We start from the raw sequence: 143,405 nt of genomic DNA on the forward strand, positions 1-143,405 counted from the left end.
AGCTTTAAGGGCACGAGAGAGGCTGTAAAAGACCTTCCATAATGAGCTTGAAGGCTAGTGGAGACCACTGCCAGCCACACCTCAGTGGGTTGGCTAGGAAGGCAGAAGCTCATCGGATAGTGAAGACAGCTGGCACCCGTGACACAGGCATCAATACAGCCCTAAGCACGAATGCCGACTTACGCAATCCAGATAGCACAGGTTTTATACACATACGTATATAAATGTCAGAGTCAACACTTCCTGAGTGCTCACCATGCAGCAGGAATTGTGTGAAGTACTTTGTATACATTACATTTTATATATGGGAGATGTGGATGAGCCTAGAAATCTAAACATCGAGTAATACAGCAGTTCACTTTGGTATGAAATGAAATGAGATGAAGTAGAAGCATTAAGAACGGCATCCGGCAGTCTAGAATTCGTCATAACTTCGTTTGTGACTATCATCCCTTAAAGGGCAGGACATGGTTCATTTTCTCAGACTTGAGAATGACTGATGGTGGGCAATGATTCTCTCTCAGTTTTAGGAGAAAATTATTTATTGCCTGTCGTTGACTCTCAATATACCTTTATTATTCTTTAGTTTCACTGAGTTGGTAGGCAGTCCTCTGAAATCCTGTTTTATTTCATTGTTGGGTGGATAATGAGAATACTCCCTGTAGCTCAGGTTACCCTAGAACTTCCTATGCAGCCCCAGCTGGTCTTGGTCTGGTGATGATCTGTCAGTTCTTATGCAAGCATTAGGACCAGAGTTCAGATCCCCAGACCTCACAGAAATGCCAGTGTTTGTGGCAGCCTGCCTGTAATTCTATCTTCAGGAGATGGAGGCAAAGGATCCCCCAAGCCAGCTTCCAGCAAGACTGGCCACATCCTTGAGGTCTGAGTTTGCCTCAATGAATAAAGTGGAAGAATGGTAGAGGATGCTTCCCACCATTAACCTCAGGCCTCCACATGCATGCACACAGGCAAACACACACATGCACATCACATACATACATACATACATACGTACATACATACATACAAAAAAGCAAACACCTCTTGTTTAACAGAGACTTTGAAGACTTGCAAATATCTTCAGAAGGAAGTTTCACAAAGAGCAAGGGTCCCCTGACTTCAGATTATGTGAAGGCATCCAGTGGCTCTGGGCAAGTTTTCTAACATTTCGCTTTAGTCTTATTCTAATATAGAATTAGAGTCCGGAGGGTTTGTCCCCAGGATTGCATTTTGTTTGTGCTGTGGCAGCTATAGCAGTCTTTAGTCTCCCAGAGAGTGATCTCCAGCCTAAGTTTGCAAATAGAGTCTTGTAAACTGTACTCTGGACCTATTGTGTCCTAAAAGTTCTCTTCAGAGGCAAACTCACACTAGCTGCTTCCTTCCATTGTCTGATGTGTCCAGGGCAGAATCTCTCACAGTTGTTCCTTGCAGGAAGGAGGTCCTTTCTCTACCACAAAAGCCTGCTCTCCACTCTCTGGCTGGATACACAGTCAGCTGCTGGCCTTAAAGCATCTCATCTGAATTGTGACCCGTAACCCTTGTAGGCCACACCCTTGCACAACAGATGTGATTGTTAAGGCAGGCAATGATGTTCTCTCCCAGATTGGAAAGAGGGGAGAGAAACAGATAAAACAATACCGTTGGGCACATGAAGGTTAACGCAGGAGAACAGCTTGAGAGGCCGGTGTGATGACTCCGTTAGCACAGGGCTTGCTGAGTTTGGTCCCCTGGTGCCTATTTGCACGCACACAAAAGTCAGGCATGGCTGCTGGCAACTGGGGTCTTAGCACTGGGGCTATGGGAACAGGAGGATTCCTGGGTGTGCTGACTAGCGAGGCTAGTGGACTGGAAGAGCTCTAGGTTCAGTGGCAGATCAAGGAAGACCCCTGATGTCAACCTCCACCCCACCCCTTCCATACACGCACTCACAGAACAACAGCCTGAGAGAGCAGCCTGGTCATGCTTTTGGCAAGCATTGAAGGGCTGAAAGATGATTCCTAGGGTCGGACACGTCCTGTGCCCACATGGCATTCCATTTCCTGGGATGCCAATGCTACCAGGGGTCTCTAGTGATGCGTCTCCAAATGCCCCGGTTATGCCACAATCAGCACCCAGTGACTGAGGTAGTTTGAGAAAGCATCATCACTGGGAAGCAAAGCATCCTGTACTATCAGCATTGGTGGGGTCCTAGGGGTCATCCAGCCAGGGTTACCTGAAAGTGTGGTCCATGACCAGTGGATCTACTACTGTCTCAGTGTGGGGGGAGCTAATACAGACCCTGAGAATAAGCATTTGGAAGCATGCAAATAGAAATGAGATATAGGGGTGGGGTGGGGCCTGGAGAGGGGGCTTGACTGTTAAAGGCACATATTGCTCTTGCAGAGAACTAAAGTTTGGTTCCTAGCACCCGAATCTGGCAGCTCACAATGCCTGTAACTCCAGGGGATCTGATGTCTCTGGCATCCTTGGTACCAGCACACAAGCATGCATTGCATGCACATCTGCAATTTAAAATAAATCTTTTTTTAAGGAAACATGACATTACTTCTACATCCAATTCTATGTCTAGTTGATCTAATAAGAAAAAATTGAACTCACATTTGTAAGTCTGCTGGAACTCTCCCCTTCATTTTCGTAGTAACTTATTTTTGCATTTTATAAAGCATCAACCAGCATATGAAAAACTAGAATGATAAAGTATTTCAAAGCTGGTGCTGCACAGCAGATAGATAGAGGAACACTCATCTAGTCCCTTGCTTTCAAACAAGAATTCTTTATCATTAGTGGGTGACAATCCATCAGTGAGTTGCAAAATTAGGTTAGGCAAGAAGGCCCAGTGGGTAAAACTGCTTGTTAAGCAAGCCGCCCTGAGTTCAACCCCCAGAACACATGGTGGAAGGAGAAATTCCCAAATGTTGTCTTCTGACCTCCATACATTAGCTTTAGCACTCACACGGAAACCTCCCCCCACCCCATGATAAATATTTTTTGACTTACAATGAGTTATGAAATTAATTTGAGCAGTAAAAGCCGGGTTTGGAGATGCACACTGTTAATCCCAGCAGTCAGGAGGCAGAAACAGGAGGATCTCTTGAGTGCAGACCAGCCAGGTCTACAGAGTGAGTTCCAGGACAGCCATGCTATACAGAAAAAAAAAAAAAAAAAAAAAAAAAAAAACCAAGCTAAGCACTAAATAGAAAGTATCACAAGTAGTAAAGTGAATCCTGTTTTCTTAAACTTTCACTGGAAACGGTGTGTGTAAACATATGCAAATGCATACTTTGTATATCTTTGTGAATGTGGCAGGAAGAGGGCCTGAGGGCCTCCTGTCTCATCAGTCAAATGTATCTCTGCTTTTCTAGTCCACCCGGGTAGAAATGTGTGCATCTTTGGGAAACTGTACTCTTTCTTCCCCACTGTCTGATTTAGCTTACGCGGGAGCTATTTTACAGCTTTGTAAATTGTAGATCACTGATAACTTCGAAGAATAATTCTTGTCTGCAGACATGCAAATCCTGGTCCTTGTAGCACAGTTGCAATAGACTGCCCCTGTGGAAGATGCCAGTTTTGCCCTTTGGTCTACATCCATTTCAGCATTTCTGACATCAGTGAGTCTGTTCTTTGGGTCCTCCTTGAGTCGGTTATAGTATCTGCCTAGTTCCCTCATTGATTGAGTTAAATCAATTTTCTGACATGTGTTCCTTTCAATCTGTGTAAGAGTCAAGATTCTTTTTTATTTTTTTCTTTAATTCCCTTTTAACGAAGGTGGTGGTGGAACATTCCAACATTAGGTGGTAGTGTCTGTTCAGACGTAGGTCAAGTGTAATGAAACAGTCCCTCCACATAAAGGCAAGCCTAGATGTTAGCAAACCTGAAGGGCTTCTCTCTGGGTCAACTTTCTGCTGCTGCTTGTTAAGAAATCAAAAGGAGAGAAGGATGTCATTGGGTAATGATTTGAATTCCTGTTCCATGATAGATCTTTTTGCTTCAATGACACCAGCGAGTACATATCTCTCTTTTACTAAGGTTCAGAAAAAATCTGAAGATAGAAGCATTGACCATACAAATTAAAAGTCCACGCTCTCAGTTACAGCAAGAAAGAGTGCTGTCCTGAGGATCGAAACCTTAAGTGTGGACCCAGCTTGATCCCTAATTAGCAAGATCATCTTTACCAAGTCACTTTGCAGCTCTGGCCTCGGACTCTTTATCTTCACATTTGCCTTAAGTCAAAGTCAATATTGCGCTCTCTCTCTCTCTCTCTCTCTCTCTCTCTCTCTCTCTCTCTCTCTCTCTCTCTCTCTCTCTCTCGTGCACACAGTCCTGATTTGCAAAGAAAGGCAGCCACTCTGGTTTAGAAAGGCATCTGCTTGGTTTTACCTGCCCCCACTAAGGTGGCCTCCAATTATAAGGACCCCTTGGTACTCTGAGGATTCTGTGTGGCACAGCCTGAGAGGCATAGAACCCAGGGCACTACAGCCTCCTCCTGATGTTATGATGTTACAATCGATTATTTTGTCTCTAGGATAAGAGTCTTTAATAGGGGGGAGAGAGGTAGGAGAAAGAGGAGGGGAGAAGAGGAGAGGGAGGAGAGCATGAGGGATCAGGAAGGCCAAGTTGGGGGAAGAACAGAGGAGAACAAGGAAAGAGATACCTTAATAGAGGGAGTCATTATGGGCTTAACGAGAAACCTGGCACTAGGGAAATCTCCAGGGATTCACAAGGATGACCCCAACTAAGAATCTAAACAATAGTGGAGAGGCTGCCTTAAATGCCCTTCCCCTGTAATGAGATTTATGACTACCTTATATGCCATCATAGAGCCTTCATCCAGTAGCTGATGGAAGCAGAAGCAGAGATCCACAGCTAAGCACTGAGCCGAACCCCTGGAATCCAGATGTAGAGAGGGAGGAGCGATGCACAAAGGAGTCAAGACCAGGCTGGAGAAACCCACAGAAACAGCTGACCTGAGCAAGTGGGAGCTCATGGACTCCAGACTGACAGCTGGGGAACCAGCATAAGACTGAACCAGGCCCCCTGAATGTGGGTGTCAGTTGGGGGTCTCGGCAGTCTATGGGGCTTCTGGCAGTGGAACCAATATTTACCCCTAGTGCACCAATGGGCTTTGAGAGCCCATTCCCTGTGGAGGGACACTCTCTCAGCCTAGATACATGGGGCGGGGGTGGCTAGGACCTGCCCCAAATGGTGTGACTGACTTTGAAGATCCCCCATGGGAGGCCTCATCCTCCCTGAGGAGAGGATGGGGGGTTGGGATGGGGGCATGGTGGGGGAATCGGGAGGACAGGATGGAGAGGGAAACTGGGATTGGTATGTAAAATAAGATTGGTTTTTAATTTAAATAAAAATTAATTTTAAAAAAGTCTTTTAAAAGAAAAGCGCTTTCCACTAGCACTGAGGCAGGGGGATTTCCTGTTCAAGGTAAACCAGGGCCATACAATGAGATCCTGGCTCATAAAATCAAAAACCAAAAAAGCAGGGAAGACATCCTTTCCCCTTTCCCAGCTGGCCCACCCTTTTCTTCCTCGCCCATGCCTACCCTGCAGGCTGTCTCTGTTTATCTCTGCTCTTCAGAGCGCTCATCTATCTTAGTCTCCTCAGTTTCTGTGACTCTCGGGATAGCTTCAATGCAAGCATATCTACCATATTCTAATCACCTAATTATCTGCTTTCTCTGACAAGGTTGAGTTCCCTGAGACGAAGACTGACATCCCATCATCACCTTTGCTCTCTGGGTCTAACACAGCCCCCCACACTCCAAGTCCTTTTTAAGCTCAGTACACCCTGTCTGGATTCTCTCCTCCATTCTTCCCCGCTCGACCTACTCGAACCTCTGGAAGTTTGGGCTCACACACACAGTCACTTGCCAGACTGTTCTACTCTTGGCACCTCGCAAGTTCTTCAAAATCAACAGGTCAGAAACCGAAGGTGGCTTCTGTTCAGTAATCCTCACTTCCTCCTTGCAAAGTCTCAATTCAGCTGCTACCAACACAGAAATCCTGTTGCTTCTCTTCCCTTTATTTCCACTTCAACCAGTCATCACAGCCTTTCAATCCCCGTTCTGACAATCCCTGACTCCATCTATGTTTTTCCATTTCCACAACTGTTGCTCAACTTCAGATCACATGGATAACACCACTCTGCTGGTGCTCCTGGCATGCCATGCCTTGTGTGGCAAAAGATAGCAAGGTCCTCTTTGCTCATGAGCTCCTTGGATGTTCGTACCTACTCTAGTTATGATCCAGCATTTCCGTTAGTTACCCCATTCGCAGTCAGAGAGGTTGAAATTTAGAGAGAGCTCGCCCAGGCTGGCAAGCCTTGGAGATGACATTTAGCCTGTATCTCTCTGCTGCCGATATGGCAGCTCTTAACATGACATCACCCTGGGGACATTAACCAGGGCTGCATCCTTCCATCAGCCTTTTACTTTTGACTCCTTTCTGCATTTGACACTGGGATTTTATTGTGCAAAGTCCACTTAAAACTCTTCATTATTTGCCCTAATCACACTTCAGTTCTTGCCTCAAAGGAGCTCACAGTGAACCACTCCCAGCCCAGAACACAGTGTGCCTTCAGTCTGCCCCACTATTACTGGACACTGTAAGTGCCTGTGGACTTGTCCATTTCTATTCCAGAAAAACCTCAGGAGAGGAGGCTGCCTGACTGATTCATCAGTGCCCTGGGGCTACTCAACCATGATTTATTAGGGGGACACGCAAAGACAGAGCAGGTAGAAGTAAGAAGTAAGGGATACAGGACTAGGCAAGGATCCAGCCTCATCCTGATCCCAGGAAGAGCTCTCAAGCTCACATATACTAGATGTGTCCTAGTTGAAGTCATAGGAATAAGATTTTGTTTTCTCCAGTTCCATCCATCAGTCATTGGCCACAGGGTGACCTGACAGTGTTTGTGGTGAGAGAAGAGACACAAGTGTCACACCCCACTGGAGAGTGCTTATCTTCAGCAAGCTTCTATCAAAGGGAGCAGCTGATAGTGTCCTTCACAGGTGGGCTGGGTGCCACCAGGTAACAGGAATGGTCTCCTCACAGAATGCTTCTTGCCACATGGCCCTCAGGAGATGCCAAACAAAGGGCTTGCATTCTTCACCCACTCCCTAGCTCTCTTTTATGCCCAGCTTAATGATTTCTCTAGTGGATCAAATGCCCTCCTTTTCCCAATCTTGACTTTTTTGGGGGGCTCTCCATTTTCTTCAACCTTCCCTAAACCCTAGCCGCTTTTGAGGGTTTCCAAACTTGGGTGACTCTAGTTTCTTACCTCTTGTGTTTTGTTAAGAACTAGACAGGGCTGGAGAGATGGCTCAGAGGTTAACAGCACTGACTGCTTTTCCAGAGGTCCTGAGTTCAATTCCCAGCAACCACATGGTGGCTCACAACCATCTGTAACGAGATCTGGTGCCTCTTCTGGCTTGCAGGCAGAACACTGTATACTTAATAATAAGTAAATAAAAAATAAAAAAAAAAGAACTAGACAAAGCTGGGTGGTGGTGGCACACTTCTTTAATCCCAGCACTTGGGAAACAGAGACAGGTGGATCTCTGACTTCTAGGCCAGCCTGGACTATGAAGCAAGTTCCAGGACAGCCAGGGCTACAAAGAGAAACCCTCACCCCCACCAAAAAAAAGAACTAGATGAACAAGACCATGGTTATTAGTGTTTCTACAAGTTAATTCATTTTTTAAAGATTCTTAGTCTTACTTTTATTTGTGTGTGTGTGAGGGGGGGGAGAGAGAGAGAGGGAGAGAGAGGGAGAGAGAGGGAGAGAGAGAGAGAGAGAGAGAGAGAGAGAGAGAGAGAGAGAGAGAGAGAGAGAGAGAGAGAGAGAGAGAGAGAGAGAGTCTATGTGTGAACAATTGGCCTCTGGTCCTTCTGGAAGAGCAGTAAGTGTTCTTAACTGCTGAGCCATCTCTCCAGCCCCAACTCAATTCAGTTAAAGATCCAACTGGTTCCAAGTCAGAACATTTACTTACAGCTTCTCAAGTAAAGTGAGGTTGCTGGGGACCAATCTTTTTTTTTTTTTTTTTTTTTTTTTGGTTTTTCGAGACAGGGTTTCTCTGTGGCTTTGGAGGCTGTCCTGGAACTCGCTTGGTAGTCCAGGCTGGTCTCGAACTCACAGAGATCCGCCTGCCTCTGCCTCCCGAGTGCTGGGATTAAAGGCATGCATCACCAACGCCCGGCTTGACCAATTCTTTTGTAATTACTTGTTTTGTGTGTGGGTGTGGCTATGGGTGCATGCGTGTCTCAGTGTGAATTAGTCGGTCTGAAGACAACTTGTGAGAGTCACTTCTCGCCTCCCACCACCTGGGTTCTGAGGATCAAACTCAGGTTGTGAAATACAGTAGCAAGCCTCTTTACACCTAGCTATCTCCTGGTTCCAATTGAATCTTTCAAACCATTTGACTGGAACAAATTTACTCCACAAAAATCTCCATATACTTGGGGTCCACCCTAAGAGATCTTTCAGTTCTGCATTAATTTTAGAAGCAGTCATCCTTATTCATGGATTCCAGTAGCTGTGACTCAAATGTATTCAGAAAAATAACTGTCAGTGCTTAACATGTACAGGCTTCCATCAGTATTCTGTAAATAATGTAGTAGAGCATCAGCTTGCATAGTATCTACTTCATACTGGATGTTACGAATAATCTAGAGGTGAATCAACAAACAGGCTATGCATTCAATGTACACAAATACTATGCTATCTTATGCAAGGGCCTTCAAAGATGTGGGCCTTTGAAGGGAGTCTAAGAAGTACCTTCCCTTGCTGGTTCATATAGACTGTTAATGGGATGTAGAATCGCCTGGACCACAAATTTCTAAGCACATCTGTGAGGGCATTTCTAGGTCAAAGACCCACCCTAAAGGCGAGTAGCACCAATCCATGGACTAGGGTCCTGAATGGAGTTAGGGGAAAACTAACTGAGCAGCAGAACCCACCATGCCTCCTAACTGCAGATGCCACGTGACCAGCGGCCTCAGAAAGCATTTCCTCTGGGGCAGACCGGAGCTAAAATAAGCCCTTCTCTTTTTAAAGTTGCCTTTGTTTGGTATCTTGTTGCAACAGTGAGAAAAGTAGCAATTAACTTGTACCTCTCCGATGCTACAGAAGCACTGAACTCACTCCATTGCCAACGCTTGCCTGGAATCCCAGGGTTGGGGGCCACGGCTCAGTCTTCACTGGGATGCTCCATGGAACCGTTTGGAGTAAAAGAAAGGACTTCACAAGAAGATTCTCTTCTCCAGTGAGCTTGTACTCTCAGCCTCCTGTTCTTATTTTATTGTTTGTTTCCTAAGACAGCGTTTCAGGTATCTTAGGCTGAAGTCAAGCTTCCCATGTAGCAGAGAACGACCTTGAACTCCTGCTCTTGCTTCTGCCTCTGGAGTGCTGGGTATAGGTGTACATCATCTGCCTGGGCTATGCAGTGCTGGCAGTTGACTTCAGGTCTTCATGCCTGCTAGGCAAGTAATCTACCAATTTAGCTATTCCTCAGCTTATTCCCCAATGGAATTTTCTTTCTAGGAAAAGATCAAGCAGACTCAGTCAACAGTTGAGCCCTTGGGATTGGTTAAGAGCACTTTCTGCTCCTCCAGAGGACCAGAGTTAGAGTCTCAGCTTAGACAGTTCACAGTAGCCTGTAACTCCAGTTCCTAAAGAACCAATACTCTCTTCTGGACACCACCCCCTACACGCGCACACACACACACACACACACACACACACACACACACACACACACCATTCATGCACACACAGAGACACATGCAAATCTTTATATGTTTTTAAAATCATTTTTTAAAGTTGAGTTGTAAGGTGGTTGTTAGGTCTTGTTCATCTTTGCATAAAACTAGTAATATTTCACACTCAACTGTATCTCATTTGAATCACGAGTGTGCACACATACTTTTTTGTGGAAAATAAATTACTATTCTCATTTTACAGAGAAGGAAACAAATGTCTGGGAATCAAGAAGTACCCCTTAGGCTACACAGTTAACAAAGTGGCAGGGCCATCATTTGAACCCAGGATTTCTGAAGCCACACATGAAGGTGTTTCCGAGAGCCCTGCTGTGCTGTGATGCCACGAGTGCTCATTACCTTTCGTTGAGTTGAATTGCCCATACCTTCTGTTACTCACAGCCAGTTTGCCCCTTCTTTAGCGTATAGAACAAGAGTGATGATGGTTTAGACTGGGTGAGCTACTGGATTGGGTCAGTGAGGTCAGGGGCATTGGTTTAGTTGCCCCAAAGATAAGTTGCTTTTGTCTCTGGTAGCAAACTTTGGTTCTGTGATCCAGGCCACCATCTGAAGTAGCCAGGATCAACATTGGGGATTAAGCCAAAGAATTTGGAAGGAGACAGAAAAATGCATCACCAATTCTAGGGGACAGGGAGAAGAAAGTCCTTATCCTTGTCAAGGAGAATTAACCTTAGGAGGCCCTAAGTGGACATTTGTGGAACTGAACTCAGGAGTTAGGTGGATCTGGCCCAGAAAGACTTTTTTTGCTTGTTTGTTTGTTTCTTCAAGACAAGGCTTCTCTGTGTATCCCTGACTATCCTAGAACTAGCTCTGTAGTCCAGGCTGGCCTTGAACTCACAGAGTGTCACCTGCCTCTACTTCCCCAGTGCTGAGATTAAAAGCGTGCACCAACACCACTGTGTATAGAAAGCCTTCTTGAAGGAAGGCATGTGCCAGACTGAAGCCAGGGCTGGGGATAGAAGAAAGAGTGACTGGGAAACTCAAGCCAGCAAAGGCAAGAGCTGCAGACAGATGACATCAGAGGGTGCCTCCTGCTGGAAATCGTAAAGCCCTGAAGAAACACCTGTGGCAGCCAAATTTCACATTCAGAACCCCAAAGCAAACATTCCACCGAGTTCTCATCTTCCATCCCTACAATTTGGCCTGTGGTCCTGTTGGAGATGCAGACACTGGAAGACCACAGAGCTCCTCTTGTCATTAATCATTTTCATAGCACTAAACTCAGTGAGCGCTGAGGGGCACACCTGCTCTGCATCCTCTAAACTAAATGGCACTGGGTGCAGAGCCAGGTGTGTAGAGTGGAATGATTATGGTAATATACCACAGAACCAAGCAAAGCATGGGAACCATTTGGTGCAGTCAGGGTGACTGGATGGTGACGAAGAGCCCTTTGAGGAAGACTTGTGGGAAAGGACTGAAGCGAGCTTTGACCCACTGTAGGCTTCGCTGTTGAAGGCTGAGGGAGTGAATGGAGGCTCGTCTCCCTTCAGGCCACTCACTTCCCCTGGGTTCACCTTCAGCCACTGCCACAGCTGGCATCTGCAAGTGAGAACAGCATCACTGAAGGTGCCCCGACAGAGCGTCACCCGCATCCTTCCATCCGTCTCTGCTGCCTACGGGAATCTGCTCAGCCACTCCGCTGCACATGCAAGCCTGGAAACGTGTGGAAGTTAACAGCAAAGACAGCTGAGCATCAACGGGGAGCAGAACTCTATAGATTCATGCTTTGTTCTTTCCTGCTACGGGCTGTCGGGTCTAACGCACATCCTACAGGGCCTTCCTAGAGGCTCCCAACAAAGAGTGAGCTCTGGTCATCTCCAGGGATGATCAAGATACATAAAGGAATCATGGGCTGATTTGTCCTGTTCCTCGTTTGTCTTCACAGATGCAAAGCCCCCATTCCTACGTAGGGTGTCACTTCCCGAATAGACCACTTATATGCATGCCTTTGCTCTGAAGGAAGGTGGATTAGAGACTAATAATTAGCCTCTGGCCTTTTTCCTAAATCCACGAAAAGTAGCTGTTCCAGAGACAAGAGGAAGTTAGCTGATAGTCACAGGAGAGGGCTCAGGTTCTACCATAGTAGAGCTGCTGGAAATACCCTGGGAGTGACGGGGCAGTTCACATCTGTGTGGTATGGGGACAGCCACTGAGGGCAAAGCTGCCATTCTCCTCAGACATCTGTCAAGTCCTAGCCTCAGGGTCTGCATCTGAAAGATGGGAGAACAGTGGTCCCTGCTTTGGTGGGCTGATGGGAAGATAGAGAGGGAGAGAGGGGAGAGGGGGAGGAAGGAGGGGAGAGAAAAGAAAGGGAGGAGAGAGAGAGAGAGGGAGGGAGAGAGAGAGAGAGAGAGGGAGGGAGGGAGGGAGAGAGAGAGAGAGAGAGAGAGAGAGAGAGAGAGAGAGAGAGAGAGAGAGAGAGAGATGGGCGGGGCATCTTCAGCCTGCCTTCCATACTTTGGAGGCCTCTTGTCCACAACTGCCTTTTCAAGTACTAATCCTGGTATTTATTGGTGAATCCACTGCTGACAGCCAAGTTAGAAGGCCATTCAACCCCACCCTATCTTCCATGAATGCTCCGCTAAGAAGGGCAAGCAGCCACCTGGCTCTATCCTGCCCATGGCACAGTTTCTGAACACAAACCTGGTTGAATTTCAAGCCACACAAATGAGTGTGCTCACAGGAACCTTGGGGGTTTCTACGGCAACCATAGGGCTATGAGTTTGAGAAAAGCTATGTGCTCAATGCCTAGAGGAGCCAGGCCAGCGAACTTAGAGGAAAAGAGAGGTGTACAAGGCACACCTCAGCCCACCCACCGAAGGGAGCAGCGCATGAGAGATGAAGGCAAGACAGAATTTTCCCCTTGTGAAGGAAACAAAGGCCTTGAATTTGGTGGAAAAGCGAGAGTGGAAGAAACTAAAGAAAGGAGAGCGGCTCAGCATTGTGGGTGGTACTGAAAATGCTCATTTGGACTGGAGAGACGGCTCAGTGGCTGCTTCCAGAGGACCCAGGTTCAGTTCCCGGCACCCACATGGCAGCTCACACCTGTCTGTAACTACAGTTCCAGGGGATCCAACACCCTCACACGGACATAAATGTAGATAAAACAGCAATGCACGTGATTTTTTAAAAATGCTCAGTTATCCCGGAAGTGATGGTGCACACCTTTAATCCTAGCACAGCACCCAGAAGGTAGAGACAGGCAGAGCTCTAAGTTCAAGGCCAGCCTGGTCTACAGAGTGAGTTCCGGAACAGCCAGGGCTATACAGAGAAACCCTGTCTGGAAAGACCAAAAATAACTTCCAGCATCCTCACACCTCCTTTTAGGGCCTGTCCTCAAAGACAGTAGAGTTTGAAATTCAAAACACTGGCTTTGGAATCAGAACCAAGGGGCACAGAGCCACTGCTATAGACTGGCCAGGTCTTGTGGGACAAGCACTTATCCAGGCTCCATCTTCAACTTCCTCTGAATAGAAAAGAACACCACGAAGACGAGGGCTTTGTCCACCTTACTCACTGGAGTGTCTCGAGAGACTCACAGTGTATCCGTCTGTCCATCTGTCTGTGGGTGGGTAAGTCAACTAATGTCTAAAGGCAGAGAGTTACAGTGCTGAAGAGTCTGGATCCTGGAACCCAACTCACTGCATTGAAGTGGGATTCGGGGACTGTGAGCTGACCAAGAGGGTGCACACTGGCTGTGTACCCTCTTAACACTGAGCTCTGTCCCTGTCACCTGCAGTGGAAGAAGAGAATCAGATTCCCCAAACTGCCCGCCTACCTCACATATACCACGGCACCAGCGAGCCCATGCTCACACACATGCACACAATTATGATAAGCTAAATTAAAATTTTTAAATGCCAGAATTCAGCTACCTCTTGTCTCTTTTACAGGTAAGATAATCTTTCTGTTTCCTCATTGGAAAAATGAGGACTTAAACTAAGAGTGCTATGTGGAGGTTTAAAAGGCTTTACTATAAAAAAAAATACATAAAACCATAGCTGGGCTGACTGTGGTGCTGCATGCTTTTAATCCTGAGAAGCAGAGGCAGGCAGATCTTTGTGAGTTCAAGACTACCCTGATACAGAGAGTTCCAGGCCAGTCAGGGCTACACAGTGAGACCATGTCTCAAAATAACAGCAAAAACAAAGAATCAAAATGAAAAGAAAAAGAAAAAAAACGCATCTGCGGCTGGAGAGATGACTCAGAAGGTAAGGGCAAACCGAATGCTTTGCAGGGGACCTGGCTTCAATTCCCAGCACCCATGCGGTGGACCACAGCTCTCAGCTCCGGATGTCCAATGCCCTCTTCTGGCCCCTGCAGGAACAAGCCATACACAGTACACAGGCATGTATGCAGGCAAAATACTTACATACATAAAATAGCTATGTGCTTTAGCTATTGTTTCTATGATAAGAAGGGACAAAAATCCAGAGAGCTGCTAAAAATCCAGAGAGCTGCTCGCTATCCCGTTTAGTTCCAATCTTCTCATCGCTTACACTGTATCCTACTCTGGTAAACTGTAACCCAGTGTTATTAGTTTTAAACGGAGAGGATACTTTTTAGCAGCCACCTCATGACCTGCCACATGCCAGCTCACACTAAATGCTGGCCATCACCATTTGTTTGAAGTCATTCTGACCTTAGCAGCCCTGCAGGATGATGACAAAGCCTTCCAGATCAGCTCAGCGCGGGAGCGGGCAACAGGGGCGGAGGGAAAGAAGATCCCCAGGAAAACTGCTGTTGGCACGAACTGAATGAGCCGAGAGGGAGCAGAGCTGACTGTCATGTTCAGCTTAGCCGCAGGCTATAGAAACAGACTTGAGAAAGAGCAAACAGGAGGAAAGCAGCGCTGTGAAGCAGCACACACACTGGCTAGAACGGGCTGTTAATACACCAGACCAATTTCCTCCATGCAGCTACTTCCACTCCCAGTCAGACCGGCAGGTACAATTCTGCTTCTACTTGATTTTTCACGCTAGCATGAGGGGCGTGGGAAAAGGGAGAGCAGAGGGCTGCTCCGGTTCTTGGGCTCACGATCTCTTGCTGAGAGAATCCATTAGATGCTAAGGCAAGATTGTTTATGATTACATCCTCAAATGGCTAACTGCAATGATCACTTCATTTGTTCACCCTTACACACATTCATCTACAGACTGGGGTGTGTGTGTGTGTGTGTGTGTGTTACTACAGAGCAAATTCAGGGCCTTGCACCAGTATGCTACATCCCTATTGTCTTACTTAGGGTTTCTATTGCTGCAACAAAATACCATAACCAAAGAAACAAGTTGGGCGGGCGAGGGTTTATTTGGCTTACACTTCTATATCACTGAAGGAAGCCAGGGCAGAAACACAAACAGGGCAGGAACCTGAGGGCAGGAGCTGACGTAGAGGCAATGAAGGGGTGCCTCTTACTAACTTGCTCCTCATGGCTTGCTCAGCCTGGTTTCTGATAGAGCCCAGGACCACCAGCTCAGGGAAGTCACCACCACAATGGGCTGGACCCTCCCCCATTGATCACTAACCTAGAAAGTGCCCTACAGCTGGATCTCATGGAGGCATTTCCTCAACAAAGGCTCCTTCCTCTCTGGTGACTCAAGTTTGTATCAAGTTGACACAAAACCAGCCAGTATACCCATGCCTTTTTTTTTCTTTTCTTTTTTTTCTTTTTTTTTTTTTTTGATGAGGTTTCATCTTGTGAAGGCTGGCCTTGAATTTGCTATGTAGCTCCAGTGGCTTTAAATTCACAATCCTCCTGTCTCTGCCTCCCAATTGCAGAGATCACGGTTCTGCACCACCACACCTGGATTAAAAAGATCCTCATTTGATTTCATGAGCTAAGTTGTGGGGCAAGCCTAAGGATCAGGGTGCTGCCTTCCGGCCCTTCTGAGCCTCACTGACATTCAGTGAGTCATTCTGTGTGACAACAGCTGCAACATGAGACAGAACGTGATTGTGCTCTGTGAAGTTAGAGGACTCTTTGGTGTTCACATTCTGAGAGTGACCTGTCTGAGGAGCGTCTCACTATGAATCCTCAGCTGGCCTGAAACTCACCATGTATACCAGGCTGCATTAGACTCACAGAGACCCTCCTGCCTCGGCCCCTGAGTGTTGGGGATTAGAGGACTCTTTGGTGTTCACATTCTGAGAGTGACCTGTCTGAGGAGCGTCTCACTATGAATCCTCAGCTGGCCTGAAACTCACCATGTATACCAGGCTGCATTAGACTCACAGAGACCCTCCTGCCTCGGCCCCTGAGTGTTGGGGATAAAGGTGTGTACCACCATGCCCAGTTGGCATTTTCTTGACTGCTGACTCTTGAAGTGAGAGGGCTCAGCCCACTGTGCTTGGTGTTGTCTCTGGGCTGGTCGTGCTGGCTGTATAAGAAATTAGGCTGAGTGCTGGGGAGAGAGACGGCCCACAGTTAAGAGCACGGGCTGCTCTTCCAGAGGTCCTGAGTTCAATTCCAAGCAACCACAAGGTGGCTCACAACAGTCTGTAATGAAATCTGGCGCCCTCTTCTGGTGTGAAGGCAGAACACTGTATACATAACAAATAAATCTTTTTAAAAAGAAGTAGGCTGAGTAAGCCATGGGGGCAAGCCAGTGAGCTGCATTCTCCACGGCCTCTGCTTCAGTTCCTGCCCTGACTCCTTTCATGGTGGACTACAAACTGTAAGATAAAATAAACTTGGGTTTTTATTTTTTTGAGACAAACTTCCTTCCCAGGTTGCTTTTGGTCACTGTTTCTCACAGCAATAGGAAGCAAGCTAGGACAGCATGCGGCTTGGAGAAAGGCAGAGGATGAAAGAAACTGAGGAAGTTTCAGGAGAACTGCTTAACAGTATTTAATAAGGTCTGGTGACATGCCAAGAGAGCAGTGAAACAGGGACACCATTCCAGATACTTCTGTAGTGGTAGCATAGTGTACACTGCGGTAAAACCCACAATGCACTTCTCCTTTGGTCCCCACAGGACTCTGTGGCATGATTCTATTGTGCCCGTTTTATAGGTCTGGCGGCCCAGAGAAGTTAGCAAACAAATTGAAAACCTGGGTCGGTTCACCCAAAGGCTTCTAAGAGAAAAGAACGGCTTCTGCAAGTGTGCTCTACCCTCCCCCACCCCACAGAGGGAGATGCGGATCAGGGAATAAAGTGCTAGCAACGCCAGAGGCGCAAGGAAGAGGAGAGCCCACGGGGAAACAGGGCCACACCACCTGAAAGAACTCCTCTGGCCTTTGGAAGGGACTTCCCACCGAGAGCTGTTTCCAGGCATACCACACTGAGCCTTCCGTGCACCGGGTCCCTGTGTAACTTCACTGTCGGGCGCCACAGAAAGCCTGCTCCGAAAAACCACCCTGTGATTCGTGCTGAATGAATTCCTGGCATACACTGTCAGAAGGTAAAAGGCAGGTGTAGCTCCCCCGATGCTTTGAGTAGGTACTTGTTCAAATCATGTAGCCTCTCTAGGAACAGTTTCTGAAAGGAGTGGTGTATAATTTCTCCTCTGTAGCGGTGGTGAGGGGGTGGATTCTGACGAGGAAACTCTAATGGAGGAGGCAGGGGAAAGACTGGATCAGATTTGGGAAGATCAAAGGATAGAGGTGAGCCCCACCTCTGGAGATGGTAGGCTGGAGGTGGAGGGGTGGAGATGGAGGGCTGAGAGTGGAGGGGTGAGGGTGGAGGGGTGAGGGTGGAGGCGTGGGGGCAGAGGGGTGGGAGTGGAGGGGAGTAGGAGGAGGGGTGAAGGGTAAAGGGGGAGGGGCTGGAGGGGGGTTGGTGAGGGTGGAGGAGTGAATGGGGAGGGGGTGGAGGGGTGAGGGGAGAGGAGAGAGGAGAGAAAGGAATTAGAAGTGTGTGGGACAGAGAAGCAGTTTCACATTCCCTCAGGACATCCCTGGGAGCCCAGGCTTCCTGGTCCCCGCCCACCCCATCACCGTCCTCAGGGAGCTCCTCCATGTCTGCAGGGCTGCTCCTCTAACCTCCCGTCTCCCCCATCCCTACCCCTGCAGCGCCCCTGCCTTTGCCCTTAGGTGGCAGTTGCCTCCCAGCCTCTTTGTACCAGCTTGCTCTCCGGTTGCCGCCTGCCTTCCTTTGTTCCACCTCAGGGATCAGAACCAGGGCAATTGCCAGATGCCCCGCAGCCTGACCTCCAGCCCACAGGCATCCTTACTGCCTGCAAAGGTAGGTCTCAAACTCTGCCATGCACCAGAGTCACTGGCAGGGAACAATGCTTGTTTGTTTGTTTAGAGACAGGGTCTCCTGTAGCCCAGGCTAGCCTCAAACCAAGGATGATCTTGGTCCTCTTGTCTTCACTTCCCGTGCTGGAGTCACAGGCACGCACCCCACATCCAGCTTATGCACTGTACGGAGTCAGACCCAAGGCTTCTTGCATAAGAGCTGGCAAGTCCTCCTAGAATGTACAGGGCAGGTAGGTACCCAAAGGATTCTCATGATCTGGGGACACTGGCATTTACTGTCCATTCAGCCTTAGTCATGCTCTGGCCTGTGCTGAGCCTGGCACTGCGTGTCTATGAGAAACTGGGAGCAGTTTGAAGACAGATGTATGATGGGCCCTAGACTGTGCCCTCCACGGTACCACGGTATTCAGAACAGGTACCCAAATCCCACTGGATGTATCGAGTAGCATGAAGAGTTCATACTGAATTTTAGGCACTGTTTACGGAGCAAGGCAATCTGTCTTCAGGAACATTCTACTTTTTTTTTTTCCTTCCAGACCTCAACCAACTTCTGGGCTGTCCAGTCTTTCCTTTGCAATAAACATGTGCTTTCTTTAAAAAAAAAAAGATTTATTTATTTATTTATTACCTATACAGTGTTCTGTATACATACTGGAAGAGGGCACCAGACTGAATTGTAGATGGCTGTAAGTCACCATGTGGTTACTGGGAATTGAACTCAGGACCTCTGGAAGAGCAGTCAATGCTTTTAACCTCTTGAGCCATCTCCCCAACCTGATAAGTAATTCTTATAAGAAGTTTGGCAGAGGAGAGAAGTAGGGTAGTCAGCCCCTGCAGAAGAGTGGAGGGCCCTGGCCTAATATTGTACTGGGTTAAGAAGAGAAAGACTTGAGCTCGTTTAAGTATCATGGAGGGAAGCCAGGAAGGAGGCCAATGTGGGAAAGAGAGGCAGAGGCCCCAGGGCGAGGGAAACTAGGATCCCAGTGGGCGGGGGGGGAAGCTGGCAGGGCAGGGGCACACGGCCTACTGTAGGTGTAAAAAGAAAAAGATGGGCTTAGATGCAGGAATAATGAGGCTGTAGACTTTAGGTGACTCCCAGCTCTAAGTCCATGGAATAAAATTGCCATGGTGTCACCGGCTTAATATGTCACCTCTCCCTGGCAGAGCTCTAAGCCCCAAGAAATGAATCTTCCGTGAGACTCTCTCCGGCTGGAAGACGCCTGCCAGTGGAACAGCAAGGACTTCCCAGTGGCACAAAGTGGAGACGGGAAGGGAGGGATAAATACACCCAGCTGTGACAGCGGAAGGACCAGAGCAGGGTCATGGAGCTAAGAAGTGCTAGGGCCAGATTTAGAGTGTTGCTCAGCTCAACCCTCAAACTCATCTGTCTGACCCATCCGTTCACGCTCCCTGGCCACCCGGCAGTGCAAGGAGCAGGTGGAAGGCGGGGCAGAGAACAGCTCTTTCCTAACCCTCAGAATGAGAGCTTGGGGTGCCATGGCCCACCCCTTACCCACACACAGTCCTGGGGCACCTGGAAGTGACAGGAATAATAAGAGCACTAACCATTTTCGGATGCCTTCTTACCTGAGCTGGCATGCTCAGTGCCGGGAACAGTGTATGAGAACCTGGATGGCAAATGTACATCCTCCTCCTCTTCCTCCTCTTCCTCCTCTTCCTCACTGTCATTGTCTTTGTTGGGGGCCAGGGACCACTCTGTCCACTAGATACTTAATTTTATGTGGTTTCCCTGACTATGAAAGTATTTAAGAAGAAAGAACTCTAACGAGAAATGCATCCCTAACCTACGACGGCTGAATGTGAGGTGGCGGAATGAGGGAACGCGGCGTTCAGCACTGGCTGGCATTCTGCCTCTCCTGACCTTAACAGTGGCATCTCGGACACAGCAGGCTTCCATTCCTCTGTTTCCCTATTGGTAAATGAAGACAACAGTGGCCTTTTCTTTTTAAAGACTTGTTTTTTAAAGTTATGTTCATGAGTGTGTGTCTGTGACACGAGGGGAGGGAGCTGGATCCCCTGGAGCTAGAGTTAACAGACAGCTGTGAGCCACCCAACTTAGCAGATGAACTTGGGTTCTCTGCAAGAGGCTATTTCTCCAGCCACAGGAATAACGGTTCTTGGAAAATTTAAATAAGATGAGATACATAAACTACTGAAATGGCACTTGGCACATGGCCAGTAGTCAACATAAATGGTCACTATTGATATTATTGTTGATACTTCACACTGTTCTACATAGCCCGAATCTCAGGAGCAAGAAACCAACGGTAAGAGCTCATGTCAAATTTTTTTTCAGACTATGTGCTAGCTAGTTTGATGTGAACTCGACACAAGCTATAGTTATCTGAATGGAGGGAGCCTCAATTGAGACAATGCCTCCATAAGTTTGGACTGCAGGACATTTTCTTTGTTAGTGACTGATGGGGAAGATCCCAGCCCACTGTGGGTGGTGCCATTCCTAGGCTTGTGGTCCTTGTGTTCAATAAGAAAGCAGGCTGAGCAAGCCAGTAAACTCCTCCATGGCCTCTGCACCAGCTCCTGCCTACAGGGTCCTGCTTTGTTGGGGTTCCCTACCCTGATTTCATTTGATGATGAACTATAACCTGGAAGCATAAACTGAATACCCCTTTCCTCCCTAAGTTGCTTTGGTCATGGTGTTTCATCATCTAAGACAGACTAGACACGGCCGGGCGTTGGTGGCGCACGCCTTTAATCCCAGCACTCGGGAGGCAGAGGCAGGCGGATCTCTGTGAGTTCGAGACCAGCCTGGACTACCAAGCGAGTTCCAGGACAGCCTCCAAAGCCACAGAGAAACCCTGTCTCGAAAAACCAAAAAAAAAAAAAAGACAGACTAGACACACACACACACAATTTCACATGTCCTCGTTCATTTGCCAAACATTATGGATTACTCTCAGCATGATCCCAAGAGACTAAGGGTATAACTCTGTGGTACAGTGTTTACCTAGGATGTACAAGAACCTAGACTATCCACAAGTATGGAAAATTAAATTGATAATCCTAGTGATATGAACATGCCATTTTGTCTTTGCCATATCTGAGATGGCCACATCTTCACACCACAAATATTTGAAGGGGACAGCTAAAGGCTGCTACAGCGTGGAGCATGGGTCAGCGGTGTTTTCTCTGTAAAGGCCCAATCAGGAACAACTGAGGCTTTGCAGATCATGTGGTCTCTGTTGCAACTACATACCTGTGTGGTTGGCACTGACAACCAGAGACAACACTCAGATGAAAGAAAGCAGAGGAACCCAATAAAACCATAGAGATTAAAATCTGGATTTCATGTAACTTCCACATCACAAAACATTATTCCTTTGATTTTTTTCTTTTATAACCACTACTTAACAATGTAAAAAATATCCTTAGTTTTCAGGCTGTACTGTGCAAAGGGCATCAGGGTGGATTTGGCCTTTGGGTCACAGGGAGCAAAGAGACCTGCCATTCTGGACACTGGTTGAGGATTAGAGGAGCAAGGACAGCTCTATACCTTCTCAGAGGAGAGTGCAGGGTCCTCACCTCCCACCAGACCTGTGGAAGCCCCCTGACTCAGCTTCTACATCAAACACTGCAACCTCTGTGAAGGGTTTCCCAAACTTCTCTGAAGAATTAAAAGCTGGTCTCTCCCCATTTCTCTGCACTTCTTCTCTGGTGCTAGAAGCAATCATCTGCACCCCTGATCCTACCAGGCCACAGGCTCTTTGTATGTTGCAGGACTTAGCTACACATCTGGAGGTGATGGAGCACGCCAATCGCTCAGCTTCGCCCTCACTCTGGGTGCAAAGGAATCAGAGTGTCTTAAGGAAACACCCCCTCTCTCTTTGTCTCTCTCTGTCTCTCTCTCTCTGCCTCTCTCTCTCTGTCTCTCTCTCTGTCTCTGTCTCTCTCTGCCTCTCTGTGTCTCTCTCTGTCTCTCTGTCTCTCTGCCTCTCTCTCTGTCTCTGTTTCTCTCTGCCTCTGTCTCTGTCTCTCTCTGCTTCTCTGTCTCTCTGTCTATCTCTCTGCCTCTCTGTCTGTGTCTCTCTCTGTCTCTCTGTCTCTCTCTGTCTCTGTCTCTCTCTGTCTCTGTCTCTCTCTGCCTCTCTGTCTCTCTGTCTCTCTCTCTGTCTCTCTCTCTGTCTCTCTCTCTGTCTCTCTCTGTCTCTGTCTCTCTCTGCCTCTCTGCCTCTCTGTCTCTCTCTGTCTCTCTCCCCCCTCTGCCTTCACCTCCCCTTCCTTCCCCCTCCCCATCTCCCTCTCTCCAGGACACTCCCTTAGAGCAGAGGCATACCTCTCTTATGATAGCCCTGGCAGCAGTCCTGGCACAACGATTTCGAATACGAGAGAATAGCAAGCACTCGCCAAATTAAATTCAGAACAATGCCTTTGGTTCAACTTTTAATGTATCTTTCATCCTTATGAAAGATACACATTTCATTGCTGGGCAAAAGATGTGATATCAAAGATAAATTTCCTTTTCCTGGCTTTAGACCCCTTTCTGTTCGTATTAAACTGTCTTTCACTGAGATAATTGCATGATTTCCATTTTGGGTGTCCCGAGGTCAAGCAACCTCAGGTCCAGAGGAACTAGGAACACAGCTAGAATACTCTGGGAGCTTTCATTTCCTTGCTGCTCTATAGGGCAGAATGACATGAACCCTTGAGCCAGGCTGGTAGGAAATCTTCCTCGAAGTACCCATCTCAGAATGATTTTAAGTTGAACTCAAGACTTTGGCAGACCATTTAGCTGGAGCTAATGATCTGGGTAGTTGTGTCCAAACAGTCCTGAGAGACCTGCAGGGGCCAGATCATACTTCAGTCTCTTTGCCTATTCAGAGCTACTGTGACTTCATGTTCATGGTGAAGACCAACCATGACAGGTTTCCCCCTGTCTGGCTGTCTCCAAGAACTGCTGGAGAATTCCCTCCACGGTTTAGTGTGCCTCCTCTCATCTGCTCCCTTGGGGAAGTCGCTTTGTTTACCAAAACCAGTTGCTCCCTCTGGTAGCTCTGCCACGCCTTCATGCTCCACTGAGCTGCACAGTAGCAGGTCTCAGAGAAGAACATTACAAACCCAGCCCATGGTGAACGTGGTGTGTCCTTGCCTCACCTCAGCTAACAATAAGAACCTTTCTCGGGGTTTTCCACACTTCTTTTCACAGGAGAGAGAAAAGAACAGAATGGCTTCTCGGACCTATGAAAAAGCCCGTTACATTATTTACTACATGTGATAACGTGTTAAGAGCTTCACATTGGGCTACTGCACCCTGGACAGTCGGGCTGGTCTTCCTTGGAAGAGGGCTGTGTGTGTGAAAGCACACACCTACCTCGGGATGAAATTTGTGAAACTCCAAATTACCATTCCTTAGCCTGTTCAAATAGCATTACCGCCATGAGTCAACTGCGTGGGGCTCAGGCAGATCTCTCTGTCCTTTAAGCTTTACCGGTTTTGAAAGTCTTCTGTAGATCTTTGGTAGGAATTAGAACTTCGCCAGAGCCTCGTTGCTCAGAAGGACAGCGGGATAACTGCTTAGAGAAAGAAGATGCATCCAACTCTTGAGCCAGTGGGCATTTTCCTTTCCATTTACCTGTTAAGCCATGGTTCTCCATCTCTTAACAACCTGGAAGAGGCACCCTGAAGCCTGGCCTCCCCAACACCTGCCTCTTGTTCCTTCTACCCTGCCACTTTCCGCCACTCGTGATGCTCTTTACGGATGCATAGCTTAACTGAGGAGAGAAGCAATACTTCGCAAGGCCTAGAACATGAGTTTGAGCCTGGCGGTGATGATGGCGACCTTTAATCCCAGCACTCCGGAGGCAGAGGCAGGTGGATCTTTTGAGTTCAAGCCCAGTCTGCTCTGCAGAGTTCTAGGAAACCCTGTCTCCATAAAGCAAACAAACAAACAAAAACAAAAACACACCATGATTGAGTTTGGCACTATGCACTTCTCGGACACTGAAGTCTGAGGGTTACCTTACTGGGCCTTTCCATAGAGTATTTTTGAATACTGGCATCATTCCTCCCAAGACACTCAACACAGAAAATGTTTTCCTTGAATGTTTACGTTTGCAGACTAGAATTCAAGGGAGGAGCTGAGGTCTCTTCAATCGCCTGTGGTCACAGAAATCAATGGCAAAGCAGACAAGATAAAACAGCAGTAAAGACCAGGGGGTTGGGGTCAAACAGAGCCAAGTAGGAATCCCTTGTATTTATGAACTGTGAGACCTTGGGCTAAGCACTGATAGCATCTAACATTTGCTGGTTACTTTGTATGTGCTGGGCACTGAGCTAAATCTGTCAGGTGCATTCACCGTCTCATCCCGTCCTTAAAATAATCCCATAAGGAAGGTGCTATTAATATCTTCATTTCACAAATGAAAAACTCAAAGCTCATAAAGGTTGGGCAGTTACTTCAAAATCACAGGCATCAAGTTTCAGAAAGAAAACACTAGATTGTGTCCTTGTTGGCAGTACTCACCTTAGGAGGGATAGTTGTAGGGATCGAATGTTAAATGAGATAGTACATGCAAAAGAGTGTGCCTATATACAGTTAGTGCATATTCCTATTACGGAGTATTCTGTTTGTTTGTTTGTTTGTTTGTTTGAGACAGAGTTCCATTATATAACCCTAGCTGGCTTGGAACTTACTATGTAAACTAGGCTGGCCTCAAACTCACAAGAATCTACCTGTCTCTGTCTCCTAGTGCTGGGGTTAAAGGCGTGCACCACCATGCCAGGCCTTACATACATTCTTATTTCACATAACCTGCTAACATTTGCACGGCATTTTACCATTTATAAAGATCATTTGCACAGTCAACCATTAGAATCTGGCTTAGAAAAGTGCAAACAGAGATTGGGGGGAGGGGGCGGGAGAGATGGCTCAGTGGATAAAGGCTTGTGACACAAAAGCCTGGAGACCTTGCTGGCTGGGCACAGTGTCTCACACTATTGGCCCAGGCCCTTAGGAGGCAGAGGCAAGCAGATCTGCATGAGTTTGAGGCCAGTCAGGACTACACAGGAAAACTGTGTCTCTAAATACCAAAAAAAAAAAAAAAAAAAAAAAAAAAGGCCTGGAGACCTGAGTTCTATCCCCCAAACCCACTTAAAGGTAGAAGGAGTGGAGCCACCCCCACAAAGTCATCCTCTAACCTCCAAGCAGGTGCTGTGCATGCATGATCCCACAAGTACACCATGTGCACACAATAATAATAAATAAAAAATTCAAAAATAGAGCCTGGGTCACTTAGTTTGTAAATACTTTTCTAATTCCAGAGTGCAGCAACATGTCTGACTTTCAGCCAGTGTGTGTGGGGGGGGCTATTTCTGTATAATACATTCCACTTATTATTAGGAGACATGGCTCTTTGCTTATTACGTGGATCCTAGTCCTGTTTGCCTCTAAATTTCTTCCTTAGCTTGGTAAATCTGGAAACTGCTTTGTTGTTTTCTGCTTGATTCTCTCCGTTTTGTCAGACGGTTCTCCTTCCAGCCAGCAATGTGGGGGAGAGGGAAGACTCATGTGTCTGACACCCACATTCTTTTCCACAGTTAAATAGATGCAGGTAGGAAGATATCAAATTATGAAGGGGCCTTTTATTTTTAAAGGTTAATTTATTATAAGTCGGGTCTTTGGAAAGCTGAGGATTTCCCCATGTTTTGAGTGGTCCCATCCTCTGTACCAGACACAAAAACAGAAAATATGGAGGAAAGCAAAGCTGGAGCTCCCCCACTTCTGTCAATCAAGGCAGTTAGGGCTGAGCAAAGCTCACCGAGCCGGCACTAGGCACTGGGTTCAGTTGCCAGCACTTGGGAGGTTCAAGGTTGGGGTGCCACATCTCCAGAGCAACTTTCAAGAGACCCCCCACTTGGCCCCCACCTTTTCAGTCTAGGTTTGTTGCAAAAAAAAGCTTGTCTTTACTTTCCATAGCTCCTCAAAATTTGTTCCATTCCATAGTGTTCTTTTCTTTCTATTATTTTGAGTAATCCCCACCTCAGACCTAGCTTACATCAGAAGCTTCTAAGATCCCAAACTTTTGCTTGCCGTCCCGTTTTGTTCCTCTAATCTGAATGGCTATTTGTAGACAAGTAATGAAATAATCCAGACCAAAGTATGAATGGCTGGTTTGGTTTACTTTCTTCACAGGTATTTGCATTTTAAAAAGACTGTTTCCAATGCAAATGAATTTGTAATTGCTGAGAATTCGCTCTGGTGAAACATAGCAAAGTAGCCAATGTCCATTAGGCAGAACGCATTTTTTGGAAGAAGCCAACTGTAAGCTAGGTAGAACAGCTGACTAACCACAAGGGCACTAGCTTCCTGTCCTCCTGCCCAAGAGGCCTTTGCTTTTGCAGGGTGCTTAGCATCCAGAGATCTTGTGAAATACACTTAGGAACATTCATGTGGTGACCTCCCCTGCATCCACTTGGGTTCTCTTTCTCTCTTTGGAGTGTCCACCAACCAGTTCAGACCATGAGGCTCGGCACATTTTGCTATCTGCCAGGAGAGACTGAGGAAGAAATGGACAATTAGGGTTTTCCAGGGGTCCTGAAAAACACTGCAAGATGTGAAAGGACCCAAATATCAGGGTCCATGATGGCTCTCCTCTCTGCTCAGTGTTTTGATTTTCACTCCAGTAACTACAGCCCAGTGGGGAGACAGTGGTACTCAGCAGCATCTCAGCCACGACTTCCTCTCTCAAGGACCTTAACAAGTTACAGAGACGCAACGCCTCAACATCTTCATCCAGAAAACAAGTGATGAGAGTTCAGACCTCATGGAGTTGTTTCATGTGTATGCATGATTGTCTGTGGGTATGCATACCTGTGTAAGGATGTGTGTGTGTCTGTGTGCATGCTTCTATGTATTATGTGTGCATGTATTATGTGTATATATGTTTGCACATGTGTATATATGTGTATGTGTGTTCATGGGTATGCATTATGTGTGAACGTGTTTGCATTGTGTTGCATGTGTGCATGTGCTTATTGTGTATGCATGCATCTGTGCGTGTGTTAGCTATTGTCATGCACACTTGGGCAGGTGTTTTTACTTTTTTTAAAATGTTGAAAATACTTTAAAAATGGGAAGTTTTCCTGGTCTTAGGTACCTTTCTCTATTGCGGGACAGACTGTAAATGGTCACTGAAGGTTAAGGTGACCCTTTATGCAATTATTGTCTGGGAGGCCTCATTGTGTATTGTGAGTCATCACCACTCAGACGGGCAGGGTGACTCAGTAGCCTGGTAAGGAGGTCAGAAGTTCCCCTGGATTCAAGTTAGAGGACCCAAACTCATGGTCCAGGAAGAAACAGCACACTTGTGTAGACAACCCGTGGGGCTTGGAGTGCCTGGATATGCAGTGCCCCGAGAATGTGGGCTTCTCCAGTGAGAGGGCACAGTGTGGCTGGGGTGTTGGGGCTTCAGAGTAAGGTAGAGCTTCGTTTGAGTTCCATTCTGTCCTACTCTGTGGCCTCAGACACCCTTCACCTTCTGTAAGTCTCACTTTAAGATGTATTTATTTTTGTTATTTTAAAATAATGTATGGGGACTGGAGAGATGGTGCAGAGGTTAAGAGCACTGACTGCTCTTCCAGGGGTCCTGAGTTCAATTCCCAGCAACCACATGGTGGCTCACAACCATCCATAATGAGCTCTGGTGCCCTCTTCTGGCCTGCAGACATACATGGAAGTAGGATGTTGTGTTCATAATAAATAAATAGATTTTTAAAAAATAAAATAATGTATATATGTGGGGGGTTGTGCATATGTATACATGTACCCAAGGACTCCTCAAGAGGGCATCAGATCCCCTGGATTTGGAGTTACAGACAGTTGTGAGCTGCCATGTGTGTGCTAGAAATAGAATGTTTGTCCTCTGGAAGAGCAGCCATCTCTCTAGCTCTAGCTTCATCTACTTCTCTCTCTCTCTCTCTCTCTCTCTCTCTCTCTCTCTCTCTCTCTCTCTCTCTCTGTGAGTGTGTGTGTGTGTGTGTGTGTGTGTGTAAATGCATATATATGTTGTCTGGCATGGCAGTACCAGCACATAGGTGTCAGAGACAGGCAGATCTCTGTGAGTTTGAGTCTGGCCTGGTCTACAAGTTCCAGGCTAGTCAGAGCTACATAGTGAGATTCTGTCTCAAACAAAGCAAAGAAATGTATCTATAAGTGGAAAGGGTCTTAATAAAAATTACTTCATGATAGAAATGCTTGGGAAAATGTTGAGAATCAGGGTGATTATTGCTACTACCATCATCGTGGTTGTAAGTTGGAATTCAAATACACAGTTCCCAGGACTAGTAATAATAGGGACCAAGCTAAGGGGGGAAGTAACAGGACATGAATGTCTTTGTCATTGTTTCAGGCAGTGACAAACCTGTGTAGCTAGGTTTAAATGTGCAAAAACTCATTATTTGCTTCTTACTGTTTGCCTGCCAAGGAAGTAGTGATTTGTGTCCGCACAACTTCCATTTTGGAGAAGATTCTGGGAAAGGAGAACAAGTGACCTTCAGTGAAAACAGAGCTCAGGCTTAGCATTTGTGGGGGCGGAGCCTCCATTCAGGTCCTGGCTCACCAGGAGAGCCCTGCAGGCCTCTCTCTGTGTAAGTCACCAAAGCTTGCTGGAGATGTGAGAGTCATGGAACAGGCGAGTCCCCTTCCCACTCTCCACAGCCCCTGAGTTCAGGCTGTCTGCAAATCTTCATGTTCTCTGTCCTTTCCTTTGCAGTCTGAGGCTTCCTCTGCCATCGCGTTTACCCTCAGCGTTTCAGCCTACGGACTTCTTTTTAAGAGTCCTCTCTCTCTCCCTCTCTCCCTCTCTCCCTCTCTCCCTCCCTCCCTCTCTCTCTCTCTCTCTCTCTCTCTCTCTCTCTCTCTCTCTCCCTCTCCCCCTTCCCCCTCCCACCTCCTCCCTCCACACCAACCACATTCTTGCCAGCTCGCTTCTAGCCTAGCTCATTATCCTACCTCACTCCCCTTCATTCCTAGAAAACAGCTCACCCAGACTCCCCCTCCCCCTCCCGCTCATGCCCACCTTCCCCAAATTCCAGCAGCCTGGCACTCAGTAACTTCAGCACCACACTTCACGCTCTCAGAGTTTACTCTACTTACATGCTCCTTGCTGCTGCTCTCGAGGGTTGGGTTTGGGGGCAGGGGCTTTGCTTAAAAAAAAAAAGTGGGCACAAGTGGAACCTACACTGAAGTTTCCTCCCACGGTTCCACATTTCATGGTTTCATTTTAATCAGTGGCTTAGGTCTATGCTCTATTCCATGGTGAGAGACGACCAGATCCTTCAGGGAGTAACAGAGAAGTAGAAAGAAAAACAACAACAACAAAATCACCTAACGGGGTCCACCCACCGCATTTCCCCACTCCCCCAACACCAAGCCCACGGGCCTTGGCTTGCTGGGTCATTTATTTCACTCTTCGCGAGCTCAGATAGCCTGAGTCTGTATGTGTGCACACGTGTGTGGCCGCTGCTGGCTTTCCAAAGGGCTCACCTCTCTCCTGCCATTTTGCTAGGGCGCAGGAGGTAGCCCCGTGGGATGTTACTCTCCCTCTTTTTCTCCCTGCCCCCAACTCAGCCTGGGCTTTTTCCTGTCTCTGAACTCCACCAGTGCAGCAGCAACTAACCGAGCTGCTGGCGTGTGAGTGAGCGAGTGTGAGTGTGTGTGAGTGTGTGTGCGTGTCTGTGTGTGTGTCTGTGTGTATGCGTGCGTGCGCAGCTAGGCCAAGCCTGCGAGCCTGCCTGGCACTGGAGAGTTTTAGTTTGCATTCAGAAGAAAGGAGGAGGGGAGACAAGAGGGAAGGAGGAAAAGGTGGAGGGGGGGAGGAGCAGGGGGGGTGCGGAGAAGGGAGGGAGAATGTCTTGTTTGTGGCTTGTCAGCAATTGCTTGAGACAAGCTTCCATGTGTGAAAGCTACTTGGCATGAATGCCTGGGCCGTACCAAGTGTCACCGCAGCAAGAGGGGGAGACAGAAGAAAAACAGATCAGACCAGAGCAGACAATAGGCCCCTAAAGTGTTCCCCCTAAGTTGCTTTGATGTTGTCCTGGTGTCTTGATACCAGGAGGCCAGGGATTGCTGGAAAAGGGTCTTTTTTGTCTTCATTCACTTCCCTCCAGTTTCTGCAATGATTCTCCAGAATCTCTGCTCATGAAAAAGGTAAGCACTCTTAACAATTCCTTCTTCTGTGGCAAGCTTACTCGCCGGTGCCTGGAAGTGGGGGTCTCATTCCTGCGCTGCTCAGGAGGAGCGCTTGGGTCCTGCGATTGGATCTGCTGCTGTGCCCCTGAAGTCTTCGCTAGCCGCTTAAGGCTGGGGATGGCCCCTCTTTCCAGGGAACCCCAGTAACACGATCTGTGCCTCTGGGTTGTGGGGGGAGAGAAGGGGTGGAAGGAGAGGGGTGGGAGGAGGATGGGAGGGTGGAGGGTGGGAGGGAAAAAAGAGAGGGGGGAGAGAAGCCTGGAAGAGAGGAAGAGAAGGGCAGAGCCCTATTTCAGAGAAGCCCCAGCCCTGAGCCCAAGGAGGCCTTGCAAGCTCTGCGCTGTGCATTTGCAGGCTGAGCGAGGCTGACTGGAGCTCTGCTGACTGACTGCAGAGATTGCATGGCGCTTTGTGTGTGCGAGTATGCCTGTGGGTCTGGGTGTGTGTGTGGACCTCCCACACACTGCCCTGGCGTGCTTCGTAGTGAAGGGGAGGTACCCCAGTCCTTATCACTCAGCCCAGACTCTGAGGAAGAGAGCGGCATGGCTGGCCAGAAGGGTGAGCGAGAGGACTGCCCCGAGACATCCACAAACTTTTCCAGTTTCGGGGAATTCTCTGCTCCGAGACACTGTAAAGGAGTAGTTGGGTGCCTCGGGCCTCAGTTTACCCCATCCGTGAAAGCGGGAGAGCTGACCGGGGATGCTGCTCGCCTCCCTGGGGTGAAGCCAAACAGAGCAGCCCACTCCCTGTAACTGTGTGGCGAAATCTTCAGGCTGGCAATGCTGTGGAATCACAAAGTGGAAGTGTGACCATTATTCCTGATTATCAGCGTCATGATGATAAAACCGTCATAAAGACACCCCGAGACAGACAGACCCCGCGAGCACAGATCAAGTGTCTGACCACTTCTAATGGAACAAAAACCCCTTTTCCACCTGTTGGCTTCTGTCCTTTCTCTTGTGTCTTTTCCTTAGATTTATCGGCCGATTTGTACAGAGAATAGGGTGGGAGGGGCTGGGTTTCCCTTCTCCTCCTCCTTTGTACATATATACATATATATACACATTTATGTATTATATATATATATATTTATTTCTAAAGTCAATATAAGATTCTCAGAGAGAAGCGTACCTCCTGTTAAAGCCCTTTATTCAAGACCTTGTGTTTTCTAATGCTGGCAGGGTGTGCGTGCTCATTTGTAAACTACCTTGGAGGTTAAAGATTTTTATTGTGGCTTTCAGAGATTAAATGAGATTTATTTACAATTGCCATTTATCAGAGAGTAAAGATCAGTGTGGAGGGGTAAGATGGGATACTGTTTATTCTCTGGGGGTTGGTGGCTAAAACCTTTTGCTTTTTAAAGTGGCGTCTGGAGAACTGGGAAGAAGGACTCGAATCGGTACCTGATAGCCATCCTTCACATGTTTGCTTGGAAGGGGAAAAATGTCTGCTTATGTTTTTCAATTGTGGATTTCTTCTGCCTTTACCCAGTGATGGCATCGAGGCTCTCTGCTGAAGCCCTTTTGAAATTCTCTGAGGGAGGTTGGTCGGCTTTTCTGGTTTTAGGGTTCTTGGTTGTGTGTGTGTGTGTGTGTGTGTGTGTGTGTGTGTGTGTGTGTGTGGCTGTCTTACTGTTTGTCAAAAAAAAATCTGTAGAAGTCTGTGTGGCTGGGACTCCTTCCACCCTAGCTCAAATGTTTATCAGACGGTCTGTGACAGCCTGGGATGGACGCAAAGAGCCCCCCTGGCTAAGAGTGTTTATGTTCTTCCCATAGAGGTCTGGAAACCTAGTTGCTGGGTGTGGATGAGGACGAGAGAAAGGCATTAGGGGCCTCCATCTGGCACGAAGGTCCCAGAACTTCTTTATTCTGTTTTAATGTTCTACATCTTCAGACTTAATCTGCTGAGAAGGCTGCAGAGCTTGCTATGATCTGTCTCTGGCAGGCTTCAGGGTCCAGACATCTTTTTAAAATGTTAGCACTTCAGACCTGGGAGGGAGAAGAAAGCTTGCTCGCCATGTTTTAGGTGAGGGCGCTTGTTGAAGCTGACCCCACCTCAGGGTCCCAAGCCCCATGAAGGTCTGTGTGCTGTCCACTCCAACCTCATCTCCGCTCTCAACCTTGCACACTTATGCGTGGGTGCCTTTGACCGTGCCACTCAATGCTCTGGGCTCAAGTAGCACCCCTTGCCAGGTTCATGTCACAAGAGGACACAAACACAGGAGACATGGATTACACCACTGATTTGCGTCAGGTACTGTATGAGGCTGAAGGAAAAGCAAGGTTCCCACCCTCAGGCAGAGTCCAGTCTTGTCAGTATGGTCCACAAAAACCACAGAATCACACAAACCAACACGTGGGCATTATAGTGTGCCATAAAACTCTATAACCAAATACAAACTGCCATTTTTACTTTGTGATTGAGGGCCCCCTGTCCCAGGGTCACGGGGCCCAAGGATTCTAAGGACTAAAGGAAATGCTCCCCCACCCCCACATGCTGTACACCCAGTACAGCAGAGACACACATAACACCTGCTAACCCTTGCTATGAAATAACTTCACACTTGTTGTGAGCCGGCCTATGTAACAGTCGTTACCTGGGTAAGTCACATTGGCTGTGGCCTCTTTGCTGTTAAGCCCTGAAGGGTACTGGAGGACTGGAGTTAGCAAGGCTCTTGTCTCCCTTTACTTCTTCCATGGTTCCTGGACTGCTACTAAAGATTTAGCTGCAGGAAACTCCACCATTATCACCATCATTTTGGAGCTCTGAAGACAATATTGCAATAAAATGGTCCTCCCCGACCTCTCCCAGCGATGCCGGCTATCTAATTATAAGGCAAGATATTATCAAAAACCAGTTCAGCCAATCCCATTTTGGGTCAGGTTATTAAACTTTTATTGGCTTGGTAATATCAGAAGTACCCCCCCCACTTCCTCCGTAGCGTCTGCTTTGGAGAGAACACACACCTGTGACGCCAGTCACTTCCAAGGAGGAGCTTAGTGCTTGTACCAAGGTCTTCCTCGTTTCTTCCTCTAGTACTCAGCGTATGGTGCTGTCAATCTCCCTCTTCTCCTTTTTAAAGATTGATGGTTTAAAAAGAAGACAGATATGCCCACACGCACATAAATCACGGGTTGGTGCCTATACTCCAGGAACCCCCACACATTCTGTGTTCAGTCACATCATGGGCAAAGTGAGAGTCATTCCAATGCACACAGCATTGCTCCGCAGTGACGTGCTCAAGCCCACGTCTTAGCAACAACCTTGTCATGTCTGCATTTGGAGCCTGTTGCTTAGGCCCTCTCTCCTCAGCAGGATGCACTTGACTCAATGTCTTTGATCATTTCTGGACATATTACCCCCCCCCCAGATGTGTCACTCACTGTGGTGGTACCTGTGGGAGAGACAACCTGTGTTGGCATTGGATACAGTCTCCCAAAGCGAGTAGGGAGTGGAAGGGTGAATAAAACAGGACCTAGGTGGGAGAAAGATTTAAGGGAAAGCCAATGAGCAGGGATGCAGATGGCCCCTAACTGCAGGAGAATTTAAGTGAAGGCCAGTGGGACATTTTAAAAGGCCCCGTGTCTACATACTTGTGTAAGTGCCTCTAGTCCCACTACAGGCAAAACCAACACGGGGTGCCGGGCATTCCCTAAACTCATTAGTCACAAATGTTGGTTTTGCATGTAGTTTTATAGAAGGAAATTTGTGGTTTTTCTCCCCACAAGAGACATAATATAAGATGTAAAGTGGAAACTTTCTTCATTCCTCTTAAACTTTGGCGTCTTAATGCGCACTAAGACCATGTTTAGTCCTTTGCTTTAGCAGCTCTTGCAGTTAAGTACGGTTGTTCACCTCAGGTTATAGTTAAGCAAGGCTCTGTGACTCATCCGAGGACTTAGGAGGCAGTCCAGGGTGAGATGGCTAACCAATTGAATGTCCCTGCTAGGCCAGTGGTTCTCAACTGTGGACCACGACCCCTCTGGGAGTTCAAACAACCCTTTCACAGGAGACTATTGGAAAGCGCAGATATTTACATTCTGATTCAAAATTACAGTTATGAAGCAGCAATGAAAATAATTTTCACCACACCATGAGGAACTTTATTAAAGGATCACAACTAGGAAGGTTGAGAATCACTGTGCTCGGCGGCTGTCTCTCCAGGAGACGAGAAGCACAGAGCTGAGGGCCACACCGCTTAGATAGAAGGCTTCATGGTGACATGACAGAAATAGCCTTAATTTGGGCATCCCTGCCTTCCAGAGAAAGGGATTCCCAGTTCTGACTTAATAGTGACATGTTTTCTATAAAGGACATTGTTTCAGCTTTTGGCTTGGTTCTGACATTCTCCCACTCTGGATCCCTGTTGAAGTGAAGGATTTGGAGTAAGTCATCTCTAAGGTTCCTTTCAGCTTTGTAGTCGGTTGTTTGTCTGATTCTGTGAAGAGGCTAACGTGATGGTCTAGTCATTTACATGATGCCCAATTCAAGAGGCAAGGTTGCCAAATAAGAAATACCATGGGCTTTGTGGGTATATAGGATAAATCCATACCCATATACATACATACCAAATATATTGACATTTTGAAGTGAAAGCACGTTAAGAAAGAGCGGGATTTTAATTTATGGATTGCAAGAGAATTTGCCAGTCAGCATGCAGGCACATGTGCTAGAGACTAGAGAACCATTTTCAAAAGAATAAGCTGTTTTGAATGCACGTCTTCCTGTATAATAAGTATGAATTTAAAATGGATGGGCACCGGGTACAGCCCTTAGCCTCACTGTTCTCACCCACGTTCTTGCGGCAACCGTGCTGTTCCTTTTGTATTGTGTGTTTTGAGGGTGCAAAGGACCAGTTTCAGCAAGCGTAGTGCCGACGATACATGCCCTGCATTTCATACTCTGCTCAGGCCGAGTGACAGTCTTTATCATAATGCAACTCACGAAAGGTCTCATGGAAGACTTGCTGCTAAGTTACACATAGATTATGTGTGTGTTGGAATGGACTATATCCCTAGCTTGGGGTACAGACTGAATGGTGACAGAGATCAGGACAGAAAGGCTGGAGAATAAATGATATTTTCATTCATCATGTCACCTCTGTGAATCATTTAGGGTTGGATAAACCTTTGAAAGATATAATTTTAAATTTTTACATGGTGGCTCTTAATGCAATTTTTAAAACCCCATAATAAATCTTCTGCCATGTTTTAGGAATATCATCTTGCTTGTAGCAGGGGAACTTGTTTTCAAGCCAGCGTTGACAGTTAGTAAACCAATGACTCTTTTAATTGGTCTTAATTTTTTTTTATCTGAAAAAAAAGTAGTGTCTAAGCTATAATTACTTTCTAACTCAGGAAGGGGGTTTTGAAGACCATGTATAATTATGTTTTACTCACTCTTTTATTCTGGGTTGTTTAAAATTCTTAACATTGGGTCTCTTGTTTACTTCATAATCATCCTAAGATATACATAATAACAGAAATATATTAGTGACTTCAGAGGTAAGGAATGGATTTACCAGCGAGCATATAGGCAGTATGACTGTGCTCCGTAGACACGTGTGAGTTGTTTAGTTATTGACAGATGCTAACATTGTAATAAACAAAAAGCACCATGTATCACTGTTGCTTACCCATTTCCGATGATCCAAGTAGTTACCAAGTGTTTTTATGTTACTCACTCGATGATTAAAAATACCTTGACCTTTAAAGCTTTGGAAAGCTTTTATAACTCCACACCCAAAAAAAAGCCACTTTTTTTTCCTGAAAAAATAAACTCAGAACCCAAACTGCCATTAATGGTATTTGGAAGAAGTCATGTCATCATCAGCTAAAACGGAGTGCTTGTGCCCCCTGAGGTAGTTATTGTGCTGTCTAGGTAAGATGGACTTTGTAGTAGGTGTTGGCTTGTGCAGTTAGGAGACAGGTGGTGCTGGCTGTCTGTGGACACAGGACAAGCTGAGTGAATGGTCAAGAGCTTGCTTGCTCTCATAATGGCTGTTTGGTGGTTTGTGTATAGAAGTACATGATGTACTCAAGTGTCTAAGGCAGCGTAGTCTAAAGAATCAGAGCATGAACACACATGCCAGGGCCCAGTATCCCTCTGCCTAGACTGTCTTCTGCTTTATCTTTCCATGACTAGCTCCTGATGCATCATCGGAACTTATCCTGGCATTTCCTAGACCCAAGGTACTGCATCCCTTCTGTACCATTTGCGGTGGGCATGTGCTTAGACAGTTCTATATTGGGTTCATCTGCCTACTCCTTTAGTCTGTTGTATCCTCAAGGGTTGGGACGAGTTTTTAGTCTCTGTACCTTAATGTCCAGGGCAGGGTGAAACAGAACAGACAACAAATCAACATTGCTGAATGAGTAAACAATTTGCATCGAAAATAGCTTATTATGGCACTGAGGAGTAATGCATCAGTCGGTAAAGGGCTTGCTGTGGAAACATGTGGAGCTAAGGACCCAAGTTCAATCACCAGCACCTATGTGAAAAGCCAGACCTTGTGACATGTGTCTGTAACTCTAGCACTGGGCTGGGGTATGGGTGGGAAGGGCGGGGTGTGTGGAGATAGGTAGGTCTCCTGGGTTCGCTGGCCCAGCAAACTCCAGGTTCCTTTGCAGGTTCTGTGTGAGACCCTGCCTCAGAAACTAGGTGGGGATTGATAAAGGAAGACACTTGACATCCATCTCTGCCTCTACATGCAACATGCACATCCATGGATGAGTGCACCCTCATACACAGGTGCACATACACATGAGAAAGGAAGAGGAAATAGCTTATTAATAACTTAGGTAGCTTAGTGTGGTAGCACACACCTTTAATTCCAGTACTGGAGAGGCAGAGAAGGCCATTTTCTGTGAGTTCAAGACCAGCTAGGACTCCGTCTCAAAAAATCAAAAGAAAGAAATTAATAATTTAAACAAATAAAAAAAGTGGTGGAAAAGATATTAAACCACACAATCTTGTATCTATCACATTAAAAAGGGAAATGTTTCGTGTGGTGTTCATTCTCTTGTAAAAGGATGTTGCAAAAGAACGAATTACTCATTCACCCCGAAGTATTGGGAATACCCCCGAATTGTTCTTCGTCTTATGACAGGCTTCTCTGGCTTCTCATTCTTGAGCCTTATAATTTCTCAGAGTTTATTCTTTATGTCAAAGAATCACTGACTTTCAATGCATTGGTTACCTTTGCCCACCTAAATCTTTGTAGGATCATTTATCGATATCTAGGCAGTAGCTAAAGAAGGGATGTGACCCAAGAAAGGCTGGACAATCAGAAAACAGTAAGGTGAATACCTGGCTTCCAGACGTCTGGACCACCAGAAACAAGAAAGAATTATATACTTTTCTTTTCTTTTTCTTTCTTTCTTTCTTTTTGTGCGTGTGTGTGTGTGTGTGTGTGTGTGTGTGTGTGTGTGTGTGTGTGTGTGTGTTTTGAGACAGGGTTTCTCTGTGGCTTTGGAGGCTGTCCTGGAACTAGCTCTTGTAGACCAGGCTGGTCTCAAACTCATGGAGATCCCCCTACTTCTGCCTCCCGATTTCTGGGATATACTTTAGTTTTTTAAACATGGACATGAATGCTTTTAGTTGCAAAGAACTGACTCACTCAGATTTCCTCTAGCAAAGGGGCGTTCATGTGAGGATGCTCAGACAAGTGGGAGTCGGGAAGTCAGGAGTAGATAGATGCCTTTCCAGGGTGGTGCCAGCTCCAAGGACAGCCACCTGCCATTCTCAGTGTCCCTGTTGCTTTTATGTCTCCTTTGACTCCTTGTAGTATTAGCCTTTGCATTTTATTACAGGAGCATCTTTTGATTTTGCAGCTTTTTGCTGATACCTAACTGTAGCTTGTTAGACTTACCTACATTCCTGTGTCCAGCTTCTTCTTGCCCCCCTGGTGGTTTCCTGGTTCATAGTCTTTCCGTTGTACTTTTCTGATGGCTGCTTTATCCTCTCAGAGTTCTTTTTACCCAGTGCACATCCCTAAGAACCCAGTTAGTCCCCTTCCTCTGTTCTTTGGCACACTTACAGCCCTTGGTCGGTCTGTGGTTGTAGTTGTTCAAGGGTTCAAAGTTCACCCGCAGTATATACAGGAGGGGAAAGCAAAGCTGTTTCTGTTTGAGGTAAGCAAAGAGGCCTTTTGGTAAAAACGATGGAAGGACTCTCTTCCTTCCCGTGTAGCCGGCAACAACATATTTGACGTAGCTAATGTAAGTCCATTATGAGAATCTAAGTTAAAAATAACCAGGTTATTAAAAATTAAAATGTTTCATCAGTGATAATTAGTATAACTGTGATAGGAAGGCCATGGGACGAATAGCAAATTCATAACCAAGAAAGAAACTGGGAGACAGAAATGAGTTACAGCTAGTGTTAGATGAATGATGTCATGTTGTATGCTTGTTAAACATCAAGAGTAGGTGACTAGTGAGCGTGAACATATGTTGCCATGGATCCCAGAGGCTAGTTTACAAGCAAGCATAACCCTGGAATTGAAGACCAGGGGGACAAAAAGGAATATTAAACTCCGTAGGGAGTTTGGGCCTGGACTTTCTTCCTGGGTGTTTTCTCCTACGTTTCCCTAGCCCTTCCCTTGATCTGAAGTTCTGAATAACCTGACTGAACTGGTCATGTGACCTTGGGCTGTTTATTCTCTCTCCAACTCACTTTATTCCCCTGTCAAATAGGGACAATAATAATTATCTCAATACCTTGTAATATGATTTAAATTAGATAGCATCATATATTTAAAGTGAGCAGTATATTACCTGGCATTAATAGGCCCTGCATGATTGTAGCAATTACTCTAATACACAGAAAGGAAGGAAATGTTGATGAGATAATATGCTGACTAGAATTTCACTTGTTACATCATTGATTCCTTAGAGCAATCCTGAGGGACTGGGGCTTCTCTTCATGAATGATAAAACAATAACAATGCTGTTGGGAATATAGCCTAGTGATAGAGCATCTTTCTAGCACATACAAAGCTCTAAGTTTGACTCCCAGCACCCCACCCCCAACCCAGAAAATATAACAACAAAGAAAGCTCCAATAGTGAAAGAGTATACGAGTATTTAAGTATTTAACATATGCCAAATGGACTGATCTCAACCTTTCCATGCACCGCTGCTACTAATATCTCCATCTCATAGTTAAGGATGCTGAAGTCCTGGACTGTAACATACCCAAGGTCCTAAAACTAGGTAAATGACAGTCACTGCTTCAGTAAACCAGGCAGTCTGACTCCAGAAGTTTCCAGAGTTATTTATAACTGAGTTAAGTAAGGTTCAGGTCTTATTAAGGGTGCTGGCTCAATTCACTCCCAGAGATGTATGCTAACTGAATGCAAGACAGTTAGACACAACCTGAATGTGCACCTGAATATGAGTGCTTTTGGAATGGGTACAGACTATTTAATATGTCAAAATAAGGTCTCTGAGATCTGAAGAAATGATTTAGCTTAGCAAACATGTGAAGGATATCTATTGTATCCGGCAATGAAAAAAGAGTGCGACATTGCGAAGAATTCAAGACAAGTGGGGCTTAATTTCCCGCCCTTAAGGTACTTTCATCCTGGTGGAGGGAGACAGATAATCACATAACTAATTAGAAACCATACAGCAATGGATCAAAGAGCTGCAGTAATCAAGGGAGAGAAAGATTAATTTGGCAGTGATGAACATGGTAGAGGAACTGGGGAAGGTTCCGTGCAGGAGATGACATTTGCAATTGTCCTTTAGGGACAACTGTGGAAGTACCAGAAGCTTCTATCATTTCCTTTTTCTTCACACTAGTGGCTTTCTAAAGACAGTGTCAAATAGCTAGCTTTATATTGCAATATAGTAAGCATATAATATGCATGTAGTGTTTTCAAAGATTAGGTTCTTTGAGGGAAACATGAAGTATCTGCTCTTGATAATCTTATGGCAGTAGTGGTATTTCTCAGGCCTGCACTTATGCAGATACCTATTAATGAAGTCAGAAAATGGAATTTTCCATTCTAGGCTTTCAAGTTTGGGGCTCCAAAGCTGTGCAACAGCTGTCCAGGGCCCAAAAGGTATTCTCCGTGGCACTAAGGAAATTCTGGGGAAATCTGACAGGTCATTTATCTGACTCCCCTTCTCTTCCTCCTACTCTACTTCCTCCTCCTCCTCCTCCTTCTCCTCCTCTTTTAAGGTTTATTTATGAGCGTTGTGCTTGCATGTATGTTTGTGTGTTTTCTGTCTGCCTGGTACCCTTGGAGGTCAGAAGAGAGTGTAAGATTCTCTGAAACTGAAGACATGGATAGTTGTGAGCTGCCATGTGAGTGCGGGGAATCAAACTGGGTTCTTCTTCAAGAACAAGTGCTCTTAACCACTGAGCCATCTCTCCAAACCCCTATTTATCTGTTCTTTAGCTAGAGATTTTAGTTTGTAGTTAGAAATTCCCAATTTTTTTTGTTTTTTTGGTTTTTGTTTTTTGGTTGGTTGTTTTTTGTTTTGTTTTTCAGTAGCTATAGAGCCAATTCTGGAACTTGCTCTGTAGACCAGGCTGACTTTGAACTCACAGAGATCCACCTGCCTCTGCCTCCTGAGTGCAGGACTAAAGGTGTGCACCACCACTACCTGGCAAAATTCTCAATTTCCATTATATTTAACCCCAGGTTTTCTGGATTTTTTTAAGATACCATTAATTTAAGATCTCCTATGTTGTCTCTCTAAGTACACTTGTAATGGTTGATCTCTGTGTTCTGGTTGTTGATCAAATTGGTTGGCTACATCCTAATCTAGTTCAAAGCAGTCACCATGTAGACATCTGCTGCATTTGGTCTGGGTTCACCGGCATAGTCAACCTAGCACTGTAAGACAGAAACCCAAGGGGAGCTCTTGACTGGGTAGGTGGGTCCCCTCTTCAAGTCTCCTCTCCCTGAACTTTTGTTGATGGACGTTATGCTCTTCCTTCCTTCTTTCCTTCCTTCCTTCCTTCCTCTTCCCCTCCCTCCCTCCATTCTTCCCTCCCTCGCTCTCTCTTTCCTCTCTCTCTCTCTTTCTTCCAAAAACCCAACTCAAACTCCATTTTCCTCAACTCCTAGAGACAGAGGAGCTGTGGTGCCAGCAAACCCATGACATCTTCTACTCCCTTTCAAGTAGCCATGATAACTCCCTGTGTTTACTACCACAGGTCACTCAGGGACAGTACAGAAGGAATCTCAGCTGAGAAAATGCCTCCATTGAACTGCCTATGGGCAAGTCTGTGGGGCATTTTCTTGATTAATGATTGATGTGGGAAGACTTTATGGGTAGTGCCATTCCTGGGCAGGTGGTCATGGGTTATATGAGAAAGTAAACTGCTTAAGTGTGGGGGGAGCCATTAAACAGTGTTCCTCTATGGCTTCTGATTCAGTTCCTGCCCTGACTTCCTTGAGTGATGGACTATGACCTGTGATGTGGATGCTAAATAGACCCTTTCTTCCCCAAGTTGCTTCTTGGTTATGGTGTTTATTGCAGCAATAGAAAACACAGAAGGATTTTAGGTTCTGTCCCCCAGTGCATCCCACAGACCATGAAAGGGTATTCCTGACTAGCAAGTGGTACTCAAAACTGCTTATTGAGCCCAACCAAATTGACTATGTTCTATTGGTGGATTTAGCTTTGGGTATTGTAACCTGGATGTCTGGGCTTCAGTTCTCATTTGGGAGAGGGAGTATTTTTTTTAAAGATTTACTTATTATGTATACAGTATTCTCCTTGCATGTACACCTGCAGGCCAGGAGAGGGCACCAGATCTCATTACAGATGGTTGTGAGCCACCATGTGGTTGCTGGGAATTGAACTCAAGAACTCTGGAAGAGCAGTCTGTGCTCTTAACCTCTGAGCCATCTCTCCAGCCCCGAGAGGCAGTATTTTAAGCCAGGTGTGGTAGCTCATCCTATATTCCCAGCACTCAGAGGCTAGGCAGGGGAGTTGCCATGAATTTGAAGCCAACCTGGGTACATTACAAGAACCAGGCCATCCTGGGCTACAGAGTAAGACCCCAGTTATAAACAAACAAACAAAAAGTGTCAATGCTTTTAGGATAAAAGAGATTATGTGCTGTAACCATTCATTGTAATTATTAAGAAGCATCAGTAAAACAGTATGAAGTGGTAGAACTGCTTCCTTTGCTTCCTTCTGCAGGCAGAGTGGGAAGGCTTGAGAAGCTAACTGGCCCCTTCCATCTTTAATATCTATGATTCTTTGAAATTTTATGTAGACAAGCGCAAGCTAATGTACACTGGAAGGAACAATTGAAGCAGCTCATACTCACTGATGGGCTCTGAATTACTCTACTTGTAAGTGCTCAGGAAAAAGATCTCAGATTCATTGTGGATTGCTCAATGGAGACATCTGCTCGCTGTGCAGCAGCAGTCAGAAGAATGAATGAGATATAATAGGCCGTATTAACTTTGAGAATGGGATAAAGAAGAATGCAGAAAATAATATAGTGCACATAATTTGGCATTGACTATTTCTGTAATTACAATAAAACATTTTAATGATATACATTGATGTTATGACTTCACCTTAAAATCAGAATTCAGCATTGGGTCCTGTCATTTCAAAGAAAACAAAGCAGAATTACAAAGGATCCAGAGAGAAACAACAGGCAATCTCAAAGACGTGCAAGGGATTCGCCTGTAATGAGAAACTGGAAAGACAAGGACATTTTAATTTGGGTAAAGAGGGTGGGGGATTGACATTGTATAAATTTATTTAAAATTAATGAAAGTTTCAGAAAATGGCTAGAGCTAGCTTCTGATTATCCTTGGTAATGGAGGTCAGAGATAGGCAGGATAATTGAAATCCCTGATTATCTCCAACCTTCATTTTAGCCATTAGCGGTAGCGTCCTGCCCTGGCACAGTCTTAACAAATGAGTAAATGCAAGGCCCACACTCCAGGGTTGTGAAGTGGACAGCCATGAGAAAGGCAGCCTAGGGTAGCAGGCTACCTGTGCAATATGCTAACAGGAAGCCTAAATCCTAACCCCTGCTCTCTGTCCATCATCTGCACAACCTTGAGTAATGTGCTTAACTTCTGTCCCCATGTCTACGCTTGCTGGAAGAACTAAATGAGCTGGTTGGAAATGCTGGTGAGCTGCACCACTCTGTGTTGGGGATGGCTATGACAGATTCCCTTTTGACATGCCAGCCTCAGGGGCTAGCACAGTTCCTAGCTCCTAGGTTTTACACTCCATAGTCCCGCCACTAAATGTCCTGCTTCCTACCCTCTTGGAAGGAGATTTCAGAATATGAGAGGAAAATGCCCTTCACCTTCAGATGCATCCTCCACAGCTCTATTCCCTGGTTCCCGGGGAGCCTGGGGAGAATTTGCATACATTTTCCATTTACTTTGAGGTCATCTCACATAATCTTCCCAACAGCCCACCGAGGTAGGGACCACTATTCTCATCTTTCAAATATAGCCAGTGAGGCCTAGGTGACTGGCTTTAGAACAGATAGCAGCTACGGAATAAAGAGGACACCTGTTCTGCTGGCCTCTGGGGTGACTTACAGAGTTTAGAAAGTAGAGTTACATGACTCTGACACCCATGCTGAAAAGCTGCTGGCCTTTTAGCGGTTTCCTTGAATCTCCTGCTTTGGTTCTCAGCACCCAGTACAGGACTCACGCTCCCCACAGGCCCTGAGCCTTCTCCGCCATAAAAGACCAGCATGCCTGTGTAGGCACCCCTAGTCGTAGTTCTTAATGTATTATGTTCATAAGTGTGGAAGCTCCTAAACCCAATTCAAATAATAGTTAGTGATTTAGTTACACAAGTTAGTTAAACCTGGAGTCATACAAAACAATACAACTATTCCTTTATTTTACCTTAAAACGTCCCTTGGGGTTTTGATGTAGGCCAAAACTTTGTCTTTAGGGAGAACCCTGATTCTTAATTCTAGTCTAAGTTCCAAGAATTGACGTTTTCTTGATTTTTTTCCTTTCTTGTTGAGAAGCAATCAAGGTTTTCCAGATATAATGATGTTTTTCAGTTGCCTTTCCCACACCACTGACAGCACACCATTTATTTGTAATTGTGTGTGTGTGTGTGTGTGTGTGTGAGAGAGAGAGAGAGAGAGAGAGAGAGAGAGAGAGAGAGAGAGAGAGAGAGAGAGAGAGAGAGAGAGAGAGTTGGGAGGGATGTGCACATGAGTACAAAGTGTCCCAGAAGGCCAGCCAGAGGCATCATATCCCCTGGAGCTGGAGTTTCAGGTGGCTGTGAATAATGTAACTTGGGTGCTGGGAACTGAATTCTGGTCCTCTGCAGACCAGTGTGCTGTCTTAACCACTGCTTAACCATGCTAGGCCTTTAGTACCTCACTCTAAGTGCCTATCTCATACTTAGAGTTGAAGACATGGTTTCTTTTCTGCACCTACATTTTTTCAAATGTGTTCAGTTAAATCATAGAGCTGTAATAATGCAAAGAACCAGTGTGAATAGTCTGTAAGCATGGCTCTTGGTGAGCAGACGGCTCCTGCAGAGGACAGGTGTCCCAGCCTATTATTAGCAGAGGTAGCTCAGCCACGGGCCTTCAATGTATATGCATCAAAAGAGGCGACGGAGGCCGCACATGAATCAGTTATGTGTCGTCACTCAAGAGTACCTCTGCTCGATATGGCTTCTATCCCATACTTCTGCTGTGAAAGCTGAATTCCTTGAAGGTCTAACTTTCATCTCTGTAGCAATTCCTAGAACCCAGCATAGTGATGAGTATATATTGGGCCCTTACTGAACATTGATTTAACCAACTAGCTAATAGGCCAAACCAAAACTCAATTTGGCCACTATATACCCTCTGGTAGGGATGCCAAGCTTCATGCTGCTGTGTAGAAAGAGCTAGCAAATGAATTACCAATGCTGCTGCAAGATTAGTTCATGTATACTTTAAGATAGCTAAATAATGTAAAGCAGATATTAAGGAATGGATTCTGAGTCATATGTAATTAACCTAGGTAACTCATCAACATAAAATAACAGCGAGACAGCACTTGATAACATTTTAAAAGGGATTAGGTATGTTCTTACATGGGGAAAAATCTGTACTTACAACAAGGTGGCTGGCTACAAAAAGCCTCTCTGATGATTATGTTCAGGGCCAGCCAGGTCAAGGGAAAAAAATCTCCCCTACTGATGCATCCTTGTAGCATCCAGTTTATTATATGCTTCTGTGGCAAAGTGAAGCATCATGAATTGAGCACAGGAGAGAAAAGTCAGACCTGAAGGATATTAAACCCGACAAAGACATTCTGTGGTACGCGATTGGTCGCAAAAATGGGGGTAGAGTGTTGGTGATGGCAGGCAGAGCCTGTTTCCCAAAATAAACCCAGATAACACACTTAGGCTTGTATTCAAAAAATGAGTTTCAGTTTGTACCAAAACATACTGAGTGAGCACAGTTGGAACATTACAGAATGTTTACATGACCATAGGAAAAATGAGATGAGAAAGCATATACATATTACATTTAAGTGTTCGTACACACACATGCCCATGTGTGCAGAACAGAATAGAAATGCTTGTAAGATTAGATGGATGTGACCTTTCTCATCAATTTTCCATACTGGGGATCACTAATTAGTTCTGGAGGACCTGTCTTTCCTTCAACAGGTTGTGAGATGGTTGGTTCTCTAGGAAAAGAAAAGTGGAATTAGTATTGCACTGAGAACTCCTTGGGTGCAGCCTTTTAATATAAATTGTCTTTTTTTTTTTTTTTTTGAGACAAGGTCTCACTATGTAAGTCTGACTGGCCTGGAAGTTACTATACAGACCAGGCTGGCCTTGAACTCACAGAGAGTCACCTGGTTCTGCCTTACAAGTGCTGAGGTTGGAGGTGTGTGCCACCATGCCTGCTGCCATTGAGTTTTTTACAAGACTTACTGAATGTGCTATTGTGAAAGAAGAAAAACTACTACCAACTAAATTACATGTGTGTTGTACATACTGTCAATATTGAAATGTTTGATTTTAAATATCAAATTGTTGATTTCGGAGCTACTAAAACGTGAAAAGTACGCATGTTAAAATCAGTGAAACATGGTATCTCGTCTAACCCTCCCAACAATTGTAAAGCAGTGATGTGTGGCTGGAGAAGGCAAGGCTCTGAGAAGTCAAGCAGTTTGCTTAAAGTCCGTGTCCAGCTCCGCTTCACAGCCCCGTATCACGACTGAACCAGGGTCTTCCCAGACACAACAACGAAACCACCCTAGTGTTCTGCCAAGAGCATTCCTTTCGGATCTGCGCTTCCTTTCGGATCTGGTTCCTAGAACCTTTGCCCCAGGAACACTGAATGACAGCTAAGTTTACCAGGGCTGGTTAGGGCTGGAAGGGATTCTGAGTTCCCAGGGTCTGTTCTCCTGAGCCTGACCTCCTGATAATAACACTCCCTCCCCGGGAGCCCTACGGAAACCGTGAAAGGACCAATAGGTACAGGGTCACTTGGGTATCTCAGTGCCCCTTGGGCAGGCTTGATTTTCATCTGTCCCTGGTCCTGATTCTGTTTGAGACACACAGTCAGTTTCATCCATGCCAACAATATCTGGCCCTTCCCATGTTTGGAAATGGGTGTGAGGGTCCCCCTTATGAACCTCTGGGTGGCGCTCTGGAAGTTCCTCATAGGCCGTGGTGTGAAATTTGTTTTCTCGATGGCCGTTACACTGATGGGCCTCTTGTTACCAATATTCCTTGTAAAAAGAGGAGTCAGCATTGATGTCTGTGTTTCACTGGAGGGGAGCACTGTCCCCTCACCTCCTTTAGGTGGGAGCATACTTGTTTTTGTTTTTTCCAGCATCTTTTTTTTTTTTTTTTTTTTTTTTTTGGTTTTTACGAGACAGGGTTTCTCTGTATTGTTTTGGAGGCTGTCGGTCCAGCCCAGCCTCGAATTCACAGAGATCTGCCTGCCTCTGCCTCCCAAGTACTGGGATTAAATGTATAAATGTATAAATATGCCTCTCCCTCCCCCATGTGAGAGCTCTCTCTCTCTCTCTCTTTCCATATGCCACTATGTAGGCAATTTGGACTTTAGTCATTTCCTTGTTAGATTTAAGCTGTCTCTGCTCTTTTAAATTTTGAAATTAATTTTTGTTAGAATTGACATTCTATTTATGTATTTTTAATTGTGTTTGCATTCTCATTGAGTGTAGATACCTGAAGAGGCCAGAGGCTTCTGATCTCCTGGAGCTGGTTACACCTGACTGTAGCTCTCATGTGGGTTCTGGGGATCAAGCTCAGGAGCTCTGTAAGAAATGTCTCTCTTAACCGCTGAGCCCCAGATTCGATTTTTCGAGAGCCATTTGTTTTGGTCTTGCTTACTTGCTTTTGATAGCCTCCCTTCTTATTTTATAGAGTTCTTTAAAAATAGTTTTCCAAGTTGGGTGGTGGTAGTGTACACATTTAAACCTAGCACTCAGAAGGCAAAGGCAGGCAGATCTCTGAGTTTAAGGCCAGCCTGGCTGGACGGTGGTGGCGCACGCCTTTAAACCCAGCACTCAGTAGGCAGAGGCAGGTGGATCTCTGTGAGTTTGAGACCAAGACTGGTCTACCAAGCGAGTTCCAGGACAGCCTCCAAAACAATACAGAGAAACCCTGTCTCGAAAAAAAATCAAAACAAAACAAAAGGCCAGCCTGGTCTACAGAGCAAGTTCTAGGACAGCAGCCAGGGCTACACAAAGAAACCCTGTCTTGAAAAACACACACACACACACACACACACACACACACACACACACACACATATATATATATATATATGTGTTTTGCCTCTGTGTGTGTGTGTGTGTGTGTGTGTGAGAGAGAGAGAGAGAGAGAGAGAGAGAGAGAGAGAGAGAGAGAGAGAGAGAGAGAGAGAGAGCCTATGTCAGCCTAGTCCCTATGGAAGCCAAAAGAGGGTGTCAGATCCCCCTGGAACTTGAGTTATAGTTTATGAACCACTATGCAGTACTACGAATCAAACCAAGGTCCCCTGGAAGAGCAGCAAGTGCTCTTAATTACTGAGTCATCTCTCTAGCCCCCGATTTTATAGTTCTCTTAAATGAGAATTTTAAAAACCTTCTGTCAGCAGCTTAAGTGTCAGCCTTGTGATGTGATGCTTAGCCAAAGATCATCCCTGATTTCATCTTCTAATGACCTATCCAAAAATGCCTTTTATAGCTTTAACCAAATCATTGCTATTTAAATGAAGCAGGGTGGGCTTGGATTGGAAGACTCTTGTAGGTGTTAATTGACCAGATCAGCTGATTCAACTGTCATCCTCACATTCTCTAGCCAGTTTGAAAGGACAGGTACAAAAAAAAAAAAAAAAGAAAGAAAGGACAGGTACTTTATACCCCTCCTGCCACCATAACCCGCTTGAAGCCTGTGGGCACCAGGTATGAATTAGCTTATGATAGCTCTCTCAGATAGCACGTCTGACCCCAGCGTTGTAGCACAGAGGTGCTCTCTTCTTCCTTCCTTTGGAGAATCAACAGCAAGAGAGTGGATCCTCACTCTAAGAACAGAACCCAGTACTCACCTTCCTGCTGATCTCTCTGAGATACAAAAGTAGTTCTTGAAAAAGATTACTGTGGGGGACTTCCGGGGCTATGGAACATTAGTTGGGTCTGCAAAACCAGGAGTTAGAGCAGATGTGATGGTGCACTCCTTTAGTCCCACCTAGTATTTGGGAAGCGAGGCAGGCAGATCTCTGTGAGTTCAAGGCCAGCTTGGTCTACATAGTTAGTTCCAGGACAGCCAGAACTACATAGTGAGACCCTGCCCCCCCCCAAAGAAAAGACCAGGAATTAGGATCTAGAGACTAGCCTAGTAGAAAGCTGGTTACTAAACCCTTGGAAATAACTATATTCACATACATGCTCAGTTGAACCTTCTAGAAATCAGTCAGGAAAGGCATCTGTTTTTTTCTTTCTTTCTTTCTTTCTTTCTTTCTTTCTTTCTTTCTTTCTTTCTTTCTTTTGGGGGGATTACAAGACAGGATTTCTCTGTGTATCTTTGTAGACCAGGCTGGCCTCGAACTCACAGAGTTCCACCTGCCTGTGCCTACTGAGTGCTGGGATTAAAGGTGTGCACCACCACTGCCTGGCTGTTTGTTTGGTTTTGGGTTTTTGTTTTGTTTTGTTTTATAACTCTTTTACTCTTTGGGGGAACCATCACTCAACTCCCAAATAAATACACAAAGACTTATAGGCTTATTCTTACTTATGAATGCCTGGACTTGGCTCATTTCTTTTCTTTCTTTCTTTTATTTTTTTTTGGGGGGTGTATGCTTGTTTGTTCTTTTGTTTTTCTAGACAGGGTTTCTCTGTGTAGCTTTGGAGCCTGTCCTGGAACTTGCTCTGCAGACCAGACTGGCTTTGAGCTCACAGAGATCTGCCTGCCTCTGCCTCCCAGGTACTGGGATTAAAAGTATGCACCACCACCACCCAGCTGCTTGGTTTATTTCTAGCCAACTTTTCTTAAATTATCCAATCTACCTTTTGCTTCTGGGCTTTTACCTTTCTCTATTCTATGTACCTTTCTTTCCTTCTTACTCCGTGACTGATTATATGGCTGGGTAGCTGTGTGGCTGTGTGCTGTGTGGCTGTGTGGCTGGGTGGCTGGGTGGCTGGGTGGCTGTGTGCTGTGTGGCTGGGTGGCTGGGTGGCGGGGTGGCTGGCCCCTGGCTTCCTCCTCTCCTCCTCCTTTCTTGCACCTCTCTCTTTTTTATTCTCTCTGCCCTCCAGCCCTGCCTATTTCTCTCTCCTGCCTCGTTGTTGGCTATTCAGCTCTTTATTAGGCCAATCAGGTATCTTAGACAGGCAAAGTAACACAGCTTTACAGAGTTAAACAAATGCAACATAAAAGAATGCAACACATCTTTGCATCATTAAACAAATATTCCACAGCATAAACAAATGTAATGCATCTTAAACTAATATTCCACAACAGGCATCCTTCACTAAGTCATGCTGGTTGAACTGCAAATTTCAGAATAAGTCACCAGTGTGAAATTAGAGAAGGGAAAGTGAATTTAAGCACACAAACACAGACACCATCTATTTAAACAAGCTTGTTGCTAGGCTGGAGAGGTGTGGCATAGGTGGGAGCCATCTCACACCAGGAAGCAGCAACTGCCAGGTTTCTTTCTCACTGAAGGAACTGTCACGGATGATCTTCGTCTTCTGGACTGGATATTTTAAGCTATTAAAAAGGGGAAACAACAAGGAACTCTTCATTGGATCTTTATGGTGCTCCGACATCATTAATAACAGATGGCTTGCAACTAAACAATGTACTAGAAGTATGTGTGATTTCAATAGTAACAGGGATATATAGTTCCTGTCTTGTTCATAAAAGGAGTCCAGGTCTTTGCATAAAGCAAGGGATGGTAAAGGAGGAAAGCCAGCCTTAACACTTCCAGAGGAGATGCCCAACCCATCTTCTTCGTAAAGAGAAGTCTTTGCAATGTGAAGTTCATCAGCACCTTTTTTCCAAAGCAAAGTCACTGAAGATTAATGGACCCTGCAGCTCCATTGATTGAGGTGAACCCCACCACACTAACTCAGGCTTCCAGGAATGCTAATACGAGGCAGAAGAATCAAGGAATTAACTGAAACCTCTCTCTCTCTCTCTCTCTCTCTCTCTCTCTCTCTCTCTCTCTCTTGAAAAAGATCTGCTCAACTCAAAATTAATTGCTGAGGGAAATGGTTTTACATGAGTTCCCATAAACCCACCAAATTAGGATTGAAGGACTAGCCAGTCACCAAACCTGTGTCCTAGGGCACTGTGGACACAGTATACAATTCTCTGCAACTCCCAAGTGGCCTTTTCTGACATCCACTCCATGAAAAACAATGGAGAATTATTTCCATGCTTGTTTTTGTTTCCCTGGAGCTCAAAAAGCACCATTGTAAAGATTAAAAGATTACCCCTTCTCATCCCCTCTTATGATTATTCACAACTTTCTACAATCATCAAATTGAGCCAAGGGACCCAAAGATGAATCTTAGGACCTGTTCGTTCACCGGTTCATTCAGCTAATGTTTACCAAGCATCTCCTGCACGTCACGCTCTGCTAGGTACTAACAGACAGAAAGAGTGACTATGATTCTGTCCCCGTCTTCAAGAAACTGATTTAGGAGGGGAGTAAGACTGCACACAGACAACTACAACACAAGGAAGAATGCAGTAAATGCTTTAAGTAGGTTCAGGTAAAATCCTGTGGGACGTTTACATAAGATCAGCTAGAGCAGAGAAAGCATCCAGGAGAGATGGTATCACTGGACTCGGGGAATGCACAGCACAGGGTGCCAGCAGATGTAACTGGGGAAAGTGTCAGTGCCGAACCAGAAAACTGCACGAGTACAGACAAGCCGTGCTCAAGAAGGCCATGTTGCTACAGGACGCGTGTAGGCGAGTGTAGAGAAAAGTTGACAAACTGATTTGGGGGGCTTCTCAGTGGAGGGTTAGAGAACTGCAGTTTGACTACCTGGATGCTGGAGAGTTATTGAATGTTCTTGAGCAGGAGAGATGACTCAAGTGACCCCTTATTCAAGGGCCGACATCAGGGTGTTGGCTCTACAGAGGGAAGGCTGAGCTCTGTAAGCACTGTGGAGATCCAGCAACAGATTGCACAAGGCGGGGTGCAGGCCGACAGGCAGGTAACTGGCCGCATGGGGAATGCTCTCAGGAGAACCCATAGAGCACTTGCGCATGCACATGAGTCCGGACAGAGGGTGGCTGGATTAAAAATAATCTTTTTAAAAGGCAGAGTAGATCTCATTGTTCTCCCGCTTAATGTCCAAATGGCCCTTGCTGCATTTAGAACAAAAGCCAAACTCCTTCCTGAGGCCTCGAATAAACCCTGAATAACCTGCTGACTTTGCTGTCACTGTCATCTCTTAACCCTCAGTGCTCCAACTTCAGTCATCCAAGCCTTTTTGGTTCCTCAAAGGCACCGAGTTCATGCCTGCCTCCAGGCCTTTGCACGTCTTATACTCTCTGTCTGTAACACCCCGCCCTCAGTCTCCGTAGGGCTGCCCCTTTCTTGGTCAGGTCTCCACTGTCACGTCTTCACAGAGCCTTACCTGAGGCATCATTTGTCACTCACAGACACTCTGCCGCATCATCCCCCTTTCCATTATTCTTCACTTGTCCTACACCATCTGCAGTGGTCAGCAGCACTGACTGCCCTTTCAGAGGACTTAGCTTCAATTCCCATTCCCCACACGGTGGCTTACAACTGTCTGTGTTTCCAGTCCAAAGGAGATCTCACACCTTTTTCTGGCTTCCACGGGCAATGTGTGCATGTGATGGACAGACAGACACACAGCAAGACACTCAGACACATAAAAATGAGAATAAATCTAAAAATCCAAAGCAATGGAAAAAACAGCAACAAAAACAATCGTGGCGCATAGGGCGCTGTGTGCCGGGAGTCCGATTTCGCATTCGGGTGTTAATAACATTCGGGTAACTAGGCAAAAAGTACTTGTGTATGAAGGGCTAGAACTTGGGGGAAAGGGAGAAGACATCACTGCACAGGGAGATGAAAAGTCAAGAGAAAACCGCCCGCCTGCCGCAGTTACTGAACTACCAGCACCTGCATCCTACCTGCAGGGCAACCATTCACTTTCACCTTCGTAGCCAAGCCAAGCCCTCAGTCCTACAGGGGATCTTTTCCATCCTACCTTGTCTGAATGTAGTTTCTGCAGGCCCTGTTTTAGAATCCACAAGAATCTGCAGTGCCTAGATCGTGTAAAATATTAATAACCACCACTCACAAACACTATGTCCTGGGGTTTCACAGTGTGTCTCTGTTAGTTCATCCCACGACTGTCTATGACGGAAGAGCAATGATCCTCTGCTTTTGCAGTGGAAGAAGCTGAGACTCGGGCATGTTAAATCTTTCAGGGAGCGTCAGGTCTGCTGTTCAAGTTCAGCACCAGTGGCCGGGGGGGGGGGGGGCTGTGCTTAAGCCCTTTGCAGCATGCTTGGTGGGTGGGGGGACAGACTTTTCTTTTTGATGGGACTGTGACTTTTGGAAACAGCCAGAAGCCTTGGGACACAGTATGGCTCTGTGATCTCACGGGAGCCACTGGATCCATAACCAGGTCAAAGGACACAGGGAACGCATGCTTTTCAGTGAACAGCTGCTCCTAGTGCTTAGTGCGGGACAGTTTTTCACTCCTTTCACAGGAGACAAAACCCATTCTTGATTTCTTCAGGCTTCAGTTATCTGTCAGAGGGCTCTCCTGTCCCTTGCCTTTGCTAATGTTTCCCGTCCTGACATTTAAACATACTTTATAATGTGTTGCGATTTCCATGAAGAAGGGCTGGGGTGGGGGGCGGGCCTGGGGATGGAACTTGGAAGTTACCTTGTCTGTGAAAGAAGTAGAGAAAATGAAGTCAAGAGCTTGGTTCAAAATATTCCTTCCTCACTCTTTGAAGTCTATGGCCTTAGGCAAATATCTGGGTCTAGATTTCATCGTCTGTAAAATGAGAAACTGTTACTTGTTTTCTGCAGCACAGAGCTATGCTGAGGTTCAAATCACACCCCGAGGAAGACCTCTGCCGGGCATGAAGTTCTATGTAGTTGCAAAGAACCTATTATCACTGCCTGTGAGCATCCTCTTTAGAAGACCTAAAACAGTAATTGTGCCCTATTTGTAAATTACCTAAATCAAACCCATGCCTGTCTTCATTCTTTACTCCATGACCGTTCTCAACGCTTCGCCATGTTCTTTGATCTTTGTACCTGGTGCCTGGCTTAAATAAAGTTCATGTTTGTTCCGTCTAGTGTGGGAGTCGCTGACCTCATAGAGCCATTTAAACGTTAATTAATTAGTATGAAATTAGACATTAAAAATCCGTATCTTACCCACATTGCCTTTATTTTAAATATTGATATAGCCTGATATAGTCAGTGACTCCCATATTGGACAGTACATGTAGGGAACATGTCCACATTTGTGAAAAAGTCTATTAGACAGGACCTTTGTGGATTTTTTCAAATATCATTTTTCATGACCTTCTAGCTGTAATAAAATCCAACAGACTCATTACACAGTTGACAAATACCTTCTGTTTACTCCTTATTAGTTACTTTTTCTCACTGCTGTCACAAAACCCTGAATAAAATCAACTTAAGAAGGGCTGTTTGAGGGATAAAGTCCAGAATAGTGGGGAAGGCAGGCGGCAGCAGCATGGGAGACTCGTGAGACTCGTACAGGCCACGTACAGTGAGGAGGCGCACACGCTGGTCACAGGGTAGGTACAGTGAGTGCAGTCACAGTACGTGCACAGTGAGGGAGCACAGTGAGGGAGCACGGTGAGGGAGCACGGTGAGGGAGCAGACACGCGAGTGATTGTCTCAACTGCTTTCTCCTTCTTATTCTTCCTGGGACCTCACTGATGGTGTCACCCACACTCAGGGCGTGGCTCCCTTTTCAATTAACCCTTTCTGGAACACCCTTACAGGCACACCCAGAAGTATGTCCTCTAGCTGACTCTAGCTAAGTCCGGTCCAATCATGATCAACCATCAGGACTTCTTAAGACAAAAGCATAGAATAACAGGAGTCGGAAGGACATTAGCTGTCGTGTCTTCCAACACCCTAACTTTTTAGCATGAGGAAACTTGAAGTGAAGAGTTTGCCTGCCCCATCCCACGCATATCTTCAGTGACTCCCCACTGATGCTCTCAGTGTCACTGTGAGTGGGTGGCAGAGGTTTCTGGAGTCCTGCTGCACTCCTCATACCATCTGCTAAGGAAGAAGCATGCCTGAGTCACAGCTCAGGAGGCCTGCTTTGCCAGCGGACATTCTTCCCCATGCCTGGCCACTAGTGGCTGCTGAGCTCATGCTGGAAGGGGAGCCGGTGCTCACCCTTGCGCTGGCACCTCTGTGGAAAGATGTGTGCCTTAGAAGGCCGGCTGCATAGGGACTGCAGTATTAGGTAACACAGAATTGGAACAAATTCCTCGGGTCCAGCTCCATCCCCTTCCACACACGCGTTTAAACCGTAAACTAGGGAATCTTGATGCAAACGGCTAGGACATGTGAGGTGAGATTGTTGTCCCCCGTGATCACGTGTAGTGTGGATGTAAAAGGCTTTTGTACATAGATCTTGGCACATAGCAGGTGTCTGGTGGGTTTCATTCTTCTCTCCCTGGCTAGACCTACCTCCACCCTAATCCTCACCAACTGCGGGCCATCCTGGATGGCCAACACAACACTTGTAATTTGTTTTAGTTGCTAAAATCTCAAATTACTGTTTCTTAAAATTCTTATCCCTTAAAGTAAGTGTCACTGAGAATCCACAATCAAATGACCAGAGCACTAACAGTAAAGAGAGAGGGCCAGGCATAGTGACTCTTGGGAGGCAGAAGCGGGCAGATCTCTTTGAGTTTAAGGGTAGTCTGGTTTACATAGCGAGTTCCAGAACTACACAGAGAGACCTTGTCTCAGAATAAACAAATGGAAATAAAATGAAATTAAAGGTTACCATGGAGAGAGACACTGAGTGTTCTGTTGGTATAAAAACACACCAAGAGACAGCTGAGCACAATATTCTAAGTAGTATATGTACAGGCAGGGCTGAGACCAGGATTGGGATCACGGGTCATTCAGCTGGGTGACAGGGCTCCAGAAGAAAAAGAGTCAAACTTCCTTAGATGTGGTTCCTTAGAAAGTGACAGGCTCTGGAGCTTAAGTGCCACTGGTTATTGTCATTTCTATATAGGCCTAACTGTGAGCTTCAGGGTTAAAATGGTGATGATGTGTGCGTGTGATGGTTTGGGGGAAATCTACACACAGAAGGGTTTTGGATACCTGAGGCTATTGCATCAGATGCCCTATTACCTCATCTTCTATGGATGCTGGTGGGGGTTGGGTGGGGAGGGGAGGCTAAATTAGACCCTGTGGGAAACAGAGGCTGTGTGGTTGGGAAGCCCCAGAAGGGACCAGGATCTTCTTCCCAAGTGGGAAGGATTTCCACTTCTGAACTGACTGTGATTGCGGTTTTACTTCACTTCACAAAGGAGTCTCATTCTGTTTTTCCTCCTTTTAATTAAGAATATTTAAAAATTTTTACTTTTAGGCCTGGAGAGATGGCTCAGCCGTTAAAGGCTAGGCTCGCAACCAAAAATATAAAAATGTTTGTACTTTTAAATCGTGTTTGGGTGGTGGGGGTATGTGCACATGAATGCAGGTACCCACGGTTATAAGCTGCCTGATGCAGGTGCTGGGAACAAAACTCTGGTTAACCAGTGAGCCACCTCTCCACACCCCCATCCCCCCCTCCAAAAGGCAAGCTGCTCCTAGGCTTCCCTGTCTTGACACCCACTGACACCCACTAACTCCAGTAAGTGGTAATGAGTTCTTTTAAACGTGAACTCATAGACCGCATGAAACTTTTTGCAGAGAAGTGTTTGGCTGTTGTTTAATTTCTTTCATCAAAGATTACCATTATTTCTTCCACCGCAGAAGCAGTAACATCTGCAGGTTAGGACGAGACCTCTACCCTCACCTGCTTTTCACAAGCAGAGAAAACTTCCAACATACCCTAACTGAGCTGACATTTCACACATATTTGGTCTATGCCTAAGGGAAATTTAGGAGGAAGAGACAGAGTGGAATCCATTCACTTATTCCTAAGTCAAGTAAAAGCCAAGAGAAAAATATTTCACTTAAAAAAAAAAGATGTGTTCAACAATTAATGGTACACAAGTCATTTTTTTAAAGATCTCAAGCTTGGCATATAGCTGATCCTCACTCTGGGGGAGGAGGAAAGTGTGTAGGGAAATAATGAGAGCAGAGTGAAGGCAGGTAGTGTCCTGCACAGCTAAGCCTCCACCCCCACCCCGCACCCACCCCTGCAATCTCAGGAGCCAATCTCTCCATCCTCCTAACACAGAGCCCTCTTATCTGCTAAGGTGGCTTTGCTAGTGGCCCAGCAGGTCAGCCCGCCTTTCTGCTCAACTGCTGGCTGGCTGTTTCAAACTTAGGGTTCCACTGCAGCTCTGACAACTTTGAAGGTGTGTGCAACTCACCGACCACGCTCCCAACCACTAGTGACCTTCCCTAAAGAAGTGTTTGCAAAGCAAGCTTTAGATATGCTAATGACTCCACCTCCCTGGCCAGGGCCTTGTCTTTGTAGAGAGTCCAGGTTGTCTTCTTAACTGTGACTTCTCCAATAAACCTCTGTCCTGGGATGGCACTGTGGTCACATCATCTCTGGAGACACAAGAGAGTAAATCCTCCCTAGTAACTGCCCTCTTCTGGGGGGCGGGGCAGGCATGAAGATGACTCTTTTCATGAGCGTGAAGCCTCCGTGAACAGGCGGTGATGGCTGGTGGAGCCTGTGGCTGGAAAAATCCAGCTGGAACTCAGTTCCGGCAGACCTTCACTGCTTTCCTTCTGCATCAGTTGCTCTGTTCAGGGAGGTGTCTGGCTAGAGAGACCACCTTGAGAGCCATCTGTCAGTGAGCAGCAACCGAAGCTCTGCAAAATCACCCACAGGGAGCGTGTTGAATGAAAAGCCAGTCTTAGGGTGGAATTTGGGGAACCCTTGATATTTAGTTTAAAAAGCGGAAGCTGAGAAAGGTAAAAGATGGGAGAAGTGAAAAATAAAAAAAGTAGTGTCAGGGGATGCAGGTGATGATTCTGCCTTTCTAAAATAAAGTGAATGTGGCTTCTTTTCGTGTTTTTGCTTCGCTTGTTTTATTTTTTGCCGAAGACGCCTGTGGGAGAGCGAGGTTGAGGTGCCCATGGATAGCTAACTGCAAGGGGTCTGGAAATCTGAGAAGCATGAAGGTGTTAGGGAAATGACACAGTGGGGAAAGCTACAGAAGACCTTTGGAGAAGTAAAAGAGTCACCAGTTAGAAATCAGTGTGTAATGAGCTCCCAGAGAATGTGATGAGGAAAAGGAGCAAAATGCGGAGTGTGCACGTGGAAGCCGTCAAGAGTCCTGTGTCCTAACCACTGGGCAACCAGGTGAGCTGCACATAAAAATGGAAAACGTAGCCCCTGTGCCTGGAAGATGATCATGCCAAACTGCACCCACTCTACTTCGTAGAAACTGCTTTGGCCAAAGTCACAAATGGCTTCCGATGGGCAGCGGACGAGGTGCCCTCCAGCCTGCGTCTTGCCTGCTTTCTCTGCGAGGCTTGCATCACTGACTGCTCAACGCCTCTTGACATAACTCCGGGGACACTATCTTTTTTATGTTTTCGGTTTTTTTGAGACAGGGTTTCTCTGTGTAGCCTTGAGCGTCCAGGAACTCACTCTGTAGACCAGGCTGGTCTCGAACTCACAGAGATTCTCCTGCCTCTGCCTCCCGAGCTCTGGGATTAAAGGCGTGTGCCACCACCGCCTGGCTCTGAGTTCTTTCCTCTCTTACTTTCTTCATCCAAATACTCTTGAGAAGCTGTTGAGTTTACCTGAGAAACATCTCCAAATCCATCGTGTTCTTTCTCCATCTAGCGCTGCATACCTCTTAGAAGACGTATTTCACCTTCCTTTTGATCTGTGTGTAACCGCTTGCCTAGCGTCCTTATCGTAGCTCTTCACATCCCGTTTGAAGGAATGCTAGGACCTCTTGCTACTTGCCTTTCCCCTTTCCTTATTGTCCTCTGAGTGTGCTTCTGCCGTTCTGCTCTCTGAGCTGCCTGCCAACCCAGCCCCTTCCTGTTCCCCAGGTGGTGACATGCCACTTTTGCCGGAAGAAGATTAAATGCATTAAACCAACTACTTCCGAATTTTCTCTTCCTTCGTCCTCCAACAGAGAAAAAACACTTCTCAGATAAGAGTGACACATAACCTGCTCTTCGGGGGATGGAGGTGGGGAGCAATCACAGGAGGGCAGTCACTCCTTCTTGGCCTGCATACCATCTTCCCAAGGCCCACCCTGACAGAGCTCAGAACAGCCCCGTGTCAGCCGAACAAGCGAATAAGCGAGCATGCTGATGCTGAGTAGAATTTGAAAAAGACCCCGCGTGAAAGAACCAGCGCACACCATCACTGAGGACATTTTAAAGGCTGTTTAGGAAGACTCATTTCAACACTGAACCTTCAGTGTTTACTAGGGAGAGCCCAGCCTGTTGGTCCCCAAATGGCAGTGATGGCTGTAGATCACACTTAAATAATACTGGATCATACTTAATATATAGATCCTACCTAAATAATAGTGAATGTTAGTTCTGGGACAGTCATGAAGAAAACCCGCCCCCCTTGAGATTCATCCTGGCCACGAAGGGACAGAACAGCCAGGACATGGTTAACCAAATTCTCCCTTAGTCATGCTATGCTGTGATTTGGTTCTGCGTATTTCCCCAGCCACAGAGGCCCTCTGCTCTCTGGCAGGTCTTCATGGTGTGAGAAGCCAAGGACCTTAGCTTATAGAATCAAAAAAAAATGGTACATTAAGCCTCTGTCTATACACCAGAGAAATGAGAGCTGGGAGGGCAGCTTGATGGTTCATCTGATAAAAGGTTTCCTCATTTGCCAAAGAAGTTATTTATTTATTTTTCATGGTCTTTAATTAATCACCAAATATATTTTAAGGCCTGTTCTTGAGACAGCTCCCTGCCCTCTTTCCAAATTCCTTAAAAGCGTGCTCATCTAGTAAGTCAACCGGTGCTCTGTGCCCAGACGCCTCACCACGTTCTTCTAGGAAGAATAAGGAAACAGCTTGCGAGCTGCAGAAAAATGGGGTAAAAATCCTTAGTTCCCATTGGTCTTCATTCCCGGTGTGTGTGGGGGGATCCCTCCCAAAGCCAGAAAGACACTTAAGGACAGCACAGTCCCCCCATGGAACCATGCAGCAAAGGTTACATACATGGTGTGTGTATGCATGTGAAAACAGGCACACGTGTGTGTATCTGTGAAGTCTAGCGTTAAGACTGATATGTCGGGATGCTTGCATTGGGAGAGCATGCTGTTCTCCATGGAACGGAGCATGTATCTGACACACAGTCAAGACTTTGTACTGGATAAATATTGCAGGCTTTACAAAGACAAAGACTTCAGTCCCTTCAGCTACAGGTAGGGCTGAGGGCAGTCCACTGTAACGGTGACTCGGAGACTATGCTGAGAATGAGGTTCTGCTCCTGGACGTGGCATTGAGTAGCAGTGAAGGTTGCTTTTGTGTCTAAGTTAGTTATTTATTGCGGCCTCAGCTGTCTTAGCTTGCATGGGGAGTGTTGTCGTAAAGATGAAGTCAGAACGTTCGGGTAGAACAGTTGCTCAAGCATGTGACACGGTGGGTGCTGTACTTCCTAGGAAGAAGTGCTTTCCTCAAGTGGAGCAGCTGGTTAAAAGAATGCACCACGGGTAAACGTGGAATTTACCTCAGAACTGGGTACTACAGTGACCTTGAAGGGGAAAGTAAAAAACTATGCTACTTATCGATAAGTACCGTGTCCAAGCCTTACCCTCCACTCCATGCTGGAGATGCTATTCATCCCCCCTCCAAAAAAAACCACACCCCAGGATACTATTATTATCCCTGTCCTAGAGAGGGAAAGTGAGGCTTAGGCGGCAAAAGAAATGTGCACAAACCTCAGTTAGTCTGGCTGAGCCCAAGCCCATGGGTGTGTCCTCTGCCAGGGGAGGGGGGGAGGGAGGAGGGGATACACAAGGAATGCTGACACACATTGGTTAGAACTGCAGGTAAATGGGAGCAAAACACGGCTGCATCGGTTTTTGCCACCGCCACCATCTCAGTGGCTGCTGCTCTCCACACATTTGTGGAGCAGTGTAGTACACCTAGAGTGGGTAGGGCTGGTCTCCTGTGTAGGAGAATCTGGAAAGACAAATGAAGAACCTGTTACCGTCTCTCCCAGAATTCCACAGGACAAACGCCACACGCACCTTGATGTCAAGGCAAGGTGCTTCCTCTCCAGAATGGAAAGCCAAATAGCCCAGGAATGATAAGATCACCCTAGTTTTTCTTATGAACTCCTAGAAGTCATCTTTGTTGGTATAAATGAGATCATTTAGCCTAATTAGTTCCAAGCTTAATTAGCAGTAATTATCCCAACATGGGAGTAATATCCGAGCAGGAAGTGCCGAGTCCTCGATTAGATAGATCTCTAATTGGTGTTACAATATTGTAATTAAAGCGTGTTTGTACGCCTCTGCCGCAGCACGCGATTTGTTTCATGTCTGATTAAACAGGGAGGAACTGCAGCCTTTGAAGGGGCCAGAATCTCAGATCTGACTCATGTAACATATTAACCCTGTGACTAAAGAGATTTGGGGACCTGCTTTTTTGGTCAGGTGTGCGTCCCTCACAGAACCAAGGACAGGGTGACGGAAGGATGATTCTTTCATGGTCTGCTCATCCCTCTTTCCCATGATGCAAGTGCAGGAAAACACGGGCACTTGGTTGGAGGACCACTTTGTAAGCGTTGCATTTTTCAGGGAAGATCCCTGATGTAACTCAAAGAAGGCTGTAAAAAAGAAAAACAGTAGAAATGACAGCTATCATTTGTTGAGTATTTACTACAAGCCAGAAGCTGTGCTAACTGCCTTAAATATCAACACTCATTAAAACTTCAGAGGAACCTCCTGAGACAGCTTATTAGAATCCCCAATTCAGAACAAGAACCTGAAAAGGAGGAAGTGGCTTCCCCAGGTTAACTCTGGGTTACCCCTTCTGGCTACACCCAGAATGTCACCCTTCAGGCTACTTCTGACTCCCAGACCACGTTATCTCCCCAATATAGACCAGGTTAGCTCACCCATGCAGACCAGGTTAGTTCCCAGATACAGTCCAGGTTAGTTACTCCATACAAACCAGGTTAATTCCTCCATACAGACCAGGTTAGCTCATCTATGTAGACAAGGCTAACTTCCAATACAGACCAGGTTAGCTAATGCAAGCAAAGCTGGTTAACTCCCCTAAACAGACCAGATTAACTCCCCCATGTACGCCAGGTGTTTGTGGGTTTCTGTTGTTGTGAAGAGACACCATGACCACAGCAACTCTTTTTTAAAAAGATTTATTTATTTATTTTATATATGAGTGCTCTATTTGCATGTAAGACTGTATGCCAGAAGAGGGCATCATATGTCATTACAGATGGTTGTGAACCATCGTGTGGTTGCTGGGACTCAAACTCAGGACCTCTGGAGGAACAGGCAGTGTTCTGAACAGTTGAGATATCTCTCCAGCCACCCACCCTCCCCACGGCAACTCTTATAAGGAAAACATTTAATGAGGGAGCGGCTTACAATTCAGAGGTTCAGTTCATTATCATCATGGTGGGGAGCATGGCGGTGTACAGGCAGACAATGCTGGAGCTGAGAGTTCTACATCTTACAAGCAACAGGAAGTTGACTGAAACACTGGGTGTTATCCTGAGCCTACACTCCCCCCACAGTGACACACTTCCTCCAAACAAGGCCATACCCACACCAACAAAGCCACACCTCCTGAAAGTGCTACTCCCTATGAGATTATGGGGGCCAACTACATTTAAACTACCACAGCAGATTAGCGCCTCATTGGAGCCTTGCAATTCTTTCACACTCTTTTTTTTTCCCACAAAACCATGACATTTCTGCTCCATTCCTTTCTCTATGTCCAGAATCTAACAACATGCTTGCAATATAGTGATTATTGAAAAAATGAAAGCCAAATTAATTACCAATCCCCCCCCCACTCCACACGTACTAGTGACCTGCCTTATTGGATCCAAACCCAGGTCTGGTGGTTTTCTGGTCTGGTTTCCATGCTTCCTTTTGTGGGCAACAAATCTAACATGACATTTCTAAGTAATGCAAGTATAATAAATATACATCTGGGGGATGGGTGGGAGAGTGGAAGTCTTATCTTTGCAATCTGCTGTCTTATAATCTTTTAGTAGATGCTTTAACTTCTCATTTGTGTTTATCTGCTTAACGCTTCAACTTTACAATTTAGGGATTTTTTAACCCATATCTAATAATTGGTAATTGAATCTAATAGCCCTGAGAGAATTGCAATAAACCAGATAGAACTGATGTGTCTTTGCACGTCACTGGAGTCGGCAGTTTTTTTAAATGCACCTAGCACTCTGCGAATCTGTACTTCAGGCATCCGCAGCGACAGCTTTGATGCGTTTCAAGAACATTCAGCTATTATGATCTCAGGGTTTTTTCTCCTACTTAATTTTGCTAGATGTTTAAATAGATATGTTAACTGGTGCACTGTAGAGTAGTAAGAGGCAGTGGATCAGGATGGAAGCAAATGGCTTTAGAGTTTGGAAGTCTCTTAATTTTTTAAAAATTATTTAGTTAACTGCGTATGTGTGTGTGTGTGTGTGTGTGTGTGTGTGTGTGTGCACGCGCGCGCACATGTAGTCAGAGGACAGATTCCAGGGGTTGGCGTCTTTCACCGTGCTGAATGTCTCTGTGCTGCTGTGCTGGGTACCCCCAGGCTAGCTGGCCGCGTGCTTCGAGTCAGTTCTGCCACGCCCACTTCCCATCTCACCACAGAAGCACTAGGATTAAGGGGGAGTAGCCCTGACACACCCCATATCTGGCCTTTTAAGTGGGTCCTGGGACCACAGCTGTCAGGTTCAGCAGTGAGCAAGCACCTTTACCTTCTGTGCTGGCTCCCTGCCTCCAAACCATTGCTGTTTAACATCGGTCCCCATTGAAATGTATCCAGAGATGAGGAAACTCAATGATAATTTTATTTATTCTTATTATGTGTTGCTCAGGATGCCCCCAAACTCCTGGAACCAGACAATTTTACTTCAGACTCTCAAGTAACCGGGACTATAGTTGTGCGCTACTGTGCCCATCTAGAACCACATTTTATGGACAACAGAAATCTGGTATATACATAAAATGGAATGTATAATATTAAGCAAGGCCACACACATTAGCTCAGAAGGAAAAGAAAACGCATATTCTCCCCGATTATGTGGTTCCTAACCTATATTATACACGTGAAGTAAACAAACATGCAGGTAGCTGTAATGCAACATTTAGGAAGGAAGACAAGAAAGGATAATATTTTAAGAAACAGGAACTGGAGAGATGGCTCAGCAGTTAAGAGCACTGGCTGCTCTTCCAGAGGACTTGGGTTCAATTGCTAGCACCCATACCACAGCTTACAACTGTCCGTAACACCAGTTCTAGGAGATCTCAGGCCCTCTGCTGGTCTCCACGGGCACTGCATGCTCCTGCTACACATGCATGTAGATGAACACTAGTACAATCAATTCAATAAAAAAAAGACAAAATGCTTAGTAATGAACTCACATATACAGTATACTTCCTGTAAATCATTTGAATGCTCTCTAAAGTTATAATACATTGTCACTGCAAAATACCCCCATAAACAGAGACACCCATGCATGATTCCATGAGGGGCTATTCCCCTGCTGGGAGACCCAGCTTTTAAATCATGTTTCACACTGACTATTCCTGCAGGATGCAGTTCTTTGTGAGCACTACTAAACTCACTGCATTTCAGTCTTTAAACAAGGATTTTAGCTATTCAAACTATAGCAGGTGAAGATTGCTATAAGTGTGCTTAAAATGAGTTTGAAAACGCCACGACTACCTGGGAATGTTGCTGCGGGTAGCATGCCAGGAATCTGAAAACACCAATTAACTTTTTGTTTTCTCTGAACATTATAATGCTGAGTTGTATCATTGTTGATGAATGAGTATACTTTTAAATAAAAAAAAAGCACATTTAAAAATGTGTAGATTAGCATCTTAGTAGAGGGCTGGAGAGATGGCTCAGCAGTTAAGAGCACTGGCTGCTCCTCCAGAGGTCCTGAGTCCAATTCCTAGCGGTGACTCACAACCATCTGTAGTAGGATCTGATGCCCTCTTCTGACATAAAGTTGTACATGCAGATATGTATACATACTTACATATTTTTTTAAAATACTTAAAATGTCTAAATATTTTATTTATTTATTGAAATGTTTAAAATATTTCTTTTAAAGTACAAATATTTTGAAAGATTTTAAAATCCCATTTTAGGGGTTGGAGAGGTGGCTCAGCGGTTAAGAGCACTGGCTGCTCCTCCAGAGGACCTGGGTTCAATTCCCAGCACCCACATGACAGCTCACAACTGCCTGAAACTCCAGTTCCAGGGAATCTGATACCTTTACATCAATGCACATAAAATAAAGTTAAATAAATTATTTTTAAAAATCCCATCTTAGTGAATATATTCTTGCCCAAAATGTAAAACTCACAAGCAAAGTAGAAAGCACCGTCTTGCTTTACATAAATAGTTCCTTATATCCTGTGTGTACGCTCATATGTATCTTGGTCAGGGGCAGTATATGGCACTGAGCCCTAGGTCTCTTGCAGGCAAGCCCGTTAGCACTAACACAATCCCCAACCAAATCTAAAGGTATTAGCTGGGGAAGGAGTCAGGACATCCAGCCTTGTAGACGGAGCAGCTACTGGATTCTAGACTTCTCCGGTGTGAGGCAGCCAGTGTTGGACTGCCTGGAACTACATCCGATGAGCCAATATAATACGCTACCACAAGTACTGAATCACTGAGCCACAGGCCCTGACTTTTGATGACCCATCATAGTTCGCACTGGACTCAGAGGTAAATGAACTCACTCTCTAGTCTGGGCAATCGCGGAGAGTGAGAATGAGACTCTCCTACAGACGGTTTTCTTGCATGAGGATTCTGGACCACGGTGGCGACACCTGGCACGTAGGGGCCCCTTTAGATACGGCACTAATGAGGAAGAGCGGCTGCCGCACTGTGGCGCTGGCATCATTCAGAGTGGGCTCTGGATCTCCCAGCCTTTTTGTTTTGACTAATTTCAAGATGATGTTTCTAGATGTTTCTCTCAACACCAGCAATAATGAGGCCGAGGCCAAAGGGTTGCAACTTCACTTTCTCCTGGTCTCCTGTTGGAGGAGCGAGGTGAGAAAGTGAGGACGAACAAATCTGTTACCACCAGAGGGAAGTTTCTTGTTTCTACAAAGGGCATCCTTACTGCATTATTTTATGGGATCAGCGCCTGACGGATCCATGGGAAGCCCATCTGAGCCCAAAAATATGCACACAGCTCTCTGCGACAGTTACATGAAAATTTTGGATTTTTTTTTTGGCTCTTGAATAACCATGACAGTAAAATAACTAGATTTGCATTTTGACAAGTGACAAAGTGGGCTCAATTCATGGCAATGTGGGCATCTTATGACACCCATGGAACACACTAGCCGGGTCATTGTCAGCTTATTACAGTTAATATTTAGGATTTATTGAGCCCTGCAGATGCTAGCTCTGGAGAAAGCTGGTGTGGTCTGGTGGTCCTAAGTTATTTCTGTCTCCCTGTATTTATCAGATACCCTTCCTGCTATCTGTGGCTTTTCATTTCATCTGTGGCTCTCCGTGGATGGAATCTGACTCTAGAGTCTGGTATTTCTTTCGTAACTATAGAAGGCTCTCACGACTGAGCAAAGGGTAATCCCCTTATGGGGAGGGAAGGGGTGAAGGCAGCAGAACATTCTGAAAGCATTATCTCAGACTGCTGTCACAATCTTTATTTTAAATATTCTGTTCAAGTGTGTGCACAAGTTTATTTTGTGCCTAAAGTTTTGGCTTCAAAAATATAACTGATGGCTGGAATGGAGTGGAGCCGGGTTTGGCTGAACACTTTTTTGTCTTAAAAAAAAAAAGTCAAAAAGGCAATGTTTTTGCTTTGTTGTGCAAACCTTGATTTCCATTTTGGTTTTATTGAGACAGGGTTTCTCTGTGTATCCCTGGCTGTCCTGGAACTCACTTTGTAGGCCATGCTGGCCTCAAAAATCAGAGATCTGCCTGCCTCTGCCTCCTGAGTCCAGTCCTGGAAATTAAGGCATATGCCATTACTTCTAGCTCTAAATCGTGAATTTTCAGTTTGTATTGATATGCTGGATGAACTGCCGGAGTTTTCTGAGCCTAGCATCTGAGCTTTCTAAAGATATATGTATTGTGTATGCTGTGTGTGTGCATTTACATGTCTTCATGACTCCAGTTCTAAATGTGACTATAACCAACATGATGAATAAAATCCTATCTGTAGGGACTGTATTAGTCAAAGTTCTCTAAAGAGAGAGAGTACATGTACATGTCAAACAGTGGCTTATTATATTGGCTCATAGGATGTAGTTCCAGGCAGTCCAACAGTGGCTGACTTACACTGGAGAAGTCTAGAATCCAGTAGCTGCTCAGTCTACAAGGCTGGATGTCTCAGCAGTCCAGATCAGATGTTAGAGGCCTGCAGGATTCTGTCAGCCTTCTGTCTGTACTTCCTTCTGTCTGAATCCTGAAGAAGTTAATTCTAACATTGGTGACATAGTGCTGTAGCAGCAGGATAGATGAATTTGTCAGTGAGAGTGAGGGCAAGCAGGCAAAACACAGTTTCCTTCTCCCATCTAAGCTGCCGTCAGCGGCTGCTGCCTGCTTTTAGGATGGGTCTTCGTGGTACCAAATACACCGGTCCAGAAAATCCCCGGGGAAGAGCGCCCAGCCGCTTGTGTTCTGGCTGATTCCAGACGGAGGCCAGTTGACGACCAATATCAGCCCCCACAGACAAGTATTTTAAAAATGTGAGTTGGTCCCTCACACCACACACTCGCACCTTCACTCAAACCTAAAAAGCTTGCCCCTCCGAGGACTTACTCCAGTAGTTCTCAACCCAATGCTGCCACCCTTTAATACAGTTCCCCGTGTTGTGGTAATCCCCAACCACAGAACTATCTGGAAGGCAGCTATGCTCACCACTATAACACCAACACGTTGCTCACAGAACTATCTGGAAGGCAGCTATGCTCACCACTATACCACCAACACGTTGCTCACAGAACTATCTGGTTGTTGCTTCCTAGCTGTAATTTTGCTACTGTCATGAATCATAATATAAATATATGATATGCAAACACTATGGGGGTTGCAACCCAGAGATCAAGAACTGCTGCCTTAATACCATCTGAATTCTTTCTCTCAAGTTGTAACCCCTCAATATTCCCAGGTTGTTGAGCAGGGTCTTTATGTAGCCTGGTTGTCCAGAACTAAGAGCTCTGCCTGCCTCTGCCTTCTGAATGCTGGGATTAAAGGCTTGCACTCTGGGCTTCAGCCCCAACTCTGGCTCTGGCTCCATCTCAGTCCAGCTGGTTCTATCTGCTCTCGAGTGTCAGATTTTCCCTCTTGTTGGTGAATGGCTGCATGACGTCAGTTACTCCCTGGCTGATAAATTTGGCACAGCTGCCTTTAGAGCAGGGCCCTGCAGCGAGGTTTCCTGGCCTTTCTCCCTCTGTGACATATGCTTTGCATATAGCAGGCATTCCAGAGATGGTTGTTGGGCTGAAGAGTGTCTGACCGTCCGTACACATCACTTTTTTTCTGACTTTCAACTGAAGAAATCTTTCTGGAAGAACTCACTTGAGACCTCCCTTTCTGCCGTGTTTCTGTGCACATGACTTGTGTCCCACTGCAAGCATATTTATTTTCTTATTTGTTCTACTCATTCCTTCTCAAGTACTAGGGAAGGACACCAAGATTTGGAATTAGGGGATATGGTTCCATCTCTACTAAGTCACCATGAGTGGGGGATAGTCATTCAACTCCTTTAGGTTTTAATTTTTCAAGTTTTAATTTGAAACATGGAAGGAGGGGCTGGGTTGGGGTGGACCAATATGCCTAAGACCCTCTCTGGACTTGAAAATTCTGATTTTTGGCTCTGTCCCTAGTACAGCTAGAGGCAAAATTCTAACTTAGGGTATACTGGTTCCCTGAAGAGGTCATAAACCTCCCAGAAGCAGACTTACTTTTCCGCCAGTAGAAAGAGAAATGTTCTTGACATAGATGATGTTCAGTAGATTCTTCAGGTCTGACCACCCCTCTAGAGAGGAAGTTGCACCAGAGGATGGGCCTCTTACAGCCCCTGCTATCCCAAAGGGCCTCTCAGATCCAGTCTGAGAAATGCTGGGCTTCTGCGCAGGGCACACCTACGAGCTTTGCCTTCCTAAGTAGTTGTGTTATGGTTTGCACTGCCTTCCTCAGTAAGATCATTACCCTGCAAGTAATGAGAGCTGTGTGTGATATGGTTGAAATCCTGTCCCTGGCCTGAGATGGAGAACTCACGTGATGCTGAGTGGGGCCCATTATCCCAACAGCACTCTCAGGAATGCTAAGTCTGGCAGATATTAACTGGAGAGCAAGCGCAGGCAGCAGCCATCAGGGGACAAGCTTGCTACCTTGTCACTTTGGGATGTTCTCTGATTTTCCTTTCCTTGGCTGGAGCATTGAGTTCGTTTCTCCTTTCATTCACCCTTCTTTCTCTCATGAACCAAACACAGCACATCCCATTTCCTCCATTCGTCTCTACCTAGAAATCCCGATGTTCTCATTCATTTCAGAGCAGAATGTGTTTCCTCTTTTCACTAAATGATGCACAATCCGCTTATTCATCCCCTTTGCCTCGGTGCCCCCGGCCTGGGTATTGAAATCACTCTGCAGAAGACGCTCCTGCCGGCAGCTGTGCATAAAATAGATGAGCAGGGAGATCTGCTCAAAACCACTGCTGTGTGCCGGCTTTCCTCAGAGCACAAGATGCCCAGGACGGCGTGCCTCCCTCCGTGTGGTGGGGAAGCAAGGGACGGCAGGGGGAAGAAAGCCCAACTCACATCTCAATGTATATAAGACACACACTCAGACGGACCAGGGAGGAGCTGTGGTTTAGGTTTAAACTGCAAAGGAAGTGAAGGAAGTTCCCACTTTCCAGACTGTCCTTTGGCCATCTCTGGGGCTCTGTGAGAGTCAGGCTGCCTCTAGGAAAAGCTGCTTGCCCCTACCCAGCTCCACAGGCACCACACCCAGCCGTCTGTGGTCTTACAAAGTTTAGACTGGGCTTTTAAAGGATAAACAAGCTATAAAGTGTATCCTTTTCCTCACCTGCTGTCCTACAAGAGAAAACAAATGACTTGTAAGGCTTGGGAATGAAGGAGGAGGAAAGTTCTCTTCCCAGGTGACCTCACAGTTGCCCTCCTTCCTGTCAACTCTCCTTTGTTTTCTTAATAGAGACCTTGTGACTGTTTTACTTAGCAAAGGTTATTAGTAGTTTTGGTCCTTTGTTGAGGGTCTGTTGTGTCCTGTGGGTTTGTTGTTGTTTTGCTGTTTGCTTGTGTTCTTCTGAGGTGTAGGTGTTATTACTGCTTCTGTTTTTTTTATAGGTGAGAAATTGAAGTTAAAAAAAAAAAGAAGCCAGTAAATCATCCTGTGATCTTGAACTTTGTACCCCAGGTGTATTTGATGGTAACACACTTGCTCTACCTTGCCACTTTCAAATCTAGCTTTAGAAGTATTTCAGGCATCAGCTTCACACCCTTGAAATTTCTCTTTCAATGTGGATAAAGTTGACCAGGGGCTAACTATCGAACCCCTTTAAGCTGCAGGCGATACGTTATGTCTGCCTGGTATGATAACCACTTAGGCCTCTTTATTGGAGACTTTTAGAAATGAATGAAGTGGCAGACGCACAAGCATCATGATGCTGGCGTTTCGTGAACTCCCCCAAAATGGTACCAAAACCTGTTCACCTGAACCAGACTGAAATGCTGAACTTCTCGGGAGAGCCCTCCATTCCCTAAGTTCTCTGTACTCCTCCTACTCTTAAGAGAAAGGCACGGGCATCGATGTCCAAAGGACTGTTAACCCCAGGAAGAGAGCCATGCTTCTCAACTACAAAATAAAGTTGGCTGCTGAATTCCATTCCTCTAACGTTTTAAAGGGGGGTGGTTTGGGTTCTATTGTTCCGGTATCGGAGGAGTAGGAAAACGTCCGCCAGCCTCCCTGTGCACCAGACCCTGGACCTCACGAAGACTTTAGTCTCAGGTTGCTTTTTCTGGATGCTTTCACCGGAGGGCCGGTTGCAGATTCCAGGCCTCAGCTCAGCTGCTTTTGATCAGACCTCTACCCCACCCCCGCCGCCACCACCACTTCTGTGGTGATTTTGCTTGAGTTTTAGACCCTGGTGACTCTCAGTTGCCTGGGTCTGGTTTTCATTGAAGTTTTATCAGGATTGTACATCTAGGTTGAATTTGAAAAGCTTTTCTTTTTTTTTTTTTTTCTTCCCTGAATATTCTATACCAACTTCCAAATCTGGATGTTTCTCCAGATTTTTTAAAAATATATTTATGTATTTCCCTGATCACACACACAAAAAAACTAAAGCCATTCACAGTAGAGAATCAGAACTGTATTTAAGTAACTAAATTGAATTTAATAAGAACTTTTAAAAAAGAACTCTTGAAAAGACAAAAAAATGCAAGTAACCTGAATTGGAAAGCAAATGGAAGAAAACGACCCTATCCGAGTACACTTACATGCTTACATGTTTGCAAACTGGCTTAGAAAGCTGAGCATATCTTTCCATCCTGATTTTTTTCAGGTAGTTTTTTGTCCTGAGCATTTTCTTGCTTACCATAAAGCTTTATATCTGTATAATATTTCATCATATGAATGGACTGAGGTTTAGTGATTCTAGATGCCTTTGAATAAAATTCTGACTGCATTTCCTATTTCCTTTTGCCTTATAAATTATCCCCAGAAAAGGAATTGTTACAGCAGTTAGGACAAGGAAGATGAACTTGAGCTTCTTATTTTAAATGATGTTTGTACCCAATCACTTCATTGCCGACAAACCTGAGAGTGGCCTTTTGGAAGCATCTCTTGGAGATAGCGCCAACATTAAGGGCTCGGGTGACTGCTTTGGTACAGAGGTTGTCAAAAGAAGCCTGAGGGCCAGACCTGTCCCCTGTTTGTGTGTGTACAGCTCAGGAGCTACAGATGTTCCTTCACCTGTTTACATGCTTAGCAAAGTACAAAGAGAAGTCACATTCCAGAACACGTGAGGATGGCATGGAATTCACGTTAGAATGCCCGTGAATGCAGCACATTTGAAGCTCAGCCATAGTTCTTTCTTTACATACCATCTTTGGTTGTTTTTGCTACAAAAGTTGTGTGACCTGCAAGCCCAAAAATAATTACTGTCAGATCTCTACAGAAAGCAGCTTACTGATTTGTGCCCAAGTACACAATCTTCATTGCTGCAGATGAAAATGTCCACTTGATAACACATACATTAATTAGGTAGAGTGCTGGCCGTGAAAGTTCACAGCCCTGTCCTCAACCTCTTAGCATGATATAAACTGAGTGTGGAGGCTTTGCTCCAGTCTCGATGCTCTGGGGGGATAGACGTAGAGGTTCAGCGTCATCCGAGGCTATACACGATATTCGAGGCCAGCCTGTACCGCCCAAGAGGGTGTCTGAAGAAACAAATATTTACCATGTGTTCACCATGTGCCAAGTCCACATGGAAAACAAAACATGGGTGTATTTTCTTGATTACTAGTTATAAGCTTTTTCATAAGTTTAAGTGGTATTTTTCTGTTAACATTCTGTATGAAATGTTAAGACTAGACCCAGGCCGATTGTGCCTTATTTGTATTTCTCATCTTTTTAGGAACTCTAATTTCTGTTGTTGTTGTTGTTGTTGCTTTGTTTTTTGTTTTTTTTTTCAAGACAGGGTGGTTTCTCTGTGTAGCTTTGGAGCCTGTCCTAGAACTCGCTCTGTAGACCAGGTTGGCCTCGAAGTCACAGACATCCTCCTGCCTTTGCCTCCCGAGTGCTGGGACTAAAGGGGTGCGCCACCACCGCCTGGCTAGGAATTCTTTTCTTAAGACTTTAAACATTACATGTATTTATTTATTTCTGTGTATGTGTGCATCCCCACAAGTATGTAGGTGCATACATGCTATAGTGCATGCATGGAGGTCAGAGGGCAACTTCTGGGACCTTTAAAAACGTGAGTTTCAGAGAACTCTGGTAGCAGCTGGCGCTTTCTTACATGCTAAGCCATCTCAACAGCCCAGCACGCCTTTATATACTAAAACATCAATTCATCTTCAGTCACAGTTGTTGGAAATGCTTTGTTCCTATCAGGTTGTCTGCCTTTTAATTTTGTGATATTTTCACATACAGAATTTTGCATTCACACAAAATTAAATCCAATTATTTTTTTCCTTGAGTTTATTCTAAGAATGTCCATCTATCCCTGTGGCCAAGTTTATATAACTAGATACCTGCCTACTCTTCCTTTTGTTTTAACAGATTGATTTCTATGGATACTTATGTCTTCAGCTCTGGAATTTTGCACTGTGTGAGATGAGGTCTTAAATTTACTCCTGAACAGGAGAGCAGTTGTTCCAATATTATTTGCTGAGTAATAATTTTTCTTCACTTATGTCACCTCTGCTGAATTCCTACTGTCCTGTGATATGTGTCTGCTCCACATTCCAATTATTGTCAAGTGTGTGAATGTGTGTGTACAGAGTCATTGCTAATTCCCTGTGACATCCACTTTATTTTTCTCCCTTTGGTCGACACAAGACACAGACTCTGGCTCGAATTTTGGATTTATGTTTTATTTTTCTGTTCTTCCCATGTGGGTGGAGTTGCCTGTTGTGTGGGTCCTGATTCTCATTCATCCATTGTGATTGTGAGTTTCGGCAGCAGCACCCGTTGGTCAGTGAGTCAGAAATGTCGTGTAAGTGTATCTAGGAAAAGTACACAAAGTATCATGAGCAGTTCTACCAACCCAGAGACAGAGCAAGGGCCAGGTTCTCACATACTTGAACCAGGAGCCACAGGGCTCATTCATAACCACTCCAGGCGATAAAGGCTTATGCTTCGTAACCTCACAGGTTAGAGGTTTTCTGGCCAAATAGCACCAACCAGCATAAAAAGAGCAACTCTCAGGAAGGGGCTCCCAGAAGAGCCGTTACATGATGCAGAGCCCCTAACCTTCTGTTAGCGGCTCACCCCAACCTGCCCTTGGTTCACAGTGGAGTTATTTCATTTACCAGGTGTGAAAATTGGATTTTACCACCGAGAAGGGGAGTTATTACCTCCCAGGTCTGCTCTTCAGGGAAGCCGAGCTTGTGGTGGGATTTACTAGAAGAGCTTTCCTATGCGTGGAACTTATAATTAGAGACGTGTTCCTTCCTTTAAAACTAGATTTGCCGTCTTTGTCATTTTAGCAGCGGATCCTTCTTGGTTCGAGTTCTTTCCTTTGCCTGCGTTACTGTCTGACAGCCATCTCCCCTGGTAGCCTGCATGCATTCTACCTAGGGTCTGAATATTTTATATGGCACCATTCTGCCAAGAGTTGGACCTCAGGGGTGTGACAAAAAGTGCAGCTTGGACGTGGGGACTGCCTGTTGTATGTCTGTTGACATTAGTGGCATAGCAGGTTACTAAGAAAGGAAAGGGATGATAAAGTAATGTTCATGTTAATTAATTGCTACATAGTCTGGGGCTCAGTCTGATGAAGGTATTAGGGTCACTCTGAGACCCTCTAACGAGGGAACTCAAATCAGGAGTTTAGATTTAATTACCTATTGTTAGAGGCCATATAACTCAAAGTTAGTACCTGGTTAACTACACTTGCTCTTTAAAAAGACACCTTGTTTACTATCTTGGCGAAGGGGTGGCTGAATTTATTATTGTTTAACATTTCTAGCACACTTCGTTCTCTCTGAGAGCTTTAAACTTATTTATGTATGTCTATCGGCTGCTTTTTGCAGCACTCCCAAGAGATGAGTGGGTGATAAGTTTTATCATTGCCTGGTTTTTACAACAAGAAAACAGACCAGGAGCTCCGGAGACAGAAAAGGGAGACATGCCTGGGTTTACAGCCCACAATCCTGTCTGCCCTCCAGTTAGGGGCCCCTTGACGGAAATGGTAATAAGTTCAGCCTGTGTCCGGTGTCCTTGTACCGCCGGTGCTCCATCCTGCATCCCACTAATTTACGTGGGATGCTCGCCCCAAATCAAAATTATGACTTAGTGGGTTCTCTGCGACGAACACTTCCTGCCTAACACACATCATCTTCCTCCCGAAGCGTCTCAGTCCCCTGCTTTCCTCATAGAAGCCCCAGGTGTTCCCAACAGCCATCTCAGCTCTGTGACTCAGCTTTGCTTCCCATCTCAACTCTGACTCAGCTTTTTCCCACTTCATTGCCAGTGAGGCATGGAAAGAGAGCTCGCCACCCCGATAGTAGTTACGCCTGTCCTTTCCCTTCCCTTCCTCTGCCATTTCCACAATCCAGCCCCCATTACCCTTACGTGGGCCGGTGAAACAGCCCTGAGCTGAGTCTCCACGCGCAGCACCCTAAATTAGCCAGCCCCCTTAAGTCACATCATGGCCGTGATCCTTCAGGTTCCGGCACCCCCACGCCCCTTGGGTTAGAAGTGCACCCTTCCTTCCCAGCCCACCTTTCTTTTGAACCTCCTTCCAGGCACAGAGCAGCGGGAACACCAGTGGAGTTAGGTGAGCCCACTTCGCCCAGTCGGTCTGCCCCAACAGATCTACTCTGCGCCCCCACCTTCACAGCCACTCTGCGTTTTCAGGACCCCACAGTGCTCTGATTCGGTTTGTACCTATCTCTTTCTCCCAGCCTTGTCCCCACTCGTCGACATTTTTCTCACGCTAAATTTAAGGGCAGATCAAATATGCCCTGCTCCTGTAAGAGCCTTCGGATCGGCTGGAAAGGTAAACACTTCACGTTGGTGTCGGGTCTTTCCTCGGTACAGCGCAGTCCTTCTACTAGTCCCATCTCTTGTCCCATTCCCCAACTCATCCGACAACCCCCAGCATCCTCGGTATGGGCCTTTAGCAGGAACTCTACTGAACTCAGCCGACTTCTCTATCACCACGCTAGATTCTTCTCTTCAGTCCCGGAAGCTCTAAGTCACTGTTCGTTCCCAATAGCCCGCCACTAACTTGCAGCTGCTACCTGTTCATCCTCAACCCTAGGCAGTGTATTTGGAAGGCTTGCCCCCCCCCACACACACACAAATATTCTTGCCTTTTCTTCTCAGCCATCTCTCCCGCAGAGCTGACTTTGCTCTTTGCAAGTCTGGGAAAGCGAGTTTTTCTGCTCTGTCTCTTTTGAACCTGTTCTGTTTCCCCTGCTAGACTGCAAACATCCTTGAGGGGAGGAACAGAGGAGGATCGATGGGCTCCCTATCCCCAAGCCTGGATCCTTCTCGGTGGCCGCAGGTCAATAAACGCTTGTTTAATTGAATTGTAGGATGCTGTGCTCAGCTAGCTGCTAAACAACCCCATTTAAGGGGTTAACTAATAACACTCAGAGAAGTTCTTCTCCTTCGGGGGCATTTGCATTTTAATGGGAATCTTAAAAACCCAAAGGGAATGTTCTCTAATGGTGGGATCTCAGGCGTTGGGAAAGGCTTTTTTCTTTGTTTCTTCCTTTTTTTTTTTTTTTTTTTTTTTTGTTGCTTCAAGATGAGAACCAGGAAAGTTCCTCTACCCCGGGATCATTGAGGGCTTATGTGCAATGGGACAGTCTTGTAAAGCTTATGAACAGAATTACTTTAAGTAATAAAATTAAATACATACGATTAAAAACTAGCTATAATGAAATACAATGGTCTAAATAGACAAACAAAAATTGCAATATAATAATAGCTGTTTCTTATTAAGGCATTAATAAAGTCTATGGGCAGGTCCAATAACTACTGTAATATTGTCATAGTGATGACCAGTTATGGTATTTGGATTATCTGTGACTTCATTGGCCAAGACAAAATTCTAGACTGTTCATATCACCTTGGTCTGTGGTTATTCATCTGGGATGGGGGATGTGGGTGCTGGGAATCCAACCACAGCGTCAAGCATGCTCAGCCATCCCTCTGTCACTGGGATGCAGCCCCAGCCCCATTACAGATCCATGACTGAAGGAAATGAGTTGCTTACACAATTCACCTCACCTTCTCGGCGTTCCTTCTGGTTTCAGAGTTCAGTCCTGGGCAAACAGCTTGATCCCAGGGTGATACCACAGGCAGCCATCTTGGTGGTTGAAGGCTGAGAGGACCTCTCATGCGGTTGCTGGGAGTACACTCCCTAATGCTGTCGCGATTACTAGTTTGGGTCTAATAGTTCTCTTTGTAACACCAAAGCACAGAGAAAAGTTTTCACTCCATTTCAAGTTGCCCTGTATATTTAGTCACTTTGAAGTGATGTTCCCTAGGCAGATTTAGCCTGGGATTTGGGGTGGGACCGGAGGTGGGCACATACCTGTTCTCAGTGAATGAGAAGTTATGACTTCTTAAACCTTCTCTATTTGTGACCTCTTTTCATCTGACAAGTTTGAATGCAACCCTGGATATATAGGCCTATAAAATAGTCAAACAGCTCAAGCATTTACTGATAATTTATCATAAAATATACTTCAAGAGTTCTTTGATATGTATATATTTTACCATTTATTAAAGATGAAAGCAAATTTGCATACTAATAAGGTGGGTGTGCTTGTTTATTTTTATATAAAGAATTAAATCCTGGCTGAATATTTGATACTAAAGGATGAAGAGCCTCTCCGGTGTTTTTTGTTATTGATCAATATTTTTCATTTTATGATTGCCAATGTTGAGAATGCCACATCCCTTACACATTCAGTATATAATGACAGAAGTATGTTTAAGGCCATTTTGAAAATTCTGTCCTAATCCCAAACCAAAATTCATTTAATGGCTTTTATGAAACTTAAGCCCCTCAGACAGGTTTTTTAGAGAGTGATAGACTTTTGTTTGAACTCCATGCACAGAAGAAACAAGCACAGCAATGGTTCTCTTCCAATTTTACCAGGCACCTTGACAAGCACTATACTGTTTAGGAAGAAACCACATCAGTTACTAAGCTGTTGCCAGACAGATATCGAAGACGACAATCGACTAGAGCTGCATTTTTTTTCCAAAATATTTTTCCAAGAGAACAGCAAACTCCGCTTTTCAAAATCTGACAGATTTAGTTACTCAAATTAGCTGGGTGCTGGTGGCGGTAGCAGCAGCGGTATCACACACCCTTAACCCCAGCACTTAGGAGGCAGGGACAGTCAGATCTCTGAGTTTGAGGCCAGCCTGGTCTACAGAGCAAGTTCCAGGGCAGCCAGAGCTACACAGAGAAACCCTGTCTCAAGAAACAACAATGAAAAGCTATTCAGACTAAAATCTTGAGGCTATAACTTTAACAGACTCCAAAACGGAATGAAAACATGCACATTCACATGTCTTTGTATTATACACAAATAACTTTTTCTAAATGTTCCCCACTAAAAGCAACAGATAATCTGTATAGTTCTCCCTCTTGTGTAAGCAAAACAGATATGATTTTACTAAATATTGGTGAAATTCAGGACATGAATAGGAACTTCTAAGCCAAGCACACTAAATACAATACTGCTCAAAGTTACACTAATTTGATATTTACATGCTGAAGAATGACAGTAGGAAAATATGAATACTTTGTTTTCCATAAGCCATTATGTTCCTCCAAGACCAGAAATCTTTGTGTGTGCAAGAAAAACCACTGCAGTTCATAACTGCACAGCATAGGATAGTCTCGATGGTGAGCTGAGGTATTTCAAGCACCCTTTATTGGTGTCATTTGATATGGGCAGGGCAGAAGGAGCATGTTTTGTGCTCAACTTGGGCTCGTTATGCATTTGATGTTTGAAGTGCTTTTGATTGTTGTGCATTTAGAGGCCTTTCACTATTACCAACGTTTTTGTGACACCCCTCTCTCCCTACCTCCACCTATGCCACTGCAGGCCACAGCCCACAGTTTAAGCATCCAGGGCTTTAAGGATATAAGTAAAATTTAATAGGAGCTGGGCACACTGTTACTAAGATGTTGGCATTGTCTTCCTAAAACACTTGTTAAAGCTTTTATTTATTTATGTATGCATTATCATGCGCATGACTGTGCGTCTCTGTTTGGTATCTGTGTACATGTGTGTACAGTAGCATGTGACTGTGCGTACAGAGAAGAGGGCATTGAGTATCCTCCTCTGTCACTCACCAGCTAATCCTTTGAGGCAGGCTCTGTCACTGAACCTGGAGCTCGTGCTTTCTCAGCTGGGCTGGTAGACAGCACACTCCAGAGATCCTCTGTCTCCCCCACTACAGAGCTGAGGTTACAGGTGGCACGGGACCACCAGAACACTGGCTTGCTATGTGGGAGCTGGGATCTGGACTCTGGTCCTCATGTTTGGGTAGGAAGTGCTCTGAACCACTGAGCCATCTCCCCAGGCCTTAAATCATCGTCTTGAAGGTAGTGACACCGAGGTGTTGCTTGTGGCGTCTTCTTAGTCTCTCGCATGCCTTTTCTTCTCTGGAGCTCATCCAGCTGCAGCTGCCTCTGGCCTCCAGCTTTGCTGTCATCTCCAGGTATGTGTAGGGTGTCTCTCTCTTCTTCCATGTCCAGGAGTCACTCATAATTCTAGATCTTAACTCTGTTTCTTCCTTCCTAAGTCACCTTCACTTTCCTAAAGTGGCCAGTTCCATGTGCCCTTATTTATATACTTTTGGCAAATTAGCTACCACGGTCACCATGTGACTCTAGAACATTTGCCTCGTATGATTTCTGCCTGTTTGTAGGTAGAAGATGGAACTCAGTAGATGACTCACACGAAGCACACAAGGCCCAGGGTTTAATCCCCACACTACCTGCCCCCCCATCCCTATTGTGGTCAGTCCTCATTCCCACCCACACTAATCACTTGCTGTATGAATCTTTTCAAGGCGTTTCACATTAGTAAAATCAAGTAACACACAGGGTTTTGTTTTGTTTTGGTTTTTTGCATCTCACATCTTTCATTTAGCATAGTGATTTTGAGATAAATTTATACTTTAGTGTGTCAGTAGCTGTTTTTTTAAACTGATAAATAATATTCCATTGTACAGATATACCACATTTGGTTTACACATACATCCACTGAGCATTTAGGCTGTTTCTACTTTTTGACTAAGACTAAAGCGGCTGTGGGTGCTCACAGACAGGGTTTTTGTGTAAGTATGTTCTTACTTCTCCTAGGTAGAAACCTAGAAGTTGAATTGTTGGGGCACATGGAAAACAAAACTCCGGTTCAACTTTGTGTAGCCTTGGCAGCCCTGGAACTCGTGCTGTAGACAACTCATGTCTGTAGATCAAACTCAGAGATGTGTTCCATCACTGTCCAGACAGGCTTAACTTTTGAAGAAACAAAGTAAAACTATAGTCAAATATGTCTGCATTATTTTACATTCCTATATGGGAGAGAGAGAAACATAGAGAGAGAGAGAGAGAGAGAGAGAGAGAGAGAGAGGGAGGGAGGGAGGGAGGGAGGGAGGGAGGGAGGGAGGGAGGGAGGGAGGGAGGGAGGGGAGAGGGAGAGGGAGAGGGAGATTGTGTTATGGGGTCTGTCCTCACCAACATTGGTATTGTCTGCTTTTCATTGTAATCACCTCTAGTTGGTGTGTTGTGGCATCTCACTTCAGATCAGGGAATTTTTATGACCCCTCCTTTTCTAACCACAGTGCCCCTTTTCTACCAGTTTCTAAGATAGAAATACACTTTATGCTGGTCCTTCCCCCCACCCCACCCCTGCTGATATATTGCAGAAGAGAACTAGCTAGCTCCGAAATATCCTCCTTTTCCTGTCAGGGTCTGCATCATCTCATACCCAGGTATCTAACGCTGGATGGATGTTCCAGCTGCTTTCCTTGCCAGTTGTTCACTCTGCAGACCTCCCTTCCCGAAGCTGCAGGTTAATAGTTAGACTAGCAGCATGCAAAGCAAGGGCGGGCATGGGTGTGACACCAGGGAACTCTGAGCATCCTCGGCAGCAACCCTTCGTCATCACGTGGCCCTGAGCTGGTCCTGTAACTTCTTAAAGCCCAGTTCCTTCATTAACCTCCCTGAGCCCCGTTTTCTCTTGAGCAAAGTGAGCTAATAATAGAAGCTGAGTTATAGAGTTGTTCTCTAATAGAATTAGCTTAGAAAGCCCTTAGCATGATGCCAGGTACAGGGAGAGCACTCAAAATCAGCGTTGGCTTGGAGTGTTAATGATTGTATTATTATCGCTTCTTGTGAGCTAGCCATCCCCTGGTCCTGTCACATGGCTTGCATAAGGATCTCAAGTGGCTGTGAATGTGGAAATACTTTGATGACAATACCTTGCAAATGGCAGCTGCATGGGTTTCCCTTGCTCAAGGGGAAGCAGCAACAACACAGGTTTTGCCACTAGCCTCACATTTAAGTCTGAACCTCTGGGTTGTTTAACCGCTGAGAGGCCTGAGCAAATGTACCCTCTCCACATTGGTCTGCTCATCTGTAAAAAGGGTACACAGTTACGTGCTGTAAGAAGGAGGTTATTGCAGTGTTAACTGTAACCTTTTCATTTCCTTTTCTAAATTAACAATATATTTTTATATGCTTTCCCTAGATTGTTTCTTTTAATTAATTCTCACTACATCTTTAAAAGATTTTTTTATTTTTTTCTCTTATGTGTACATGTATAAGCCTTTGAGAATGTATGCCCTTGTGTGCTGGTGCCCTTGGAGGCCAGAAGAATGCAACAGATCTCCTGAAGCTAGAGTTGCAGGAGATTGTGAACCACCTGAAGTGGATTCTGAGAGTCAGACCCGAGTCCTCTGCAGCCCCAATTCCCATTCTATTTACCCAACCGTACTCCCCAATGACCCTCCCATGTGTACAGAGAGCTACAATGTGGCTAGAGCCAGCTCTGCCCCAACCTGACAGGTTTCCACCTCAACTCCACACTGAAGCTACAGGCTCTAGGACAGTCCCTTACCTGTCTGAATAAGGAAGGCCCTTTTCCCGTAAAGCACTTCAGCCCTCATGGGGTTTTTCTGTGTATTAAATAAGATAGAATAAATTGTTTAGCTGTGGTTGGCCGGTGCTAACTGCTCTGTAAACAGCAGCTGTCACTCTGATCGTATCTAATACACTTTGCTGTCCCTGCTTTATAATTCACAGCTGCACACCTACGGGGTTCTTTCCCAGTGTCTGACAAGGCACCTCGTCCGTCCCTCCTGGCTCTTTTCCTCCTGAACCCACCAAGTCACAGTCTTACAAGGCCACCTTAACCTTTGGCCCTTCGTGAAATTGTCACTCCTTTCCCCAGACTCTTGTTTCTTTTCTCTGGAAGCCTGTGGTTTTTAGCATGCCTGTAATTCAATTAAGATCTTAACTGTTATTAAATATTTTTTAGTGTTGTTTCCTCAATTGAACTATAAGATTTCCTCAGCTTCTATTGTGCTCTCCCCCATTCCTGCTTAATTTAACACAAATGATCAATGGTAAAAGATCAAACATGTAAAGTAATAAAAAAATTTGACATAAGGGCTTTGGTTATCTGTATAATGCCCTCAATTCCTATGAGTCAAGACTGATCCTGACCGAAACTACTTATTCTCAGACAACACAGAGTGGAGAAAGGAGGTTGAGGAAGACTCCCCAAATCAAGGTCAGAGCTGCTTAAGTTGGCAAAGCCTGACTTTCTGAGCACTAAAGACCTTGTTTTATTTTCCTCTGACTTCTTGGTGTCTCTCTGCAATTTCAACTCCTTCCTCCAATCCCAGAAGGGCTGCCCTCAGAAAACCCTCTGAGCATCTGTCTGGCTTCAATTTCTGAAGACGGACCTCCAAGCTCCAGAGTTAGCCTTTTCTTTCTTCTCATAATATTACTTTGGTGCAGTCTGCAGCTATGGAGGATACGACTATGGTCAAATAACTTCTTAGAATAAAGCAGAGTTAATCCTTTATTGTGTTCCCCCCAAAGGCTTGGGGAATTGGTAGCTTATATGCAAAGGTATGAACTTCTAGTGGCAGAATTTACAGGAATGTGACAGGAGCATTAAGGAGATGTCAATGAGTGAAACCGGGTACGAGCATGAAGGGAACATTGTGGGAGATTTCTCAGTCCCTCCAGCTCTTCCCACTTTGGGAACTCTAGAGACAACCAAACATAAAAATAACCGACATCAGCCGGGCGGTGGTGGCGCACGCCTTTAATCCCAGCACTCGGGAGGCAGAGGCAGGTGGATCTCTGTGAGTTTGAGGCCAGCCTGGTCTACAGAGCTAGTTCCAGGACAGTCTCCAAAACAATGCTGAGAAACCCTGTCTCAAAACCAAAATAAATAAATAAATAAATAAATAAATAAATAAATAACCGACATCTATTGGGTAGTTATTTTGTCTCAGGCACTATTTGTATGCAGCCACTCATAGTCATTTGTTCCCACAATGCTTGAGGAAGAAAAAGATCATTACTCCATGCCACGGAGGTCTGGCATAATCAAATTCTTTTTCTAAGATCACAGCTTACTTACCGGTGGCAGAGCTGGGATTCCAATTCAGGCAGTCTGAACAAGAGCCCCTCCACCCAGAAGTAGCCCTTTCCAGATATACATTGGGAAAACAGAGGAAAACCTAGATGCCATCATAGCAAACACGGTGCTGTCCCTCTGTTAGGCAGGACACTGCATGGAGGAAGGTGCTGACTCCACTGCCTGTGTGAACCAACCTGACTTCAAATACCTACACCTCAATGGAGTAAGGTTGTCTTAGCCCTTCCCCCCTCTCAAATATCAGATCTCTTCTGATTGCCATTTTGCTTTTTTGCCTCAGCTCTGCCATTTATTTATCAGCTCCTTTCTTGCTCCGTGGCTATTTATACACATTGTCACACAGCTGAGCCCTAGCCCATTGCTGAGTCCTCAGCTTAGCTGACTCCTACGGATTCCTTAAGATTGTGCTTGAGTGTTTTTGCATCAAGTCTCCTGTCTACCTAAATGCTTGCATTCGGCACCCGGTGTTTGTCCATATCAATTATTCTAATTTATTATAAATGTTTACTTATCAGTATTTCTGACTAGGTAGACCCCAGATCCCAACATCAGGGAAGAAATGCCTTGTATTCCTTTTCTATTTTGATTCTTTAGTATTTTGCATGAGGTACACAATGGGTACTCACTCAACATTTTAAGTTTTAAATGAATGAATTCTCCAAGTCTGATGAGCCTCAATCACAGGATTGCTCATCTAAATCTTTTTTTTTTTGATATCCCAATATGCCCTGCATTTAGTAGATGTTTGATAAATATAGCAATGATAAATTATTCAAAAACAAAAAATAAGCGTCTGCTCTCAGGTTTGGGGTGGGGAACAGGGATGTACAGTAAGAGGTTGGTGGTATTCAAAGGCTGTATATTTAGGTGTGTTTTCAGATTGTTGATATAAAGAGCTGTGTTGAGTGAGAAAGACAAAAAAGAGGTTGGGGATGTTACCTGAAGATGCTTGGCTAAAAAGTGTAGTTCAATATTCAAACTTCAATACTCAGGTTGGCATAGCTCTAAAGTCAGTAGTATTATTGTTGTTGTATTACTAAGCTCTTAGAGTAGATGGGCATCAATGAACCAAGGTGACCTCTGCAATAAGACTGGGCTAGAGGAATGAGCATTGCACAAACTAGAGTATGTACAGACATCTTTAGGAAGTTCTGTTAGGAAAGAGTATGTAACTGACTGACAAAGGAAGAAACTGGAACCAGGATTGTTTGTCCAACAGTCTCAACTTAGAAACAGAAAAAAAAAACCCCAATAAATTGGCTAAAGGAGGAACTTGTGAACACTGGTAGCTAGGGATATATGGAGCAGAAGAGATAGAGTTGGGGTTAACCCCAAAGTTTGGAGCCTAAGTGAAAATACAGAGAATTGACTTGGTTTTGAAAGATGGTGAATTTAGTTTTGACCTCTTCGCAGAGAGAAGCTGAGTAGATAGAAACACAGCATCAAATTCAAGTGAGGCCTGAACTAGACCTTGGGTTTGCCGGCCCTATTCAAAGACAATGGATTAGCTTGGGAGAGCAGGAGAGGGATGAACCGAAACGAGGGACAAGCAGCAGAGCTTAAGTCAATGAAGAAGACAAACCCAGAATAGCAGTCCCTTGGGAACTGAGAACTGGAGGAAAAGGCTGAGGAGGGGAAACCAGTGGTGGTGGACTTGGCAGCCGGGTTTGGCTGTATTGGGAGGGTGTTTCAGTAACCTGGCTGGAGTATTTACAAACTAGGAAACCACCAGTCTTTTTAATGGCTTTGGATGAAAAGAAAGGGGAAGTGGGCATCACTTCAAGATTTTACTGAAGGAAAGTGATAAAAGGCAAAGAACTTTGCGTGGTTCTCCCTAGGTGGGATGAGACAAAACTGCCCTTGCATCGCTGAAGCAGTAAAGATCAAAATTGGATCATTTCTAGGGAAATGGCACAGTCATCGATGAGAACATACAAAAGGACCACTAGATAGTGATGAAGTTCAGTTTATGTTTTGTTGTCGGAATTTTGCCTGGGATCCACTTTCAGGCTTAAGATTGTCCTAGTGCTGTCTGGCAGCCCAACTGTAGAAACAAAGTACAGGTATACACAGGCAGTAGGGACTCCACTGCTGGAATGGCGGGTGGTCAAGGTTTCGAGGGAGGCTGCCGGGCTAAGGACAGCAGCCTGCGTGCAAACCATGGTAGTGAAAATCAAGCTGAAATGATTGGGCCACAGTTCCAGAGAAACAACTGAAAAGACGTTGTTTGAGTGAAATGGAAAGGGCCCAAGAGCAAGGACAAGGACAAGATCCCTAAGAAAATGTCTGGAAGGTAATCAAATGAGGATAGTGGAAGCATGTAGAATCATTGCTCGGGGAAGCAGTTCAAAACAAAAATGTGGAATAGCAAACTAGTGGGAATTAGCAAGGGAGAGGAAGTGGGACTCTAAGGCCAGATTTGAGGAAGCGGTAAGAAACTGAGGTTGTAGCTGGGCGGTAGAGCACCTGTTGGCATGCATCAGGCCCTAGGCTTAATGCTCAGCAATGCAGGGATGGCTCAGTAAGTAGTTAAGGCCACTGCTGCTCTTCCAGAGGACCTGGGTTCAATCCCCAGCACCCACATGGTGTCTTAAGATCATATTTAATTCGGTTTCAAGGGGATTCAACTCTCTTCTGGCCTCTGAGGGCACCAGGCACACAAGGCGCATAGATATACAGGCAGGCTAAGCATCCATAAGCACAGTCTTTGCTGGTTGTTTGCTTTTATGCATGAAGATGAGGGCCTTTGGAAAGAGGCAGTTGAAGCACATGGAGCACTTAGGTTGCCGCTTGCTAGGCTACGTGGACTACAGTCAGGCTGGGAAGGTGGGAGAGACCATGAGCGCTGTGCCAGCCACTTAGAGCATTGGATGCCACACAGTCAGGATTTTAGGGGGTAGGACGATGAGGTAAGAGACACAGCCATACAGGATGGCACATGGAATAAGCAGGGTGCTACCTTCTCTGGGGGTCTGCATGTCACCTCCATGAGAGCTTCACATTCAGGACCAATCTCTGTAGGGTGCGGATGGCTCTGGGGAAGGGGCAGGAGGAGGGAGTTGGGAACACAGACTCCTACTTCACGAAAAAAGAGTTAGTCCTTCATTTTTCAGGCAAGGATGAAGCTCTGAGATTCTTCCATGGACTTTCATGGAGAGCTGCTTCTCTTTCATGGCAGTTTAAGAAGTGATCCCTGGGCTACCTCACCACAGCACTGGGCAAGTGACAAGATGCCATTCCTGTCTAACCCTGCATTTTTCCGTCAATGTGACCCTCAGTGGCATTCCCGTAGCACTGAGATTCACAAGGTTTGAACAGTGAGGAGGATGGTAATGAACGAACATTGGCAATAAGAACCTATGGGCACGCTGAGGACCTTGACCATGGCAAGAGTTTATTAGGAACTCCAGTAACCCTACACCAGCTGGCTGAGGGACTCAAGCTTTCTTAGCTTTAATTCCATGACTCCTAAGGAAATTGCCGGTCATCTCCGACAGTCACTCATAAATCCTGTTGGGAATGAGCAGTTTCTGGATATTGGAACAGTGGAGCACTGGGTTCAAATCCTAGTCCCTCACAGTGAGTGCAGCCTTTGCAAAGCATTAAATTTCCATGTCAAAACTGTCATCCAAGAGGCTGCAGAGATAGCTCAGGAGTTAATAGCACTGCCTTGTTCTCCCAGAGGACCCAGGTTCAATTCCTAGCACTCACATGGTAGCTCTCAGTTTTTTATAACTCTAGTTCCAGGGGATCTGACAGACACCCTCTTCTGGAGTCTGTAGGCACTGCACACACATGATTTACAGACATATATTCAGGTTAAACACACACACACACACACAATAAATTTTTTAAAATATTAAGAACCTGTCATCTGAGAAACAAGATGGATTCTTCTCAATTATAGTATTTGGGCATGCTTATCAAGAACTGAGGAAACAGGAGCACCTGTCCCTCTAACTTGAAAATAGGTGTCTATGGCTGGGTGGTGGCTGCACACGCCTTTGATCCCAGCACTCAGGAGGCAGAGGCAGGTGGATCTCTGAGTGGGAAGTCAGCATGGTCTACAGAGTAAGTTCCAGTGAGTTCTAGGACAGCCAGGGCTATAAAGAGAAACCCTGTCTCAAAAAAAAAAAAAAGAAAAACAAACAAAAACCAACAACGAGAGAGAGAGAGAGAGAGAGAGAGAGAGAGAGAGAGAGAGAGAGAGAGAGAGAGAGAGAGAGAGAGAGAGAGAGTTGTTCAGAAAGCCTGGGGGCAAACTTAAATAACACCGCAAATTCAATGATCTGTTGGAGAACTAAGAAGTAAGATTTGCATCAGCCGGGTGGTGGTGGCGCACGCCTTTAATCCCAGCACTCGGGAGGCAGAGGCTGGCGGATCTCTGTGAGTTCGAGGCCGGGCTGGACTGACAGCCTCCAAAACAATACAGAGAAACCCTGTCTCGTAAAAAAAAAAAAAAAAAAAAGAGGTAAGATTTGCATCGTCCCATCTTGGAGGCCACTGCGTGTTTATTGTCCTTATGAGAAGCAAGATTCAGTGAGAAGAGTCAAGTCCAGGTTATGAAACACCTTTCTTCTTAGCAGTTTTATCATTGGGAGGAAGAAGGATTTCAAAGAGTTGCTAGAGTAGCAGAAACACCATGAGACCTCTGTTTACAAGACAGATACTTCTAGAAGAATGTCTCCATCATCCATTAGCGTTTATGTATATCTATTGTGTGAGGCTCTTCTACAGCAAAGGCAAGTCTTGTCCAGTGAGAGGAGATGTGTGGAGGTCAGAAAACTCAGAGAGCAACTGCTCCAGTAAAAGAATCTATTGAACAGAAAAAAGGATATTTTAAGGCACACTTCTGTCCCATGTGCAATATAGCTAAACTAACATTACTGTGACGCTAACCTTTACATTTCCTGCTTTTAGCATGCTTAAGGCTTCATTGCTATTGCCTTTACCCCAGGGCTGTGTGTGGGATCCTCAGCTTCAGTTTCCTTCCGGTTCAGTAAATAATCTTGAACTTTAACACATGGCTTCGTGAGAGCTTAATGCCTAGCAAAAAGCTGTTAAGTCTCTCTCCCCCCTTTTTTCAGGTAGATTATTGTCATTGTTTGTTGCTTAGCTTGCTGACTAGCAGTGACCTGAATTGGAATAATCTAGTTGTGCTGGCTAGTTTTAGACCAACTTGACAACAGCTAGGTGGATCTTAAAGGAGGACAAACTTCAATTGAGAAAATGCTTCATAAAATCTGGGAGAGGGCCCAGCCATAGTGGGTGGCGCCATCTCTAGGCTGCTGGTCCTGGGTTCTATAAGAAAGCAGGCTGAGCAAGCCATGTGGAGCAAGTCAGTAAGCAGCCCCCTCCATGGCCTCTGCATGAGCTCCTGCCTCCAGGTTCCTGCAATTTGAGTTCCTGCCTTCCTTCAGTGATGAACAGTGGTGTGCCAGTGTAAGCTAAATAAACCCTTTCTCCCCAGGTTGTTTTGGTCACGTGTTTCATCATAGCAGTAGTAACCCTAACTTGGAAAAGAAGTATTTTGGCTGTGGTTTCCTTTTAGGAATACAATCTATATGATGAAACCCTTTTACTTACATTAGCAATCCCAAACGTCTCTTATACATGTCTGGTTTGGTTGTCTTTTCTCATATTTATACATGACCTTCTCTTGTGCCTCGTTTACAGAGGTTTTTAGCTATGTAGAATCTAATTTCTAAAGCCAAATGTTGACAGCCCCCCACCCCAAAATTTATTTATTTGGACTCCATTTGCTCTCGGGTTTATATTGTTTAGATCTACCAAACTCTTTAAAATGTATAAACTCAGACTCAACCCAAAGAGAAAATATCCTGCCACAGTTGTTCAATTTCTAAGCCCAGGGAGAACTTATATGGAAACCCACATGGTCAGCCATGAGTTTTGAATAGTTTGGAAGCAGTGAACAGACCTTTGTCTTTTAGGGTTCTCTTATACCACTTTACAACAGCACTCTTCCTTAAAAGGGCACCACGAGGAAGGTTCCCTATTTTATAGACAGAAAGGCTGAGGCAGAAGTGGCTGTCCTGGTTAAATCCATGGACAACAGAAGAATAGATGTCTTTTGGCTGTGTTGCTTGCATCCGGCTTCAGGGAGATTATGCACCTTCTCAGGTAGAATCCATTCAACTGTATTAGAAAAGCTTTGGACCAGTGCACAGAGTTGCAGAAACATCTTTAACTCCTCAAAGTATAAACTCGAAGATTAGTAGGGTTTGGCAGGGAGGGTAGACAGTAACGATGGCTGGTCACGGTAGTAACACCAGCCCCACAAAATAGAAATAACAGGATCTGAGCGTCAAACCATGATGTGAAGAAGTGTAATCTAATGAGCTAACATCTCACTTCACTGGGGTTAGTACTGAACGCACCGGCTTCGAATGTTCTACAACAAAGCTCTTCCGAAGCATTAAGGGAATAATGCTGCGATTGGGAGAAGACTTAGGGGCCAGGGCAGAAGGTACCCTCTGGGGACCCTCGGTCGTGATGGCCTGGCAGGGCGGGGCGGGGCAGGGCCTGAGGTGAAGGAGACCTTGCTCTAGCCACCGCGCCTGCAGGACCCCAGAGAGTCTGCTCTGGAAGGCGGGAGAAGAGTGCCAGCCGAGGAGGCCTGCTCTCCAGAGGGAAGAAAGCCCGCACTGGCAAAGGTAGAGCAGACACCGAGAGGCGGGTGGGAGGCCTGGTAGAGCCAGGGCAGAATCGCCGCATAGGGGTGTGAGGAGGTGGCGTGAAGATTGGGGACTAGGCCCCGACCTGAGCGGCGGGAGAGCGTGAGGGAAGACCGGTTCCTTCAGCAGCTCCCAATTAGTTTCTGTCAAAGATGGCTAAATTCCACTTTGCCCTTCCCCCGTCCGCGCCTTTTCTAGTCCCCTTCGGTGGCTCGCAGTACTGCTGGAGGCCGTGGGGAGTCCGGGTGAGTGAGCGTCCGGAGAAGGGCGAGGGAAGGCAGGAACCTCCCCGCCACACCACCCGCCCCGCGGCTCCTGCGGGAGGATCTTTTAGTTGAGAAAGAGGGCTCTGCGGCTTTAAAACGGGGAGTGGGCGTCACCGCGGGGGGGACCCGGTGACTAGCTGGGGCGGGGTCTGGTGGGCGGGGCCATGCAAAGCAGGAGGCGGTGCCGGCAGGGCGGGCCCTCGTGTAGCGCTGGGGCGGGGGCGGGGCCTCCGGGTGGGCGGGACGAGGGCGGCTTCTCTCGGGCCAGGCGCGGGAGGGGGTGGAGGCCGCGGCGGGCTGGTACCATCGAGCGCGTCCGGGGAGGGGGACGGGTGCCATTCCCCCGGAGGGGGCGGGCCCTGGCGGCGGCGGGGCCGGGGCCCCATTCCCCGCCGGGCTGGCCGGGGGAGGGGCGCGCCTCCGCTCGCGTCCGAGGCGGGGCCCGCGATACCTTTCGTGGCGCGGTGCGGCTGGGGGAGGGCCGAGGGGAGGGGGAAGAGGCGGGCCCGGGAGGGGGAGCCGGAAAGGGGGAGGCGCCGGCGGACAATGGAGCCTATGTGTGCCTGCGGGAGTGGGACGGCGCCGCCGCTGCCGCCGCCGCCTGGGGGAGACGCTGCGCCGCCGCTGCCGCTGGCCCCGGCCCCGGCCCCCCGGGGCTGAGAGCAGCAGCCCGGGACCGTAGCCCCCGCCCGCGCCTGCCCCTCCCCGGCTCCGGCTCGGGGTAAGTGGCCCCGGGGAGGGGGAGGGGCGGGCCGGCGCGGCGGGGGCCGGGTCCGCGTGCGCGTGTGGCCGGGGGGGCCTCCGGGGGTCGGGGCGCTGGCTTGGCGAGTTGAGTCTGGAGGAACCTGTTGGGGGAGGCAGGGAAGCCTCGGGAGCTGTGGGAAAGACCGGGGCATCTCTCGGGGTTTTGGAGATTGTGTCCCAAAGCTGTGCTTGGAGAGGTTACCTGAGGGGAGAGGACCGCCTCGGGGTCCTGGGATGGAGGGGCGATGGAGCGGAGAGGGAGCGCGAAATTAGGGATTTCTGATTGAGTTTGGTGGGGTCTGTAAGACCCCGGAGATGCGTAGGGGGAAAGGGGACTCCGCAGGCCAGTGACTTGTTGAGGAGTTGGGGGAGGTGAAAAGCCTGGAGGAATGAATTATAAAGGGTTCCAGCAGGTGAGTTGGCGAGGTCTAGGTCATTGAGTCATTGTGGGGGTCGTAGAACACTCCAGTGGTTTTCAAAGTGGAGCCCTAGACCCTGGCTGGCCTTTGAAAGTTGCAAAGACTATTAAGATGTCACTGGTAAGTGTTTGGGTGAGCTTGGTGAAATGGAGATATCCTGGGAGTTGGTTGTTAGTCGGGAGGGAAGGATAAGGCCTGTAATAGTATTGCTGGGGACCTTATGTTAAGGTTGCTAGGGATGAGAAAGAAGTCTTGAAATCTGCCCTCCAAGAGCTTTGGTCTGCGGGAAGTAAGGAAGAGGGTTTTTGTAAGTGGTAAGAGTGATTCTGAGGCTAAGGTTGGAGTTGGGTAGAGAAATGAACGGAAATAAGTGTGGAGGTAGTCTCCAAGGCAGGGTGCAGTTGATGCAAAGTTAGATTTTAGTTAAGGCAAACACAAGTCAACCACTGGCAGTGACTTCATTGGGAAAATGATCGAGTGGCCATGTGTAAAAAGTCAGTTTGATGAAGTATTTGTTAGCATTTGATATATTATGGAATTAACCGCGTGTTTGGGTGATAGAGATTTGGGCTCTTGTAGGAACCAGTGATGAATTAGTTACAGCAGGTAACAAGAGTGAGTGAAATAGTTGGTAACTGGGACCAAAGGGTGATGGAGGGTAAAAGCTGTCAGAACCTGTGACTGCAGGACATTCAATATGGTTGTCTTGTTGGTTCACAAGCGTTTGACTGGACACTCGTCATCGGGAAGTTTAGCATTGAAGAAATGTTTGTGTACAAATCTGATAGTCCTGGGGACCGGTAACAAAGTCCTCTTTCTTCTGTTGATAGAGATGGATTAAGAAGAGGGTCTGGCAGGCAGGCATTCCATTCTTTAGCCAAGGGAAGTTAGGCAGCCAAGTGTTCTGACTCCCACAGAACAGGTCCCACTCCTACAGGCATGTGACTCACGCCCTTAATCCCAGCACTCAGAGGCCGAGGCATGCGGATCCCTGTGAGTTCAAGGCCAGTCTGGTCTACAGAAGGAGTTTCCAGGACCAACTTCAAAGCTACACAGAGAAACCCTGTCTCGGAAAACAAACAAAAAAGTGTCTGTTAGTTAGGTGTTACAAACATGCTTGGGGTATTGAGAGCTCCATTAACTGGTGGTTTGGATAAGTTGAAGAATTGTGGAGGTGTATGTATGACATTTGATGGTTTTGTGGCCTAGAAGTTCAATATTGAGCCATGAAAGTCTTTGTAATCAATGTGCTGAGTATAATAGTTTCAAAATATATGATAGATGGGTAGGAAAGTCATTGACCTAAAGAAAGCACAAAGTCTGTATAGTTTTCTATTTATAGGGCAAGTACCGTGGAGCTGGCTCTTGAGCAAAAGGAATGTTTTGTTCTGGATTCTAGTTAACCAACACAAGCAAAAAAGTACTCATATCCGTTGGAATTTCTTCTATGGGTATTTTCCCCTTGACCTTCAGAAATGTCTGTTGCTGTGAACCAAAGGAAAATGCTCTACTGTTTGTAGGGGGAAAGACTCAGAGCTTTCACAGGCATTGTAACCAGGCAAATATTGGATCATGGTGACCTGGTACAATGGTAAAAATCCCTGTACTTGGAATCAAGATGTTAGCTCTCTGGCTGTCTTACTGTCAGCTTTGAACAGATCTCTGGTTTTCTGGTTTTCCTGCTTCCTTAACCACTCGAGCTGCATTTCAGCCTAGCAAGTTAATGTCTGTCCAAAATGTTCTTTGAACACCTCTGAGAATGAGAGATTATGTATTACAACTTTTTAAAAATCATATTTTGACTGTCTCTTTAACAGATCAAATTCAACTTTTGTACAATTATAGCAATATATTTAGTCAAAGAACAAAAGAGGATATTTTGTATACATGTTTGGGTCTGTTGTCTGAATTTAGGATAATCTTTGAAAGATAGAACCTCCTTTTAGTTTTTGATGGCGAGACAGTGATTTTGATAGTAATTGTAAGTATGTGAGCAACAGTTAGCATGTGTGGTGAGTAAGAAGGTAGATGCTGGAATGCCAGCCTAGGCTACAGGAGCCTTGTGTTGTGGCCTAAGGCGTATTCCTTGATTTCTTGGCTAGTCATCCTCAGCCATGAGATAGTGTGGGTAAAATAACTTCTCTCTTGGCCTTCATGAATATGATGGGAGAGTCTGTGGAAGCTTTTCATGTTCTGACTCCAGGGATCATAGTGTTTCTATATCCCAATACTCTGGCAATCAAATGGTATAGGGCCCCACCTGAGAATGTTTCTTAAAAACACGAAATAGAATACGTAGAAGTAAGTACAAATGAGTTGTCAAAATGTTCATGGTGATATGGTAATGTGTCTGCTGCTTTGTAACACACTGAATAATGTCTAATGAGAATGTGATTTTGAAGTAGTGATGGGAGAAAAGTATGTGTCATTATGTCAGCGTATCTTCAACAACTAATGTGACGTGAAGATGTGTGGTGGAACTGTTGGTGGCACAGTCACAGTATTGCTAATGCTACACCCACGATGGAAGGCTGTGCTAACTTCATTACTTAGAGATTAGTCAAAATGATGATCTGTGCTATCTATTCCCTTAAAGTTCCAAGCCACCTCTCCTCTCCAAGGACTGTGTACAGACTTCGTGGGAGCTGTGAATCATGGAGTTAAGAACTACCCAAGACCAACTGATTTTGTTTTTGTTTTCCCTGTGATTTTTGAAAGTTAGTTTAAGGCTACTTACATTTTGGGCTGTGTGATATTTTTAAGTATCTCCATCATGCTAAGAACAGTGGAGACCACATGAAAAGCCAAAGACCATTTTGCAACCTGTGATGGCCATTCTTGGTTGTAGAAAAGGTTAAAAACAAGCATTGAAAGGGCAAGTTTATGCCTGGCAGGTTTTACTTTTCCAAGTTCCATAGTCACCATTAGCATGTGTAGTTCCCCCACAGGGTAGATTTGCGGTCCCTTTCTCGGACTTGTATGTAGTTTTCTTGGGTTTGCCTTCTTCCTCCATTTTTGATTAACTGCTTTCTTACTGTTGCTTCTTCCAGATGTCCATTATGGCCACAGCGCACTGGGGAATGGGTAGTTTTCCTTGGAGCCAGTGTGAATTTGAGTATGAACTTTTCCTTTCTTCTTGTCATCATAGGACTGAATGTGGAACTAACTGGTGTCACTTGGCATTAACCTAAGCCCTCTTGTGTGGTGGGGTGACAGTTCTCCTTCCCTGTAAGCTCCTCCCCGCCCCAATGTAGAGGCAAAGCAACGTGGACAACTTGAAAGGTAAAGCCTCACCGAATGCCACAACATCTGTGTCTTAAGCTTGAATACACGGAGCTTTTGCTTTTCTGGGGTTTCTTATAAAACTGGGCTGCAGTCTATCCAGAAGTCTCCCAAAGTGAAAGTCATCAAAGCAGATGCAAGTCACAACTACAGATGCCATTACCCTGTGCTTTGTGGGATCAGGGCCTCGAGCGTGACTCGCCTCAGAAAGCTGAGGAAAAAGGCAGACAGGGAGAAGTGGAACTAGCACTTACCATGTCCCCTTGGGTTTTCGAGAATGCGAGCTAAGAGTGCCAAACTCACTGTGATGTCGTTCAACCATCGGTTAGTTGTTGGTTTTTTGCTGGGTACCAGGTGTTGGGATAATGATTGACACTGTCCTCAAGGAGTTCCCTGTCTAGCTAGAACAGTGATACTCTTTTAAAGAAATAATGTACATATGAATACTAGGGGGCCCTGGGGGACATACAGGGGTATCTGGCAAGCTAAGAGAATTTCACAGACAAGGGCTATAGGTAGCCATTACTCCTAAGGATGGTAGTTAGAATTTACTTTGAAACTTGAATTTTGCCAGAATTCTCTAGCTTGATATGAATTTCTTTTAGTTTCCTTAAACTTTAGTAGCCATTGAAGGGCAGTAGGTGCATTTTGCCCCACGGATACTAAAGCATAGTAATATTTCGTGTGAACTGAGGTTTTCTGCGTGCGTCCACTGAGCCATTTGTTTTTCTCTATGTTCTGGAGAGAGATCAGCTCTTCCTTTTGTGTGCTTGAAGAAGCCGTTTCGTTGTTGGCAAGCCAGAAGTTAAGAATGAGCGAGGAATGGAATCTTAAGACCTTTTAGTTCACATTCTGACACTATGCCTTTTATGGAGTAGTGGTCATAGCATAGAAATGAAATTTGTTAAACATGACATAGTTCTAATAAACTTGACTTTGTAGAGCAGGGAAGTGGGAGAGCATCATTGGAAGAACTGAAGTTGGAATTTTGATTCTGAGCTCAGCCAAATTAATTTGTGGATTTACTTAAAACTTTACTAATCCTATAGAGTGCTCTTTTTAAGATCCCTAAAGAATTTGGCTCTAAAACCTTCTAGGACTTTGTTCTCCTTGCAATCACAACATTGTAGCTTCTGCAGTAAGAAGACTTAGCCAATAGAGGTGCCTGTGTCAAATCTGACAATCAGTTGAACCCCCAAGACCAGAACCCGTATGGTGGAAGGAGAGAACTGGCTCCCACAAATTTTCCTTGAACCGCCACACATGCACCATAGCACACGTGTGCATGCATGCGTGCATGTACATACTAAATCAATAAATAAGTGCTGTTCCTTTAAACTGTAGATTTTGGGCAAAGTGTTATAATTCTAGTCCACAGAGACTGCCGTTGGGAATCATTCAAGTTGCCAGCTTTCCTTAGTTCAGCACATCACTTTGCACAGAGTAGGCATTGAATAAAAAAGCAAGTTTGTTCAGCCCTAAGCTCCTACCAAAGCATTCAAATACATTTTCTTGGTAGCCACGGCCACATGGAGTTGCACAGAGAGAGAGTAGCTGTGCGACCCTTAGGGTGTAGATTCAGAAGCCCTCTTGGTGTCTCTTTGCGCCTTCACAGTTCAGTCTCTATACTAGTAAGAAGCGCTAGAAGCAACAAAATGTGAGCTTTCTTCCCCTTCCCCCCTTAAATGCCTGGACATTTCAAAGTAGAAAAGGTGATTTGATCTGCACTTAGTATCTCTCCAGCCTCTGGAAACATAATGTGTAGTTGGGAAGGAAAGAAAAGCCCAAGGGCCTTGAAATATCTACAGGTTCTGTATAACCCTGACAGTTGGAAGTTGGTTCTGTGTACATGTGAGACAGCGCACTCCTCTTTAAAACCCTGGAGTAAATAGGAAGCCTGTTTTTTCTCTTGTTACTCCACCATTTCCACATCGATATTGCTGACGTTTTCATATCTACGTAGGAACTCTCACCCACTTAATTCTCTTCTAGGTGAGGGTCACCTTTGAGGAAGGGGCTCCCGACTCCTCACCCACAGGATGAACTCTGCAGTGTCCTGACCCTTGGGGTTCTGGTGAGTACACTTGGCTGCTAGCAGGAAAACATGTGCCTGCCTTAGGAATGTGATGATCTGTGTAGAACCCTTTAGCTTTCTCTCAATAGTTGATACTTTTTCTTTTCATCATTCAGCTCTGCTGCCCTACCCCTCATCTCTGGTAACTGCCATTCTGTTACCTTCTTCTGAGTTCAACTTGTTAAGTGTGTGTGAAATTATATGGTGTTTGCCTTTCTGTGCTTGGCTGATTTTATTTAATGTCTTCTAAATTCATCTGTGTTATAAATGACAGGGTTACAACGTTTTGTAAGGCCAAATAGTCCCAGTTGGGGATGGGAAGGGAGTCTGTCATACTTTTTAAATCTATTTAGTCATTGATAACTGCTTAGATAGGTTCTATATCTTGGCTGTGGTTAGGAATTGTACTGTGAGGACTGGATGTAGTGGTGCTTGTTTTTAATCCCAGCATTGGGGAGGCAGAGGTAGGTAGATCTGTCTGAGTTTAGGATAGACTCTGTGTATAGAGAGAGTTTCAGGCCAGGAAGGGTTACATGGTAATAATATCCTTGTCTCAAAAAACAAAACAAAAAAAAATTCTGCTGTGAAGATACCTCTTACCATTTTCTTGTTTTGAATAGTAGTTTTGAACAGATGTCTAATGCTCTGGGCTCCATAGTAAGTAGAATTGGAAGGATGAGCATGGTTAGTCTTGGTCCCTACCTTCATGGATTTTACAGTTTAATGGGAAAGATGACTGTTGCACAGGTGATCACATAGGGATCTATACGATTAGGAAACATGGAGAGAATTCTGTGGGGAAAACTCAAGATGCTCTGAAAACTGTTAGGAATGATTTCATGTAGGTAGGTGATTTTAAGGCAGTGGTTCTCAACCTTCCTAATACTTTGACCCTTTAATATGTTCCTCATGTTGAGGGGACCCCCAACCATAAGATTACTTTGTTACTTTATAACCTGATTTTGCTACTGTTATGAAATATAATGTAAATATCTGTATTTTTGATGGTCTTAGGCAACCCCTATGAAAAGGTCATCGACCCCCAAGGGGTCATGACCCATAGGTTGAGAACCACTGTTTTCAGGGGTCCTTCTCTAAAGAAGAAGAAATATTTAACTATTGACTCCATGCTAGGTGACGGAAGAAGCATTTATTGAGATGAGGAAAATTGGAAGGAAGGCTAAACTAAGGTGAATAATTTGTGTTCAATACTGTCAGTTTGAGCCATCCGGGGAGGTGTCAAGCAGCAGTTGTGCTTAGAAGTTTACAGAGTACAGCCAAGCCAGATGTGTGAAGCTGGGAGCTGTTTACATGGCAGGAACTCATTGGAGAAGAAGAGAACCCAGTCTTGTGGGACTCGAGAGTAGGGTGAGATGTTAGACCAGAGCTGGGATGACCCCAACAGAAGTAGTGGTCCTGTGATCTAGGGATGGAAGCTAATTCCATATGGTTGAAAGGAGAATGACAAGATAATGTTGTGTCTCAGTCATGTTCGTAGAGAAACTTGACTCTAAGGGGAGTAGAAGGCTAGATTGGGGTTTGGTTTGCTTTATTTATTTTTATTTTTTCTGTACATTTATCTATCCACTCTATGTGTGGCTGTATGTGGGCACATGTATAACATGGCTTATCTGAGGGCTGGAGAGATGGCTCAGAGGTTAAGAGCACTGACTGCTCTTCCAGAGGTCCTGAGTTCAATTCCCAGCAACCACATGGTGGCTCACAACCATCTGTAATGAGATCTGGCGCCCTCTTCTGGTATGTGCAGACATACATGGAGGTAGGATGTTGTATTCATAATAAATAAATAAATCTTAAAAAAAAAAAAACATGGCTCATCTGTGGGAATCAGAGATCAACCCTCAGAAACTGGTTCTCTCCTTCCAGCATGTGGGTCCCAGAGATCAAACTCAAGTTGTCAGGGTTGGTGACAAGTACCCGCTGAGCCATCTCACTGGCTCTCTCTAATTTTTTGGTGCTAGAGGGCTACTATAGTGGGTCTGGGTGCTAATTGGCAAGATCGGATGATGTAGGAGGAAGAAGAGATGACCAGAGACCATGAGTAAGAGCCCTCGGCAGGCAGTGACCCAAGGCATGAGCCAGACTACTGTTGGTGGACTGAGCTCAGGGGAAAGTGGCTGGTTTTGTTGGTTGTTTTGAAGATAGTGAAGCAAACCGGCATGGGTTAGTATGGGGATGTCTCTCTGGGTAAAACACCTTCTTCCTGGTAAGTACTAGCTAAGACCACAGGCAGGAATCACAGCCCTCGGGCCGTGGGGGCAGGAAGATGTGTGCAAGTTCCAGGGAGCCAGAGTGAGACAAAACAACAGTGACAAAGACCAGTATCCCGCGAACTAGGGTTAGAGAGGGAAGGAGGGAAGACAGTAGGTAGATGGGAGCGTGTGGAGACAGTGGTGCCTGGCAGAAGGCTCAGTGAGCAGCCTGCAGAGTAGTGCTCGTCGTAGTGAGAACCCGTCGAGAGCCCGTCATAGTGACAGACAGCCCTTCATAGTGAGAGCCCATCATAGTGACAGACAGCCTGTCATAGTGAGAGCCCGTCATAGTGAGAGCCCGTCATAGTGACAGACAGCCCATCATAGTGAGAGCCCATCATAGTGACAGACAGCCCGTCATAGTGAGAGCCCATCATAGTGACAGACAGCCCGTCATAGTGAGAGCCCGTCATAGTGACAGACAGCCCGTCATAGTGAGAGCCCGTCATAGTGACAGACAGCCCGTCATAGTGAGAGCCCGCCATAGTGAGAGACAGCCCGTCATAGTGAGAGCCCGCCATAGTGAGAGACAGCCCGTCACAGTGAGAGCCCGTGAAGCACTGCTCAAGGACTTGCCAGCGCAGCACTGCGATGTGAAGAATGTGCACCTCAGACCAGGGCTTGGGCCAGACACCAGCTCTACCACTAATAGAGTGAGCAGCAATTTCTTCATTGTTAAGATGGGGTAGTAAGCTGGCCGGTGGTGGCGCACGCCTTTAATCCCAGCACTCGGGAGGCAGAGGCAGGCGGATCTCTGTGAGTTCAAGGCCGGGCAGGACCAACAGTCTCCAAAACAATACAGAGAAACCCTGTCTCGTTAAAAGATGGGGTAGTAATAGCTGTCTTGTGGGGTTGCTGTGAGTGAACTGGTACTTGTATGGAGTCTTAGAACAATGCCTGGGACTTAGTAAAAAATGTTGGGTTTCTGAAGAGGAGAAGGGAGAAGCATGGAGGCAGACCTGAGGAGGGGGAGGAGTCTTTGTTCTAGAGGGCAGTCCATCTTGGGCTCTGATGATTCTGTATACGATCTTTCCCGGTCTTTCACCTGTTGGAGAGCCTCGTCTTCTCCGTGCCTGTCATAAGACATTTGATGGGCTTTGCTCAGTTGTTCTTATTCTCAGAGGCAGGCTAAAGCTAGGCATGATGTCTTTGAACACCTCAGGTTAGGAATTAGAAGCCTGGACTTTATTCTTAGCCCTTGCATGAGTCCTCTTGTCCTTTTCAGTCTCTGCTCTGTCTGTCCATCCACAAACTAAAATTGAAGAAAGTGGCTTAGGAAGGAGAGCAGGGTCTGGGAACTCTGATTGGCTGGAGAAGCCATTTGTGCCTGTGCATTCTGGTTCATTCAGGTGGAAAATATCAGGCAAATTGTGAGAGTAACAAGTTGTATGAAGTACTTTAAAAATAAAAATGTTTATGTTCATAGCATCATTATTAGAAATAATCTTTGATACCAGCTCATGATAAATGCCTGGCAGATTAATGAAGCAATTTGATATTTGTGATTTATTTTGCATTTCTTGGGAAGAAGAATGCAACACAAATGCCAGGTGTTTCTGTTTTCTGAGAAGCTGGTAAGCCATGGAGGACCCCACTGTATCCTTAGTACATCATGCTGAGTAGTATAGAGAAAACAGAAAACTTACAGTATGGTTCTTGTCTTCAAAGAACATGCTCTTCACAGGGAGCGAATAGACACAGAGGATAGCTCAGTACCAGGAGCTGGGCACTAGACTATGATGCAGACAGACAGTACCAGAAGTTCTGATAACTGCTTTCCTTGGCTGATGTAAACCTTTGGCCTTGTCCACTCAGAATTCATTTGCTACTTCTACTTTACCAGTGATTCCTATTCTTGAAAAAGAATGTAAAAAATGGTATATGGGGCTGGAGAGATGGCTCAGGGGTTAAGAGCATTGACTGCTCTTCCAAAGGTCCTGAGTTCAAGTCCCAGCAACCACATGGTGACTCACAACCATCTGTAATGAGATCTGGTGCCCTCTTCTGACCTGCAGACATACTTGCAGGCAGAATACTGTATGCATAATAAATAAATAAATCTGTTAAAAAATGGTTTATGATCTTAACTCATCACAACCACAGTCTATCCTATGGTTTAAACTGTAAAAGAAAAAAAGATAAAGAGTATTAGGAGATAGAAATATGACCTTAAATGTAATAAGATCAGTGTGTTCTTTTAACATTCTGCTTCTCGATGCCCACATAGAACCACTCCAGAATATCTTTTCCTAGTTCTCCTTCCTGTCTCCTTTACTCAAAATTTCCATAAACTCCCTTCGCTGGCCCAGGTAAAATAGTTGAAACTATCGGAAATGCCTAATTGAAGGCATTTTGCACTTGACCATTGTCATGCCACTGTGACTTAATGTAACTAAGGATTCTCCTGACTTTATTCAAGTCTTTGAGACTCCCAAAATAAGTGTAAGCTCTGACACCTTTGTTGCTTCTAGCTCCTTTTCATTTGTAGCCATTAACCCTCACCTGACACTACCCCCCTTCAGCCCCATGCTTGGTCAGCAGGTAGAGGAGAGTGAAGAGCAGGTCCCAGCGGGTACCTGGGAGGCACCTCTGATGTAGAGGGTATACCGTGGTTCCCTCCTCCACTGCCTGGGCTTCCCTACATAAAGGGCTTTTTCTTTGTTCCATAGCTAGGTTTGGGGATATTTTATTGACCTTTATGCTTCAGATTAGCCTTGCAAATTGGCTCAAAAATATCTTAGCCTTCAAAGATATTCTTTTACCTTCAGAACTGTGGCTCATTGCCATGCTTGCCCATGTCCCCGTCATTAAGGTGAGAACACAGGCACAAAATCTACATAATTTAATAGAAGAATCATGGAAATCAGGGGGCAGAACTGATTGTATTGGTATTAGCTTAATGTTTGTTTTCATGAGTGTCTCCTTCAGTGCCCCATCAGCCTCAAGCCCGCCCGCAGAGTAAAAGCATCCATGATTTGCTACGTGGTTTGAGATTGGGGTGGGTTTGTTATCCGTATCTGCCATTGTTTGCCACCACAGCCCAAACATCAGAGGTCAGTACCCTCTGATTTGAAAGCATTTGAAGGAGGAGGAAGACAACCCAAACCCATTGAGACTTATATTCAGAAATAAACACAAGGGAGAATAAATAGCTAAAAATGAAATCTTTTTCTCTCCTTCAAACAAAGGCTGCTTGGGGGAGAGGCCTGTGTGCTGTGAGATGTCTGTAGTCCCCTTCACTTGTTTATTACCAGGACCAGTGTCCATGACGTGGCTGTCATGGGAGCTTCCCTGTATCCAGTGGGAGCTGAAGCATGGCCCAGATGTCTCCTGCTGCGTTGATCCTGTTGGAAAGTGTTTTCTGTCTTTGTTTTGATGCTCATCTTTTTTCCTTTGTCTTTGTCCTTTTCCTGTAGTGTGCCCTGGAGATGCGAGATTTTCCTTCGGCAGCAGGAGGCACACACTCGGAGAATGCTGAAACGTCAAGGGGGAAGGACCCACTTCCACAGCAGAGAAAAACGAGGAGGAAAAAGGCGAACCGGCAGCCAGCATTAAGGGACGTACCAAGCAAGCAGCGGGCAACTTCCTCTGCTCCCAGCAGCTACTTCTGCTGCAGCCCGAGAGGAACTCGGTGAGCCCGTCCCAATTAGTGACCGAAAGCTCAGGATTCCAATCAATGCATTCCAGTAACCCTAAAGTGAGGAGCTCTCCATCAGGAAACACACAGAGGTAAGGGCCCGGGCCTTGCTGCCACACCTCAGAGACACCACACGTGCACCACACACACACCCGTTGGTGGATCAACGTGTGGGATTAGAAGCAGCATAGTCCCAAGTGGGAAAGGAAGAGGAGACTAATGTACTAGTAACGGCTCGTAGCCAACCCTGATGCTCCAGTTTTCTGGGTTACTCTCAGTTACCATTCCCATATCTCCCACCTTTACCACTACCCCAGTCCTTAAAGCACAAACAGAAGAACCCAAAAGACCAGGCAGGACCATCTGAGGAAACCAAGGCATACAGCAATGAGGTCCTGGAACTAAAACACCACCCAGAGCCTTTGCTGGTTTCTCAGTACTCAGACAGGTCTTTAAAAATGTTTTCTGGCCTCCTAACCAATACAGAGAAACCCTGTCTCGTAAAAACCAAAAAAAAAAAAAAAAAAAAAGAATGTTTTCTGTCTTCCCGGGGGGCCGTGGCTAGCTCATCCTGCATTAGTGCCGTGCTGCTGTTGGGAAGAGTCTGGATGCTGGAGGATTTCCCTAACCTGACGGCACCAGTGGGCTTTCTTCTGCCCTCCTGGGCCTGCTTGCTTGTTCCAGCAGAAGAGCTAGGCTTTCATTACAGCTGTTCCTTGTCATCAGCCCGGGGTGGTAGTATTTTGATCTTAACGATGTCTGTTTGTTTACTCTGAGCTAGTCTTAGTGTGAGAGTCACTTTTCTATGTACATAGAAACGGTTGTCCTTTATTGACAGAAGCCCTAGAGATAAGTCCCCATGTGACTCTAGTGTTCCTGGGCCCCGGAGGTGATTCTGTTTGATCCTCGTCTCTGTTGATAGCTCCAAGATGGGGGTCAGGGTGGCAGGCACAAGCAAGTGGGCAAGGTGCATTGTGGGGCGGTCGTTTAGCATGCAGGGTCTCCTTAGCCCATTATAGAAACTAGTTTGTGCAGACCATATCTGATATCTGATCTCTCTTATTTGTTTCTTTTAGTAGCCCTAAGTCAAAGCAGGAGGTGATGGTCCGTCCCCCTACAGTGATGTCCCCATCTGGAAACCCCCAGCTGGATTCCAAATTCTCCAATCAGGGTAAACCGGGGGGCTCAGCCAGCCAATCCCAGCCATCCCCCTGTGACTCCAAGAGTGGGGGCCATACCCCTAAAGCACTCCCTGGCCCAGGTGGGAGCATGGGGCTGAAGAATGGGGCTGGAAATGGTGCCAAGGGCAAGGGGAAAAGGGAGCGAAGTATTTCCGCCGACTCCTTTGATCAGAGAGATCCTGGGACTCCAAACGATGACTCTGACATTAAAGGTATGTCTATAAGCTCTGAGACTCAGAGGGAAGTAGGTGTTCCCTGGGGAAGGCTAACATTTACGAGAGGCCAGAGGCTGCTGTTGCCGAAGTGGGAGAGGTGGTGGCGGTGTCAGGAACCGTCACAGCTTAGGAGGGACCATTGCTTCTCATTTTTCTCCTCATTAAAGAAAAGTCTAGAACACCTTGCAGAGTTCTTGCACTTGAAGGCCCATGTGGTTTACAGATGTTTTACAGGCGTGGGCATTGTTCACGGTATATTTCTGGCCTACGTGCTATTGTCCTTCGGTCAAGCCGGTGGCTACAGTTCTGTGCCTGTGGCCCACACTGGAGCAGGTTTTCTGGCATTCCCTCCTCTTGGGTAAACCCTCAATGACTTGGGTTTTGCGCTTGCTAGTTGCAACTTTACCAGACTCATAGACACAGGGGGAAGCCTTAATGACCCTGGCATTAGTCCAGAGCTGTCACAGCTGATTTCAGTGTGGCAGGAATGAGTGACTACCAGATGTGGTAGAAATTTGGCAGGCACCACAGTGTAACGAGCCAGGAAAGGGTATTGGTGTGGGGCTTTAGGCTTTTTTCCTCCTACAGTAAAACTAAGAAGAAAAAAAAAATCTTAGGAGTAGGCCAGAATGTGAAGTTGTGTTGAAGAAGTGAAGTGAGATTTCCCCAGCCCAAATGAAAGTGAAAACCTGAGTGCTTGCTCCCTGCTCCCTGCCCTCCTTTTTCCTCTTCTTCCATGCACTGATCTTGGTAATCCGGTACAAACGCCAGCACTCTCCTGGGTGCTGGTGGGTGCAGGCAACAGGACAAATAGTTGTCATCCTTCATAGTTTGAGTTCATAGAAAGCAATCATTAGACCATCGGTATGAAATATGATAAATGCCAAAATACTAGAAGGGGCTGTGAGTTTGATTAACAGGGCCCTCCTGTATGTCTAAGACATTTCTGAAAGGTTGCCAGGCAGGAAGGTCATTTATGCTAATATGTGTGTACTGTAGACATAGGCTAATATGTGTACTATAGACATAGGCTAGCATGTGTATACCATAGACATAAGCTAATTGTACTGTACACATATGCTAATATGTGTACTATAGACATATGCTAACATGTGTGTACTATAGACATATGCTAACATGTTAACATGTGTGTACTATAGACATAGGCTAACATGTGTGTACTGTAGACATAGGCTAGCATGTGTATACCATAGACATAAGCTAATTGTACTGTACACATATGCTAACATGTGTGTACTATAGACATATGCTACTATGTGTGTACTTTAGACATATGCTAATGTGTACTATAGACATAGGCTAACATGTGTGTACTGTAGACAGGCTAACTTGTGTGTACTGTAGACAGGCTAACTTGTGTGTACTATAGACATAGGCTAATATATGTGTACTGTAGACATAGGCTAACGTGTGTACTATAGACATATGCTAATATGTACACTATAGACAGAAGAGAGGACGGAGGAGTGCTATAGAGTGAGTCATTTAGGGAAAAGAGTATTTGAGATGTGTGAGTAGAAGAGATGTCTCCTCTTAGCATGGAGCTTGTTGATCAAGTTTTCACGGTAGATTTGTGTTGTGATGCTCTGGTGGGAAAGTCTGGGGGTGGAGCAGTTTATTCTCTTTATGACAGTGGGTCTTCCATTCCTTTAGAATGTAATTCTACAGACCACATCAAGTCCCAGGATTCCCAGCACACACCACACTCCATGACCCCATCAACTGCTACAGCCCCCAGGTCTTCCACTCCCTCTCATGGCCAAACTACTGCCCCAGACCCCATACCTGCTCAGAAGACTCCAGCCAAAGTGGTGTATGTGTTTTCTACTGAAATGGCAAATAAGTAAGTTGGTGGTCATGTCTTAGTGTTGAGTGTGTCGTGTGTGTGTTGAAACCAGAGTTCTTATTCTACTGCACTGTGCAAGGGCAGCTGCTGACAGTGTCTCCTTGGCTGTGTTGAGAGAGAGTAAGGATATGTGAAACACAGGTTCAGTGCCCCATATACACTTTTCAGCAACCTGTGTGTTTAAAAAAAAAAAAACCAACAACAATAAATGTCTGTACTAGAATAATGAGACTATAAGGAGAAAAATCTCTGAACTCACCAAAAAATAGCTACTATGAACATTTGCTATGTATGTTTCAAGTGGTTAGATGAAACAGTGAGTTTTTGTTTACTTATCAAGAATGCCTGTATACACTTTACTCCCTCCTCTCACAAGTGGATCTTCACAGTCCTGTCCTATCTCTAGGGGTTTGGGATTCCTTGTTTGCCTTTCCCAGTTGGTGTTTGAATGAGGATATTTTGTAAAACACCTAAGTGACTTGGACTGAATTGAAGATCTTCAGCTTTTTAGTGTTTTGTTGTTTTTAAATGCCTCTGTGGGAGTTTGCTCCTGGCAATCTTCTAACCTCAGACATTTGATGGTAAATGATAAACATATAATAAAGTGTGTTTCCTTTGATTTCTTCTCATTCAACGTTCCTAGTGGTCCTGTATACTCCACCCAGAGCCTTGGAAGCCCAGTCCAGGGTTGGCGTGTCTAGAACCACATGCAGCTCACAGAACAGAAGCAAGTGCTAGTGTGATGTCTCTTTCACCTTTGCAGGGCTGCGGAAGCTGTACTGAAGGGCCAGGTCGAAACTATCGTCTCTTTCCATATCCAGAACATCTCCAACAGCAAGACAGAGAGAAGCACAGCAACCCTGGTATGTTGTTTAGAATTGCAATAAATGGCATCGAAGTTCTGCAATGCCTGAAAAGAGGTGGTAAATTAAGTTGGTGGGCCAAGCAGCATTCTGAATATTTAACTGTAGGCTCTTATGCATATCATATGACTAGTCTCTTCTACCATGTGGATACTGGGAATCGAACCCAGGTCCTTTCCAAGAACAAGAACTCTTAACCACTGAGCCAAGTGCTTTTTAATTGCTTGATAGTTTCAAAATCATAGTAAATCTGTTTCCTACCTGGATCTTAAGCACCCAGTATAAACTACACTAGAGAAAATATGCAGTGTTTCTTGTAGTCACATAGATTTCCATGTGAAGTCAAAACCTATTTGTTGTGAAGAGGCACTGTACCAGATCCTGGGGTTAGGTGGAAATTTAAATGTTCTAGACACAGTCCCTGCTTTCAAAGAGCATAGAGTCCAATCCCATGAAAAAAAGTTGAATGACAGTAAGTGATCAGTTATAATTCAAGATAGAATAGATGGCTTGGCTTCTTATCTAGTTTGTGTATGGAAGAGGACTCCATCTCCAGGGTGCAGCAGCCGCTGGGCTTTCCTAAGCTCAGAAAAGCTGCTTCACACTCCCCATGCCCCTCTACTACTTAGTGGCGGAAGATGGGTAACATCCCCTTGTCCTGGAGTGCACTGGGTGGATTGCAGTGCAGTCTACTGCTTTACTGACTTACACAGCTCCTAATACAATTGTCACCTCCACCTTATGTGGTACTAAAACGTCAGTGAAATAGAAGTTGAAGAAGGACTGGTAAAGACTGAATGGTCTCCTCTGCTGTAGTTGCTTTATGAAGCCAGTACACGCCTACAGCAAACTCATCAAAACTGGCCAGCAAAGCCAAACCTGAAATAGCAGCTAAGCAAAGGTGACCTCCCCTGAGGAATCACAGGCATGGAATATGTATGCTTTTGATCATTCAGAGACATACATATTCAGATCACAAATAGACACTTGTAAACATGCACTTATGTATGAAACATAAACTGTTCATATGCGTAGATACACATGAAGATTCATGCACATATTTGCACACAGGCATGCATTCCAGCTCAGTTGAACAAGAAAATGGACATCTTCCAAACACAGTGTGCATGTTGTCAGTGAGCATGCTTTTACTAGGATGTAGTATAGCAGTGGTCCTCAATAAATGATAAGCAGTAATCCAACCTGTTGATTGGAAAAAACAGATCCAGAGACACTGAGCGAGATAGTCTCAGGTGTCCCCACAGACACTTCCTGCCTGCACATTATCTTATTACAGCCAATATACAAACTTAACAAATATGGAATCAGTGATCACCAAGCCCGTGGAAACTCAAGGAGGAAGTAAGTTGGTAGTCACTCTGCCAGAGGAGATGTGGACATGGAGCTTGAGCCCAAAGCCACAGTGTCTTTTACTTTCTCTTTCTGTTGGAAACATCAGACCTTTTGATTGATGGCGAGAAGTCTATACAACCATGGAAAAGGGGAAAGGTGTCATTCCCTAAGTCAAAAGCACACGGTAGGCACGTGATCTCAAATCTGTCCCTCAGGATAGGTACTCAAAGGTATTCCTTAGAGTAGCTCTTGCCTGGCACATGTATGAGTATCAAAGCCTAATCTTCAGGAAGGGAAAGAGGGTGCTATTTAACATAAGGCTTAAGAAAAAGACAAAAGAAAATAAAAATAGATAAATAAACAACAACAAAAAATATGTTTCCATGTCCAAAAATGGGTTATCTATGAACAGTTTGAAAGGCGGTATCAGTATGGATTTATGTCACTGGGACACAGCTTTTATCTCTTATTTCTTTAATTGTTCAGTTCACCATTATATGACACAGAGCATCTTATTTGTCTTCAGAACACACAGGTACCCACTCTTCGGAGTGATCCAAAATCTCTGCCCCAGCAGCCTCCAGCGCCCACTAACCAGGACCAGAACTCTTCTCAGAATGCCAGACTGCAGCCAACTCCGCCCATTCAGGCACCAGCACCCAAGCCTGCTGCAGCCCCACGTTCCCTGGACCGGGACAGTCCTGGGGTAGAAAACAAGCTGATTCCTTCTGTGGGCAGTCCTGCCAGCTCCACTCCACTGCCCCCAGACGGTACCGGGCCAAATTCAACACCCAACAATCGAGCGGTGACCCCTGTCTCCCAGGGGAGCAATAGCTCTTCAGCAGATCCCAAAGCCCCCCCACCTCCACCAGTGTCCAGTGGTGAGCCCCCAACGCTGGGAGAGAACCCTGATGGCCTGTCTCAGGAGCAGCTGGAACACCGGGAACGCTCCTTACAAACTCTGCGAGATATCCAGCGTATGCTTTTCCCTGATGAGAAAGAATTCACAGCAGGACAAACAGGGGGTCCCCAGCCAAACACTGGGGTTTTAGATGGACCTCAGAAAAAACCAGAAGGGCCAATTCAGGCCATGATGTCTCAATCCCAAAGCCTAGGTAAGGGACCTGGGCCCCGGACAGATGTGGGAGCTCCATTTGGCCCTCAAGGACATAGAGATGTGCCCTTTTCTCCAGATGAAATGGTTCCACCCTCTATGAACTCCCAGCCTGGGCCCATCGGACCGGATCACCTGGACCATATGACCCCTGAGCAGATAGCATGGCTGAAGCTACAGCAGGAGTTTTACGAAGAGAAGAGGAGGAAGCAGGAACAGGTGGTTGTCCAGCAGTGCTCACTCCAGGACATGATGGTCCATCAGCATGGGCCCAGGGGAGTGGTCCGAGGGCCTCCCCCTCCATACCAGATGGCCCCTAGTGAAGGCTGGGCCCCTGGGGCCGAGCCATTTCCTGATGGTATCAACATTTCACATTCTCTTCCCCCAAGGGGCATGGCTCCCCACCCCAACATGCCAGGGAGCCAGATGCGCCTCCCTGGGTTTGCAGGGATGATGAATTCTGAAATGGAGGGGCCGAATGTGCCCAACCCGGCATCCAGACCAGGTCTTTCTGGAGTCAGTTGGCCAGATGATGTGCCAAAAATCCCAGATGGTCGAAATTTCCCTCCTAGCCAGGGTGTCTTCAGTGGTCCTGGCCGAGGGGAACGGTTCCCAAACCCCCAAGGCCTGTCTGAAGAGATGTTTCAACAGCAACTAGCAGAGAAGCAGCTGGCTCTCCCACCAGGGATGAGCATGGAGGCCATCAGGCCTGGCATGGAGATGAACAGGATGATCCCAGGCTCCCAGCGCCACATGGAGCCTGGGAGTAACCCCATTTTCCCTCGGATACCAGTCGAGGGCCCTCTGAGCCCTTCCAGGGGTGACTTTCCAAAAGGAATGCCTCCACAGATAGGCCCTGGTAGGGAACTTGAGTTCGGGATGGTACCTGGTGGGATGAAGGGAGATGTCACTCTAAACGTCAGCATGGGATCCAGCTCTCAGATGATACCTCAGAAGATGAGAGAGGCTGGGGCAGGCCCTGAGGAGATGATGAAATTACGCCCTGGTAGCTCAGACATGCTGCCTGCCCAGCAGAAAATGGTGCCCCTGCCATTTGGTGAGCACCCTCCGCAGGAGTATGGTGTGGGCCCCAGGCCATTCCTTCCCATGTCTCAGGGTCCAGGCAGCAACAGTGGCTTGCGGAATCTCAGAGAACCAATTGGGCCCGACCAAAGGACTAACAGCCGACTCAGTCACATGCCACCACTACCTCTCAACCCTTCCAGTAACCCCACTAGCCTCAACACAGCTCCTCCAGCTCAGCGTGGCCTGGGGCGGAAGCCTTTGGATATATCTGTGGCAGGCAGCCAGGTGCATTCCCCGGGTATGAACCCCCTGAAGTCTCCTACGATGCACCAAGTCCAGTCTCCAATGCTGGGCTCACCCTCGGGCAACCTCAAGTCCCCTCAGACTCCGTCACAGCTGGCAGGCATGCTGGCAGGCCCAGCTGCTGCTGCTTCCATTAAGTCCCCTCCTGTCTTGGGGTCTGCTGCTGCTTCGCCTGTTCACCTCAAGTCTCCATCGCTTCCTGCCCCGTCCCCTGGATGGACCTCCTCTCCAAAACCTCCCCTTCAGAGTCCTGGGATCCCTCCAAACCACAAAGCGCCCCTCACCATGGCCTCCCCAGCCATGCTGGGAAGTGTAGAGTCAGGTGAGTGTGCTTACATCCTAACCCTTGTAGCTGGAGGCTGCTAGAACCCAAGTTTGTGTTTTAAGAAAACATAGGTCTTGATTGTATAGTCAAAGATAGTATGGCCTTTGTCAAAATTTGTTGTAAGGTACATGATTGTCAATACTTCCATAGAGTTATTCACAGACATCCATTCCTGGCAAAGAGTGTATATTAGGGACAGTCGAGAGGCAAGAAAACAGTAAACGTTTTAGTTCCCTGAATAATTTACATTTGCGCATGAATGCATGATGGTGAAATAGAATGCTAGCCCAGGTTAAATGTGGCTTCCTAAAGTACCGGAACCACTCCTTTCAGGGACTTACTGTCCAATCAAAAGAATGAATATAAGCCCAATCAGAGTGAGGGGTGTTGCTCTAAGACCTGGGAAGATCCTGTAAGTATGTATCAACTGCCAAATGTTCTTGGTGAACTGCTTTGGTCACACATCAGCTACAGTTTGTTACAGTGTTTCCTTCATGGGAAAGAATCCGGCTGATGATGATAGTTTGCCAGATGGGACAGAGGAGGTCCGTGAGGTAACCCTGGGGTGTTAACGACTAGGTTGGTGCCATCTCCACTTGAGAAACACTAGAATCAGAATAAGGCAGGCGATTTACCCTAGCAAGCTAAAACATCTCTCTGTGGGGTAGCAGTTCACTAGCACAGTTGGGTGGAACGGTCAGCCACCTCAGACATGGTTGTGGTGGAAATGAATCAAGAGTTTGTGCAGAGTGCAGAGGTTAGTCCCTGAGGTTACAGTACAATCCTGTCTTCTTGGCATGCTAATTCCTGAGTCGAATTCTAAATTGCGATTGGTCAGGGGAAGAAATCCACTTCTTTCACACCCTTCCTGAAATAGTTGTCTGTAAGCTGTGTTTCCCCCAAGCTTGACTAATATTTCTGGCACTTTCCTGGCATGTTTGTCCTCACAACTGCTGCTCTGTCACCTCTCCATCATGCTGTGGTCTCCCTCTGCACACAGAGCTTGATTGGAAGACTGCTGATCCTCGTGGCTCTAACACTGCCCTGTTCATCCGTCTTGTTCTCAGCCTTGCTGGGTCATAGCTGTGGTGCCCAGCGCCTTTCAGGAAGCATCTAATGCCTTGTCTACTTATGCCTTATTCTCCTTTGTTCTCTTAGGAGGCCCCCCACCTCCTACAGCCAGCCAGCCTGCCTCTGTAAACATCCCAGGAAGTCTTCCCTCAAGCACACCTTACACCATGCCTCCAGAGCCAACCCTCTCCCAGAACCCACTCTCAATTATGATGTCGAGAATGTCCAAGTTTGCAATGCCCAGTTCCACTCCACTGTACCACGATGCCATCAAGACTGTGGCCAGCTCTGATGATGACTCCCCTCCAGCTCGTTCACCCAACTTGCCATCAATGAATAATATGCCAGGTAAGACCCGGAGCTGGGGCTGCTCCTGAGTAAAGCAGCAACTTCATAAAGTGTTCATTCAACACCTGAGCACCTACATGGGGGAAAGTTTAACAAGTAGAAAAATACGCCCTCTCAATTGCTGTAAAGCTGAAATGCCCTCCCAGAGGGATGATGCTGGGTCAGCGGGGTTGGTTCTGAGCTTGTGAGGAAGAGAGGTGGGTGTGGCCTGTTTTGTAGTGGTCTTGTGTAAGGGTGCATTTGGTTTGGGTTCTGCTGCAGCAGTACCGAAGAGCCTCTTTTTAACCTGTGACTGCACTGTCTTTCTTTTCCAAGTTGCTGGCAGTTTTCTGGGAAGGCAGCTTCAGATCCCAGTCCTAGCCTTTCGTCGTGTAACACCCCCCCCCTCCCGCTCATTCCTGCCAGCCTTGCTGATGGGAAGTGACCTGGAATGGTGACATATTGTTTATTCGTCAGTAATCTTAATTAACCAGGTTGGGACATGCTCTGTTAGTGTCACTAGCAACAGCACTACCATACTTGATTTTAATTCCATAGAGAACAAATGTATATCCCTGAGTCTGCCACAGTGTTCCTTGTCCATAAGTTACTGTTTCTTTAACAGTTAATAACCTGGGGCTTTAATACCATCTTGATGACAGTACAAAACACTACTAAACTCCAACTGAAAAAAAAAGAACTGCACTGTTTCCTTCAGTGAAGAAGACCGTGCTCATTTGAAAGTTAACTTAGATCTTCCCGGAGAGCATGTCTTCTGTGCTGTCCTTAGTCGTACAGTTAAAGGCTCGATAATGTGTTGTCTGTTCCCGGTACTGCTGTGTGCCTCCAAGAGTGTTACCAACTTTTTGGTGATGGGGATTATGTATTTTCCCAGCACAATGAACATTTGATACACAATTTTTTGTTAGTGTGATTTGTTCTAATTTTTAAGAGTTGCTGTTGGTTGAGTTGATTCTTTTGATATCTTTATTTTTCTAGGAATGGGCATTAATACACAGAATCCTCGAATTTCAGGTCCAAACCCCGTGGTTCCGATGCCAACCCTCAGCCCGATGGGAATGACCCAGCCACTTTCTCACTCCAATCAGATGCCCTCTCCTAATGCCATGGGACCCAGCATACCTCCTCATGGGGTCCCAATGGGGCCTGGCTTGATGTCACACAATCCTATCATGGGGCATGGATCCCAGGAGCCTCCAATGGTACCTCAAGGACGGATGGGCTTCCCCCAGGGCTTCCCTCCAGTACAATCCCCTCCTCAGCAGGTTCCATTCCCTCACAATGGCCCCACTGGGGGACAAGGCAACTTCCCTGGAGGGATAGGATTCCCAGGAGAAGGCCCACTTGGTCGCCCTAGCAACCTGCCCCAAAGTACAGCAGATGCAGCACTTTGCAAGCCTGGAGGCCCAGGGGCTCCTGACTCCTTCACTGTCCTGGGGAACAGCATGCCTTCGGTGTTTACAGACCCAGATCTGCAGGAGGTAATCCGACCTGGAGCCGCCGGAATACCTGAGTTTGATCTTTCCCGCATTATCCCTTCAGAGAAGCCCAGCCAGACACTGCAGTATTTCCCTCGAGGGGAAGTCCCCGGCCGCAAACAGCCGCAGGGTCCTGGACCTGGGTTTTCACACATGCAGGGGATGATGAGTGATCAAGCCCCTAGAATGGGACTAGCATTACCTGGCATGGGAGGCCCCGGGCCGGTAGGAACTCCAGACATTCCTCTTGGTACATCTCCATCCATGCCAGGCCACAACCCAATGAGACCACCAGCCTTTCTCCAGCAAGGCATGATGGGACCTCATCACCGGATGATGTCACCAGCACAATCTACAATGCCCGGCCAGGCAGCCCTGATGACCAATCCAGCTGCTGCTGTGGGCATGATTCCTGGCAAGGATCGGGGGCCCGCTGGGCTCTATACCCACCCGGGGCCTGTGGGTTCTCCAGGCATGATGATGTCCATGCAGGGCATGATGGGACCTCAACAGAACATCATGATCCCGCCACAGATGAGGCCCCGGGGCATGGCTGCAGATGTGGGCATGGGTGGATTTAGCCAAGGACCTGGCAACCCAGGAAACATGATGTTTTAAGCTGCTACAATTGGATGTGCCGATCCTTGTCATCATGAGATTCCAGGCCCTGCGAGCTGCTCTGATGGAGTTCCAGGAGTCCTCACTGTTGGTCATGCAATAGGAGAAGAGCGACCCGGGCTGCTGTCGGGGAAGAGGGAACCGAGAATGTATGGATTTACCGGAAAACAAATTATTCATTTAATCAACAGGTGTGTTTTTTTTAAGATTTATTTTTTAAAAATTATTTTTGTGGACTTGGGGATCCCACGATGGCACCTACTTTGGGGACTCTGTAGCTGTGCTTTGAGAATCGCCATCGTCACGTGTTGCACCATTCTCTTGTGTGTTTACGCCCTTTGAACTGGCTTCTCCCAGGATTCGTTTCTGTTTTTGACTTTTGATTTGGGCTTTTTTTTTCTCTCGTGTGTGTGTGTGTGTGTGTGTGTGTGTGTGTGTGTGTGTGTGTGTGTACGTACTGTACTATATTGTAAAAGGGATTTTAGCAGAGACTTCAGTCTTTGGGGCAAGAGGAGAACAGGAGTGCTGGGCTGTTTACTTTGGATGGGGAATCCATCTTCAGACCTTGGACTATTTTCTTTCAACTCCAGTGTATAGAAAAACCAAACTACGACCTCAGAGCAGAGTATTAATGAAAAGCACAAAAAAAGGAGCTAAGTTCAGTGAGGGGTGGGGGGAGGGGGGATATTTTCTTTTTAAAATACTGACGCTTGGGACATTGGTTTTTCAGTTCCCGTGCTCTCAGCGCGGCCTGTCTCCCGGTATACAAAGCCCCTCACGGTTCTCTCCTCCCCTGTGTCCCTCCAGTCCCTTCACCCTCACGGCTCTCCCCTCCTCTCCTGTGTCCCTCCAGTTCCTTGGTTAAGTGTGCCTCCTTCCCCGTGACCCCACTGGTGACCCTGGGCTTCCCTCTGTCCTCTTCCCCTTGGCAGCTGCAATACCCAGGTTCTCTGGGGGACACTGTAGGGAGGCCCGGCCTCAGCCTCCCAGGCCCTCTGGCCTCTTCCTCTTCGCCTCCCTCCCTGCTGTGCTCTTCCTCGCCCGCCCACCGTGTTTCTTGTTCTCCTTTTCTTAGGAACTCCCAAGTGAATTTTATTGATGTGGGAATGGAACCAATGCTAAAAGCTATCCAGGATTTCGTTTTTGTTTTAAATTTTGTGTTCCTTCCCTTTCCTCCCTCTTCCCATGCGTGAAACGTTCTGTGTAATCTTCATTAAATTTGGTACAAAACCACTTGCCAGAGCTGTGGTGTCAGAAAAATAAATATATTGTTTCTTACAAAACTGAACTGCTCTTTTGTGCATCCGGATTCCTGTGCCTTCCAGTAGCACACGCCGTGGTTGCCATGGGACCAGAGCCCTCATGTTGGGGAAGGAAGAAGGGGCCGCCTCAGAAGGAGACACCTTGCTGTCAACCACTGTTCCTTGTGGCAGTTTGTCCTGCTCTGTCCTCAGGAAATCCAGTCATAGCAGAAGAGCAACCTAGTCCTCACGGCTGACCTTTCCCTCTAGAGCAAGAGGTGGCCCTCACTAGGGTCCTGGACAAGAGCCAGCAAAACAGTGTAGATAAATTAGGAAGGCCAAGGTTTATCTTAGTTATTTAAATAAGTTCTGAGCCCTTGCTGGATCTTCCTGGGGTAAAATATCACCACACCTACACACCCTGCATTTTGACTATCCACAAGGTTGGTTGTGTGGTCTCTTCTGCCCAGCCTCCTCTGCAGCCTGCCCCTGGCCGCTTCTGCGGGCTGTACGAAGTCTATGCAGAGTTTGTAAAGAACGTTCCCGGTGTTCCAGCTGCTCCTGAGACAGGCCATCAGGGTTCTCTCCCAGCGTTGGGACACTGGACACTGGTGGAGGTGGGGGGGCTTTGGGATTTGCTTCCCTGGGATACAGGGGTCACCGCTCGATTGTTGGGTGTTGAATTTGGCCCGGTACCGTCTGGGGGCAGTGGAGTGGAGTTGGCAGGACTGCCCACGGAAGGAATCAGCTTGTTTTCTACCTCAGGACTGTCCACTTCCTGCCATGAGACCTGACATGGGTGTGTATCCTGCAAGCTACACTTGGAACTCACTGTCGTATTGCTGTACAGTTGACTTTGTTCAGGTGTGTGTATTTCCTTTGAGCTGGAAGCACCTGGAGTTCAGTGAGAGTGTGGGTGGTGTGTGTATGCGTGTGTTCTTAGGTGACAGAAGCCGAGCCAGGAGCAGCAGGGGTAGAGTTAGCTGCAGACAGACCTGTACAAATGAGACGGCCAACAGCGTTTCAGTCTGTTGGCCGTCAATGCTGCTCTGACGAGAGCTTCTGAGCGCTGCTTTCATCTCCAGCCGTAGTGTCTGTGCTCGGTAACACAGGAGCCCCAAACAGACAAAAATGTGGATGTGAACACTGCGGTGTCCACGCTGCCGGTCCCCTGGTCTCCTCAGGGTGTGCTTTCTTTTGGGTTTGAAGAGGACCTATGAAATCTGTCCTGGTCATCTCTACAGATGGGGCAGCTGAACCCGCAAGTTTAAGAAGTGACCTGACCTGATGTACTCCGTTGATGTTGGGTAATGCATTTTATGTTGTAGAGAACGTGAGGCTAGGAGAAGGAATGATTAGTGAATGAGATGGCTCTGCCCTGGGTTACATAGTGGAGCACGGGGCAATAAGCACGGGGACCGTGAGCTGAAACCCCCAAGAGACACCGGTCAGCTAGTCTGGCTGGAGCGGTTGCAGTCCTTAGCATAGTCTAGTATTGCAGTCACTAGTGGAATTTGGCCCCGTGGCTACTCTCCCAAGCAGGAGGTTGCTCTGAAAGCAGATGTTCACTTGGAGGGGCAGCAAGAGACGGGTCTCCAGGTGGGGAGGCAGCCACTGCCTGCTGGGGGACGGTGGATGTGGTGTTCCTCTCTTGCGCCCCCTTCTGGAGAGGTTGGAGTGGTGCAGGTCGGGTTTCCCATTTCAGATGCTGAGCTCTTTATAAAGACTTGTAAATCTTCGTACTTACTCATCAGCATCCCCGCCACACCCCATCATAGCTGTCTTTGATAAGCCAAGTTTAGGTGGGGTTAGGTGTGAGTTCTAACTTTGTAGGATTATTGTAAAACCACACTTTTGAGAAATTACATGTGGCAAAGATTGATAGTGATGTCGTAAAGGCCCAACCGGTTCTCCACCCGAACAGTTTGGGTTTTAATGGAGAAAATGAAATCATAGCTTATTTCAGGACTAAGGGTGTGGGGTGGGTCATAGCAGTTTTGAGGGGCTGATAAGGAGTATGTATCATTTTCTCTAAAGCAATGTGATATCAAACAAGACTGCTGCTATAAATGAAAATAAACAAGTACATAATTGTAGTCATCTAATGTAAGGTGTGGCATGAGAAAATTAAATGCCTTGTACAGTGCAAAGGGGTTGAACCCCAAGGCCTCACACGTGCTATGCAGGTGACTTCCACTGAGCTGTGTATCCCAGCCTAAAGCTACGGCTTAAACAGAATCAGTGTTTGGGTCGGGCGTTGGTGGCACACGCCTTTAATCCCAGCACTCGGGAGGCAAAGACAGGCGGATCACTGTGAGTTCCAGACCAGCCTGGTCTACCGAGTGAGTTCCAGGACAGGCTCCAAAACAATACAGAGAAACCCTGTCTCGAAAAACCAAAAAAAAAAAAACAAAAAACAAAAACAAAAAAACAGAATCAGTGTTTGAAGTTGCTTTTAAAGCAGTTGATCTATTTCTCCCAGCCTTCCGCATTTCCACTTCTTAACGTTGCAAATGCAGTTCAACAACGGTTGGCTTCTGGGATGTATTGTCTGTGCAGGTAGACGGGACCCTAGCATAGTTCAGTGTGGGGGGGAGGGGATCACTTAGCATTGTTAGCATAGAGTTCCCATGTTTCCATTCTTCCCTGGGCTCGCTCCACATACTGTTTAGCTCACTGTGGTGGGCGTGGCTAAGCGAAGCAGCCACACTCCACAGCGATGTTGGGACCAGCAGGCAGGGGCACCCTGGGAAAGATGGCTGCTGTGTTCCATTTCTTTTCTCTTTTCTGAGAGCTTTTAAAGTGCTGAAAGGAGAAGGAAGTTAGCGTTAACCCGGAGGACTTATTTACTCGGCAGAACACCTACTGTGTGTCAAGAATTGCCTCACTCCAAGATAAAGACACAGTGTAAATCGGTTACAATACAGCATGGTGACTGCTGCAGAGAAAGTGCAAACAGAGAAGGAACAAGCGGGTCGGAGAGGAAGTGTCTTCAAAGGAAAAGTGATCTTTGAACCGACTGGAGGCTTCCTGGAAGACGGTAGAAGAAAGCAAACAGCCAGGGACTCTTTGAGGGAAGGCAGACGTGGGAACATGCTCAGAGGGAAGGGCTGGGTCACGTGGACCCTGGTGTGGCCCTCTTGTACTTACAGCTAAAGTTTTAAGGAAGGAGGGCTTGGGGGTATTGCTCTAAAGTTAATTGGCTTCACAAGGCTAGGGTTTGACGCCCAGCACCATAAATGAGTTTTAAGCAAGGAAATCAGGCGATTGGATTGGCTTAGGAAGAATGTAAAGCTGGGTGTGGAAAACAGGCTGGGTGGGGGAAGAGAGCCATGGAAGACAGTAAACCTGCTTATTCTATAAGATCCTTAAACTTATCTCTTCTGAAAAAAAATCCTATTTCACAAGTTCTTCAATGGCGCTGTCCCTTTCTTGTATTTAATTTTCTGTAATTTTTTCAAAAGTCATAAACCCGTATTTTAAGGAAAGTAATAGAATCTTACCTTGTTGGTAGACTTATGATAACACATTTAAAGCAGATCATTAATAATGCACAAAACCCAGTTTGTAGACAACATTTCTATAGGAGTGAACTATACGGGAAAATATTGTTACAAGGGAGATGCACTCTAAGGATCATAATGAAAACTGTGCCAAGGCTCCTGCTAAACAGGAGTGTTTCCCGCTTCTGTGTGAGTGAGCACACCCGCTCTCAGCTTTCTGGCTCAATGCTTAACTGCTTGGCAACCCACAGGCACCGCTGGAGGAAGAGGCTCTCCGATCTATGAGCCTGGATGGCTTCGAACTTGCCGCCCGTGCATATCTAAAGCATGGAAAACTCGGTCATTTCACCAAACACAAAAGAACAGGTGTCCCTTGCAAAATGCTCCCTCAGGGTCCCAAGCGATTATGAGATGTCCCACAGTGTCAAAGCCAGGTTTGAGTCCTGCTGGGAAAGGAAGGTCAGCTCTTTGCCGGGCTGGTGCTCAGTGGTGGAGGGGCAGCTGGACCACGTGTGAGGCACTGTGAGGATTTTAAAAACACTGGCTTGGGAAGCAGCCCCCTGACTTAGCAGAACCATCTTCTCTTGTCGCTTGTTACCTCGGCTGGAGTGCAGGTGAGGGCACCCAACTTACACATCCCTGTTACCCAGTGTTCAATTAATTAGTGTGAATTTACGTTTTCAAGATTGCGCTTATTTATTTACCACGGCAGAAGCTCTTTCTATTAAAGCCTCTGGGGAGAGCCTGTGTTTATTTCTCTTCTTTAACACACTTCCAGGGGCTTTCATTTTTCTCACTTCCCATACAGAAGCTCCCCAGCTACCTGGGGAGTGACTTCCCCTGGAGATGCCTACCCAGCCCCACAAATCAATCAGAGATGTAAGCACTTGCTTTCCAGCGGGCGGGCGCGCACCCAGGCCTGTGGAGTCTTAGCTGCTGTGTGCTGGGCTCTGTCGCGTGCTAGTGTCTGAGTCACCCCCGGTGTGAGCGCTCAAAACGTATTTGGTTACAAGGGATTGTAGGTGGCTGTGATTTATTTTGTTTTCCAACCACAGAAGGTCTCCTAGGTTTGTATACAACAGCTGTCAGTAGTTGATCTACTAAAAAGTTTTCTACACTGGACTGGAGAGATGGCTCAGCAGTTAAGAGCATAGCCAACCAGAGTTCAGTTCTCAGTACTCAGGACAGGTGACTCACAACCACCTCGAATCCCCATACTGTCCCCCCCACCACATCTCCACATAATTAAAAGTATGTTTTCAAGTTTCCTACAAGCATACCGTTTTATTTATGTTACCACGTAAATGTGTTTATTAACTCTTTGAGACTTCGTACAGTGTATTTTGAACGTATTCACCTCCTGCATGGTAGAGAGGAGAAGAGAACCAACTGCACGGCTGTCCTCTGACGCCCGCTTGCACACCGTGGTGTATGTGCACATTCATATTGAAACCATTGCCTAAATCAGGCAGCAAGGACAGTGGACATACGAACATGAACAGACCCTTTCTGCCATACTAGCCTTTCCCTTTCCTTAAGACATCCTGTCAGCAAACATGCAGGACAGTTAGTTCTAGGCTCTCTTCCTTCTCATCTACTTTGTCCAGTCCCGACTAGTAAGCACCTTCTGTGTGCTGATGCCACTTGAGATTTTAACCTCTCTGCAGAGCGTGAGTTCTGGGCATGCAAGTTATCTCAACACCTGTTTCAAGTCCCCATGGTGCCCACTCACCATCGCAGTAAACAACATGTCTTTGCACCAAGTTCTCTGGTGTAGGAGACATTCTTCTTTTTAACATCATGCTTGTTCTTTGAGAATATCACACAATGTATTTTGAACATACTCACCTCCCCCATCTCCTCCCATAACCACTCTCCCATCCTTCCCTTCCCAACTTTAAGATTCTTCTCCTCCCCTTCCAAGTCTAGTTTGTATTACCCAGCTAGATTGGGAGTGGGGCCAGCCCTGCTGTGTGGTTGGCGGCCCCGGGGTCACATCATTAGATACCGACTCTCCCTTTCTCAGAAACTGCCAAATACCAGCAACTCCTCAGCAGTAGGCGGGACTTTGTGTCAACCCCACCCCAAGCTGGGATTTTGTCTGGCTGGAGGTTGTCATTGTCACTGTGCGTTCATATGGCAACTGCCCTGTTGTGTCTGGAAAAATACCATTTCCTTAATGTCACTGACCACCCCTGTCTGGCTTTTATAATCTTCCTACCTGCCCCCTTCCTCAAAGATCCCTGAGCCTTGGGAGGAGGGATGTGATATGTATGTCCCATTTAGGGTTGAGCTCTCCACAGTCTCTTAATGTCTGTACATTGGCCAGTTGTTGGGGAGGGTTTTAATCTGCCATCTCCTTCAAGGAGAAGCTTTTCTGTTGTGGCCGGGGGAGATGCTCTGATCTAGAGGTACAGCAATAAATATTAGGAGTTGATTAAATACTGTGCTCATTTAGCACAATAATAGCACTGGGTTCTCCCCCCAGGGCCTATGCCCTGCCTAGCCTCGGGTTCTTGTCTCCACTGACAATGCCATATATGGGCTCCATCTCTTGGAGTAGGCCTGAGGTCCATTGAGAAAATGGCTCGTTACTCCAGAGGGTTCAGGCCACTATTGCACCCGATGGGCACATCTTGTCGGGTCAGTTGCAGTTTGCAGGGTTCATTGCTTGGTGAGAATGAGGCTTGCTTTTCTCCTGCAAGCGTGTGCCCTGCACCTTCCAGCGCCATGAAAGCTAGCCAGCAAGGATGAAGCTTACAGGTGGATGCCAGCCTGGTTTTTAGGTGCTATTCTTTCTTTTCTTTTTTTCTTTTTTTGGTTTTATGAGACAGGGTTTCTCTGTATTGTTTTGGAGGCTGTCAGTCCAGCCCGGCCTCGAACTCACAGAGATCCGCCTGCCTCTGCCTCCCGAGTGCTGGGATTAAAGGCGTGCACCACCACCGCCTGGCAGGTGCCATTCTTAATCCTTTGCTTTTAACAAATTACCAGCAAATCCTCTTGTGTCTGTTTCCAAAATGTGTCTCAAATCCACTCATTTCTCTGCCATCACTTTAGTTCACACTACCAACTATCGCATGGTGCTAGTTTCTTTTTCTTTTAATTTTAAAGAAAATTATTTCATGTGTGTGTGTGAGAGAGAGAGAGAGAGACAGAGAGACAGAGAGAGATATATAGAGAGAGATGTGGGGCACTGGAGAGCATGGCATGCATGTACAAATCAGAGGACAACTTTGTGAAGTCGGGTCTTCTCCTACCTTTACATGAGCTCTGGTGATCAGACTCAGGTCACCAGGCTTCCGTAGCAAGCACCTTTACCTGCTGAGTCTTCTCTCCATCCCCTGCTGGTATCTCAGCCTCTGCTTCCACCTGCCTTTCTATTCAGGGTACTTTCCACATCGCAGAGAGCATACTGACACACAGGCACACACACAAGACGCAGGCAGACGCACACGCCATAATCCAGTATCACAGTGTCTGTTTGCATTTCCCTTAGCAGTGACTGAGTTAAGCCACTTTATGAAGGCAGGAGCCTGTTTTCTTTTGCTCAGCACTTGTCTGGTGTCTACACTTGACAAGAGATCGGCATGTATTTGTGAGCACAGGTAGCTAAGGAGGATTTCATGGTGGCTGTGGTGCATGGGGTGGAGCCTGAATCACACCGGCTGGGAGAGGCCCAAAGGCACGACGCGGCTAAGGGAAAGAAGTGTTCCGGAAGAACAGTAATGGCGACACGGTCCGCTGACACCAAAGGGAACAGCTTAAGTAAAACAAATCCGCTGAGTCACAGAACACGGGATTAAAAAGATGGAAGGAAGAACAGCCAGCCTGCGAAGCCGAAAGAAGGTACTTCATCTTGATGTGGGATGCACTCTTTGGTCTTTATCACGGCAACTGGGTGGTGCATAGCTTATGAAAACGAGTCTGGCAGGCACATGCGAAATGAACGAAGTGAAGGCGAAACCGGAGCTGAAAGACCTCGCGGTTGTGTACCCAGTTAATTTCAGTGCTGGGAGGTGAGGCTGCTGGAAATGGGGCGGAGAGGAAAGGGTGAGCGCGTTCTGAGGAAGAACGCCAAGACGTCGTTAGATTCCGGGAGAAGGGAGGAATCAGACTCGACACTGAGGCTTTGAGACTGAACAACTGAGGGAGAACAGAGATTGACCGCTCTCTGCAGTCATCTGTACCCTCCACCGAAGCCACGCAGCAACACGGGCCACCAGTTCCAGCAGCAGATGTTTGGAAACTTGCACCACGTAATGAATTAGGCCTCTGCGGTGGTGTAAATGAAAATGGCCTCCACAGGCTCCTAGGGAGTGACACTATTGGGAGGTGTGGCCTTCTTGGAAAGAGTATGGCACTGGGGGGTGGGTTTTGATGTTTCAAATGCTCAAGCCAGGCCCAGTGTCATGCTCTCTTCCTGCTGCTCGCCAATCTAGATATAGAACTCTCAGCCCCTTCTTCTCCAGTGCTGTGTCTGTCTGTACGATGCTATGCTTCCCACTGTGACAACAATGGACTAAACCTCTGGACCTGTGAGCCACCCACAATTAAATGCTTTCCTTCGTAAGAGCTGCCTTGATTGTGGTGTCCACAACAGTAGAAACTCTAAGAAAGTCTCTTTGGGTTTTATTTATTTATTTATTTTGGTCTTAAAAAAAATGGATCCCAATTCTGCTCTTAGGAATAGACAGAGAACAAGGACTGTCTGTATTTCACATGCCAGCCTCCTAGATAGTTAAAATGACCCTGGTGTTCTTCCCAGTTATCTCTGTCCCATAAACTTCCCTCATTTATCAGTTGACACCAGTGAGGCCTGCCTCTGTCTCTCCAGCTCCAGAACACTTACCCCAGACCAGTTTGTACACACCCCGAAGGAAGTGTTTGGAGACATTCTGGTCCCCATATCATGCAGAGGTTACCCCAGCTCACCTCAAGCTTAAGTTTGATCTACTGTTTCTTAGTCTTGATAATGTTGGAAACTTACCCTAACCTTGTGTTGATTCTTCGTAATCTTTTAATTTTGTATTGAAGAGGCAGGTGGATCTACATGAGTTTGAGGCCAGTCTGGCATACAAAGTGAGTTACTGGATAGACAGACAGGGCTACAGAAAAACACTGTATATCTGTTTCATATTGGAAGTGAAGATGTTCTGATTTTCCTGCAAGTGATGAAAAGACCCAGAATGATACTGATATTTTGAGACTTTTTTTTCACTCATATTTGGTTTGGCAGTAAAAAAAGAGATGCACAGCCTATGATTTCCCATTTTAGCCATTTTAGGTGTCCATGAAGGTGCTATTTGTTTGGTACATTCCAGTCACCACATCCAGGGATTCTCCATGGTAAAAAACGGAAACTACACATTAAACAACTGCCCATTCCTGTTCCTTAGACTCTGACAACTGCCTTTTGACTTTGATTTTCGAAACTCCCCATAAGTGGAATCATATAATATTTGTGATTTTGTGACTAACCTGTACCACTTAGCATGTCTTTAAGGTTCATCCATGCTGTAGATGTGTCAGAATCGTGTCCTTTTTAAGGCTGAATGATACTCCATTATGTATGATATGATTTGTATATCTATTCATTGTTTGTTTGTTTATGACTGACGAGATTCCATTGCTCATGCGTTTTTCTAAAGCTGTTACACTTAGAGCTAATCTTCACAACGACATCGATTCAGTAATTTATCCAAATATTAAATGTGCTTATTTAATCATTATGTTTACCTATTATCTAGTTCACATTGTCCATTTTTCCCATCAAACAATTCATTCTCTCTGTCTCTCTTTGTCTGTGTTTGTGTTTCTGTATGTCTCTGTGTCTCTGTCTCCGTATGTGTGTGTGTCTCTCTCTCAGACAAGGTTTTGCTATGTAGACCAGGTTGGCCTAGAGCTTTCAATTCTCACTGCCCCCAAGTGCTAGAGTCACAAATGTACATTAGTGTGCTTAGCTCTATGTTTTCCTTCTTCCTTCCTTCCTTCCTTCCTTCCTTCCTTCCTTCCTTTCGTGTGTGTGTGTGTGTGTGTGTGTGTGTGTGTGTGTGTGTGTGTGTGTGTGTGATGTGTGAGAGGGTGCCTGCAGAGGCCAGAAACAAGGCATTGTATCCCTTGGAACTATAGGCAGTTGTGAACTGACATAGATGCTGGAACCCAACTTGGGTCCTCTGGAATGAAAGTGCTTATAACCATTGCACCATCTCTCCAGCCCCAGGATTCTTCTCATCAGTAGCTCCAAAGCTAGGAAATCATCCAGCAGTGAGCTGATCACAGATGTCCTACCCTACCCCCACCAAACCCAGAGTCTGGTACAGAAGTCAGAGTGTTTGTGAAAGAAGAGAAGGAAGCTGCTGTAAACTAACAAGAATGGGTTTAGTAAATTTCTCGGGGCATCTGCCACCTTTGGCTTACTAGTCTGAAGGAGCAAGGGAATCGTTTAAGTGCCATTTCCAAAGGGTGATTATTGCTTTCATTCCTGAGTGTTCACAGCCTTCTGTTTCTGGGATCCAGGGTATCACCAGTCTTAGATTCTGCTGCCCATGGTAGCTTTTAAAAACTGAAGCCACAAAGCATTCACCTTTAACCCCAGCACTTGGGAGGCAGAGGCAGGCAGATCCCTGTGAGTTCCAGGCCAGCCTGGCCCACAGAGCTAGTTCCAGGACAGCCAGAGCTACACAGAGAAACTCTGTCTCAGAAGAAAACAAAAAAACAAACAACAACAACAAATCCAAAAACAAACTGAAGCCACAGCTTTGTTTTTTTGTTTGTTTGTTTGTTTTTTATTCTCTGAGACAAGACATATGGGTCTGCTGGTTTTCCATGACTTGCTTCTGACGTGTGTGACACAGACTAGTCATTTGGGGGATGGTACCCTCAACTGAGAAACCTGCTACCATCAGAGGGCCTGTAGGCGAGTCTGGAAAATTTTCTTGAGAATAATTGATGTGGGATGGCCATGCCCACAATGGGTGGTACCACCCCTGCGCAGGTGGTCCTGGGTGGAATAAGAAAGGTAGCTGAAGGTGCTGGAGAGGTGGCTCAGAGGTTAAGAGTACTGGCTGCTCTTCCAAAGGTCCTGAGTTTGATTCCTAGCAACCACATGGTGGCTCACAACCACCTGTAATGAGATCTGGTGCCCTCTACTGGCAGGCAGGAATATATGCAGGTAGAACACTGAATTCATAATAAATAAATGTTGGAAGGAAGGAGGGAGGGAGGGAGGAAGGAAGGAAGGAAGGAAGGAAGGAAGGAAGGAAGGAAGGAAGGAAGGAAGGAAGGAAGGAAGGGTAGCTGAATGTGACCCTGAGGAACATGTTGACAGCACCCTCCATGGCCTCTGCATCAGCTCCTACCTCCAGGTTCCTGCCCTGTTTGAGTTCCTGACCTGACTTCCCTTCTTGATGGACCGTAAGCTATACAATGAAATAAACCCTTTCTTTAACAAATTGCTTTTGGTCATGATGTTTATTGCAGCAGTAGAATGCAAACTAGGACCAGACTTAAGTGGCTTTACTGGAAACTGAACCTAGAACCTAGCACATGTTTTGGCGAGCGCTCTATCAACTGAATATACCCCTGCCCCAGTCCTTGGCTTTTGAGGTAGGGTCTTTTGATGTAGTCTGAGCTTGTCTGAGATTTACAATCCTGCCTCAGCCTCCCAAGCGCTGGGATTATAGTATGCATTACTGTTATGGCTTCTCTATACCTTTCCCCCATATACTGGCCCTGTTTTTACCTTCACACTACAGCCCACCCCCTGCCCCCATGTAGCATAACAACCCTTAGTTTTCCTCCCTGCTTGCCCAAGTTTATGGCATCTTCATTAGAAGTGGAGGAAGCTGGGGAGAGGGACTCACTAGGGCTTAAGAGGTGTGAGGTGATGTATCATCTGTGTGTGGGCAGTTAAAAGTTAGGGGCAGTGAGAACTGAGGATCTGGATTGCCTGTAGACAGGTGGGCAGAGGCTGAGGGCTAAGTCTTGCAAGCTTGGCAGTCTGAAGCGGGAGGGGTGGGGTGTGAGGTCCCAGCAGAAGGAACTTAAACTCACGGGAAAGCACAAAAATGGTTCCACTCAAACTCCACATTTAGACAGATGTGGGAAAAGAGGCAGTCATTAAAGAATCTAAGGCAGCACTGAGTTGCAAAAGCCCAAATGATGTGGACAGTGGCTTCAAGAAATAGAAGAGGCATCACAGGTCAATACCTTCAGGGACCAAAGTGGTTCTTCAATGTGATTGATGCACTGCTCTTCCAGAGAGCAGTTCTGATACAGCAGAAGTGGACTGTAGGTGTGTGTGTGTGTGCGCATGTGTGTGTGTGCATGTGTGTGTGTGAGGGTGTGTGTGTGAAGATACTCTGCACAGTATATAAACTAGTATGTCTGGAAGTCATGGAGGGTCAGGCAAGAAAAGCAGATAGCAAAAGAAAGGAAAACAGAAAAAAGCAAAGTCTGAGGCCACAAAAATACTGTCGTAAGACAGAAAAGAAGGAACCCACTGAGTGAGAAAGATTGGATAACAGAATTCCTTGGCAGAGAAACCACAAGACACAGAGAAGGAATCTGGTGTAGGCTGGAAGATGCCAGACAGCAAAAGGAAGCAGGTGCCGCTTGCTGTGAAGGAGGCAAAGCCAAGGGGAAGCCTATCTCAGAGGACAGCAGAGCGAGTGTGGGAAAACCCAGCCCACACCGGCAGCACATGGAATCTCAAGTCTCTTCCTGCCTCCCTGGGTGCTCGGTGGCAAGGATGTTTCTGAGAAACTGATGTCAGATAACACAGGTGCTTGTGCTCAGGGAGTGGTTAGCTGAGCATTCCTGAATCACCTCAGAGCTGGCAATGTAAAGACAAGAGCTGAAGTGGCACCGGCAGTGAGTTCAAAGACTCACAGATGCAGTTTCTGGCCTCTTACACACACACACACACACACATACACGCATGCATATGCACACACAGACACACACATACACATGCACGCACACACACACATCCATGTGCACACACACACGAACGTGCACGTGTAGGTACATACACACACACACACACGCATGCTTGCATACGCACACACAGACACACACATCCATATGCATGCACACACACACATCCATATGCACACACACGCATGCACACACACAGACACACACATGCATGTGCACACACAGACACACACGCATACACAGACACACATGCATGCATATGCATACACAGTCACACACACATGTACATGCATGCACACACACACACACACACACACACACACACCTACAGCCCACTTCGACCTTATCAGAACTGCTCTCTGGGACAGTTTCAATGCTGTGCCTCCTGGTGGCCATCTACTTCACGATGGGACCCATGGGTGACTAACGGCAAAGCATTTGTGACAACTCCAGCATGGAGAGGCTGGAACCCCTGGAGAATCAGGGCAGATTGCTCAACATCTGCCCCAAAGGGGACCCCAAGAGTCTGAACCACTCAAAGGACAAAGAAGGCCAGCTGAGCCGTCTCTGAAGGCTCCAGTTAAGGTCGCGGTAGAAAAAGAAAGCAGGTGTCCAATATCCTGATAAACTGAGCAAGAATGCAGTGCCTGATAATGATATTTCCCATGGTGCTTTGAGATCAGGCACCTGCTGGAGAGAGAAACAGTCACTCATGTCCACTGTGTGAAAGAAAAAATACGTATCTTTTTAAGCAAAGGATATAACCATATAGGCTGTTTGGTCAGAGAAATATGTCTGCACATAGACTAGAAGTGAGTTTTTCTAAGCACTTAAATGCAGTCACTTTGTAAAGTTTTAAGTGAAGACAGGCAAGGGAGAAACAAAACACACCCCGCTGAGTGTCACCTCTCTTGACTCCCCTTGTCACCCTCAGTACCGCCTGGTTCCGTAGTTTACATTCAGTCCCAGCGCTAAGGTTCTAGCTGGAGCCAAACTGTCTCTTCTTCCAGAGGAAAGATTTCAAAGGCCTCTTGCTGCTCCGGGAGCTGAGAGCCCTTACTCAAAGCCTCGAAGAAAGAAGTGGGCATCAGAGTGGGCGTTCCAGAGTAGGTGGGTGAGACAGTGACTGGACAGTGTCTCTCCAGGCTGCTGTGTACTCCCTGAGATCCCAAAGCCTGGCCAGCCCCAAGTGGGGCTGCAGAGGCACTGCTCACGGGGTCAGAGCGGGGTCACCAGATTCCCAAGCAGGTCTCCGCTCCCTCCCTAACGTTCAGAGTCATCAGATGAGAGCACCAAACCTTGTTCCTGGCCACATGAAAAGCCATCTGAAGCCTCTGACTCAGATCGTCCAGGAGGATGAAGGACGCCACGACATTTCAGAACCACAGACTCTCAGAGGAAGCACACACTGGCCAGGGCGTGACTCTGGCTAGACGCCAGGTAAGCTCACAGTCCTCCAGGGACACCACCCTCTGAGGTGGCCCAATTCATCCAAAGATTTCCCTTCTACTGATCTCAAGTCTTTGTACCCTGTAACTTGTAGGTACTTGTCTGAGTGTGTCCTCCAGGCCCACATAAATCACACATTTGATATGTTTGGTACGCCTCGGTCCCTTTGATCCTTTCCTGTTGATGGTGCTTCTCTGGTTGACGAATTTGTCTAGCTCTGCTGTCCTCCTAGCTCTCAGATCTAAGCACAGCTCTTGGGTCGCAGGGCATGCTGTGCAGGGTGAGTGGGACCACTGTGCCCTGTATTTCTGGTCCTAGGGTGAGCACAGTACTTCAGAATTCTGAGGACCACGTCACACTGAACACGTTGCTCACAAAAACCTCAGTCAACTATGAGCAACTGATTTTGAGAATCTAAGATCAGAGCCCTAGGATCCATCCCTGGGTTCACATGAACGTACGGATGCATATATCGTCTGTTAACTTATTCGGCCACCCTCAAAGACTCTTCTACTTATATCTTTGGTAACTATGACTACTTCAAACTCTACTAAGTTGCATTTTATGCAAATCATTGAAAAAATGTACACTGGGGTAGAGGTCTATGAAATAATGTTTTCACTGCTCCAAAGCACAACGGATTACTGAGTTAACAGCTTTAAGCGTTAAGTTCATTCAGATCACATACCGAGGCCTGACTCTGCTCCAGGTCATGCTCTATGTACACTGGGCAGTACATTCAACAGCATGCAGCAATAGCAAACCAATAGGTGCCTGCTTACAGAAGCGACAGGATGGTTTAAAAAAACAAATAAATGCAAATGTTTATGGAGTGTTTCCCATGTGACAGGCATTGCTCTAAATGCTCTTCGTGCTTGTTCTTGATAAAACCTATTGTGGCGAATGCCATGGTGGTCCTTGTTTGTAGAGAGTGCACGGAAGCAAAGTGAACTCATTTCCTGTAGGTCACATGGCTCCTAAGGCCACTGTGCATTTAGAATTCTGAGGCTCATGCCATCGTACTGATTCACCCTGAATGGACTGCTCACTAAACCTCTATCCAATTTGACGACCTAGGATTAGGTAGTTGGTTCCAGAGCCTGCACCCCTAACCACTCCTGCTTCATCTGTGGAAATAAACATAAGCATATTCACGGATACATAAGCAAATGCTATCACATTTAAAAAGGGAACTTTTTTCTTCTCTTAACTTTTGAAATTACTAGGTAATTAGGACAGTTCCCCCTTCCCTTTCTCTCTCCAAGCCCTCCCATGTACCCTCCCCCACTCTCTTTCAAATTCGTTACCTCCTTTCTTATTAGCTGTTATTTCATGCATATATATGTATGTACATATGTATCCCTGGATATAACCTACTCAGTCGGTATGTTACGTGTACACGTTTTTCAGGACTGACCACTAGATACTAGACGACCAATTGGTGTGTTCTTCCCTGGGGAAAGTCAGAAAGAAGAATCTCTGGGATGGCATCTGAGTGACAAGGACAAATTTTCATGATCTTAGGAAGGAAGAGAGTATGGGAAGAGGCTAGAGAGGCAGGCAGGGGCTTCATACACTAGGGTTTTGGGATACAGTAACTCAACCAGTTCAGAGCGTGTTGAATTGCTCCAGCATCCAGCTGATCTATACCAACCTTGTCCATAAATGCACTGTGAATGATTGTACCATGAAAGACTCCTTAAGATCCTAGAAGAGTCCGCATACTCCAAGCAACGCCCTGTAGTCCTCGACACCGGTATTCGCATACAGCAAGCCGCACTGCACATGCAGCCATGACTCAGGAGCCATCCTGCTATGTGATCCTGGCACAGCCCATCTTAATTTTCATTTCTGTGGGACCTGCCATTGCTACACACTGTTACCTTACTTCTAGACTGAGCCACGTTGGTGCTAAGTGGCGACATTCTGACCTAGGGAGCACCCGCTCCTTCTGCCACTCCCTCCCTCACCGTAACCCAGGTGAACTGTGTCCACCTTGATGCGTTTGGCTTCTGTCCCTAACAGTGCCCTGGGTTGCTCTCTCAGCTTTCAGAAACCCTGCTGACCCCGTCAAGTTCTCCTTACCCGAGTGTTACACAGCCCTCCCCTTAATTACACACTCAATCAGTTCCTCCCCAGCTCAACAATTTGCGGTCTCCGAGCATCCCCAGCTGCTCTCCAGACGTGGCTCCCTGGCTGGGCCTTGGCAGCCACTAAAGTCCTGCCTGGGTTTCTGAGGCCACAATGGCAGAACTGAAAGCCTAGCTGCTATTTCACACACTATTTCCTTCCAAATTAATTCCCTGATGAATACTGTCCTTTGCAGCTACTTGGAGCAGGCCATTTCCTTAGGTCTTTCCCTTACCTGTGAGCCTCTTAGTCTCTCTCAAATCCTGATTTCTCTCTGAGAAGCCTGCCCAGAGGGGCGGGGGCCCTAATTGCCTATCAAAATATAGGAAACAACTCTACCAAGGCCACCTGAACTCAGCATCCTTCTGCTGGCATAATTAGGCCATATCTCTGATATCAAATTATATACTTGCCGTCTCCAAACCAGTGACATGTGGAGTAACCCAGTACCTGGGCATATAGTAGCTGCTAAGTTCTGGGTTCTTTCTTTCTTTCTTTCTTTCTTTCTTTCTTTCTTTCTTTCTTTCTTTCTTTCTTTCTTTTTCCGAGACAGGGTTTCTCTATTTTGTTTTGGAGCCTGTCCTGGAACTCGTTTGGTAGACCAGGCTTGTTCTCGAACTCACAGAGATCCACCTGCCTCTGCCTCCCGAGTGCTGGGATTAAAGGCGTGCGCCACCACCACCAGGCTTCTGGGTTCTTTCAACCCCAAATTCAGGAAGATATGGATTCCAAATTTGTATTTGCGCAACTAGCACATTCCAAATACTTCCACTGTAATTTTGCTTAACACTCCATTTAGCAGACAGAATCTCGACCTTCACAGCATACGTCAGAAGCTCTGTAGTAGTTTGAGAGTTGCTCAAAGTTCCAGGTCCCAGGAGAGTGTCAAGGCTGGAATTCAGGTCCCTAGCTGTCAACTCCAAGCAAGGGAGGTGTGTGGCCCATGCACTCCAAGAACACCATAGCCTCTAGCCACAGAAGTCACACCTGCTAGTGGTGTGCCAGCACTGAGCACGGGCTGCCCACAGTGACCTGAAGAGTCTTGAAGAGCAGGGGACACGCAGACTTCTCTGGACCAAGACAAGCAAGGCCTTGTGGTCATATAGAACTTTCCATCTTTGGAAGAATGTCACATACCTAACCTCTATGACCCTTAGACAACACCGAGAGGGAGAGATCATGCTAGATCCCCTTTTACAAGTGAAGACATACAAATATTTGTATACATACAGCTGTGGGGCGGGGCTCAGCCCCCCAGGCCTTGTATATGCTAGACATGCTCCACCAGTGAGCCACACTCCAGCTCCACGCAGTTTAGCAGCAGGGGGTTAGCCACTTGTGACTATTACACCAGCAATACGGGCAGAGGGGAGGACTTTAACCCAGCTGACAGGACTCCAAGGTGAGTTCCTCCCCAGTTCTCAGGCCTCAGGTTAGCCTTTGCTTCGGAAATATTGATTGTGCCCCTCCCCGTTCTTCTCAGTGAACGGCACATCTTAAAGATCAGGTAGAGAAAGCGGAGGAACGAGAAGGACAGATTTTCGCTGGGAAGATGCCTTTCGGTTCTCTGAAGTCAGCCTTGGACAGCCACTGGGTGCTCGGGCTAGTGGGGCAGTCAGGCTTGCAGAGTTCCTCCGCCACTAGAGGGCGGGACCTGAACAGAGCACAAAGCCAGTTCCCCAGAGAGCTCCCTCCCTGGCCCCTGAAAAAGGAACTCAAGGGACACACCACTGCAGCAGCACTCCCTCCAGACCCTACCCTGGCAAGCAGAAAGCACAGCAATAAACCCTTACTTTGCAAGCCCGTATTCCCACAGACCTCTTTTGAGGCTTCTGACGGTGTCCAGAAAGTGCCCCTCAAAGGGTGCCAGGTACCACTTAAAAAGACTTGTTCCTTAGACATATGGGCACTCAGTTTCCTCTGTGGGTTGGGTTTCTGTCCCCTTGCTGTCTTCCTAGGAGAAGTTCCCTTTTCACCACCTAGGAGACACTGCTAAGAAAATCTGCATAGCAGAAGTAGAGACTGGGCTTATCTAACAGTCATTTCCTTCCCTATAGCAAGCCTTGATTGAGGCCCTCAGAGAGTTCAAGTAGCTAGGTCCCAGGTGGAGCTATGGCCTTCTGGCTCAAGCCGAGCTATGGGAGGGGGCAGGGGATCTGGAAAAGCGAAAGCTTTGGGAGGCCCTTAACTTGGCCACTCTTGAGCGAGGCATCTCTAGGATTTCTTTAGCAGCATCCCTGGACTCTAAGAGAAAGGAGTTGGGGCCAGGGGCAGGGGAGATCTATGGAGTATCCTTTTCCCGCCAGGAGTAGGCCAGATTGTCGGGTGGGCAAACAGTACTGCCCAGTCTTGTAGATAGAAAAACACAAGTTCACAGAAGTTACGTGACTTGTCCTCAGTCACACCAGAGATGACGGGAGGGATGGGGGAGTCCTGCCCGGGAAGGGCTGTCACAGGGAGGGCATTGCTTGTAGAGGGCTGGAGGGACTCAGGAGAGGAAAGCCTTGCAGCCAGAAATGCAGTAGGAGATGTAGAGAAAAGACTTTGGGGGCCTTTCTGCTTGCTCAGTCAAACCTCACAAAAGAGGCCCAGTTATGAGGAGTAAGTAGCAAATATGCAGCACTGTTGCCATTTTACATGAAGGGGGAAACAGGGTCTTTGGAAACAGAATTTGAACCCAGAGACAGCCTTGGTGTTTTCCTTTGCTCCAGGCTTCCCCCTAGTGGTGAGCAGAGGAGCATGCATACAATGAGATAGTTCTCACTTTCCTGGCTGTAAGAACATCATTGCTGAAGTCCAAGTCCTACCCATCCCTGCCCGTGGCTGTAGACTACAATAACTTACAAGATCCATAATGAGTGACCAACTTCCTACATGGAAGTGACCAACAGGAACCGATTAGCAAAGACTGGAAGACAAAGGCAACCTGTATCCAGGGTCAGGGGATGGAATGTGTGCCAAGGTAAAGAGGCCAGAGAAGTGGAATTTCCTTTTCTTAAAATACAGTTCTCAGGGCTGGAGAGATGGCTCAGTGGTTAAGAGCTTTGGCTGCTCTTCCAAAGGTCCTGAGTTCAATTCCCAGCAACCACACGGTGGCTCACAACCATCTGTAAAGTGATCTGGTCTGCAGGCAGACATGCAGAATACTATACACATAATAAATAAATAAATATTAAAAAAATACAGTTCTCAGGGCTGGAAGTGTTGGGGAAGTCCTGTTATTTGCCTGTGCATTTGTCAATAAAGTACTGTCTGGCCAATAGAAAACCTAGATAGGAGGGACTAGGAGTCGAGGAGGATTCTGGGAAGGGGAAACACAAGAGAGTCAACATGTAACGCCATTGGGGGTAGGAAGCCTGGAACTATTCTCCGGTAAGAGACATACTTAGATTAACAATTATGGAGTAATTACTTAAAGCAGAGCTAGCCAGTAAGAGACAAACAAGGCCAACAGCTTCATAATGAATATAGCCTCCTGTGTGTTTATTTGGGACTGATGCAGATCTAGAACCAGGCTGGCGCGGCAGAGCCCAGGCGACTGGCAGGGGATAACCAAAGCGGCTAGCAAAAGAAAAAGCTTCTCATAACAGGAAGAATGGCTTGTGTGGGGGCGGGGGAGAGGGAGTTGAAGGCTGCCAAGCCTGACGAGTTCAACTCCCCCATGGTGGAAGGGGAAAAGCCATGCCAGCATGCTGTCCTCTGACTCCTATATGCACACTGTGTCATACTGCCCCCGCCACCCATGCACACAACATAAATAAATGTGATAATTTAAAGATATGTATGTCTTCCTGGCCAGGGAGGTGTGTGAGGAACGAGGCTGGAGAGCTGTGGCGTCAGAGGATGAAGGGAAGCAAATGTATGAATCACTAGTAGTCAGGACAATGACTCAGAAAGGTGAAAGGTGAGTTCAGGAAAGTAGTGACGGAGAAGGGGACCTGTCACTCAAACATCCGAATATCTGAGCTTGTGTTGGATACCATTCTGATGCTGAGGACACATTAAAGGATGAGATGGTCAAGTCTGCCTTCACAGAGCTTACATTCCCGTTGGGGGATAAGCAAAGATCTGTAGTAGCAAGCTCGGATAAATACCGTGGAAGGCAGTGTTTTTGAGTGTCGCCATAACGAAAGGACCACTGGCTGCAACAGAAATTAACTTCCTTCCCACTGATCCAAGTCCAAGGTAAGGGATGTGACAGGGTTGGTCTCTCAAGGCCTCTCTCCTTAGCTCATAGAGAGCAGTCTTACAGTGTAGTCCCACGAATCCCCACTGTTCTGCGTCCCCATCTCCTCTTCCTATAAGGATGAAGTCATTTGGGGTCCGGACTCACCCATATGACTCCACTGACCTAATGATGTCTTTAATCTGTCTGAAAGAAGAAGGTCTATTGGGCTGGGGGGGGGGTCTCAGTGGTTAGGAGCACTGACTGCTCTTTCAGAGGACCAGGGTTCAATTCCCTGCACCCTCATGGCAGCTCACAACTATCTGTAACTCCAGTTCCAGGGGATCCAACACCCCCACACAGACATACATGCAGGCAAAACATCAATGCACATTAAAAAAAAAGATCTACAATTTCAGCATAGCAATGTTTAGGGGTCCTAAGCAGTCCTTGGCACAAAGTGACAGGCCACAACAAAGGTTCCCTGTAGAGAGACAAAGGAGCTGGGATGTCATTGCATAAAATAGTACGGGGAGCCATCCCGAGAAGGCCGTGACTGAGATCTGCGTGAAGAGCGAGAGCTGACCACATGGATGTCGGGATGAACACTCCAGGAAGAGAACAGTCTGTGTGAAGTTGCTGGCATAGGATAAGGTTCTGGGCTTCTTGGCATACTCACTTTCAAGAGTAGCAAGCCAGGGCGGGGGCTGGGGCAAGATAGAGGTCAAAGGGCACAAACTTGCAGTTAGGGGGGGAAAGTCATAATGATCTGCCCAGCATGATGACCGTGATTAAAAACATGTTCGCCTATTTTGTAACAGAATCCCACAATCGGGGTGATTTTAAAAGAAAGGGATTTAATCTCACATAGTTCTAGAGTCTGAGCCATCCAAAATCAAGACACCAGCCAGTTAGAGCCTGACTCTCTGCTTCTAAGATGTGGCATGTGTATCCTTGAGGGTAGGAACACCATGCCATCCCATGACAGGACAGGAGACAGAATGGTCCTGAAAGTCCCTTTCTCAGTGGCACTCATTCATCCATGAATAGAGTCACTAGAACCCAAACACCTGCTTTGAAGCCATAGGCTCAAATACTTTTACCTAGGGACTAGGCTTCCACATAAAATTTGGACAGGAAAATACACCCAAACCATGGCAATTCTGTTCTTCTAACAGTGTAGATTTTAGTTTCCACCATGTATAAAAAGTGACCAAGGTGGTTATGTTAATTAGTTTGATTTAATCATTTCATACTGTAGTTATACATCAAACATCATATTTTGCTTTACAAATACAGACAACCACTACTCACCAATTACAAATGAAGTCAAAAGTTACTATTCCAAGAGGAAAAAGAATGAGCAAGAAGGCAAGGCATGCCGGGGTCTCGATCATCACAATGACTGGTACTTACTTTGAGAGGGGAACCAAAGGAATTGGGGCAAAAGAGAATCAGGGTTAGACTGTTTCTAAAGCCGGCTCCTGTGTTGGGGAAGAAGATCAGAGAGGTGGGACGGGGTAGGGACCTTTTCAGGAGGCCAGGTCGGTCGCCATGAGAGAGCTAAGACAATAGCAATGGAGGTCTTAGGAGGGGTCAGTGCTGGGTATAGCTGGAAGACAGACCCAGCAGAATTCGCTGATGATAGTAAGAGAGGACTCAACGGTGACCCCAAAGGTCTTGGCCCAAGCAACTGGTGAATGGGGGTTTATCTAGATGAGGTACCTGCGGGAGGTGAAGGGGAAAAGGGGTGTCAGAGCTGATAGTTTATTGTGGGCCATGGAAAGTCTCACACCAATGACCTGTCTGTATCTAAACCGAGGGACTACTGGGTAAAAGAGGTGAGGCCAAGTGTAATCTCATTGTGCGGCTCATGTTGAAAACTACAGAACTGCTTGGGAGGGAGCAGAGAAGAGGTAGAAAAAAGGTTCCAAGCTGAGTTAGGACCCTTCCACACTTAGAGATGGGGAAAGGGAGGGATTCAGTAAAAACAGACAAGCTCAAAGTCGAGGAAGCAAGAGAGTGCCCCAGAAGACGAATGAAGAAAACACCCAGGATGCCGATGAGACACGTAAGATGACTGAAAATTGGCTATTGGATTTGCCAGAGAGGTCACTGACGATTTTGACAGGGCTGTCTCCGTGGAGCTTGGGGGTGAATACCTAATAAGATCGCAACTATTTTGAACAGCCGAGCTAGAAAGAAAAATGCCATAGCTGAAAGAAGGGGAGAGGTTTTAAGACAGGAGATTTTATAGCTTATTTGTATGCTAATGGGACTCGAGGCAAGAAAGGAACCCTGACAATGTAGAAAGGCAATCTGGAAGGCTGGCCTGAGGGAACGAGGGAAGGTTCTAGCAACAGGAAGAAAGGAGGGAGGTGGGGGCGAGGGTAGAAGAGGGGGTCGCAGTGCGGAGATGTGGGCACGTTTTGGTTTTGCTTTCTCAGTGGAATGAGGTTTGCAGCAAGCAGGGGAGTGAGGATGGGCAGGAGGGAATGGAGGACAAGATGGAGAGACGTAAACAGACCCAAGACAGGCCGGCAGCACTGCAGAACTTAACTGACTACACAGGATGACGTTTCCGGTTGGTGACTGGAGGGATGGTGTGAGTGCCTTCTATTCAGGACCCGGTGGCAGGGAGCAGGTTTGGGAGAGGAAAGGGATTTTGTCATGGAAGATCCTGTTTACTGGACAAGCAAGTGGACATGACAATCTGAAGCTGCTAGGCTCCAGCTCCCCGGCTCAGCAGGTGTCACACAGCCGGCAGGGGAAGGGAGGCTGGTGGCTACCCGCTCTGAGAAGTTGGTGGTTTGAAACCATCACGTTTGAAGCTGATTCTGGGAAAGACTGGGAATGCTGACGAGGAAACCGGGCCACCACCAGCAGCAGGCATGCTGGGTCCTCTGGCAGGTAGAGAGGGGGAAGGGCTGGTCCAGCCAGTCTCTTCCAGGGCCTGAGCAGGATGGTGACCCTCCCCCATACTAGTTACCAGCGGGGGTGGGGGGGATATGGATACACACTGAGTCAGCAGTCTGTCGAAGCAGGATCTCAATTTATTCCAACAGGCATGAACTTATATAGGATGAGGTATGGGATGGGAATCTTGGAATAGGGTAAGGTGACCTGAGGAGTTAAGGGCCAATAGTATTCCACCAAGCAGGCAGGTAGCTAGGCAGGGGGCAATCTTGCATCAGGTCTTGCTGAGTCACCCCCACGTGGAGGTTACAGGACAGAGACAGGTCGACAAACTCTAGCCAGGCTCAGGAGTTACACTGGGCCTCACATCGGAGCCTTTTTAGGCCCAACCCAGACATTCATGGGTACCCTGTGAAAGGTGATGCCCTCGCCACTCTGCCGGGTCCCTACCTATTTATATTAGTGTATCTTCGTTAAATAGTGTACAGGTTTCATCAATATCTCATCCAATCATACCATGTTTGTGTCTAGTTACCCTTTCTCCCTTTCCTCTTCCTATTGAGTCCTTTTCTACTTTCATACCATCTATCTTTAGATCTGTGTTAACATGTAAATATATATATTCAAGAAAACATTTATCTTTCTGAATCTGGCTTGTGCAGTCTAAAACAATGATGTACAGTTTGATTCATTTTCCAGCAAACAACGCCGCTTTGTTCTTTAGATGGCTGAATAAAACTAGGTTGTGTGTGCACACCACATTTCCCTTACCCATCCCTCCATGGATGGATTTGTCTGGTTCCACATTTTAGTCAATGGGAATTACAGAAAACACGGATGCACAGGTATCTCTGTGGTGTGCTCAGGAATACACCCCACAGTATAACTACACTATACGGCGGATCTAGTTCTAGTTCTTAGAGGAGTATCTTTGGGATTTCCACACAGGTCAGACTTGTTTGTGTTCCCAACAGCAGTGTAAGTGGGTTGCTTCCCCCACATCCTTGCCAGCATTTGTTGTTGGTTCACTTCATTATAGATTTTCACTTTTTTATGAGGGTTATGGTTGCTGGGCACCTTTCCCCAGCTACTTCAAGGCACGTACACTTTACTGTCTGCTTATGTGCGTGCCCACTTATTACTGATTCAACTGCTCGCAGTTACTTTTCTATTGCTGTAGTAAAAGACCATGTCAAAGCAACTTTAAAAAAAAAAAAGCACTTAATTTATGATTTCATGATGGTGGAGCAAAGGCGTATCAGCAGAAGCAGCTGAGAGCTCACATCTTAAATTGCAAGTGGGAGGTGGGTGGGTGGGGGCAGGGGGCATGACTGGAAATGGCAGGAGTCTTTGGAAAAGCCTCAAAGCCCATCCCTAGGGACACACCTCCCCCCCAACAAGGTCACATCTTCTAATCCTTCCCAAAGAGTCCCACCAAACTAGGCACCAAACATAAGTCTATGGGGACCGTTCTCATTCAGACCACCAGGGTATTGCTAGGTGAGTGTTGGGGGCGTGCATTTCATCTCTTTTGGGCTCTTTCTGTAGATGACTCGGTGTTAATGCCCTGTTGGACTGGCAAGGGCTTTCTCCCATTTTATTGTCTCTCATTGCCTCTTCTGCTGCGAGGATGCTATTCCATTTCACACAATCCCCCTTGTCAATTTCAGCTTCCTCTTGAGCTACCGAGTTCTTTCAGAAAATCCTCCCTCGTGCCTCTATTTTCATGTTTTTCTCTCACTAACAGATTCTGAGTTTCGGGTCTCCAATGCCATTGCTCCATTTTGAACTGATTTTTGTACAAGGTGACAGATAGGGGCCCAGTCCCACTCTTCTACCTGCGAATATCCAGGGTTTCCAGCATTGTTTGTTGAAGTTCATCTTTTCTGCAATGTTTTTTGGCATCTTTGTCAAAATTGGATGCCCGTAGCCACATGGGTTTGTCCGGGGCTTCTCTCTGGTTTATATGTGGTTTTGATACCATGGCTGTGCAGTGTAACTTGGGGCATCATGGTACCTTCAGTACTGCTTTTTGCTTAGTATTGCTTTGGCTATTTGGGATCTTCTGTGCTTCTATACTGGTTTTAGGACTGTCTTTTCTGTTTCTGTGAAGACGGTCACTGGAATTCTGTGGGGTTTACAGTCAATCTGTGGACTGTTTTTGGTGGTGTGACCATTTTCACAATAGTGAACATGTATAGTCCTTCCACTTACTAGCTTTGGTCTTGCCGGTGTTTTAAGGTTTTCACTGGAGAGGTCTGTTCTAGTTTGCTTTCTGTTGTGGTGGTAAACCAAGACCAAAAGCGACTTGGGAAGGAAAGGGTGCATTTCATCTCATACTTAGAGATCTCAGTCTATCACTGAAGGACGTAAAGGTGAGGACACAAGCAGGAACCACAGAGGATGCTTCTTAGTGGCTGGTTCCTCCTGGTCATTGCCCAACCAGCTGTCTTATCCAACCAGGACCCTGTCTTAGGAGTGGCACTACCCACAGTAGTCTGGGCCCTCCCACATCAATCAGCAAGCAAGACCATTCCTCACAAACTTCTAACAGACCTATCTGATCCAGGCCATCCCTCATTGAGACTCCCTCTTCCCAGGTACTTAGTTCTGCCAAGGTGACAATAAAATCTAACCAGGATAAGGTCTTTCATTTCTTTGATTAGTTTTCTTACTTTTTGTTTTGTTTTGTTTTATTTTTCGAGACAGGGTTTCTCTGTGGCTTTGGAGGCTGTCCTGGAACTCGCTTAGTAGTCCAGGCTGGTCTCGAACTCACAGAAATCCGCCTGCCTCTGCCTCCCAAGTGCTGGGATTAAAGGCGTGCGCCACCAATGCCCAGCTAAGGTCTTTCATTTCTTTGATTAGTTTTCTTTTAAATTTTTATTTTTGAGACTATTGTGATCAAGACTATTTTACTGGTTTCCTGTTATTGTCATATAGAAAGAATACTGAGCCGGGCGTTGGTGGCGCACGCCTTTAATCCCAGCACTCGGGAGGCAGAGGCAGGCGGATCTCTGTGAGTTCGAGGCCAGCCTGGTCTACAGAGTGAGTTCCAGGACAGCCTTCAAAACAATACAGAGAAACCCTGTCTCAAAAAAACAAAAACAAAACAAAAACAACAACAACAACAACAACAAAAAGAATACTGATGTCTGTATGTTGACTTTGTATCCTATTTTCCTAAGAGCTTTCTGGTGAGTCTTCATGTTCTCTAAGTACAGGACCATTTCATCTGCATATAGGATAATCTGGCTTCTTCCTTTCCTTTGTGTACCTTTTGGCTCTAGTTTGGGCTCAAGCACCATATTGAGTAAACACAGTGGACTCATTTGTCATATTTCTGATTTTCCAGTTTCTCCTCATTTACTATATGCTAGCTATAGGTCTGTCATATGTAGCCTTTATTATGCTGAGGTATGTTTCTCCTATTCCCCGTTTCTTCGGGGTCTTAATTATGAAGGAATATTAGACTCACCAGTAGGCTTTTCAGTATCTAGAGATGATTGCATGATTTCTGTCCTCAAATCTATTTACATTGTGTATTATATTTATTGGTGAATGCTGAACTTGACTCTACTACTTCTATGTCTCCTTAGACCAAGACAGAATTTCCCCAGAAGGCTTCTTGGCTTGTCTGTGTAGCCCCAACAGGAGGAGCAGGTCTGTCTCTAGATTCAGAACACCCCACATTGTTGCAGTTACCTTACCCAGACACCCCTTGGGGGAAGATGTGAAAAGACATTGAGTAACAGAGCATGGTGCAGACTGTTAAGGAAGTCAGGCCTGCCTTTATACCCCCTACCAAGGTCCTATTGGCTCAGGCGGCCGACTCTGCTGCATTGTCCTTTCCTCATTAGTGTCTCTGGGTCAGGTGTCTCTCTGTCAGCATCTCTGGGCATTGAGGCAGGCTGGGTGGCTTGGCTCAGGGAGGAAGTGCCTGTCGCACATGCGCGTGCGGGCTCGCCTGGGCACCAGAGGTAGGGCAACTGCTGCTTGGGTAGGCTGGCCGCAGTTTCTCCTACACCACATAATACATTGTCATAGCTTAAGAAACCCTGCGCTATAAGCCACTGATTTACATTTCTCTCCCACTGAATCGCAATGACTTGAAGGCAGAACCTGCCACCTTTCCGAGAACCATGAACAGAGCCTGAGTAAAGTTCACAGAAGAAAACAGTGTGAAGCCCCAAGGCAACACAATTCCCCAGGCTCACACCAATGCTCTGACTTAGGAATAATGCCATGAGGCTGGAGAGATGGCCCAGCAGTTAGAGCACTGGCTATTCTTCCAGAAGACCAGGGTTCGGTTCCCAGCACCCACACGGTGCTCTCTAGTTCCAGGGGGTCCAACACCTTCGAGTTTCCATGGGGCACCAGGCATGCAAGTAGCACCAGACTTACAAAACATTCATATACATAAAATAAGAAATCATGTCATAAAGTAGAGAAACCCTCTTGGATGTCAA

At 46.3% G+C, this 143,405-nt stretch overlaps 2 protein-coding genes, 1 long non-coding RNA gene and 1 other non-coding gene across 9 annotated transcripts; 2 read left to right on the forward strand and 2 right to left on the reverse strand.

Moving 5' to 3' along the window:
• The first annotated feature begins 16,777 nt into the window (after window positions 1-16,777).
• LOC110343556 lies at window positions 16,778-18,593 on the forward strand. The gene is made up of 4 exons (XR_002385863.2): window positions 16,778-17,188; window positions 17,300-17,390; window positions 17,799-17,970; window positions 18,524-18,593. It is a non-coding gene; the product is annotated as an uncharacterized LOC110343556 (long non-coding RNA).
• An 11,281-nt stretch (window positions 18,594-29,874) lies between these two features.
• Bcl9 (BCL9 transcription coactivator) lies at window positions 29,875-115,881 on the forward strand. 6 transcript variants are annotated; one of them, XM_013123810.3, is made up of 10 exons: window positions 29,875-30,168; window positions 94,719-94,852; window positions 96,845-96,926; window positions 102,616-102,928; window positions 103,913-104,229; window positions 105,907-106,096; window positions 106,863-106,962; window positions 108,842-111,080; window positions 112,242-112,502; window positions 113,481-115,881. In XM_013123810.3, the coding sequence occupies exons 4-10, from the start codon at window positions 102,876-102,878 to the stop codon at window positions 114,596-114,598; spliced, it is 4,278 nt and encodes a 1,425-aa protein (XP_012979264.1). In that variant the 5' UTR covers window positions 29,875-30,168; window positions 94,719-94,852; window positions 96,845-96,926; window positions 102,616-102,875; the 3' UTR covers window positions 114,599-115,881. The 6 variants fall into 6 exon arrangements, with proteins under 6 accessions (XP_012979264.1, XP_012979267.1, XP_012979268.1 ...); XM_013123813.3 differs by having other exon boundaries at window positions 113,517-115,881; XM_013123814.3 differs by having other exon boundaries at window positions 103,913-104,007.
• On the reverse strand, window positions 48,288-48,359 carry LOC121142518. Its single transcript, XR_005879560.1, has one exon. It is a non-coding gene; the product is annotated as a small nucleolar RNA SNORD71 (small nucleolar RNA).
• LOC121142139 (basic proline-rich protein-like) lies at window positions 90,518-91,303 on the reverse strand. Its single transcript, XM_040751467.1, has one exon. The coding sequence runs from the start codon at window positions 91,301-91,303 to the stop codon at window positions 90,518-90,520; it is 786 nt and encodes a 261-aa protein (XP_040607401.1).
• Window positions 115,882-143,405: the final 27,524 nt, after the last annotated feature.

Source organism: Mesocricetus auratus, unplaced genomic scaffold, assembly GCF_017639785.1.
Source record: "Mesocricetus auratus isolate SY011 unplaced genomic scaffold, BCM_Maur_2.0 Super-Scaffold_100009, whole genome shotgun sequence".
Classification (NCBI taxonomy): domain Eukaryota; kingdom Metazoa; phylum Chordata; class Mammalia; order Rodentia; family Cricetidae; genus Mesocricetus; species Mesocricetus auratus.

Coding starts and splice junctions, on each gene's coding strand:
- LOC121142139 (XM_040751467.1), bottom strand. CDS start 91,303: ATGCCCCGGTCTTTCCCACAGCTCCCGAGGCTTCCCTGCCTCCCCCAA.
- Bcl9 (XM_013123810.3), top strand. CDS start 102,876: ATGCATTCCAGTAACCCTAAAGTGAGGAGCTCTCCATCAGGAAACACA. Junction 102,929..103,912: donor CCATCAGGAAACACACAGAG/GTAAGGGCCCGG, acceptor TGTTTCTTTTAG/TAGCCCTAAGTCAAAGCAGG. Junction 112,503..113,480: donor ATCAATGAATAATATGCCAG/GTAAGACCCGGA, acceptor TTATTTTTCTAG/GAATGGGCATTAATACACAG.